The sequence below is a fragment of the Podarcis erhardii genome (assembly GCF_964252035.2).
Source record: "Podarcis erhardii genome assembly, chromosome: 5".
Classification (NCBI taxonomy): Eukaryota; Metazoa; Chordata; class Lepidosauria; order Squamata; family Lacertidae; genus Podarcis; species Podarcis erhardii.
This window is the reverse complement of record NC_138509.1, coordinates 71,124,315-71,265,237: the sequence shown is the minus strand read 5'-3', so window position 1 is coordinate 71,265,237 and position 140,923 is coordinate 71,124,315. Positions and strand designations below refer to the sequence as shown.

General features: G+C 43.4%; 3 protein-coding genes and 1 long non-coding RNA gene across 5 annotated transcripts; 3 read left to right on the top strand and 1 right to left on the bottom strand.

Annotated features, from left to right (window-relative positions):
• Positions 1–19,370: 19,370 nt before the first annotated feature.
• Positions 19,371–22,647, bottom strand: LOC309342036. Its single transcript, XR_014156682.1, has 2 exons — positions 21,785–22,647; positions 19,371–19,993 (listed from the first exon to the last, which is right to left on the bottom strand). It is a non-coding gene; the product is annotated as an uncharacterized lncRNA (long non-coding RNA).
• Positions 22,648–33,168: 10,521 nt separating this feature from the next.
• Positions 33,169–62,590, top strand: SERPINE2 (serpin family E member 2). Its single transcript, XM_081861620.1, has 9 exons — positions 33,169–33,381; positions 46,282–46,557; positions 48,173–48,400; positions 50,245–50,442; positions 55,591–55,789; positions 55,909–56,009; positions 56,354–56,440; positions 57,548–57,631; positions 61,241–62,590. The coding sequence occupies exons 2-9, from the start codon at positions 46,302–46,304 to the stop codon at positions 61,276–61,278; spliced, it is 1,191 nt and encodes a 396-aa protein (XP_081717746.1). The 5' UTR covers positions 33,169–33,381; positions 46,282–46,301; the 3' UTR covers positions 61,279–62,590.
• Positions 62,591–69,185: 6,595 nt separating this feature from the next.
• Positions 69,186–95,599, top strand: WDFY1 (WD repeat and FYVE domain containing 1). Of its 2 annotated transcripts, none has more exons than XM_081861613.1 (12): positions 69,186–69,409; positions 73,949–74,016; positions 75,492–75,565; positions 76,823–76,877; positions 78,582–78,732; positions 82,406–82,518; positions 84,490–84,616; positions 85,393–85,498; positions 87,439–87,540; positions 88,184–88,314; positions 90,292–90,400; positions 92,757–95,599. In XM_081861613.1, exons 1-12 carry the CDS (start codon positions 69,273–69,275, stop codon positions 92,814–92,816), a joined length of 1,233 nt encoding a protein of 410 aa, XP_081717739.1. In that variant the 5' UTR covers positions 69,186–69,272; the 3' UTR covers positions 92,817–95,599. The 2 variants fall into 2 exon arrangements, with proteins under 2 accessions (XP_081717739.1, XP_081717740.1); XM_081861614.1 differs by having other exon boundaries at positions 69,394–69,409; positions 73,949–74,020.
• Positions 95,600–107,793: 12,194 nt separating this feature from the next.
• AP1S3 (adaptor related protein complex 1 subunit sigma 3) lies at positions 107,794–131,000 on the top strand. The gene is made up of 5 exons (XM_081861671.1): positions 107,794–107,907; positions 120,996–121,174; positions 123,852–123,960; positions 126,737–126,874; positions 130,588–131,000. The coding sequence occupies exons 1-5, from the start codon at positions 107,905–107,907 to the stop codon at positions 130,621–130,623; spliced, it is 465 nt and encodes a 154-aa protein (XP_081717797.1). The 5' UTR covers positions 107,794–107,904; the 3' UTR covers positions 130,624–131,000.
• The last annotated feature ends 9,923 nt before the right edge of the window (positions 131,001–140,923 follow it).

Genomic DNA, 140,923 nt, shown 5'->3' with positions numbered 1-140,923 from the left:
AGATTTGACCTGTGCCTCTATGGACAGCTGAGAGTCCAAAATGACTCCCAGGCTGCGCACCTGCTCCTTCTGGGGCACAGTTACCCCATTCAGGACCAGGGAATCCTCCACACCTGCCCGCCTCCTGTCCCTGCAAGGTTATTGTATACCATTTGGAGCCCGGTCTGTGTTTGGTCTGAACTATACAGAAGAGCTGTCGTAAGCCACCAACACATAGCCACAGCCTTTTCCAAGCAGCAATACAGACAATCAACTTGGAAGCTGAAACAGCAAGATTAGTAGATCGGTGGGTGGAAGACCTCTTAGGTCTTGCAACTCAGGAACAAAGAGTTAGTACAGAAAGAGGAATGGAAGATAAATTTCAAAATATATGGCTGAATTCCTTGGAATCCTACATAAATTGAGCAGAAGATGAGCAGAGCTAGTTCAGATAGAGCACAAGGATTTGACAGTTTGCTTGTTTGCTCCCTCTGTACTCAGGAGATATAGCCAGATTTTTGTTTCCATGGCATGAAAGTCAGTGGAGACCGTGGCGCCTTTCAGATATATGGTTTTACTTACAAATACAGACAACTTGTGCATTGCCACTCCAAGAGATCTTGCCTCCCCACTAGGTTCGTAGCATCAACCCCAAATCCTTAGCTTTGGAATTCCATGCAGCCAAGAGTCCAACTTCTCTCTCCAGCTTCCAGTCTAGCCCAAACCATCTCACACAGCCACTACTGCAACCAGGGCCTGATTTAGGTTTGATGAGGCCCTAAGCTACTGAAGGTAATGGGGCCCTTTATATGTCCAGCTGTCCTTTGTCAACAACAAATTTTCACTGTTTTTTGTGTTGAATGTATGCTATATGGTAATTTATGAACCTAATAGGTATCTGAAGCCATTTGCTCATAACAAAATATGTATTTTATCAAAGTAATTGTTGAACCGAAATACAATTAAGAAGAAGTATATTAATAGTGATTTGGGGGGGGGGGGCAAGAGAGTGAGCCCTAAGCTATAGCTTGTTTAGCTTATACATAAATCTGGCACTTACCACAACACACACACACACACACACACAAACACGCACACGACCTTGGCCCATTTTTCTCCTTCCTAGGATGATGTGGCATCTAGCCAGGTGAAGTGGGAAAAGGCCCATCCATTTGTTGCTATGGCAACAGGGCTCACTCTTTAAGATGCTGATGAGGTCAGCTAAGGGCAGTAAACAAAGAGAAAAAAGAAAAGAAAAGTTGGTTGACTGGTTCAGCAGGATCCCTCTTATAGATTTCAATCTCACAGATATGGAATCACAAGCCTGGAAGGAACCCACAGGTATCATCTGGACCAGCCCCCCCCTCAATCCTATGACAATATATACCTTCTCAGTTAGATGAGAATGCATCTGATGCATACATGAAAAGTTATGTAGGAGAGCATTTCCAAATACCACAAGAACCACAGACAAACTGTGCCACTTTCTAAATTTTGGAACTGATTTCAGTGTTGAAGCTTTTGGGGTAGTACTGTGGTCTAAACCACTGAGCCTCTTGGGCTTGCCGATCAGAACATCGGCAGTTCGAATCCCCACAATGGGGTGAGCTCCCATTGCTCAGTCCCAGCTCCTGCCAACCTAGCAGTTCGAAAGCACGCCAAAAAGTGCAAGTAGATAAATAGGTACCACTCCGGCAGGAAGGTAGACAGTGTTTCTGTGTGCTGCTCCGGTTTCCAGAAGCGGCTTAGTCATGCTGGCCACATGACCCGGAAAAACTGTCTTCGGACAAACACCAGCTCCCTCAGCCTGTAAAGCGAGATGAGCGCCGCAACCCCAGAGTCGTCTGCAACTGGACTTAACTGTCAGGGGTCCTTTACCTTCACCTTTTAAGCCCTGTTTAGGGACTTCCAGCCAATTATGGGTGACTCTCTTCAGGTAACACCTTTTCTGGAAGACACACATAAGTGGCTGGAGGGTTATTTTCATCTGCCAGCCATGAGAAATTTTTTATTTCTAAATTGGTTTACATGAAGCAATGAAACAATACATAATCTGGAGTTCTTATCAACAACTTTACATTCTTCTTAGGTTCACCTTCACAAGGACATTTATATTCTTGCTCTTTTTAGTGGGTTTCTGTGTGTGACTACAATGTGAGTCTCTTTTGCATGTGCTACAATATGAGTCCATTTCACGTGTGTTCTAATGTTCTAATGCTGTAATATATTGCATTGTTATACCCATTAATTACATTGACGACCCCTTATACTATTTATAAATGCTACTGATTTTCCTTGTGGTTTTGCATAAAAATGTGTGATATACAGTTAATATGCTAGCCATGAATGTGCCACTTTAAAAAAAACAAAAATGTTGCTGCTCCAACACATGAATTCTCCAGAATTTGTGCTGTGTAAAGAAGCCCAGCAGATGCTACTGGACCTGTCAAATGAGGCCCAATTCATATAGCCCATAAAACCGGCCATTTATGTGAGCATGAAAGAGGAAGGAATTCAGTCAATACTTAACTTGGGCATGAGAAGTGATGCAGTTAAATAATTTTAGATGCTGGATGTAATGGCCTTACAGGGGGGCCACGTTGCAGATATACGGTCTCTTGCTTCAAGAAGTGTAAGCAACTCCTGGGTTAAGGGAAGAGTAGGTCGAGTTGTCAAGCAATGCAAGCAGGGACAGAAGCCCTTAGTATTACTAAATATTTGGGGGGGGGGGGAATGGTTATGTTCATGCCAGATCCAGGAAAGTTATTCACTGTTATGTTCATGATGTACAAAACACACTGAAGTAATTACCACAGGAGCAGATGGATACTTGTTTGCTATGTGGGTGATTATGTTCTCGCAAAGTTCAGTTAATTTGAAGTCAAAAACAGCTTCAGCTGTGTCTCTCCAGAAAATGCTTCGCTGAGAATCAATATTGATAATATTGCTGAACTGTAGGAGAAAAACAAATGTGCATCGAGAGAGAATGTCTCACACAGAAATATTAATTGCAGGGTGAAATATACTCAGAAGTGGATTTCATGCTCTTTAGTCAGCTCATAGTGGTGAGGAGGAATGAATGTTCCCCCAGAATGTCTGCTTTATATACATTATTTACACAATGGGCCGCACGTGATTGGCTAATTCTGAGATTCACCTGTAGGCCAATCAGCTTGCGGATTCACTCCCACCTGGAGCTGGATTGGGTGACACCTGTGGGCCAATCAGACTGCTGCATTCTGGATCCTAGTGTTCTAGGACCAATCAGACTGCTGCATTCTGAATCCTTTTGTTCTAGGACCAATCAGACTGCTGCATTTTGGTTCCTATTCAACTCAGTACATAACACAGGGGAAATGCTTTATAATGTCAGTGATAGCAGGAAAGACAAAACAAAGCTATGCATGGGGGAGGGGAATGAGAAATTGACTGTGCAGTCCTGTTTATGTTGACTCAGAATTAAGTCTCATTGTATTCAGTAGTGCTTACTTCCCTGTACGTTGGATAGCCAAAATCAAGGCAGGTACCCTTGGAACTCCAAATGTTGTTGCACTCTATCAGACCCAGCCAGCATACGTGGGGGCGGGGGGTTGATAACAAGTTAGCCACCCTTGGTTTAATTGTTTAAATTTAATTTTGTCACCATGGTAGGTTCAGTTTTGTAATTGGATGCTAATATGTTCATTAGCTTACTGCAAAATAACTGTCATCAGCTTAAACATGCTGACTGTTTCTAGATGATAAAAATGGAATGCTATTCTGAGGGCCTGCTCTGTATAATGTGTGGTGCTGTGGTCTAAACTACTGAGCCTAGGGCTTGCCAATCAGAAGGTCGGTGGTTCAAATCCACACAACAGGGTGAGCTCCTGTTGCTCTGTCCCAGCTCCTGCCAACATAGCAGTTTGAAAGCATGCCAGTATAATAGATAAATAGGTACCGCTGTGACAGGAAGGTAAATGGTTTTCTGTGTGCTCTGGCTTCCGTCACGGTGTCCCGTTGCGCCAGAAGTGGTTTAGTCATGCTGGCCACATGACCCAGAAAGCTGTCTGTGGCCAAATGCCGGCTCCCTCGGCCTGAAAGCAAGATGAGCACCACAACCCCATAGTTGCCTTTGACTGAGTTTAGTTAACCGCCCAGGGGTCCTTTACCTTTCCCCCTATATAGTTCTGAGTAACACCCAAGGTGGTGAATCTATTAATGCACTTATGGAGTCTTACTCCCCTTCCCTCTGGGATCATCTTGACATCAAAGAGATCGCCAACCACTTGTTAAAACTAATAGGAAAGGATGCCTGAACCTGTGTCTCACCCGCAATAGAGGGCACATGAGACACGGGGAAAGAAAGAGAAAGAAAAGCCGTTGCTATTTCTGGGTACAATTCAATCACATACCAGCAAATTCAGGTTGCGCAATTAAAGTTGGTTTGAAGGGCTTGGGCAGTGAACCTGCTCCCTCCCCCAAAACTGGACTTTTTGCAGTAAAGAAAGGGAGGAGGAAATACACTGGAAAGTATAACAGGGGTCAGCAAACCTTTTCAGCAGGGGGCCATCCCACTGTCCCTCAGACCTTATGGGGGGCCAGACTATATTTTTTGAGGGGGGAAATGAACGAATTCCTATGCCCCACAAATAACCCAGAGATGCATTTTAAATAAAAGCACACATTCTACTCATGTAAAAACACGCTGATTCGTGGACCATCCACAGCCCAGATTTAGAAGGCGATTGGGTCGGCTCCGGTCCCTAGGCCTTAGTTTGTCTACCCATGGTATAGAAGATCATATGCTTGATGCCATGCTATCAGAATGAATGTGCAGGAAACAAGTGGCCTAGAAGTAACCTAAGAGTGAAGCAAGGGAGGCAAATTCCCCTGAGTTACAATCCTATACTCCTCTGAGACAGAACTATCAATCTGTCTATCTCGCAGCCAATCTTTTGCTTCCTAGGCAAAGCCAAACTCATTCCCACTGTTGGCCATCCTAAATGCTGCAAGACCTGCTCCCTGCATTGCTGCTACAGCTACAGGGACCAGAGCCCATCATACCACACGTGAAGGACCAGCTACCATTTGTTTCCTCTTCTCTCATCTGTTCCTATTCAACCTGCTGGTTATAAGAACTATGTAGTTTTAAACTGGTGCCTGTTTGCTTATTTTCCTCTTTGTTACCCACCCCTTTTCCTCTTGTGTTGCATCTTTTAAATTGTGAAGGGACATACAAGGACAGGGTTATTTTCAATTTGTGCAGAGTGCTTAGTAAAGTTGAAGGTGCCTAAAAATAATAAACAAACCGCAGAACCTACACTACATGGCATCAGCGAAAGATATCAGAATATACTAATCTACAGATAATGGAATCATAGAATTGTAAAGCTGGAAGGGTCCATGAGGGTCTAGTCCACCCCCCACCCCACAATGCAGGAATCTTTTGTCCAATGTGGGGCTTGAACCCCCAACTCTGAGATTAAGAGTCTCATGCTCTGCTGACTGACAGCTATCTGAACAGAAACGTTTTCAGCTTGAGAAGCATGTTACTTTTGGGACTACGTTCTGAGGACCACATGCCAGTGGCGAATAGTGCCAGAGGCTGAAATGGGTAGAATGATAAACCATGAATTCAAACTTTGTACGATAAGCTAGTTTCTATCTATGCTCTTCTCTATCCTCCATCCAGGCAAGAAGGAGGCGTTATCAGAGCAGGGATACATTCCAGCCAGGCAAAACACTGGGGCTTGAGGTAGAAAACTAGGCCTCCTGTGAGGGGGGTGGCCAGTGGCTGAGGGACAGTTCTCAGAGAGGGCTGGAGGGCTGCATTCAGTTCCCAGGCAAGCAGTTCCTGTTCTAATATTTTATCCAAAAGCTTTCTTTGGTTAACCCTTATGCACAGTGAACTAGGCAGCCAAACAGCAAGCAAATGTTGTAATCTGGAGTTTAATGGGCTTTTCAGGACAAGAAAATGGTTTGGCAAGAAAGAAAAGGGACAGTGCTTCTCTTTCACCCTGTAACATGCTGACAAGCATCTGCACGCCTGGAGCAATTTCAGTTTTGTTTCACAGCATCTCACCTTCATACTGTTTGCCCGAGTGAATAATGTTGGCACCTGTCAACTTGTCCTTTCAGGGCTAACAAGGCAACTGCAAGGGCAGCAAAACTCATGAACTGCCCAGAAATCAGGCTATAGTTGCAATGGCACTGAGCAGATATGTATGCATGAATGTATGTATGTATCTACAGGTAGCTGGCTTAGTAAACATTTATCTCACCGATTTTTCTGGTGCAGCTAACTTTAGGACTGACTTGCAGGTTTTGCTACTCTTCTCCCTGAAATCTCTCATGAGTTTGTAGGTGCCAGACACCTATAATCCTAGCAAAGTGTTAAAAGCAAAATAAGACATGTTAGCTTTCTGTGTGGAGGAAATCGCCTGGGTGATGGGCAATTAAGAGAGCAAAGGAGAGGGGGCTCTGTGCCAGATGGCAAATGGGTGAGGCCCTTTCTCCAGCTCTTAGTTAAAAGGACAAAGACTGAATTGCGGGGCATGTGGGTGTATACACCATGCGGATGTATTAAGTTGCCTACAGGGATCAAATTGCAGTATTGGGTTATTCAGAGAAGTTGTTAAAAGTGCTCTGACTCATATCGGGGTGGCAGAAGGAAGGAAGGAAGTGCAAAGGTTATAGCAATAAGATGATGCAGTCTACTTTGGCATAAGAACTATCTTGTTTTGCAAATTGCAAACATGTTAGTTTTTTTCTTTTAATGACTTTTGCCTTAAGGATGGGATTAAGGCTTTAGACATTCTCTTGGAAGAGGCTATGTTTTGCATACTGCAAGCCAAGAGAACCACAGAGATGTAAACAAACCAAGGATCATGTAAAAATAACAATAGGGCTGCCATATGTACTGGGATTTCTTGACGTCTGGGCTCAGTGTCCTTGATCTTAGGCAAGTCAATTGAAAAATCACTTGGGGGGCGGTCCTGGTTTTTTACTTTTTGAAATATGGCACCCAAAGAAGAAGAAGAAGAAGAAGAAGAAGAAGAAGAAGAAGAAGAAGAAGAAGAAGCTTTCACTTTTAAATCCCCAAACCAAAAAATACAGTTTGCGAGTTTTGTATATGAGCAAAAGTGATTTCTTCTTTGCCTTAATTTTTTTTTAAAAAAAAATTGCCAGAGGTTTTATTTCTTTCCCTTTACCAATAGTTGGTCAGCATGCTCAGTCCTCCATAGGAAGGTTTTTGCAGTTTCTCCCACCCTTTGGGTTGGAACAAGTGGAACCTCGAACAAAAGTTCATAGCACCAAGTACTACTGCTCAGGATCCCGGCTAGCCAGTCATGTCCTTTCCAGGATACTCTCTTCCATCCCACCCACCCCGCTTTAACAGAACTCAGCAGACTGTGACCATTAAGAATGCTCATTCATCTTCATTGGGCTGTTTTTGCACTACCAACCCTTAGGTGGTGGTTTCTTTCTAAAAATTGCTTCTGCAAACCTTGAGGTTCCCACAAGCCATCTGTTTGGGCTGTTGTAGTCACATGAGGTCTCACACTCCCAAGTTCAGAGGTATATTTTCAGTTGTTGTAGGGTAGGAGCATACTGTGCTGCCTTCACATCTTGCTTGGGGGCTTCCTGGGGCAGTCTGGATGGGCCCCTGTGGGAAATGGAAGGTGGGACTGGAGGTGACCTCTTGGACTCACCCAGCAGAGCTCCTCTTATGGGGCTGCATTCTGGGCATGCTTCCTCAGAAGCAAGTCCCACCAATCTCTTAAATGTATCTCTGAGTAAATATGTGCAGGATCAGGCTCCGATAAGTGTATTTCATACAAGGTGTTTGAAACATGGACTGATAGATCTAATTAAGAAGTCCTTCGCGGGAGCATATCACAACAGTTTAACAAACAGCAGTTAACATTTACATACCGAGCCTCACTTAGAAAGTCAACACTCTGCATAAACCACTTATTTGGCTTTCCCTCAGGGTTGCCATGGAAACCATTGGATTCCTATTCCAAGTCTGTATTCAATAAGCTAAAAGCAACAGTCTTTTACCCCACAGAGGTGGTCTTCTTCTTCTTTGGCGATCACTCATAGCCGAGTAAGATTGTCTTCCATAAACACGGTTTTAGCAATGAGTCCATAAGTGACTGTGAAGGCCAATTCTGGATCCACACATCCTTCCACAGTGGGGACATTGATTTCCAGGCGGGAGTTGATCATGGTGTGGATTTGCCAAGTGTGCCTTCCTCTTAGCACGTTTCTCCCTTGCGTCCTGAGTTTGAGTGTCTTCAAAGCCCATGACACCTTTGGTAAAGGCTGTTTTCCAGCTGGAGCGCTCGCAGGCCAGTGTTTCCCAGTTATCAGTGTTTGTACTACATTGTTTTAATTTGCCTTGAGACAGTCTTTAAACCTCTTTTGTTGACCACCAGCATTACACTTTCCATTTTTAAGTTCGGAATAGAGTAGTTGCTTTGGAAGACGATCATCAGGCATCCGCACAACATGACCAGAGAGGCAAGCAGGATTTGTATCAGCGAAGCAACTTGAAAGCAAAGGTTGCAGACGATGAGTACTTACTCTGTCACCAATGCTTTAAAATGTGTATAAAATAAGGCTATAAGTCTTGGCTCTGAAAGCAGGTCTTCTTCACTCAATGCTTCATTCATTATACAAGGAGTAGGGAACCTGTGGCACTCCAGGTGCTGTTAGACTCCAACTCCTATCAGCCCTAGGCAGCCAAACATCTGAAGGGCCACAGTTTCCATGTATAGTTCAGCTAGTTGAGTATGAGACTCTTAATTTCAGGGTCATGGGTTCAGGCAAAAGATTCATGCATTGCAGGGGTTGGACTAGATGGCCATTGTGGTCTCTTCCAGCTTTCTGATTCTCTGATTCCCCTTCCCTATGCTACACAATACTGGCTGGCCCTGTGTCTGGAAGCACTCCTTGACAGAATTCTGCTCCTGAACTCTTGGGTCCTTCTGCACCAATGCAAAGTTCACTCTTTCCTGGTTCCCATAATTCAAACCTTACGTAACTAGAACCATCGCTTACTGCAATGCAGCTTATGTGCAGCTGCCTTGATGGAAAGCTATGGCTGACAAGGGGTGCTCTGTTGAGCCTCCATAAGGACGTGAGGAGGTATAAATGCAGTCTCAGGGTGGGATTCAACATCGAGCCAAGGTTTCTGCTTGCTGGATGGAACAATCTCTCCCCTCCTTCCCTGTGTGCTGCTCTGGGGGTTCTCCTGCCCTCGCCCCAACCACCTGAGCTGATTTGAGGAGTGCAGGGGATGCATAGGAAGAGAAAGCCCCATTGAGCTAGCAGAACTCACTGCATTGGTTCCTGTTAGAGTGTAGCTATTTAGTTGAATCCAGCCCTGTTTGGGCCAACTTTGCTGGCTTCCTGTTGGGCTCCAAGCATTATTTAAGATGTTTAAGTTGGGTGGGGGGGAATGGGTCACTTCAGAAAACACCTGTTCCAAAGCTCATGAAGGCTCGTAGGCAAAGCCTTGTTTTATATTCTGTCCTTGAGAAATGTGGCTTATCAGAGCTGGCCTTGTGCTCTGAAATAGGCTCTTTATCCATATTCATCAACCCTGCAGGCACCTGAGGCTTGTAAATGCTTCCTGTTCCAGCACACTCTTCCTGAATGTGCCTTCATATTATGCATTTGGCCCCGGAAAATTATCCTGAAAGGCTCTGTGCGAAGATCTCACCACAACTTCATGTGCCTCTTTCTCCTCCTTCAGCTGCTGTTCACAGTCTTCCTTATTCCTTCTCTTTCTTGTGCTGACCTCGTTTTTTCCTTTCTTTTTATAGTTCTATTTCTAGTGTAGTTATATATATTTTTAAAGCACAGCTCGGTTTTCTTAATTCAAAAGGCACTTTAAAGCTTTGCAGTACATGTGTATGTAGAAGACCCCAAGGCAGATCGGAATCTTGGAGAGGTCAGCTACAAGTACTTCAGCACTGCTGTCTCTAGAAGAATTGAAGCTAATGATCTTTACACGAGTGATAATGGTGTATCATGCACCGGCAGATGAACATGGAAACGAGGGGCGCATAACAACTTTGTTCCCAATCTTGTCATCAAAGAACACTGCGAGAGGAGGTAATTCCAAAGTCTCTCTCCCCACCACCACCCCGGAATAATTAGGTCTCTTGTATATTCATTTTGCTGCTTAGATTTGCCGTTGCTGCTCAAAGTGAGCTGGAAGCAAGCCACAGCCTCGACTGAACCTGGATTTCCTTAGAGGCTAACATCTTAACTGCCATGACGAAGTGCAAAACCAAGGCACGGGGGGCTGGAAGACTTTTAATAGAGCAGGAAGCTAAGCCTAAGAAACTTATTCCTTGCCTCAGAGAGGCAGATGGAAAAATGCAAATATACAAACTTGGGGGAAAGGTCATTGGTAGAGTGCATTTTTCATGGGCAAAAGGTCTAATCCTTGGCATCAAGGGCCCCCCTCACAATGAAGAGCTCAACTCCTCTACTGCCCCCCCCCCCCGTTGTTGGACTCCAGTAATTAATAATAATAATAATAATAATAATAAATTTTATTTATATCCCGCCCTCCCCAGCCGAAGCCGGGCTCAGGGCGGCTAACAACACTAAAACAGTACAACATTATAAAACATTATAAAAATGGATTAAAATGAATTAAAATCAAAATTGATGGCAACCATAAACTAAAGTTTTGTAAAGATTGCCAGAGGAGGGAGTCAGGCTGCGCCCTGACCAAAGGCCAGGTGGAACAGCTCTGTCTTGCAGGCCCTGCGGAAAGATGTCAAGTCCTGCAGGGCCCTTGTCTCTTGTGAGAGAGCGTTCCACCAGGTTGGAGCCGCAGCCGAAAAAGCCCTGGCTCTAGTTGAGGCCAGCCTAACCTCTCTGTGGCTTGGGACCTTCAAGATGTTTTTATTTGAAGATTGTAAGTTCCTCTGTGGGGCATACCAGGAGAGGCGGTCCCGTAGGTACGAGGGCCCTAGGCCGTATAGGGCTTTGAAGGTTAAAACCAGCACCTTAAACCTGATCCTGTACTCCACCGGGAGCCAGTGCAGCTGGTATAGCACCGGATGAATGTGATCTCTAAGCGAAGACCCCGTAAGGAGTCTCGCTGCAGCATTTTGCACCCGCTGGAGTTTCTGGGTCAGTCTCAAGGGCAGCCCCACGTAGAGCGAGTTACAATAATCCAGTCTGGAGGTGACCGTCGCGTGGATCACAGTGGCTAGGTCAGGGCGTGAGAGGTAAGGAGCCAACTGCTTAGCTTGGCGGAGATGAAAGAATGCCGCCTTTGTTATAGCTGCAATCTGCGCCTCCATGGAGAGGGAGGTATCGAAGATTACACCCAAACTCTTAACGGACGGTGCTGGCACTAATTGCACCCCCGCAAGAGATGGGAGTTGCCCCCTCAGCCCCCTGTCGTCCCGTCCCAGCCAGAGGACCTCTGTCTTCGAAGGATTTAACTTCAGCCGGCTCCCACGTAACCATCCAGCCACAGCCTCCAAGCATCTGATCAGTGTGTCTGGGGCAGAGTCCGGGTGGCCGTCCATCAACAGATAGAGTTGGGTGTCATCAGCATACTGATGGCAGCCCAGCCCAAAACTCCGGACAAGCTGGGCGAGGGGGCGCATAAAGATGTTAAAAAGCATTGGGGAGAGTATTGCACCCTGGGGCACACCACACACCAAGGAGTGGCGGGATGACAATTCCCCCCCAAGCGCCACCCTCTGTCCCCGACCGGAGAGAAACGAGCGCAGCCATTGAAGGACTGTGCCCTGGATCCCCACGTCGGCAAGGCGGTGGTCCAGGAGTTCGTGATCGACCATGTCGAAGGCTGCTGACAGGTCTAGAAGAATCAGCAGCCCCGACCCGCCTCGATCCAGCTGCCTGCGGAGATCATCTGTTAGGGCGACCAGAGCCGTCTCAGTCCCATGACCAGCGCGGAAGCCGGACTGGAATGGATCCAGAGCCGATGTTTCATCCAGAAACCTACCAAGCTGTTCAGCAACCGCTCTCTCAATCACCTTACCCAGGAATGGAAGATTCGAAACCGGGCGGTAATTGGATAGATCTAAGGGATCTAATGATGTTTTCTTTAAGAGCGGGCGCACCACTGCCTCCTTCAGTTCCCCTGGGAATGTCCCGGTGCCAAGGGACAGATTGATGATATCCCCCAGGGGGGCCCGCACCTCGTCTGGACACGCTCTAATCAGCCAGGACGGGCACGGGTCGAGAGGACATGTGGTGGGCTTTCCAGCTCGGAGGAGTCTGTCCACATCGGCTGGGGATATCCGGTCAAAGTGGTCCAATACTGAACCCGAGGGCAGTCGAGGGGCCTCCAGTTCCTTTATTGTATCCAAATTGGCAGGGAGGTCATGGCGGAGCAACAAGACCTTCTCCGCAAAAAAGCTCGCAAATGCCTCACAGCTGTGTGTCAAATTGTTATTTAAATTTGGCTGTCCTTCGACGGACGTTAAAGACCGAATTATACTAAATAATTGCGCCGGGCGAGAGCTAGCGGATGCAATGGAGGCCGAGAAGTAAGACTTCTTAGCGGCTTTCACTGCCATCTCATAGGTTTTCATAAAAACCCTATAAGATGTTCTTGAGGCTCCGTCACGGGCACCCCGCCATACTCGCTCTAGCCGTCTGAGGTCCCGCTTCATTTTCCGGAGCTCCTCGGTAAACCAGGGAGCCCGGTTTCTGCGGGGTCGCAGAGGGCGCTTAGGTGCGATCTCATTGATGGCTGCCAGGAGCTGGGTATTCCAGGCCTCAACAAGCTCAGTCAATGAGTCGCCAGGGGGAGAAAGGTCCCGCAAGGCTTGACGGAATCTATCAGGGTCCATCAGCCTTTGCGGGCGAGCCCAAATTGGCTCGCCACCCAAGCAGGGTGGGGGTGGAACGTCAATCCTGGCTTTCAGGGCATAGTGATCAGACCATGGCACCTTCATCGAAGGAAACATGATCACATCTATACCGATGCCAAAGATCAGATCCAGCGTGTGGCCTGCTTGATGTACCATACAGTGGTAGCTCAGGTTACGAACAGCCTTGTTAACGAACTTTTTGGATTACGAACACTTCAAACCCGGAAATAAGTGTTCTGGGTTGCATATTTTTTTGGCATACGAATGTACTCCGTTCGGGGGTGCATTTCCATTTTGTCGGCATGGCCTTCCGTCGCTCAGCGCCGGCCATGGCAGCGTCACCCAGAAACAGAGAAGGGGGACGTTGATGCTGCAGCGATGGCAGCGGCAGAGGAACTGCCGCCACCTTGACCTCAACCGCCACGTTTCCCCCTCCTGGGAATCCATAGGAGCCAACTCCTAGGAGCCGAGGTGGCTTTGCTCCCCCAGTAAAATATTTGAGGTGGCCAGCCCATCCCCCCACCCCAATTAATGGGCATTGCCATTCAAATGGTGTGTGTGCACCGCTTCATGTGATTGATTATGTGGTGCAGGGCTTATCTGCCGCCCCCACCATATTTTATTCAAGTTGGCCCCCTTGTGGGAATGCCCTGCAGATGACCGCAGTTCCTGGAGACAGACAGTCAGGTCATGCATCCACAGCAATTTTTTAAAATTTTTTTAAAATAATATTTATTAGATTTTTAACAAAAAAGAGTTACAAAATAATAACACACAAAGGAAAAATACAAAAAAACCCAAATTTAACATAAAAAATAAAAATAAAAAATAAAAAATAAAAATCCCTCTTTATACAATCTTACAATCATTTACTTATTTTCGTGACTTCCTCACACCTCCCTTTTTTGTATTCCATTAAAAAAATTGTTCAGCAAATTCATACCCTCTTAATTTACTCTTAATTATTTATCCTCACATATTCTAACTTCAAATTTTCATCTAATATCAATCCCTTCTTGCATATTCTTATTTTACCTTATTGCTAGAACCACTTCATTTCATTCCAATGTCATTAACATTCAATAATTTTACAGTGTTTCTGTAGATAGATTTTAAATTTCTTCCAATCTTCTTCCACCAACTCTTCTCCCTGGTCTCGGATTCTGCCGGTCATTTCAGCCAATTCCATGTAGTCCATTACTTGCATCTGCCATTCTTCCAAGGTAGGTAGATCTTGTGTCTTCCAATGCTTTGCAATGAGTATTCTTGCTGCTGCTGTAGCGTACATAAAGAAAGTTCTATCCTTCTTTGGCACCAGTTGGCCGACCATGCCCAGAAGGGCCAGGTGCTGATTGTCTGCGTTGCTGCAGCCTAGTTTTAATCCTTGTTGCATCCACAGCAATGACCAGAGGAGAAATGATCGCTAGCAGGAGTGCAGAGAGAAGAAACACCATTGTGCACCTGCAGCAGCGCAACCAGACACCTTCATGTGCCCCAGCTGCAATGAAGCATTTCTGTCCTGTATCGGTCTCTACAGCCACAGCAGGCACCACAACTCTCCAGCGGTTTTACTTGACCCCCAAAGACGCACTCCTTCATTGTCTCCCAAGACAGATGGATGCCAGCATTTAACAACAACAACACTTAAGCTAACTGTAGAGCATAGCAAAGAAATGTTTCGAGACTCTCCTTGGTGTGTTTGAGTGATTGCCTAAGTGCCTGAGGAGAAGTTGGATGAAAAATACAATTGTTACAGTAGTTTTTAAAGGATAGGTAGAAGAGCTATTTTCCTGCTGGATGCTTTCAACAAGTTATTTTACTTTTATCTTTTATTGACAGAATAAATAGATTTGTAGATCTGTAGTTATTTTGGAAAATATCCAAAGTGGAACACCCAAGTGTGCTTTCATTTGCTTTTTGAAAATCCATTGTTACCTATAATGTTTTTCAGTTCCTGTTCTACTCAGCCCTGACTGAGAATGGAGAAATTATTCCTGTTTAATGATGAGTAGGGAGGAAGGAAATTTTCATTTGGTCTGCATTTTTACGTGAAATGAGCCAGTTCACACCCCCCGGACTAATACACAAATTGGAACATATCTGTCCTTATAAATTCTGCACTTCCCTAAATTTTGCAATACATTTTTTAGCTCATTAAAAGTCCAAAATGAATATTTTTAGGATAAAACATGTTTAGAAATGTGTATATTGGGATGTAATGCCTATTTTCTCTGGACTTAAAAAAAGCTCAGATTAATGCAAAATTGGAGTAGAATGGATTTACGAATGCAAGATTTAAATTTCTAACTCTAGTGATGGACACCCTGATACTTTTATGATTTGGGCATTGGCAACAAAGATTACAAATCCAGCATTATAAACTCTGACAAAATGCCTCTTTTGTGATCATTTGAAACATCACTGGATTTTAAAAAACGCATACATGTCACTGAAATGCGTCTTGGGAACCTGGTATGAGTAGTATGACATTCCTTGCCCCATCATGTTTTGCAATGTCATGAGTCACGTTTTCATTTGGGTGCCAGGAAAAGACAAAGTTGCTTGCTCAGGCATTTGCAGAATAATAGCATTTTTATGTGGAAGTAAGCTGCCCATTCTGCGGTTTTTACGGTTGTAATTTATACTGTATTTTAAAAATATTTTGGGCTTGATTTAGTGTCCTGCATGTTTTGGGAATTGTAATTTGTATTACACCCTGCGCTGAGATCTTATGGTGAAGTGCAGGTTAGAAATGCATGAAATAAATACAGTGGTACCTCAGGTTAAGAACTTAATTCGTTCCGGAGGTCCGTTCTTAACCTGAAACTGTTCTTAACCTGAAGCACCACTTTAGCTAATGGGGCCTCCCGCTGCCGCCGCACGATTTCTGTTCTCATCCTGAAGCAAAGTTCTTAACTCGAGGTACTATTTCTGGGTTAGCGGAGTCTGTAACCTGAAGGGTATGTAACCTGAAGGGTATGTAACCCGAGGTACCACTGTACACTGGTACCTTGGGTTAAGAACTTAGTTCGTTCTGGAGATCCATTCTTAACCGGAAACTGTTCTTTACCTGAGATACCACTTAGCTAATGGGGCCTCCTGCTGCTACCACTGCATGATTTCTGTTCTCATCCTGAAGCAAAGTTCTTAACCCGAGGTACTATTTCTGGGTTAGTGGAGTCTGTAACCTGAAGTGTCTGTAACCTGAAGCGTTTGTAACCTGAAGTGTCTGTAACCCGAGATACCACTGTACATATATACATACCATTGTAGTCCCTTGCAACACAGCCTTCAGGCACATTTCCCCTTGGTTTTCTTCCTTTGCAGACTGGAAGCAGCATTGAAAAAACTCCATGTCTGTTGTTACCTCCCATAAACCCAGAGGCATTTCCATCAGTTTGTTCCTTCAAAATGGCTCTGACATTGCAGGCGATTGTTGTGCAAGTTCAACCACTAACTGCTATTGCAGCGAGATCATTGGCCATTGGTCAGTATTTCTTCCTCAAAACAGAATTGCTTCAAACTGATTACAAACCCACAATAAGAACAGGGTGTTGCTAGGCACCCCAATGCTCAAGAGGTGCATAGAGATTTGGCTTCACACCAGAAGGGAGATTTTGCCTGTTGGCAATTGTCTGACACATCCTTCCCCAACATGGTTGCTTCCAGCTGTTTTGGATGGCAACTGACAACAGTGCTAGCCACACCAGGTTGGGGGTAGACTGGGTGAACTTGCTCTCCACTGTTTCCTCTAATTTCAGCTATATTTACGGTACCAACATTGTTGTTCTGATATCCAGAGTCTTTCTCACCTACAAAGTTAAACAAGCACCACTTTGTTCATGTGCAACAGAACAACATAAATGGACTACATGATGCATTTACCACGAAATTGGTATCAATTGTCTTTGATGGCCTTTTAGGGAAATTTTGAAATCACAATGGTTGTATCAAAGACAAGGCAAAGAGGCAGTATGGGGAACTGAATGGAGATCGGGAAGAAACAAACAAAGGCCTGATTCATTGGTTATCCAATTGAATGCTAGCAGTTGACAAGGAATTATTCAGATTGAAACAATGCAAAATAAATAAGTCATTGAACGCTAAGGTGTTTTTAAATGAAGGTCTGTAGCTCAGTAGCAGAACAGCTGCATTGTATGCAAAAGGTTCCTCGTTCAATCCCCAGCATCTCCAGGTCGAATTAGGAAACATTTCCTATCTGAAGCCTTGGGGAGCCACTGCCAGTCAGATTTTACTGAGCTAGATGTGCCAATGGGGAGGGGCTGTTCAATGTTGTCCCACTGCCTTCTCACACGTTAAAGGTAAAGGTAAAGGGACCATTAGGTCCAGTCACAGACGACTCTGGGGTTGCGGCGCTCATCTCGCTTTATTGGCCGAGGGAGCCAGGGTCATGTGGCCAGCATGACTAAGCTGCTTCTGGCGAACCAGAGCTTCCCACCGGAGCGGTACCTATTTATCTATTTGCACTTTGACGTGCTTTCGAACTGCTAGGTTGACAGGAGCAGGGACCGAGCAACGGGAGCTTACCCCGTCGTGGGGATTCGAACCACCGACCTTCTGATCAGCAAGTCCTAGGCTCTGTGGTTTAACCCACAGCGCCACCCGCGTCCCTTTCTCACACGTTAACTATTAGTAAAATCCAAAATGGGGCTGCAGTGGCTATTCTTTCAAAAGTCTTGAGAATGCTAGTACATAGGAAGATGATCAAACTTAGAGAGGGACTATGGGATACTAAAACCTTTTAATTTAATCAGAGAAAAATCACAGGTAGATGGCAGGAAGTGGGGCTAGTATTATTTTTATTAATATTATTAATATTATTACAGGCAACTTTCAATTTACCCAAGGTTTACGTTCCAGGGATAGTGCATTAAGCCAAAATGGTGCATTGTCTCAACACAATAGGTGCAATAGTGGGTGAGATTGTCAAAGTTCTCCTCCCCCATATGCCCACCACCTTCGTAATATATATATTTTTAATAGCCAAGTGCGTAAGGCTGAATGTGCACAAGTTAAATGTGTGTAAGTTGTGAGTTACCTGTATTATGCCAGAGTCACTTGTTACAGAGAGATCTCAAAGCAATGCACAACATATTTAAAAATGCAAACATAAGTGCATTACAGTGGTACCTCGGGTTACATACGCTTCAGGTTACATACGCTTCAGGTTACAGACTCTGCTAACCCAGAAATAGTGCTTCTGGTTAAGAACTTTGCTTCAGGATGAGAACAGAAATCGTGCTCCGGTGGCAGCAGCAGGAGGCCCCATTAGCTTCAAGTGGTGCTTCAAGCTAAAGTGGTGCTTCAGGTTAAGAACAGTTTCAGGTTAAGTACGGACCTCTGGAATGAATTAAGTACTTAACCTGAGGTACCACTGTATTATATCAACACATTCATACAAAGCACATGCAGTTCATAAAAAGATACAACACACACACACACACACACACACACCAGCTGCAGGAAGCTTTGTCAGCATACTAACAGCAAAAACATCTAGTCCATCAAATGCCTGGGGTGAAAGGTAAGCATTTACCTGGCCCCAAGAAGATCTCAGTGAAGGCTCCAGGTGGACCTCACTGGGGAGGAGTGTTCTAGGCCACAGCTATCTTTGAGATATTTTAAGTGGAAGAAGCATTATGCAATATAAACTGGACAAGTAACTCTGTTCATTAGCTGTGTATTTTGAGCAAAAGCTGACTCTTGGGTCATGTAAAATTCAGCAAGTTCATGCAAGTCATTTTTTCTTCCCCAAATGAGAACAGACCTTATAGGAGGAAAATGGAAGCCTGCTGCGTCTATGCTGGATAATTGTGATAAGTTTCAGAAAATATTGTAGTTTCCACAGAGTTTAAAATATATCTTTGGTTTGCTGGAAGCAAAGAAAAAAACAACGATTTCCTGTTCACTGAGACTGTAATAAGGAGAAAGATATTAAGTCCTATTCTTGAAATGTTTCCTTTCAGAACATTTCACTGTAATATAATAAGGTCCAAGATAGAGGAACAATGTTTCTCTCTATATACTATATGTCTGCTGCATGCTGTGTTTTTAATTTGAAAGAGACTGATTCTTTTTAAGGGAATTATTCATAAAAGAATGCAGAAAAATATATTATACAGACACATTTTGACAACCGCAGTGAAATTACAGCAAATCTTATTGTACTAGAACATTGCTTCCAATAAAAATCTCTCAAGTTTTAAGAACAGTGTGTTCCTATATACATAAAAATGTAAGGCTGTCTTCATGCATGGAGGATTTGTAGTGTCATGCTATTATTTATTTATTTGTTTGTTTATTTATTTATTTTTATACTGCTTTATATTTTAAAGAAAAAAATCTCAAAGCGGTTACAACCAACATTAAAACACCAAATGAAACCATCCAAAATAGAACAATACAGGAAAAAAAACCAAATAATAAGTATACATTCAAAGCAGCATAATTAACAGGAAACAAAAATATTATCTTTAAAAGTTTTCAAAATAAGACATTTCAAAGGAGGGCAACTATAAAATGCACATTTAATGAGCAAGGTTAACCAAAAAAATCATCTTAAAGATTTCAGAAGAAAACATTGCTAAAGGAAGTCAAACATAAAATGCACATTTAAAACAGCACAATGAGCAAGAGAATAAAATATTATATTCAGCACAGAACATATCTGCTGATGTTGTTGCAGCCAATTCTGCCAATGGTGGTTCATGGCAGGAGATAGCTGTGAAAGCTCAGGCTCAGTGACCTGAATCTGCATTAAGAGACTGCCAAGATGGTCTCTGGCCTCTTCAACAGCCTCAGCTTCTGTAGCTGGAGTCAGTCAGGGCTCCGTCTGCCAGGCAAGGTGGAAAAAAGGCCTACATGGCAGGGAACAGGCCATGAAGTCAGGGTGAGGAAGCAAACGAGAAGGCAGGTTACACAACACCAGCGGTTACTGTTATGTACTGAAGTTCTCACCCTGGGCCAGCAGGGGGATACTGTAGATAGTTTTCACTCAGGTCCACATATGCAAATAAGGAATTGAAAGTGACGTTCAGTGATTGGATAGTTACAGAAAGTTGTTACTGTTGCTTTGTAGTTGAACTCTATATAAGCAGGTTGGCTGAACCCTTCAGCCCAGTTCTGTTCTGGGCCTGTGAATAGACAAGAGGTGTTTGAAGAATCTCTGTGTTGTCTGATATGTTCACCCACAACTTAACAGTCATGACATGGGAGTGAGGAAGGAGGTACACTGACAGACAAAAAAAGCAGAGACATCACCTTGCCAACAAATGTCCGTATAGTTAAAGCTATGGTTTTCTCAGTAGTGATGTATGGAAGTGAGAGCTGGACCGTAAAGAAGGCTGATCGACGAAGAATTGATGCTTTTGAATTATGGTGCTGGAGGAGACTCTTGAGAGTCCCATGGACTGCAAGAAGATCAAACCTATCCATTCTTAAGGAAATCAGCCCTGAGTGCTCACTGGAAGGACAGATCCTGAAGCTGAGACTCCAATACTTTGGCCATCTCATGAGAAGAGAAGACTCCCTGGAAAAGACCCTGATGTTGGGAAAGATGGAGGGCACAAGGAGAAGGGAATGACAGAGGATGAGATGGTTGGACAGTGTTCTCGAAGACAGAAGTGCCTGGCGTGCTCTGGTCCATGGGGTCACGAAGAGTCAGACACGACTAAATGACTAAACAACAACAACAAAGCTTTAATGAGAATTTACCAGCGACTTGTCAGAGAGGATGTAAGCGATGGGGTGATATTACACTACATGGTGGCAATGCCCAGTTGTACAAGCGAGCTTGTTTTCTCCTGCTCTGGAGGGTAAAACTTTAACCAATGGCTTCAAGTTACAAGAAAGGAGATTCCGACTAAACATCAGGAATAACTTTCTAGCAATAAGAGCTGTTTGACAGTGGAAATGGAATCGCTCAGGAGGTTGTGGGCTTTCCTTCATTTGAGGTTTTTAAACAGAGGCTGGATGGCCACCTGTCATGAATGCTTTAGTTGAGATTCCTGCTTTGCAAGGGGCTGGACTAGCCTTGGAGTCCCTTCCAACTCCACAATTCTATGATTGTGTGATTCTATGATTTTTGAGGAAAGGCTTTTTCAAACTATGTCTTCCAATAGTGCAATAAATTATTCTTCCAGACCCAGTTCTGACATTGCTATCACTCTTTCCAGAAACCATGCACAATGTGTTATATAAGGATCTAATCATCCACCTAGTAATAGCAGCTAAGCTACAAATGGCCCAGCATTGGAGATATCATTCCCATTGTACTCTAAAGGGAATAAGTTATGGCAGTTACTGTTTGCAGAAGGAGTTACAGAGTGTAACTGACAACTTAGAGGGGGTTTAATCTAAAATACCATTCTCGGTTATATGGTTTTCATTTGTCGAATATGTTTTGCAGTAACAGGGAGCAGTTCTTTCTCCAGATCTCCATCATCTATTACAGACTGGTATTATACCGAAACATTTTTGGCCTTCAGCTTAAAATCTATACATTAACTTGGTTGGCATTCCATATCACTATTTCTACATCTTTTCCATGATTGTTTTGGTTTTGCCTTCTTTCTGTGCATTTACAAGCAGGAAGTAAGCTTACAGTCAAGTTTTGTTATGTGTGCCTTGTTTGTTATGCTGTATGTTTTGTTTATCTGAAGAAAATCAGTAATTAAAAAGAAAAAGATGGCAGGACTGAGATTTGGAGATATGCTTCAAGGTTCAGGCCATGGGAAGCCCTGAAATATTAATAGTTATAATTTGGATGACAATTTGGTCTTATTTTTTATATTTTTATTGGATTATGATTTGATATGTTAATTGGATGTTTTTTATTGGAAAATTAATAAAAACTATTTAAGAAAGAAAGAAAGAAAGACAAGCAGGAGAGGGCTGTTGTGCTCATATCCTGCTTAAGGGCTTACCTTGGGCAGCTGAACAGCCACTGTAGGATCAGATGCTGCAGTAGAATACATATTTGGTATGATCCAGCACAGCTCCTTTTATGTCATTAAAAGCATCAAATGCTTGCTGGCAGATGAACACTGGGATGTCAACAAAATTTTAACGTAGAGTGCTATCTTCATTGCCCTGCTCTAGCTCTTTGCCACTTGCTGTTTGATGACCTTTGAATGTATGCAGCAGTTCTTGAAAAGCACACAGGGATGCTTTTGAGGGACAAAATGAAGAAAGGCTATAAGGATAGCTGATCTAAGTCCATCCACTCATGGTGATATTGTGAGGGCAGAGGATGGACCTTCTGGCCATCAGAGCTACAGATAGAAAGCTCTTCCCTGCAGAAGACACCACCCTGAAGAAGCTTCCTTCTGCTCATTGTGAGATTCAGAGGCACCAGCTTCTCTGGACAGTTGAGGGGGCCTAACGTGATGTTACACAATGTCCTGACATCGCACGCCAATGCCCTTGATGAGATTGGATCTACTGTCTAAGAATGGGGGCTTTGAAAAGAAGCTGTAGGTATCGCAGGAGCCCTGCAGCGAATTCGGAGTGAGGAAAACATATGCTGTGCCTCTTCACATGGCTCCTTCACCTTCTCTTATGCTCACAGCTTTTGATCCTCTGACACCTATTGTTCCATGTTATGTACTGAGTTGAATAGGATTCAGAATGCAGCAGTCTGATTGGTCCTAGAACAATAGGATCCAGAATGCAGCAGTCTGATTGGTTCACAGGAGCCACCCAATCCAGCTCCAGGTGGAAGTGAATCCACAACCTGATTGGCCTACAGGAGAATCCCGGAATTAGCCAATCACGTGGGGCCCATTGTGTAAATAATGTATATAAAGTAGACATTCTGGGGAAACTTCCATTCCTCCTCACCACTATGAGCTGAATAAAGAGCATAAAATCCACTCTCGACTTTGAGTATATTTCATTCCAGTTCCCCTTTCCTGTTTCAGTCTCAACCACTCGGCTTGTCTTCCCTTCTATACTCCAAATAATTAAAATCCTACCATTTATTAATTTCTAGGGTTTAAGGCCCTCCCTCCCATAAAACTGTAACTTTTTTGTTTAAAAAATTGCAGGGTTGGTTTATACATTATCTTGGGGCACAGACACTCCCATACTGCTTGTAAAGTGGGCAAGGTGGTTCCTTTGCATGCACTCATTTGTCATCATTTCTCTGCAGAAGTTATTAAAACACATTGAGGCAAGAGCTAGATTGGAATGGACCTTAAAACTATTTCCAACCTGCCATTCCACACCTGAGAAATCATGTATCTATGGAACAACTGGGAGTTTACGTGCTGCGGAGAATATGAAAGCCTTGTCTTCAGAATAGATTAAATAAAGGTGGCTGAGGAATCGGTTGCCCAAAAGAGACATCACAAAACTGATTAGATTCCTGTTGTTTCTGGGTAATGTGGTTGCTCTGCTGACATTTGAATGACAAATGCTGAAAATCTCTGGGTTTTCTGCTTAAAACTGTTACAGACCAATCCCTAGTTTGTCTTCTGCATGCCTTGCAGAATGATGCTTGACCTCGAAATATGGGAATTTCTAGTAACATGGGCTGAATTCACTTTTAACGTGATAATCGTATCCTTTGGACATATATTGACTTTGAGAAATGCTAAGAGCTTGTGTTTTGCTGCTGGCTGGTGGAGCGACTCATGAAAAGGAGAGTGATGCTCCATGTCACTTAATTGCCATTCAGGATGCATTTCTGCAGCTGCTCAAATAACAGGCAGATAGCCAACGACAGCATCCTCTTGATGCTCCGGGACAGTGTTCCTTGTGTAAGAATAAAAATATAATGACTCTAATGTGTCGTTTGGGTTGCTTCACACATCACCTGCAGATTGCCATTTGGAATGTATAATTAGAGCAATGCTCGGAGAGGGGGACAGGAAGTGGGGGCTTAATTGCAATCACTTGGAGGCTGGCCAAACATTTGGAGCACCCTTCTGTGATGTTTGAACTGTGCTGCCTACAGAATGAATAATATACCTGGCTTCTTCCAGATGCTGCACTTTGGGGTGTCATTTATATGCCTTGCATGCTCCTCTAGGAAAAAAATACATCCCTGTAGTTTACTTTGGGGAAAATCTATCTATCTATTCATCAACCATCTATCTATCATCGCAACAGACTGGAACGTTGTCATAATTATCAAGCTGCCTCAAATTACACAAAAACTATTAGTTATTCTTCTTTCTTTCTTTCTTTCTTTCTTTCTTTCTCTCTCTCTCTCTCTCTCTCTCTCTCTTTCTCTCTTTCTCTCTTTCAATGTTTATAAACTACACTTTCATAAAATATATAAGGTGGTGTACAATATGGGGGGGACCCAACTAATAATAATAATAATAATAATTTATTATTTATACCCCACCCATCTGGCTGGGTTTCCCCAGCCACTCTGGGCGGCTTCCAACAAAACACTAAAATACAATAACCTATTAAACGTTAAAAGCTTCCCTAAACAGGGCTGCCTTCAGATGTCTTCTAAAAGTTTGGTAGTTATTTTTCTCTTTGACATCTGATAGGAGGGCATTCCACAGGGCAGGTGCCACCATCGAGAAGGCCCTCTGCCTGGTTCCCTGCAACTTGGCTTCTTGCAGTGAGGGAACTGCCAGAAGGCCCTTGGCGCTGGACCTTAGTGTCTGGGCAGAACGATGGAGGTGGAGACGCTCCTTCAGGTATACTGGACTGAGGCCGTCAATAATTTTTATTGACTTACATGGCAATAAAAATTTGATAAAAAATCCCAAGTGTCATACGTAGAAACAAAGAATTGCAGAGTTGGGTGGGTCATCTAGTCCAATCCCTTGCAATGCAGGAATGTCAGTTAAAGCATCCATGACATATGGCCATCCAACCTCTGCTTAAAAACTTCCAGTGAAGGAGAGTCCACAACCTCCCGAGGAAGTCTGTTCCACTGTCAAACAGCTCTTACTGTTATAAAGTTATTCCTGATGATTAGTCAGAATCTCCTTTCTTGTAACTTGTGTCAGGTCCCAGATAACCTAGAAAAGCTCTGCTGGATGATCACTTGAGAATGTAATAGAAGCAGCAAGGTAGGATTCCTTTGCTGCCTTTATTGTCACGTGGTAGGTACAGTTGTGCTGTCTAAACAGCGCTCAGTTGGCCACAGAATGAGTTCTTATAAAATAAGTTTAGAAATACGATAAACGATGTAATAAAATAGTATTTAGATATATTTTTGTAGTACAGATTAATGCAGAAATGAATTGGGACTTATGATCACATGCAAAATCGACATGAACCAGAAACAGACTGATCTGTTCATCCCTAACTATGGGAAATTATTATTATGTCTTTCATACCACTTGAGGGGGTGGGGGCTTCTTTGCCCTTGATTTTATATAGAAGAGAGCAAGCAAATTTGGGAAAGAAATAAAAACCACCCACTGTCCACAAAAGTTTTCTGCAGAGTTTTTATGGTTTCTTGAGGAGACTCTTGAGAGTCCCATAGGCTGCAAGAAGATCAAACCAATCCATTCTTAAGGAAATCAGCCCCAAGTACTCACTGGAAGGACAGATCCTGAAGCTGAGGCTCCAATATTTTGGCCACCTCATGAGAAGAGAAGACTCCCTGAAAAAACCCTGATGTTGGGAAAGATGGAGGGCACAAGGAGAAGGGGACGACACAGGGCGAGATGGTTGGACTGTGTTCTTGAAGCTACCAGCATGAGTTTGACCAAACTGCGGGAGGCAGTGGAAGACAGGAGTGCCTGGCATGCTCTGGTCCAGGGGGTCACGAAGAGTCGGACACGACTAAATGACTAAACAACAACAAATTCCACTTATTCAGTCTGCAGTGATGGTTCTCTGCAACCTTCACCACCCCACATCTTTCTTCCTCCTCTGGTTGGTCAGTCTGCCCTTTTCTCCTAGCTTTGCGTACCATCATAGTTCCCAGGAGATACAAGGCCAGAGTATTGTTGATGTCATCCACATCTAAAAAAACAGCACTGAATTTTAGCAGACCCATTAAGAAAAAAAGAGGTTAGACAAGGCACTTAATGATGTGGTGTTCTGAGTTAATGGAGAAAGTTAAATGTAGCTTTAAGGATAAAAGGGCACTAGCTTTTACTATGGGACAACATTTCCTTAGACCTAGTTGAAACAGTTCTCCCACAGTGCTTTGGTTGTCAGAGCCTCGTCTGCATGAACAGGGTATACCAAGTCTATTCTGGACAGTAGATGAGGTTGGCGTTTGGGAAACAGAGGCTGTATATTGTGCTTCATTGCCTCATTAATACCCCCTTTGACAATTATTTATCAGTTATTTATTTTGTTAGTTATTGCATTCTGAGGGTTGAATCCAATGCAGCAGCAATAATAATAATAATAATAATAATAATAATAATAATAATAATAATAATTTATTTATACCCCGCCCATCTCGCTGGGCTTCCCCAGCCACTCTGAGCGGCTTCCAACAAAATATTAAAATACCGTAATACATCAAACATTAAAAACTTCCCTAAACAGGGCTGCCTTCAGATGTCTTCTAAAAGTCTGGTAGTGAATTAAGTAAGTGAATTTGTTAATGAAGGGATTTATACTTGTGCAATGGAACTTCTCCCTTCTCCTCCCTATAACCCGTGGACCCGCTAAATCTGTTCTGAGGTTTTTCCCAGCCCTCCGTAGCAGATTTGGGGAAGGTTGAGAATTTCCATTGCACAAGCATAAATCTAATACAAGTGCATTAGATGCTGCCCTGAATTTCCAAATCATAACCCTTTTCTTTTTCCTTTTCAAGCTCAGAAACATCCATCATTTGTGGGGAAGTCATATATAGCTGAGGTTCATCATCACTTATTTTTTATATTCTTAAACCAATGCCTAATGTTTTTTTAATGTTGATTACGTTCTTATTTCTGCTTGCTTAAGCTAAATGAATGTTACCATCACAATTCTTTAAAGGCCTTGCTTTTCTCCAAAACTATTAATATTCCAATGCAACTCAGATAAAAAATTTCATTGCTTTTTGCTCAGCATGTGCCATAACTCCTGAGTTTCTGTACATCATTGTAAAAAGATCAGGGATTCCATCGTTTCCCAGGACACTATTGTTTCTCTTTGTGCACCTAAGCTTCCAACATTTAGTAACATTGATCCTTTATCTTGTTTTTCCTCAGTGCAGTGAATCATTCTAATGCTGGCTCAATATTTAAGAAAATATTTTTGAAGAAAAGAAAAAAGGGAAAGCAAGAAAAAGATGTTACACATTTGCAGTTCTTGCTAGAAAGAATTTCTACACACAGTTGTTTTCTTGATGGCTCTTGTTTTCCAAGGCTGCTGTTTTCACGCATGTACTTCCAAACCCTTGTTTTCTTTCCTTTTGCTTCCTTTTTTGTCTTTTCCTTTTGTTACTTTTGTATTCCTGTTTTGAGAAGAATAGTTCATTGTTCCAGTCTCTGCAATGGAAATTGTGAGATTAGGAATAGCGGTCTTTTAATTTTCTTTGAGCAAAGTATCTTATCTGTTTGTGGTACCAGGGCTGTTCCCAAGATCAACTGAGGCAGATTAGTGTGTTTATGTGTGTGAGATTTTAACTGATAAACTAGTGCTAGGGAAAGGCTTAAATCCCCCACACCCACAGCATAATGTACCTGGTTGGAATCAGGGAGCCCTTGTGCCTTCTAGTTACACTTCAAAAGCAACAACATGGGAGAATCTATTAAGGGATATTCCATATCGGAAGGTTGGCAGTTCAAATCTGCACGATGGAGTGAGCTTCCACTGCTCTGTCTCAGCTTCTGCCAACCTAGCATTCAAAAGCATACCAGTGCAAGTAGATAAATAGGTACCACTGTGGCAGGAAGGTAAACAGTGTTTCTGTGTGCTCTGGCACTCGTCACAGACCTCCGTGTGCCAGTAGCAGTTTAGTCATGCTGGCCACATGACCCAGAAAGCTGTCTGTGGACAAATGCCAGCTCCCTCAGCGAGTTCGAGCACCGCACCCCATAGTTGCCTTTGACTGGACTTAACCGTCCAGGAGTCCTTCTACCTTAATTTGGTTCTCACCATTCCTACCTTTAACTAGTTTTGATCATGCTATCAACATACAGAATGGTTCAGTACAGAGGCATCTAAAAAGTGGAGTGGTTATTATAATACAATTAAGTATGTTATCATAGGGACGTGGGTGGCACTGTGGGTTAAACCACAAAGCCTAGGGCTTGCTGATCAGAAGGTCGGCGGTTCAAATCCCCGCAACGGGGTGAGCTCCTGTTGCTGGGTCCCAGCTCCTGACAACCTAGCGGTTCGCAAGCACAAAAGTGCAAGTAGATAAATAGGTACTGCTCTGGCGGGAAGGTAAACTGTGTTTCTGTGCGCTGTTCTGGTTCGCCAGAAGCGGCTTAGTCATGCTGGCCACATGACCCGGAAACTGTACGCTGGCTGCCTCAGCCAATAAAGCAAGATGAACGCCGCAACCCCAGAGTCGTGGACCTAATGGTCTGGGGTCCCTTTACCTTTATGTTATCAATAGTTCATGGTCAGATGGTGTGATGGGTCAGAATACTCACCTGAACTACCAACAGCTTAGTCTCTGCTACAGTACTTCCCAGGAAAGAAAGGGGGAGGGCGAACCAGTGGAAAGGTTGGCATAGTGCAAATGTATCAGTAAAGTAAATTTGGTGCTCCTGCAGTAGAGCGTCTGGCAGGACATGAGCATTGGTGGTTGGCTATCCATGCCAACTCCTGACTCCTTGATAGTTAAGTGGTATGCTGTGCATGTAAAGGTGTCAGGCTCAACTATCTTCCTAACCCTTATAGGTGAACACACATTTAAGAACATACAACCAATTTACTGGCTTAAATGTTGCAATATTGCTTCACTCAAAGTAAGCTGATAAATAATAATGTCATCTCAAAAGAATCAGCAGAGTTTCACACTGCCAATTAGTCATTGTCTAACAGCAGGTAACTAAACATTCTGAAACAATTCTTTCAACATGTTCCCAACTCCCACATCAGGACAAATCTCCCTGTGGTTTTTCATTTTTCAGTTGTTCCTGTACAATTGGGTTTGATTGACTCTACTTCCAGGACAAAAGAATCAGCTCTACATTTCTCTGGTACGTCACAGTAAATTACTATCCAATCCATATTTATACTCAATAAAATGCAATTTCATGCAGGAAGTTATTTACAACTTGCTGGGTATTAAATTATCTCTTGAAAATGTCTACTAAAATTCTGTCGGTGACTGGAAATGCAGGCCTTGAAAGTTTATATGCTCTTTGATCAATTTTTTTTGTGTCTAGTACAAAATTCTCCATCTCATTCTTGGGGATTCTGCACCAAACTGGTAAGATGAACTCATGAAGCTAACTTTGCTCAGAGAAGACCTGCTGAAATTATTTTTTGTAAATAACTGCTATGTTTCAGTTTTTCAATCACATTTGTTAGCATATGTAAACAAGGCCCATTACTTTCAGTACAATATGAAGAAAATAAATCCTAAATAAAGAGAACAGAATTAAATTGAGTACAGTCTTGTGATAGATGGGGAACTCTACACAAGTGAACTTAACTGTGCTGGCCTTTGCATTTATAATCCCAGCCTGTAAGGTATCACCTTTACACAGGAAAACTCTCCTGAAATCATTTTACTCAGCACAATGAACAAAAGCAGTGATCCAATGTATTTTCCTTTAATTTGTAATCATTAACTTATAATGGATACACACACAATCCCGCCCAAATGCTCATTCACCTGGGAAACTGTGATTGCTTAATAGGGCTATAGATTGTTGCTTCTTGCTAAGTGAAATTGAACTCCTAAGACTACATGGCAACAGGCAATCTGATCCTCCTAGGCTCTACCTGTTGTATTCCATTATTTTTAAGTCTGCGTTTAAGAAGTGTGCCCCGGTAGTTAAGATGAAAGGAGTTAGAGCAGGAGCTGCCAACCTGGCACTTGTTTGTGCCATGGTACGCATGAAAGCTTCTACTGGTGCATCTGGGTAGGTGCACCAGAGTCTGAACTTTCGCTTCTTTTTAAAGCAAGTCTCTAGCCCTCCTAGAATGTAAATTATGGGGCAACATGTACAGGCACCTTCTATGAGATTTCTGTGGAATGAGTGTGGTGTGGCCACTTCACCCTGTTGCCATTAGACAGCAACAGCAAGTGTGTGTGTAATCAGTAAGATGTGATTTCCCCAAGCAGGACCAGCAGGACATAACTGACTTCCTATGTTAACTATAAAGTTGTCAGGGGCAGCACTCTCTCTTATTTTGTATTACCGCATGCTTCCCATGGCAGCCATTTTTTGTGTTAAGCCCCACCCTGCCCCATAGCAGCTATTTTGTGCTTCCAGTACACTCTTTCAAAACCTGAAATGTGCCCACTGGACTAAAAAGGTTAAGAACCCTTTAGTTAGAGAAAAGTGGCAGGCGGGGAAAATGCTGAGAATGTGGCTGGAGGTTATGAATAAAGATCTACATTGAAGCGGGTTGGACTACTTCTACAATGGGATCCTCAATTAGATTTTAACCCTTGCTGGACTCAAGTCTACACACTAAACCCTCTCCAAAGTCACACTATATAAATTACCTCAGCAACAGGTTACGGGTCCAGCAGGGGGACTACAGCATATGTGAAAAATTGCCTTGTGCTAGCAAATGTGTGGAGACAGGGGTACTTATACACACTTCTGGTGGATATGCCCGAAGGTGGCAAATTTTGGGAAACTAGTGTTTAATGAGATAAGTAAAATTACTCATCATCAGATCATGAAGTCTCCAGAGCTTGCTTTACTGAATCTGTATTTGAAGAAGAATCAGGACTTGGTTAATAAACCACTAATTAGATTTCTCTTTATAGGTAGGTAGCTGTGTTGATCTGCCGTAGTTGAAACAAAATAAAAAATTTCCTTCCAGTAGCACCTTAGAGACCAACTAAGTTTGTTATTGGTATGGGCTTTCGTGTGCACGCACACTTCTTCAGATTTCTCTTATGACAGTACTCATGGTAATAGCTACTGAAAAGGTGTGAACTTGAATGCTTGGCATTCAAGAGAGTAGGCATATGAGTATCTTAAGTGTGATTTGGGGGCAGGGGGAATAGTTAAAGCAAAAACACTCCTCTTGATTGTTTCCTACAGAAAACCTAGCACTATGACTAGTAAGAAAAGGAAAGATCATATATTTCTGCAAAATCCCATTTGTCACTTTAAGATCATTCAAACTGTAAAATGTTGCTTTCCATCAAGTGTGAAAGGTGTTCATTTGTTTGTGTTGCCAAGGATACATGTGGTAATAACAGGAAAAATATTTCTGGCACGCAATGCACAAAGCTGACAAAAATAAGCCAATGTTAAACCCCATATCAGCTCTACAGCCTAATCCAAACTTTGGCTATCTGATTATACTTTACTGACTAGCTGGCATCAGCCCCTAGGGAGCTTGAGGAAATCCCACTGCTTACTTTGTTCCACTTTGAAATAATGACTTTTAACTACTCACTGACCAAACTTGTCTACTTATCCCATGATCTGGGTTCAACTATTGCTGTTATGATGCTTGTTGAATTACTTCACACCAGTCACTGTCTTTCAGTATAACGTATCTCACATAATTTTGCATCCCGAGAAGAAAGCAAGAGAGGAGCCTAAGCTCATCATATTGGCTCCTGAAGAGGCCACAACAGACTGAATTCTGCTGTTTTATGCTTGTTTTACATTTTGGATTATAAACCATGGGGAATTGGCAGAAAGGAGTGCATATAAGTACAGTGCATAGATAAATATGCACTGGTTGCTGGTTTTGGTGGAACTCAAGATTGACAAAAGTCATCTGACACCTCAAGAATGTGGCCACCAAAGGTGATGCATGGAGGGTTGGCGACATCCTGATTCAGGATGTTGGTTTTTGACAGGCTGATGTGGGCCAAATTCCCTGCAGGCTTGGACAAAATGGTTGATGAGTCTCGGTAGGGCTTCCTCAGAGTGCACTGTCTAGATGGAGGATAGAGGGTTTATGTGAGCATGGGCGTAGCCAGGATTTATGTTGGGGCGCAGGCTTCATGTTAGGGAGGGCAGAACCTCAGTTAAGTATTTTTATTGATTTACTTGATTTGGGGGAGGCAGCTGCCCCCCTGACTCCACTTGGCTAGGCCCATGTTTGTGAGTGTGTAGTAATTAGCATACCATGCAAAGGTAAAAGTTACATCTGTTGCTTTTGCTTCTGCGACACCCTCCCCCAACCCACCCCCCAGCATGTGGCCCTTGAAAAGCTGTTCAGAAAGGAATGCAGCTGTCTTGCTGACAGATATTCCTCACCCCCTGCCCATTCCGGAGTCCCGTTCACAACGTGAAAAGCCCGCAACCTGAAGCACCGTATCTGCACAGGTGCGTGGTGCGATTTGGTGCTTGTGCGCATGCGCGAAGTGTGATTTAGCACTACTGCGCATGCGCGAGCAGCGAAGCCTGGAAGTAACCCTTTCCGGTACTTCCGGGTCGCCGCGGGATGCAACCTGAAAAAAAACGTAACATGAACCAAACATAACACGAGGTATGACTGTATACTAATAGTGAATGTATTTGGCCAGTGGGAATTCCTATTTAACCAAAATGGCACCATCTATGCTTCAAAAAGGAAGTATCCAACTTAGGCTGAAAGAAGGCTCAAAGGTTTCCCAAAGTTCGATAAATCTTTAGGAAGGATTCCCCCTCAGAACCAATTGGACACAGAGTGTTGTCTGAGCTGCTGGAAAGCAGAAAACTGGGGAAGGGACAATGGCATATCCCAGAATTTGGCAGCTTGGCTTCCTCAGCAAGCACTCCATGCTGCAACATTTTCTTGCAGGGGCTACTTGAGAGACAGGCGGGCTAGAAAACTTAAACTCGTGATGAAATTCCATTGTAGTAACAGAAATGAGTTGCTTTGTTATTTTTGCCCGCTCGCTTTTATCCCCTTTACTAATGAGCGACTGTGAAAGGAACCCAAGTTTTTAAAACAAACCTCGTTATAAAACTCTAATGATGAGGCTGGTGATGCAAAAAACAACACGCCATAACAAACAAACAAACAACACTTCTAAGCGGGTTCTGGCGGGACCCAGGTTCTGCTTGACTCGCTCCAAACCCGTGTTTACACATCGAGTCCCCTCGTTGTTCTCCTCGGTGCTCCCCCGAGCGCCTTGGACGCTCTTGGCAGGAGAGGCGCTTCTGGACTTGAGGGAGGGAGGTGGCGCCTCAGGCCGGGAGGCGAGGCCTCCTGGCGGCGTGGTCTTTCGAGGAAGGGCGGGAGCTGGGCGAGGCGGAGGAGGCGGCCGCTGCTGAGGAGACAAGCGGCGGCGGCGGCGGCGGCGGGCCCAGTGGGAGGGGGAAAGCCGAGGGGGCGCCGCCCGGCCGCTTCTGCGCTCTCTCGCCGGCGGGCGGGATATATGCAGGATTCGGGGCGGCCGCTCGGCTTAGTCGCTGAGCTGAGCGGGAGGAGCAGCAGAGAGGAAGCTCAGCCGCCGCCGCCGCCGCCGCTCTTATTCCCCCGGAGAGGCGCTTCTCCAGCGAGGGCGCGAGAGGTGAGAGCTCCTGGGGGGGGGTGACTTCGCCCTGGGGGTCGCGCTTTCCTCCCTGAGGTCTCCGCCTGGCCCGCCCTTTCCCTTCCCTTTTAATGGGATTTCTTTGCCCCCCTCCCCAGCCCCAGCTTCCAAAAAGGAGCGTTTATTTTGGCGACCCCTCTCATCCTGCTCCCCCCCCCCCCCGGCCTGTGTACTTTCCCTTTCTTTCTCGGCTGCTTATCAACTTCATGACTAACTCTTTATTACCCTATGGCAGTTCAGGGAGACACACACACACACACACATATATATGAACATTTCCATTAAGGTTCCTCTTTTTCGGATTGAATTCTAACGAGGGGTTGAGTTTGTGGGACGGGGGGCGGCGGCTGGGCAGCCAGAAATAAGTAACTGCTGGGTTTGCAAAAGCCCCCCTGTGCCATTTATTGAGCTGAATCCACAAGGGCTCTTTTTGCCCCTCTGCTTCCTCCAAATCTGTCATGTGCGTAGTAAATGAATACTTGTAAATTCCCAAAGCCCTCAACTATGCGGTATATCGGGGGGGGGTGTTTTTTGGGGGGAGCTTCCCAATTTAGTTCTCCGATTTCCATCTCCAGAAGAAGGAATGAGTGTATCTGAGATTCCCCCTTCGGGTACTTTTCTGCTTACCCTTTACCCCGAATTTTGTGCGGTCAGGCCACCCTTGGGAACATGTCCGGTCAAGTTACTAGTCCCTACGAAAACTTCATTAGCTCACATTCCCGCCAATACTTGTAGCAGGAGCTTTTTTTTTTCCTAGGCTGTTCAAAAGAGCTCATTCTTATCCTGGGGCGGGATGAGATTTTTATGTGCTATGGTTGAATGGTAATTTACAAATGTGGTATAGGGCATCAAAGGAGTGCCATAAAGAGAACAGGTGACTATAATAAAAAGTGGGCGTCTTAGTCCTTACATCTTAGTCTGGGGCTGGATATGGTGCCCATAGGGTAGAAACGATCTGCAACACAGACAGATGTCCTTGTCTGCCTCTGTAAGGTAATGGTCACCACAGGGAGGCTTTTGAAGGACCTCTAGCTTTTCTTCTCTTGCTGGTGAGTGTAAAAGTGGTAACAGCACAACTGAATTTAATGAAGTTACGCTTGTATAGGGAATATCTAAGAAATATTTAGCGTAGAGCATATCCCTGAATTGAAATGGAAAATGAGAACATTAAAGAGATGTTATCTTTTGTTTTCTCCCACTCTCTGTGTGTGTCTGGGTTTGAAAGAGACGTTTTTCTTGAACTATGGGGACGCTTGTGAAATAACTGTGAAACTTAATTTGCTTAAAACTAGACAAGAATTTGTTTAAAATTAGACAGTACAGTGCATCTCATGGCCTCAGTTGGTAAGAGCCCAATTCAAAATATATTCTGTGAAATACTGGTCTGTGTGTGTGTGTGTGGATTCTGCCTAAATCTCTGTAGTGTCTTTTTGTACCAAAGCAAATTATAAATAGCTTACAAGCTATTCACATAGCAGACAGACAGCTTTTGATGCTCTTGCATACTTTTATTTTTGGAAGTGGAATCTTGAGCTTGAAGCCAAAGAATATTTATTTGTATAAGAATTTCCATTTGGTGTTGAATGTCTCCACAGAATCAAAAGGGCAATTTTGCCTCATTTCTAGCCCTCCTATGTGCAAAGATGCTCGACATGCCCAGTAATAACTTGTGTGGACACTTAAAAAAAAAGAAGATGGGAGGAACACATTATTTGTTAGAAAGATACGTTTTTCAAAATTGGCAGTTTCTATCCAAGACCCATGTGTTCAGGACTTGCTTTTACCCCCAAATAGATTTATAATAGGACAGAGGACATGGCTGTTGTACAGGTATCTGAAGTCTAAAGTACAGTGTAGTCCACTTGACTGTATTGGTTTTTAAAGAGCTTGCTGGAAGATATTAGTCAAGCAGTAGATTATGAGAATAGGGTATAGTATCAGAATAGTTAACTGCACTGCAACTAAGAACTGTAGGTCATCTAGCATGTAATGCTCTAAAACTACATTTTGAGGGCACAGCAGCATTAAAGGTAAAGGTACCCCTGCCCATACGGGCCAGTCGTGTCCGACTCTAGGGTTGTGCGCCCATCTCACTTAAGAGGCCGGGGGCCAGCGCTGTCCGGAGACACTTCCGGGTCACGTGGCCAGCGTGACGAAGCTGCAGCTGGCGAGCCAGCACCAGCGCAGCACACGGAAACGCCGTTTACCTTCCCGCTATAAAGCGGTACCTATTTATCTACTTGCACTCAAGAGTGCTTTCGAACTGCTAGGTGGGCAGGAGCATTACACATGCCCTAAGAACATCATAAGAAGCTGCTGGATCAGGCCAATGACCCATCTAGTCCAGCATCCTCTTCTCACAGTGTGGTCAGCCAAATGCTTATGGGAAACTCGCCCACAGGATCTGAGCCCCAAAGCACTCTCCCCTCCTATGGTTTCCAACAAGTGATATGCAGAATCATTACTAACCTCCAGCCATGGAGGCAAAGTGTAACTAACATGTCATTGTTGGTTGGGTGTAACATTCTTTAATAAAGGCTGGAACTGTATTTTTGTCATCATCTTCTTGAGCCATCCTACCTGAATTGAAAGGAAGGGCTTTTCTGGTGGTGGGAACCTAAACAGTTAGTCGGAAATGGGATGAACCTTTTGTCCACTCATTCATGGAAGTGGAATGTCTTTTCTAGTTAAAGCTTGGCAAGGCGTTTGGCTCTCTAACGAGCAATTGCCGACAACATCCTTTGAGTAACTGCTTGAAGTGAAGAATTAGGTCAGCCACAAAGTACATGCTCTAGAAAGGCAACATTTCTTTCTCCAAAACAGTTTTAGAGTCCACCTGAACAATTAAGAGCGCATCCAAGACTCGCAATGGAATAAATAATAGGCACAAAATAAACAGTAGTATTGGTTTATAGATAGTTTTCTGGGGGTGTGCATATTTTGGCCCTGAGAGAGGTTTGAGCTTCCTTATTCACTGAATTTCAGTAGAAGCTGTTTTAACACAGTTCTTGCATTTTGTTCCAAGTATAACTATAGCTGACAATTTGTCTTGCATTTACTTGCTAACCTCACAGGTCTGTGTGAACATTTTGGAAACCAAAATAATTTGAGATGGGACCTGTGCAAATTGGAACGGTGGTGTACTTTCAGGATTAAAAATGTATCCTACTTAAAATTTTCCTACTTAAAATAATAATAATAACTTCACTGGATCTTCTCTTGAAGATATGGGCTGGATTAGCTCTTTATTTACACGACAATTTATTGTTGTAAGCAGTTGTGTTCTAATTCTTAAGTTTTGGCATGCTTTTAATAGCTTGCTGCTTTTTTCTGAACAGGGATGTTTATGTTCGTTGCATCTTTGATAACATTCAGTGCCTTTTCACAGGTAGTGAGCAGATAAACAATATGGCATCACATAAATTTATATGGGTGTTTTAGGAACAGTTAATTCTGCATCATCAATCCTTTTAGTGTATTGTTGCTTTGTAAAACACTGTATTTTACAAGATAAGGGACAATAAAAGAAAACATCATGGTGAAGGAACACATTTGAAGAAATTAAAGGTTGTTTTCGACCTAGTAGCAGTTAGTAACCAACACATATTTCGCAATGCATCAAAATATTGTCATCACTGCATGTTTCTCAAGAACACAACTGTAAGGCTGTAGTTCTCTTTACATAACATTTGATAGGATCACCAGTATGTCAAATGAGTGTGCTGAAGGAAACATTCTAGATTGGTGTTTCAAATAACTTTATTCTTACCAGTGGAATTTTGGTTTTTCAATTGGGAGCCAACATTTTGGACATGGACAAGGGTGGTCTCCCTCATACATCAGTCTTCCTCAACCAATGTTTGTAGTGGCTGGACTATATGTGAATTGACTCCAAAACATCTGGAGGGTACCGTATTGGCTACCTCTGATTAAAACATCTGCAGGGGCACCAGGTTGAAGAAGGGTGTCATAACACCATTTGGCCTATCTAGAGAGATACTTAAACAAGCTTTCACATGTGTTCTAGACATCCTGACTGCGTCCTTCAATGATGAGTAATTATTGAGCATTTTATGGATCATAGCTATATTTTTAATATATAAATTAGTAGGTAAGACTCCCACTAATGGCAGCAGCATTAATGCAGATTTTTATATTTCCAAATGGTGGAATAATGGAATGTGCAACTTCAAAGGAGAAGTGTTTCTTCAAAGCTTATTTTTCTATAGTAGTAGTAGACATGGTGATGGCTGGTGCTAAATCATAAGCCTCTTCAATACAGATTCCTTAGCTTTCTTCTGATGACTGCTAATGTACTTTACTGAGTAATTACACCTTCTTACTGTCAAGGTTTGCATACACTGGCGGAAGAGATTAAAAAAAAAATTGTTTTGTTTTCACATAGCCTTCCCAACCTTGTATCTTTAAGTTGACAGTAGAACTGTCGGTTTTGACAGCTTAGTTATACATAATAAATGAGGGCTCCAAACATATTTTGAATAAACTCACTTTAGTTGGAGACAAATATTACTTATTTCGTGTCCTCCATCAAGGAGGAAAAATACATTTATGTATTTAGAAAGGTTCATGCTCTGAATGTTTAGTGAATTCATCTGCATATAAGAGCGCCCTCTGCTGTCTAAGCTAGCTAAAGGAGTGCATCTACTTTGTTCTCTGTTTTGAGTATCTATTGTTGTTTAGATAAAATAACAATACTGTATCCTGATGTATAATTTGTCAATACATGTAGAGCAAAGACTGAAATCTGTGTTAATGTCTTAAATGTCAAAATATTTTTGTCACTTAGTCTTTTATTGCAAATAGAATAAGAATAATTTCAATAGAATGAAAGCTCTTGAAATAGTTATTTGCATGCAAAATATATTTTGTTTAGAATTTGAATGGTTTTGCATCTAGACTACTACTACTCCCCAAAAAGTTTTTTTAAAAATAATATTTATTAAAGTTTCAAATGTTACAAAAAGAAAAAGAGATAATTCCAAGTTAAACAAAAACTTAATAACACATCACAATAAAGAAAGAAGCGAATAGGATTTTTTTTAAAAATAAAAAACAGAAAAATAGAAACAATTAAAAAACACAACGAACCTTCCCATAACTTATCTTTCATTTACTTGTTTCCTTGACCTCCTCGCACCTCCCTTTTTAGCAGTGGCGTAGCGTGGGGGGTGCAGGGGGGCCCGGCCGCACCGGGCACAACATCTGGGGGGTAGGGTTAGGGGGCGCAAATCCACGGGTTAGGGGGTGCAAGACCACGGGTTAGGGGGCGCAAATTACTTGCCTTGCAAGACAACCCACGCTACGCCACTGCTTTTTTGTATTCTAGTTCGGTTAGCTATTTCAGCAAATCCTTTCCATCTTTCCCAATTTTTATCCTATAATTTATCTTAATATAATGTAACTTTACCTTTCCTCCTTTCATCCATTAACAATCTATTTTTACTTAATCCTTTATAATATTTCTGCTAAAGCCACATAACTTCATTCCAGCCTCCTTCTAACATTCCTACTACTCCCAAAAAGTTAAGGGTAAATGGTATGAGTCTCATTCTGCCCCGAGGCTAAAAATTGTTGGTCTGAAGTAGCATCAAATATAAACAATATTGTGAAGGGCAACTTTAAGAAAAAACATCTAGATGCTTTGCATTGAACAAGGGGAAAATAAAATAAATATATTTGAGCAAGAATATTTAAAGAACTTTGGGACAGCAAACAGAAGGGGCATAGGATTAGTTAAAATCCTTTTGCAATTTTGTGAGAATATGTGAATATGATTCTCTTTTATGAAGGACCATGCGGGATTTGACATCTTTCCGCAGGGCCTGCAAGACAGAGCTGTTCCGCCTGGCCTTTGGCTTAGACTAACTCTGACCCCTTATATAGGATTTGGTATATAAATTTTCCCTTGGCTTTTTTGCTGGCCCATGTAGGACCAGCATGGATAGCTGGCTCGGGTGAATATCCGATGTTTCCTCCTTTTATGGTCTTGATTTATGGGCTACTACTAAAATGAGGCTGCATTTTAAGCTGTATTTTAAGCCGTATTTTAATTAACTGTTTTTCCCCCATTACGTTTTATTGTAATTTATACAATAAATGGTGTTAGCTGCTCTGAGCCTGGCCCTGGCCGGGGAGAGCGGGGTATAAATAAAAATTTATTATTATTATTATTATTATTATTAATAGATATATAAATAAAGTGGGTTCTTTAATAGCTCCCTTCTTTCAATTATATGATATTCACTAATTTATAATGGCTCATTTTCTTCTTTTTCTCTTTATTTTTTATTTGCTGACATTATTATGGATTATCATAGTAATTATTGCTATTTAAAATTAATTTATAATTTCATGTATTTTTGTAAATTGTGCAGTTATTGCTTGAATTTCTGTTTCAGTTAAAATAAAATATCAATAATATTTTTTTCCTTCTAGCTTTTTGCAGGCTTGAGGTTTTTCACCTTTTTCTAAAATAATCCTGAATTTCACCTATCCAGTAACTTTAATACAGTGTGTGGGTGGGAGTTGGGGGGGTAGAATAGGAATCTGAAAATTTGACTACCAAGTAGCTGCATTTAATTTATATTCCTAGTCAGATTTTCTGGGCAAAACCCTCAAAGTTTAAAACATTTTTGTTTAAAAAAAGAACCTTAAAAACAATATATGATACATGAATAATTAGAACAACAGTTAAGAAACATTTTGTCTAATGGATTTCTGGGAAAAATAATGAGTCATGAATAAGTTTTGTGGTGCAAAACAGGCATATAAAACTAAAAGGCTCTAGTAAAAAAGATGTTTTGGGGAAGTAGTAATGAAAGGGACAGTTCAGAAACTACAGGAAGAGCTATGTATATTTTTAGTACAACTTTTTTCAATTACAATAATGAGAGAGTACTAAAAATGTGGTGTGCATTGTGTCTCTACTTTGTTGTGAAATTTTCAGTAACCACTCATCTAGCTGAAGCTTTAGATTTGAATTTCTAGTCAAGCAAAGTCTATATATCTGAAATTAAATCCACTATAATAATGTTTATTGAACAGAGTTGCATCCACCAGCAGAGCAGTTTTCACCACTAGTGCTTGATCTCGTAGCCACAATGGCTCCTGCCACTGTGTGGCTGCTGTGACTACTTTTCCATTTTGTTCTTGAGCTATTTTGGGATAGGCTCTTATTAGTTATCAGTTCGTCTTCCTCACTTCTCAATGTGTCTCAGAGTAGATTCTCCTGTGCCCAAATAACTTTCTGAGTCAAGGAGCCGCAGGGCAGCTTGTACAAAAATTTTGGTGCTTTGCAGGTTAACAGATGCTGCAGGAGGACAAATGGTCAGATGAAGACTTTCTATGATGTTTGTAATAACTTGATAGGTTAGCCAATGTGGAGCCCTCCAGATACTTTGGACTGCAACTCCCATCATCCCTGATCCCTGGGCATTCTGGCTGGAGCTGAGGGAGCCCACCACATCTAGAGGGCAACATGTCTGCTACCCCTTGACTAGGCATTATACAAGAATTGCAATATGCTACAAGTAGACCATTGAAGTTTTGATCTGACACCGAGGAGGAGGATGAATCTAGCATGTGTGTGGTATTGCTGAATTGGAGATACTTTGGAGGAACAGAAGGAGGTGTTGTTGCATTTGGTTTAACTGTTGACCAGTTCAGCATTCTGTATGCAACTATTTTGAAGCTGCCTTTCTCCCCTAAATTAATCATTGTAGGTAAGGAAGTGCTGGTTCTGGGAATACGGTGCAAGCCTGAGCATTATAACACAGGGAAGGATTATATATCCCCTCCTCACGTATTTTGGCAGCTCCAACCATAAACCATGTAGCACTATAGAGGCAGAGAAGCTATATGTGCAGCTCCAACCTGAACAGTGTGGAGGAAAGTGTTCTCCTCTGCTTCCTCTTGTTACTGGTTAGGGGAATTCTGGGTGAGGGTGCAATTGGCCTTTCTGGGATTAGCTCTTCCTCTGTTTTTATGAAAGGTGTTTGCACTGGCCTTCAGAAACTTTCCTCCTTCCTTAATTTATAGCTGATGGAACCTTTACATTTGCCATCAAGCATGACTTTGACTCCCTCTTATGGAAAGCTGCTTAATGTGAGATTTCCAAATTCTTCCTAGCATTCTCACTGAAATTCTTTCCTGGGTTCTTGGTCTACAGTTTAACTACACCTCGTGGCAGGATTGTGCCCCACAGCTGATGCCACAAATTTTGCTTATGAAGTCTAGTGCTTAAGTCTGAAACTTTTATCTTTCAAGAGAAGAAGATTGTATTTCTGCTTTTTTAATTTTCTGTAGGCAGTGAGAGCAGACTTACCTTTTTTCTTGTTGCAAAATTGTCTTAGCAGCACTGACATAGTCATGTGACACTTGTATTCATGTTTAATTCTCAGGGGTAAAGTCTGAAATCTTTGTGGCGTGCATTATTTTTTAGCCCCAACAAAGCTCTAAAATGGATATTATCACTATCATTTTTTAGTCTTGCAATTATTTATTATGGGAATGGTTGGCCACCCGTGGTTTCTCCTTTCCGTTTCTCAGGCATATTGCTTCAATTACACAGACACTATCTCTCCTGTCTGGGATTATTCTGGTGTTATATCTTCCAGTGTTGGTAGGAGAGCGAGCGAGCGAGAGCGCAAACATGGTGCTAACTCTGTTTCATGGGGTTAGAGGAAAGGCCACATTTCCTCTTTTCAATTTGTAACTATTTTGAGGAAACTTGAGGGTAAAAAGGTAGCTTTAACTCAGGCATCCCCAAACTCGGCCCTCCAGATGTTTTGGGACTACAATTCCCATCATCCCTGACCACTGGTCCTGTTAGCTAGAGATGATGGGAGTTGTAGTTCCAAAACATCTGGAGGGCCGAGTTTGGGGATGCCTGCTTTAACTCTTTAATAAAAAAAGAGAGGAAGGTTATCATGGGAGTTCCCTAAATGGTCTGTATTGGCAATGTTGCAATTTAATTTGTTTGCCATCTTGACTGTGGATCAGTGAAGTACTCAGGCTTGTAGATGACACCAGATTATTTCAATAGACGAGCTGTTGTTTGGTGATAAAGCATATGGTAGTGCATGTGGAATGTGTTGTATGTAATATCATGTAATTCCATTTAAAAGTACCTCTGGTAGCAGGGCTGTGAAATACCTTGGAATGACAGCAGCTCTTTAGAGTAGGGATAGCCAGTTTGTTTGGTTTTTTATTATAACTTCCATCAGCTTCAGCTAGCATGGCCAATTGTCAGGTTTCAAATCAAATCAAAACTTTATTAGCAAAGCCAACAGGCCACAGCTATACAAGAATTAAAAATAGAAATAAGGATAAAAGGGAGAAAAGAACAAGCAAAAGGAGGTCGGTCAGATGAACATTGTCAGGTTGTAGTCCACAACATTTAGAGCAGGTGTGTGGAATATTTGGCTCGCCAGGTGTTGCTGAATTCCAGCCTCCATGGACAATGGCCAGACTTAATCCTGGAGTTTGGGGGAACTTTAGAAACAGTATGGGATATAGATAGCTGAAGAGGGAAGAGAAATTGGAAGAAATCACCCGCCTCCTAGAATGGAGGAGCAGCATAGGATCCATGCCTCTTACTTAAGCCCTCTGCTGAAAGCTTATGAATGGTTCATTTCTCTTTATTTCTGGAAATATGTGCCCTCGATAATTTCACATGAATCTAATCTAGCCAATAAAGTCTGTTCCAGGAAGGCTAATATAAGACTAGCTTTCTTTATAATGGGCACACTACAGTCATATTGAATGTGTTTGGTACTCCTTTCATGATAAGATAAATGTTGCTTTTTTTGCTCTTTGTTCTGCTTCTAGTGACCAGATGTGCAGGTGAATATTTTCATTGATTGCTACAATTTATTTGGCTCCTGAGAAGAGAACACTACCCCACCTTTCCCAATGGCTTTTCCATGTGGATGGCAGTTTCAAATCTCATCTTAATATTAATAATATTAATATTTATGATAAAATTAAGCTTGTAAGGTTTGGGTTAAATTATCTCAAATTAGGGATACAATATTAGAAAATTATAATATAAGATTGGAAACAGGGTGATAAATTGCTGGGTAAAGTTTGAAAATTTGGAACGCAGGAACAAGAGATGCGAGGAAGTCCAAAGAAGTGAAAATGTGGATATTGAAAAATTATATGTTATATTTGTTTGTTTTCTCTATTGTATTAAGAAAATTTTTAATAAAATATTTATGAAATATTAACGTTGTAGTTCACAGGAGATCACCCTATGGCCTTCCAGATGCTGTTTAACTTAAACTCCCGTCAGGTCATGCTAGCAGGGACTGGTGGGACCTAAGAAACCAACAGCATCTTGAGAGCCACAGGTTCTCCACTCTTGTTGCAGAAGAATGCAGTGTGCCTAAAATTAAAATAGGAAAGAAGAATCTAGTTCCAGGCATGATTTATTGCATTCTGTGGCAGCAGCAACTTCTGACGTGTAGAAGCATTTTCATATGGTTCAGAGAGATAATTTTTACTTGAATTTTGAGGTTCTCTCACAACACACACACACACATGCATACACTCATTTGTTTTTCTGTGATGTGATCTCACATAGCGGAATGTTGTGTGTGAATGACGCAACCATGTGGTAGGGACAGCTTGGTATTTTCCCATGTAGTCAGCATGATATCGCAATACAGAAAAGCAGCTCCCACACAACTGCAGCTAGGTGTGAAGGACACCTGGGACTTGCTAGCTTGTCAGCAAATAGTCTGTTTTGATGACACTGTGCCAGTGAAGCCACAAGTTCAGCCACTACTTTCGGAAAATCTGAGCAGTGTTAAACCTGTTACCAATAATTGGGGTTTGTTTTGGGTTTTAAAAAATCCATTCATTCTTACTCACTCCCAGTTCTTTCTTCTTCTGTTGCTGCATATTATCCTAGAAGAGCCGCTCAACTTCATGTCTAGGATATTCTGGCATATTCAATGAAGAAGGCAGCTTTTTATAGTTTACAGAGTAGGGATGGAAGGTTATATCACTTCTGGTTCTCTCACTGTCTAATTTTCCAGTCTTCAGTCCACTTCTCTACAATGTGCAACAATTTGCTTTTTTACATATAAAAAAATCATCATGGAAATTATTCATCAGTTTTGTGCAAATTTCTCCGAATAAACACATTTTGAAATGCAGGCTTGATTGGTATACATATTTTTGCAAGCAGTTTTCCTTAGTTCAATTGATTTTTCTATGGTTTTTTCATTAATATTTTCTTTTTGATGCACACTTTGCCATACATTATGCATTTTTGTAAACACTGGTTGGGGAATTGCATTGCAAAATTTGGATGAGTGCAAATTTTGAAGGCTATCTGTGCTTCATTTCATATATGGAGAGGTAGGAGTCTGGATGCGTAGCAGTGTTTCCCAACCTTGTGCCTCCAGCTGTTTTTGGACTACAATTCCCATCATCCCTTGCCACTGGTCTTGCTAGTCAGGGATGATGGGAGTTGTAGTTCAAAAACAGCTGGAGGCACAAGGTTGGGAAACACTGGCGTAGACTGCACTGATCACGGGGTCATTTTCTCTTGAATCCAAGGCAGTTAACTCATTGGAACTCACATTTTTTTTCAAGCATTTCAAGAGGGAAGGGGGTGGGATTAGGGAGATTTTACGAAGAGAACAGAAACCTTCTCTATGCTCAAGTAGTAGCAAGAAGAAAGCATTGAGTGGAAGATAATGGACTTTTATAGCTGACCAGGGCACATCTCTATCTCTTGCTTACAGGACATAGAACCAACTCCTAAGAAAAGCTTAGGAGAGGAGCATGGTGGATTCAAGAATACAATCACGTCTGCCACAAGCCCAGAATGTAGAAGGAATATTTTTTAATTTTTGGTAATGGTAATACTTAAGTTTCTAATGCAATCAAATCAGCAGGGTATAAAGCCCAGTAGCCTACCAACTCTTTATAGAGCCAAATAAGAGTAAGATTCTGATATTTGGGCTACTGAGCCTAGGGCTTGCCGATCAGAAGGTCGGTGGTTCGAATCCCCATGATGGGTTGAGCTCCACGGTGAGTTCCTGTTGCTCGGTCCCTGCTCCTTCCAACCTAGCAGTTCGAAAGCACGTCAAAGTGCAAGTAGATAAATAGGTACCGCTCCGGCGGGAAGGTAAATGGCGTTTCTGTGCACTGCTCTGGTTTCGCCAGAAGCGGCTTAGTCACGCTGGCCACATGACCCAGAAAAACTGTCTGCGGACAAACGTCGGCCCTTGGCCAGTAAAGCGAGATGAGTGCCACAACCCCAGAGTCATCCGCAACTGGACTTAACTGTCAGGGGTCCTTTACCGTTACCTTTACAACAAGTTTATAAACCATAGTTAGGATTTGATTTAATATAATATACATGTCTAGGTTAGCAGTCTGAGCATGATTTTCAGTCACTATAGAGTGACTGGAGTATTTCCTGTACATAGTGCAAAATCACATGTATAACCAATAAGACAGTTGTAGCCAGCGTGGGTAGTCTCAGTCACCATGACCAATGATCAGGGACACTGGGAGTTGAAGTCTAACATTGGAAGACACTGTAGTGGTTACTCCTGATATAAAAGCACTTCATGTGCTTTAAAATGCAACCCTAAATACCTTTTCTGACTTCAGATCCTGAACTGATGACTTAAGCTTGTCATCAATCCTGTTTTTTATTCCTTCTAGACTCTTTATCATATAACAGTAGTCAAAGTTTTTTTTTCTTGTGAAAGGCTAGGGATACATAAAGGCATATGACTTTCAACCAATGGGGACAGTACCTGCAAATAAGTGCTATAAAGAACTGACATGCTTCTTCTGCTCGGTCCTTAACTTTGCTTCCCCCTCTCTCTTTAGATTGTTTTGGGTTAGGAATCATGAACGGGCGTCTTCCTCTCCTCTTTGCTGCCTTGATTTCTGCGTGCCTTTGCTTCCCACCGAGTCCTCTGTCTCTTGAGGAACTGGGCTCAGACATTGGGATCCAAGTTTTCAATCAGCTGGTCAAAAGCAGGCCGAAGGAGAATGTTGTGGTTTCCCCGCATGGAATTGCATCAGTACTTGGAATGCTTCAACTTGGAGCCGATGGCAAGACAAAGAAACAGCTAACAACCGTGATGAGATACAGCGTAAATGGTCAGTTGTTTTGATCTGTTGTTGTGGGCTTTGGGGTCTTTGTGTTCTTATGGGAAATTGCGGTATAGGTGAGAATTTATTTTAGTCACCGATACAAAGTGGGACTGATAGCAAGAACAGTAGATACTGTGTTTGAGAACACTAGCCAGTTATCTTGGTCTAGTGTGTATTAAATAAGTGACAGTGAAGCAGTATCTCTAATACCCAAAGACATCTTTGGGCACAGTGTGAAGCATTGATGCTAAACACAGTAAGTTCAACAAGGACTGTCCTCGTGGTTCCAAAGAAAACAGAGTTGAGTATCATTGACAGGCTTGTAGGGGGAGAATAAAATGCCCCTTTATGTGGGACTGACAGCTTTTCATTCCTGCCTCCAGATGTTGACTAAAATATCCATGCATTTAGTGATAAATTAAATCCACAGTACTATTGTGGTATCAAACTTTCCAAAGTTCTGCTTTTCTGCTCAGGATCTTGCTTTTGTCAGGCTGCATTCCTGACACTGGCAGGCATCAGGGTTGCATTCCTAGCCAGTAACCCTCCCTTGACAGGAGCTCACTAGACCTTGTTGGCTCCCTGGGTGTTTTGCAAGTGCCAGTATGATTTACAAGCACATTTCAGAATGGTAGTACCACCGTAAACATAACTCACTCTATCAATACCTTCCTCCCCCAAAATATTAATAATTATAATGGAACATTTCCCTATGCCTACTGAAACAAGAATACTGTAATGTACTAGCAAGTACACTATTGCACCATGACTTATTTTTTTCTTTCGGGAAATGGAAATCACATATTGCTGAGTCCTTCTCCAAACCCTGGAGACAAGAACTCTTTTGTGGAGTAATCTTGAATACCAAGAATTTTATACCTAATAGATCTATTTAAATCATCTGCAAGCATTTTGGTCCGCTGATATTTTTTTCCTGATTATATTCAGACCATTCTGGTGACAGAACTCCCTACACAAAAGTTTAAGTACTTTTCCCCAGCCACTTTGCATTGGAACGCCAAACAGCATGACACCTTCATGGTAGGCAAAGCAATTCCTCTCATGGAACTATAGGCCCTAGAGTATGTCTTTAGTAAACATGGTTTAGCAAACAGGAAAGCTAGCAGCAAGTCACAGCCTACTTCTATCATTTCCCCACAGTGAACTGCTTAAATAAATTGGTGGCAGTGCTCAGAATTTGCTCTGAGGGTGCACAATGGGTAAAACGGCAATATTGCAATCCAAGTGTAGCTCTGTGATTATATTCATGCCCACCAACAGTGGGTACCTTTCTCAAGGCTGCTTTATCTCTCTTGCAGTTCATCTGTTAAGTGCATTTGATTGATCTGTTGTCTTGGTACATTGTTTGAACTTCGAAAATGGGGCTGTGTGTTGGGCATGTTCCATAATGCCTAAGGTTTGCTTGGCTCTGGAATCCAAACGCATTTGGAAGTAAATTCCACTGGAATAATTGGAACTTGCTTCTGAGTGAACATGCTCCAGATCACAGTTTTAGGTGGCTTCTCAACCTGTTTGTGTGCTTACCACTGCTTATTTTGAAGAGGATATTTTAAGCATTTATTATTTTTTTACTAAAGATTCTTGCTTGTTTTTCAATCAGGGGTTGGCAAAGTACTGAAGAAGATAAACAAAGCCATAGTCTCAAAGAAGAATAAAGATCTTGTGTCAATTGCAAATGCTGTCTTTGCAAAAAGTGGCTTGAAGCTGGAAGTGCCTTTTGTTTCAAGAAACAATGAAGTCTTTCAGTGCAATGTTAAGAGTGTGAACTTCGAGGACCAGAACACTGCATCTGATACTATCAACCAGTGGGTCAGAAATGAGACCAAGGGTATGTGATACCAAGAGCTAACTTTTCTCTCCACCCCCCCTTGTTTTACCGTCTGTCTTGTTTCTGCTCTGGTTGTTAGATTTATCTCTCTTCCCACTCTTATTCACTACTCCTAACATATAGACCGTAAGCTACTTGGAGAAGGAACTGCTCTGCTTTGATTTGATTATAATGCAAAGCACACTGATGGAATAGAATAGTAATAAAAGAGTCTTGGATTGGGCAATATCCCTTTGTGTCCCTGGTCCCCAGCACCCCTGACTTAGAGAACAAAGCAGGTAGAATACAGTGTTTGGGGTCAAATAAGGCCACAACTTTCTTGATTACACATGTTAAGAGGTTTGGCATAGACACTGGGTGTAACCATAGAACATCCATCCTGCCAGCTGGAAGTATTATGGTAGGGGTCTATCCAGAGGCAGGGAGGACCTATGACTTAAATCAAATAGGTTTGCCCCCATAGGGTTGCCACCTTGAGGAGAGCTGTGGCCCTAGATCCCACTTGGTGTCTGGAAAAAGCATTTCCGGTTCCAGTATTCTTTTAACGGGATGCCCCTTTCCCTAGGAGAGGCAGGCAGAGGCTTGCAACCTCCCCTCCAACAAGCCAACCCAGTGCCAAAAGCTGTGTCTTGGATTTGGCAGTATCCCTTTCTGGAGCCTCTAGTCCCTGCTGCAACTGGTCTCTTCCTCTTCAGCTTAACATTTCTTTCCAAATTCTTTGAAAAACTGAGTTTTAAACATCTGAAGCATTTGGATTGATTTTGTACACCCTGCCTGCGAGTACAGGCTGTTCTTTTAAACATATAAAGTGTAAATCAAACTACAAAATGGTGATTAATATCAAATCTTTTTCACTAAACTTGTAACATCCTCTTGACTACATTATCTTCTGTGTGAGCACACAGGTAGTGGCAATTTCCTTGATACTTGCTTATCTCACTGTTTTGCCAAGAACACAATCTCCTCAAAGAATTCTCTTCTGTCCCTGTATTGATGGAAAGTTCCTTTCCTTCCTTGTGCTTTTCTTTATATCCACTCCTTTGATTGTTCTTTGTTCTTTTTATGATGAGATCTCAAAGAAAAAGCACCAATGGCAAATAAAGTGGGTAGTATTTGGGCCAGGGAGAAAGCTGAACGTTATTGAAGCCCATTGATTTCTTGTTTGTAAACTCATAGTGTTTAGTAAATTGCTTACTGATTTATATTACTTTAAAAACAAACAAACCCAAAACACTAACAAAAAAGCCCATGGACTGATTTGCCCCTGGAATTTAGAGGAAGATTTCTGCATAAATGCCAGAAATCTTGAATTTTGGGGGGGTTGGTGCCTGGGAGCTTCAAGATGCCTCAAGATGCATGCTGATCATGAGACTGGCACACATGTGTACAGAAGGACAGCAAGGTCTTTGAACAAGGGGGTAGGGTGTCCCTTAGAACACCTTTCCCCAACTTGGTGCCCTCCAGATGTTTTGGATCATAACTCCCAACCACATATGAGAGGGCACCAGCGTGGGGAAGGCTACTTTAGTACAAGATGGATTTCAATGGGTTTGATCCAGGCAAACCTCCAAGTGTATTGAGAAGATTTGAAGAAGGTTTGGCAGCAACCCAGGGCTAGTTCCAGGGGTTGGGAGCTCTAGACCCTCTATCAATCTTTCTTGTGCTTTACTGAATCACAGCTGAACTCCAGCATGGGTCTTCTGTGCATTCTCTTGGTCTCCTTGTAGCTTTTATTTAATGTAACTTGGTATTGAATTGGGTCCCCCCCCTCCCTTTCAGCTTTTATGATTAATAAGCTTCTTTTTCTGCTCGTAAAGCATAGGGTTTCCTTTTGTGCTTTTCAGGTATGATAGACAGCATCGTATCTCCAGATTCTCTTGATGGTGAGCTGACCAGATTGGTGCTGGTAAATGCAGTATACTTTAAGGGACTATGGAAATCACGTTTCCAGCCAGAAAACACAAAAAAGCGAACATTTAACGGAGCTGATGGAAAGACTTACCAAGTGCCTATGCTGGCTCAGTTGTCAGTGTTCCGATGTGGTATGTTCAATAATTTTTTTTCTTTGCTGGACTGTTTTTTTGCTCTAGAGTGGATTTCATCCTTAAAGCAGCAGGTGCCCATCTTGCCTGCTTTCCCCCAGTTTCTGAGGAAGGCAAGGCAAAAAAACTGGAGAAACTCAACATGTATAAAACCATCCCATGCTAAATTTTGTGGTGATGTTGTTTCTGGAAGGTACGAAGCATGAGAACAGCAATGCTTTTGCTGGTATGGCTCTGCACAACAGATAGGGAACCTGTGGCCCTCCAGATGTTGTTGAACTACAAGTTCCATCATCCCTGGCTTTGGGCAGTTCTTCCTGGGGTTGATGGGAATTGGAGTGTGTGGAAATGTCATTGTTTCTTTGGTGTGTGCACCCACTAGTATTGATGCTATCTACGGCCCCCTTTTTATCCTAAGCTTGGCTATGTAGTTGCCATTTCTTGGCCAGTAACACTTTCATTAGCTCAGATTCTTGCTGATTCCCTCATGATGATTTCAGTTGTCTTGGAGGAGGCAGCTAATGTAAATCTCTGCCTGCTGAGAAAGAAGTGATTCAGCATGAGCATTTTAAATCTTGTAACATTTCCAAACTCAGTTCCAATGTAGCATAGGGAGTGTTTGAACAAAAGGAAGTGTTTTCGAAGAATGCGGAAGCAGTGGCCTTGCAGATGATGGTGGATTCCAGCTCCCATTAGCCCCAACTAGCATGGTCAGTAGTCTGGGAAGATGGGAGTTGTAAGTCAACAACAACTGGGAGGCCACAGAGTTCCCAATCCTGTGCTACTTTATCCCTTTCAGAATTCCCTCTTCCAATGAGATGTGGTCAGGTTTCCTTTCATTCTTGGCAGAAATCCAGCACTAACAGCTCCGATCTTCTGTTGAAACATTTTGTGTTGATAGATAGCATATGGTCTTCCTAATAAGCATTAGTACTCTCATCCCCTTAAAGAAACCCAAGCTGGATTAACAGGTTTTAGCTCCATAATTCATAATTAAACGTTCATACCTCAACACATGCATCAAAGTGAGACTCTGAATAAAAATGGAGGGGGTGGGAAGTGAGAACAGCTTTTAAAAATTGCACCAGTTAATTGGGGGCCAAGCACTTATAGTGCAATATTGTGCATGTTTGCTTGGAAGCAACTCCTACTGGGTTCAATGGGCTGACTCCCTAGTAAGTGAATTAGGATTCCAGCCCACTTTGGAAAGTCTTCATTAGCTTGTTCATTTTGATTAATTAAACTTGGCAACTCTAATACAAATGCTAGCTTACAAAGATTCTGTATTTCACAACAGACTATTGCTATTTGCAATACTGCAAATCTATAACGGGATGTTTGATATTTCAAGATTTCTGAAATAGGCACCCTATTGCTAATAAAACTATTATTGTAATATTTTGAAGTTGCCAGTTGAACCTTACTTTATTACTAGCAGGATGCTTATTTAAATGTTGAATGTAAAGAACAATGAAAGTAACTTTAAAAGGGATAACAGGAGTCCTTAAACGTTAAAAAGCTTTTCATATTTTTGTTGAAGATACCCCATTCTCCTTATAGCATATGCAGCATTTGAGAATAGAAGCTTTTTACTGAAACTCTGTAATACTAACTGGAAAACATTGTGCACACAATAATAATTTGCTGTAGTTTTTCCAACATTGTATTTTTGTTGTTTAGCTAAGTCACCTGATTTCTCATATGGATGTCCTGCAAGAGAGTCAAGAGTCTCTTTGATGATAGTTTTAAAAACTTAATATTTACACATTATCGTTTGGCCAGTTGCAACCTTCTTACAGTATTAACATTAATTCTTATCCCAAGAGAGCAGTTCCATTTTTAGGACTGTTTCTTATCCAGTGTAATATTTGGGGGTGCAAGGTGGCAAAAGGAAGGCCATCTGTTCTGTGTTTGGTCTGCTCTAGCCTCACTTGGCATGGAAATTCAGCTTGTATATAAAGAATCTGCTGAAGACACTGCTAAATTTTGGTACCTTTAGGTAGCAAACTTCCTTCTTCCAAAGAATACCATGTTCATTATTGTTATGCTGTCACTGAGATAGCTCGTGTCACCTATACTAATAGTGAATTCAGGTGCTGTTACTTTTATTAAGCAGAAATGATAACAACATTTATATATCACTTGATGCTTGTAAAACCTCTAAGCTGCTTGCAGCAATATTAAAATTATCAATAAAACAGATCACAATATTTAAAGATAATTAAAATTAACTGTAAAAAGGTTAAAAAACACCCATATCTGTGAGTCTGGGCAGGCTTGCCTGAACAAAAATGCTTTAAGTTGTTGTGGCAGCTTTACAGTGAAAGCAGGGCTGCTGAAACAGAAGGTATCAGCATCTTCAGGGAAGCTCCAAGGTTTGCAGAAGTACAAAGCAAACAAAAAGAGGGGACACTCTCCTCTCAAAAAGGCTCAAAGACAGACATACTTAAAGCTGCAAAATGCTTGAGTATTTGGGGCAAGCAGTGCATTTGCTGTATTTCCTGACTGTTTTCTTGATGTCCTCATAATACCAGATTTATGGCTCGTGTTTAGAAGTTATGTAGTTGGTATGACGCTTGGCCGGTTTGCGGATGTCTTTCCCCCAGTTTCAAACATGGCCGGTTTGCGGATGTCTTTCCCCCAGTTTCAAACATGTATCTGAAGAAGTGTGCATGCACACGAAAGCTCATACCAAGAACTGACTTAGTTGGTCTTTAAGGTGCTACTGGAAGGAATTTGTTTTGTTTTGACTATGGCATGAGAAGATAGGGAAAGCCCCTTTTTTTTTGTTTCTGTGTGTCTATTTCCTTACAGCTTTAATCTATTGCAGAAGCATTGAGAAACAATTACTATCAGTAGCATGCCTTCATATGCAATGATATTCAGGTACCCCACCCTGGGATATGCAGTGGTGAAAAGGGTGGGTTATGCATTTTAAAAAGTTTAGTCGTGGCACCACAATTTCTATAACATTCTTTAAAGGAGGCTTCACCAACCCGAGGAAGGAGGTGGGATTAGGGCAATGCTGGTGGAGGGGGGAAAGAGAAATACATTGGTACCTCGGGTTAAGAACTTAATTTGTTCTGAAGGTCTGTTCTTAACCTGAAACTGTTCTTAACCTGAGGTACCACTTTAGCTGATGGGGCCTCCCGCTGCTGCTGCGCTGCCGCTGTGTGATTTCTGTTCTCATCCTGAAGCAAAGTTCTTAACCCAAGGTACTATTTCTGAGTTAGCAGAGTCTGTAAACTGAAGCATCTGTAACCCGAGGTACCACTGTAGTGATTCTTACCTGTGCATTTCATTGGCCTCTTAGTCATGCTGGCCATATGACCCGGAAGCTGTACGCCGGCTCCCTCGGCCAATAAAGCGAGATGAGCGCCACAACCCCAGAGTCGGTCACGACTGGACCTAATGGTCAGGGGTCCCTTTACCTTTTTTACTGTGTGTGAGGGTGTTTATATAAACATTAAGAACATAATTTACAGAGCATAATAATAGTTAAAATAATAAAAAACTAATCATAAGAACAGTCCCCTCCCCACACACATTTAACAGGCCATAGATTATTTAATGGCTGAAGGCCTGGGTAAAGAGGAATGCTTTTATCCAGCGCCTAAAGACATTTAATGATGGTGCCAGGCGAACCTCTTTGGGGAGAGCATTCCACAAATGGGGAGCCATCACAGAAAAGGCCTGTTCTTGCGTTGTCACCTTCCAAACCTCTCAGTGAGGGGAGATAGGGAAGGGCCTCAGAAGACAAGTGGAGGGGCTGGGTCAGTTCATAAGGGGAGAGGCGGTCCTTCAGGTACTGAGGTACCAAGCCACGTAAGGCTTTATAGGTCAACACCAGCACTTTGAATTAGACCCAGAAACTAATTGGCAGCCAGTACAGTCAGGCCAGGATCGGAATTATATGCCTTGTCTAGACATGGAATAGTTGGTATTCACCAGTGTGCATTATAATCAAACTTAATCATAAGTTTTGTTTAGTCAGACCTGTATCAGGATCATTTGCTAAAAACATTGGGGGGGATGTCATAATGATTCCCTGTCACCCCACAGAACCCCTGAAATTTCCATGAACCAGCTTGTGCAGGTGTGCTGTCTGAAAATCTGTAGTAGCAGAAAACATTGCACAGGCAGAGTCTTCAGACAGTCAGAGCTGGAAGTCTGGGCAGCTGCCTGTTGCTACTTGCTTTCCTTCAGCCTAGCCTGAAAGGTATGAACAATCTCCTTGGCATCGGGATGAACATAAGAATAAGAATAATAATTTTTTATTTATATCCCACCCTCCCCAGCCAGAGTTGGGCTCAGAGCGGCTAGCAACAGTAAAAATAGCACAGTTTACATAAAATCACAGTCAATTGATTGAAATACATTCTAAAATCAGTTCAGAATCAAATTAAGGCAACCATTGGGCTTGAGTTCTATGAGGATTACAGAAGGAAGGGGTCAGACTGTGCCCTGGCCAAAGGCCTGGCGGAACAGCTCTGTCTTGCAGGCCCTGCGGAAAGATGTCACGTCCCGCAGAGCCCTAATCTCTTGTGACAGAGCGTTCCACCAGATCGGGACTACGGCCGAAGAAGCCCTGGCTCTGGTTGAGGCCAGCCTAACCTTCCTGTGGCCCGGGACCTCCAAGATGTTTTTATTTGAAGTCCGTAAGGTCCTCCGTGGGACATACCAGGAGATGGCTTTTGTGTTTCTCCTATGAGCACGGGAAGAGACATTCTGATGGCCAATGGGGCCAAAAGGGAGAAGGAACAAGTGAGGCTCCCCTCGAACCTGAAATGTTTGTGGGTGTGCTGGCTTCATCATGGTCTCTTCACCTGCAGAGTGATTAGGGAGGGGAAGAAGTGACCTGCAGGGCAGGACAGCAGCTGCAGATGAAATGAAAGGGGCAAGTTGGGATATTCACAAGGAAGTTCTGGGGCAAAAAAAAATGTCCTTTTTTCTGCCGTTCTTTGCCAGCAACTTCCTTGTAGATCCCTAACTCTCCTTCAGGGAACAGGCTGAGGACAAGCTGATCCAATTTGTTTCAACAGCTCCTTATTACTGAGACAGTCTTGCAATACAGACTGAAGGTTTTCTTGTCTTGGATTCCCCCCCCCCCCAACATCCCTTTTCTTTTACTTGCCCTGTTTATTTCAGGCACAACAAGTACTCCTAATGACTTGTGGTACAATATCATTGAATTGCCATACCACGGTGAAAGTATCAGTATGCTGATTGCTCTGCCCACGGAAAGCACAACTCCTTTGTCTGCTATTATTCCTCACATTAGCACGAAAACGATACAGAGCTGGATGACAACTATGGTGCAGAAGAGAGTGCAGGTTATTTTACCCAAGTAGGTTCTGTTCCCCCCACTTTATCTCACACATATTTATGTCACCCCTATTGAAAAATCTTTTCGCAATTGGACTTAATTTCAGTCTCAGGCTGATGCTTTTCTGTTGCTCCCACCAGGTTTACTGCGGAGGCAGAAACAGACTTAAAGGAACCTTTACAGGAGCTTGGCATTCGAGATATGTTTGATCAGTCAAAGGCAAATTTTGCAAAAATAACAAGTGAGTTACCCTCTCATTCTCTTGTCCGTGAGTTTTAGGACTAGGGATTTGTGGAAATAATTTGGTTGGTTTGAATTTTATCCCACTTCTCACTGATATTAAATTATCAAAACACTGTATTGTGATCTCTTAGTATCATTTTTTTCATGCCAAGTGATTACCTGGTACAATTTTTTTAGCAGGTGGGGGGAAATGGCATATCTTAATAACAGCATACAGAAGCAGATTGACTTCTCCTTATGTTTATGTATTACAAAAAGGGTTGGCTGCTCCCTGGAATGTAGCATGGGGATGTGTATACATAATATTTATGGCACATATGTTCTCTGTTTGACCCTTAACAGGAACAGGAAACATTCATGTATCTCAGATCTTGCAAAAAGCAAAGATTGAAGTGAGCGAAGATGGAACCAAAGCATCTGCAGCAACAAGTAAGCATTTCACTGCTTCCCCATAGTCATCATTAATGCATATAGAAATTTTAGGTTTTTTAAAAAATAAAAATAAAATCGTAATTTCATTAATTTTAAAGTATAGCTGAAATGGCATTGCCAAGCCAGAATAATCATTTAACAGACTTTCAGAAAGCACTTGTGCATTCCCCCCACCCCTCAAGCCTAATAGGAACTTAGGAAGGCAGACCAATGGTCCATCTAGGTCAGTTTTGTCCACACTGACTGGTAGCAGCTCTCCAGCATTCAGAATGTCTTTCCCAGCCCTGGAGAAGTGGGAGATTGAACCTGAGACCTTCTGCACTCAAAGCAGACGCTCTGCCCCTGAGCGAACCCCTTCCCCAGTTATGTCACTCTGCAAGGCAAAATTCTTCACTTGGAGATTTTTCTTTTCTTTTTTTCAGAAAGTAGTGTAGAATTTTTCTAAATAAATATAGCTTAAAGCTGGGGCGTTCATACACTCACCAGAGCAATGTGACTCTCAGTAGCTACTGGACTTCAGCATTTCCAAATTATAGAATAATTTGCGCAAATCTAATTATAGTTTAGGAATATGGCATTTTAAGTCTCAGACTGATGCCTTTCGGTTGCCCCCACCCTGAACTGCTTAAAAGGTAAATAGATTAAATTATTCAATTTAGGAAGTACTGGTATATTGCTATCTATTTAGAAAAATGTTCACTAGTTCTACAAAAAGGTCTAAAGGTGATGCAAAAATGAAAAATACAAAGTGTCTTACAAAAGTATTCAAAATACAGTAATACTAGGTAGGAACTTTTCAGAACCTGTTTTTAAACCTTGCTTCTGTTTAGGCACACCTGCCCAGATACGTAATTTTAAGAGGTTATTTGATTGGGTAGGTTGTTTTGCAATTGCTGTTTTTATTTATATATATTTTTTTTTTGGGGGGGGGAATGATGTTAACTTGCTTTTAATGTTTACTTTTAGTGGGTATTATTTATATAAGCCACTTAGAGGTTTTTTGTTGTTGTTGATTAAGCAGTTTATAAATCTTGCTAAATAAAATGTAAAAATAAGTTTAGAACCATCGAGTGACTATTTTTCCCCTGTTTCTGTTTGTCCAAGCTGCAATTTTAATAGCCAGGTCATCCCCACCTTGGTTTGTGGTAGACAGGCCATTTGTATTCTTCATACGGCACAATCCTACAGGTAAGTAATATTGACTTTCACTGAATTAAATGCAAACAGCCTTCCTCAGGAGACAGAAGCCCACAGCTAAAAACAGACACCTCTTACATGCTTTCTTGCCTTACAAAATTTGGTCCTTAACCTCCTCCCTCCTTATACTGTGCATAAGAGATTTCTTCTCTTGGAGGCATTGCAGCTGCGCAGGATTTCAACACTCGAGGGGTTGTTGCCAGGGACTAACAGGCCCCTCTGTTCCACTGGCATATTTATTAGGTCATCTCCATAAATGGTGCATGCTGGAGGTAAAAAGTGCCAATGCTGTGGAGGAAGAGGACTTCTGGCATGAGTTCCCAGACACAGGCAGCTCAGGACATCAAAGGCACATTATGCGATTCCGAAGAGGAGCACTGGCCGGTTGTCAAAACACACATCTCCTCTCTTTGCTCCACTTCGAAACCCTGTTTTTCTTCTAATTGATATTCTAGGCTCAGGATGAGCTAGCTGCTTAGGAAAAACACCTTCTCACCTCCCTCACCCCCAGCTCTGCGCAAAAATGACTCACAAGGGGACTTGAGGGACCAGGACATCTTAACACAAACACACAAACACACACACACTATATATGCAACATTTCAGTCATCTCATTGTCTCCTCCACTACCACCCAGCATCAAAGCAGGCTAAGAAAATCTGCTGGCATGCACTGAATATTTTAAAGATGCCATACAGAAGCGGCAGGCTGATTTCAGTGGAATCTTGTAGGAAGTGTTGCTCCTGGTAGCAGACATCAGATGCATAAGTGATTTTTTTTTTTTACTAAAGCTGTACCTGGTGGGTTAGATCTTTTGAAGAACGGATCACAACTGAAAACCAGCACACTTCATACATCCACCTTCTCTCACGCAGGGAGGTGATTTGCAGGCCCTTTGTATTCTCTGGAGGCAGCTACGCTTAGCAATACCTAGCAAGCATTCAGTTATTAATTCAAGACAAGCCCTCTGTATATAACTTCATAAGAAGGGGCTTTTTAAAACAGGGAGTTGGGAATGAAATACTCTGGGATTGAGGTTCTGGATGTTTGTTTGTTTTTCTTGTTAAAATTCAGTGGCCCAATTCAGGCAATAAGACCTCAGGGAATACTATCTTGCTTCTGATTTTTGTAGGTTGCTCTGGAAGTCTTGATGGTGCTTTAAATAAATAAAATCTTGCATTTTCTAGCACTAGCCTTGGGGGCAGGGGAGAGTACCACACATGAGTGGGTGTAGGGACGAGCCCGGTCCCTGTCACCCTCTATGAGTTCGAGGGCAGCTGTTTAAAGCAGGGAGCCTGTTTCATCTTCTGGAAGCTCCCCTCGTGATGCAAAGCCCCAATTTCCCGCAAGCAGAGAAGTCTTCCTGCTGCAGACACTACGTTTCAAAAAGTCAGGTTTATTTGTTTTAAGTACTTTTTTATCCTACTTTTTAGCCAAAAAGGGTCCCAGGGCGTCATAACAAAAATAAGCCACAATTCAGTCTCTGCACTGCAGACTTTGATTCTACAGACACGGGACACAAGGAAAAAGTAATTACAAGGAAGAAAGAGAAAAGCAATCTCAGAGACCAGGTCTTAAAAGTTATAGTTCTTATAAGAAACAGCTAAGGTATAAATAATTTAGGTAGCCTATTGTAATTGCTGCCACTAGGTGATAGTTGAAGGAAGGGCCAAATGCAGCTGTTATTAAGTAGGCCTGCCTGCCTTAGTTTGTTTTATTTTATACATTTATATGCATAGCTGTCAACGTTTTCCCTTTTTTAAGGGGAATTCCCTTATTCCGAATAGGATTCCTCACAAGAAAAGGGAAAAGTTGACAGCTATGTTTATATGCCATGAGAATCTTAACTAGGTGGTGTGTATAATAAACTGAGTTAAAACAATAAAAAGACAGATAAACTGATATGCTTTATCACATATTTATCAGCAGAATTGTATAAAGCCACTTATTAACGAGCATCTTACAATATACATTTAAATTAATTCAATAATTTTTTGTTAGTTCTCAGTATGAAAAGATTAAGTTTGACTGGTGGCCGAAGTTTGGAAAACAAATAGTACACATACTGATTGATTGATTGATTGATTGATTGATTTGTGTAGCGCCCTTCATCTGAAGATCACAGGGCGGTTCACAACATAAAACTACAAAATGAGAACACAAAATACATAATAAAGCAAATTTATAAGGCCATTGAATTTTTAGATAATTGTTTTCCCCTGTGGCCTAAAGATATGTAATGAAGGCACCAGGCAAACCTCCCTGGGTAGAGCATTCCACAAGCAGGGAGCCACTGCAGAAAAAGCCTGTTCTAATGTTGCCAACCCTCTGAACCTCTTTGTAGAGGAGGCACATGAAGAAGGGCCTAATCCCCAGTCTGACCTGACAGTGGCAGACCTCAGGCTCTCAAATTTCAGCGGTGCCCTGTGCATCACTAAAATTCAGTGTGTCCCCAGTCTCTAGCACTTTGTTGTACAGCCGTGTTGTAAGGTGCCCCCTGCAGCATGGTGCCCAGTGCCTTTGCAAAACCACCTCTTGCCCAAGGCCAAAAACACACCCACTCCACCCACCCAGGTCTCTGTGATACAGACCAGATCGGCCTCCTCGTCCAGATCATGGGTTTGGGAGGTCTTACGCAGTGCCAACCTGGCATTGAGCAACACCAGCCGCAGACCCCAGGGCTGCACACATTCACACTAGAAGGATCTTTATGTGCTTTTCTTGCTCTCTCTCCCCCCCCCCCCCAGCAGCAGATGCAAACTGATGAACAGAGCCACTCTCTGATAACCCACATACACAAGTATATAAAGTGGCTTTTGTGAACTGGCTAGCTGGGAGCTCAAGTCCAGAGTGCATGCCTTGCTCTCTTCCTCTCTGTTCTTGGGAATCATTGACAGTGTCTGCTGAAGTAAAATTGCACTGTACTGCAAAATGTTGAACATTTTTTTTAACTCCCATTGATTTTCTGATACTTGAGTGAAATTAGGGGATTTAAAGCTCTTCAGTTTTACCAGATCCTGTTCCTTAGTGTAAATTACTAAATTGAAAGGGAGTCCTTGTCAGGCTTTAGAAACAGGCAGCAAAGTATCTTTGCACAATAAAAGCAGAATAGTGGTTTCTACCACAAGTTTTATCATTTTCAAAACTCTGCATCACATGTATGAATGTCTGATTTTTAAAGAATTCTTACATATTGTCTGGCATTTAACGGTACCAATTAATTAAAGTATTTAATTTACATTTTCATATACCAACTCTCGCCTCTGAGAAGTTGAATCCATGGACTTGTGAGAATCACAGTTTAAAAGCAGAAGTACTGTTTCCTTTTAGAAGGAAGTGCAATATTTGATGACATTTCCTATTAAAACTATGCATCAGAATCAAAATGACCTTAAAACTGAGCCTTTATCTTTTAGGATCACAGACTAAAATTGGGTTCCACCTAATAGTCATTAATACATTCAAGCTTGCTGCTTAATGGTAAGCATTCTTGCCCAGATTGTATTGAATGCTGAACCATCTGGAGGATTTTGTTTTGTTACAAAACAGGTGAATTGTGAATCAATCCAATATCTGCAATAACCTTTTCTTGTTCCACAGGTGCAGTTTTGTTCATGGGACAAGTCAACAAACCTTGAATGTGGGAGATTTTCCTTCTGAAGCAAATTTTAAAATGAATGCCCTTCTTCCGTTGAATATTTTTGTACATTATTATTTGGCTATGAACTAGCATTTAAGTGTGATTGGTCCAACTAGGTTTTGAAAAGGAGTTTTAAGTAGCTGGGGAGTGTTGTGGAAAAACAAAATGCCTTTTCAAAACAAGATTCTTAAAACTACTGATTAGTTCCCTGTGCTAATAACTTTTGAAATTTGGGGTGGGGGTGGGGTATTGAGTATTTTGTATTGTGATTTTAAGTCTTAACCACAGTTGGAACTAAAGGAGCAACTTTGATTTCTGTTTGGTTTGTACATAAATGCCCTCCTGCTACTATTGCCATCCACCGAGTGGTTTGACGAGGCATTGCCGTAAGAATTTCAAAGCTTTAGCCATTTTTATTTTATATTGTGCATGCACTGCTGAGACTTAAAATAACTAATGTCCCAGTTAACGCCTTTGCATTGGTGTAATGTTAAACTTGTCATTGCTAGTATACACTTTCTATGGATTTAAATTTTATATTTTTTTGTACAAAGGAAAAAAAATAAAAGTCATTAAGAACAGATGAAAGCAGTGTAGTATCAGAGTGATGTTGGCAGAGATGATTCGTGAGTTGGATGTAAAAGGTCGGCTGCCAAGTGGAAGGAAACGCAAGTTTGAATTCTCTGGACCGATGGGATTTTGCTGTGCTCTGGTATGCGGTAAACAGCTCCAGCAAAGACTGACCTCCGTTTACTCAATATTCTGAAATGTTCCAGACTGTACTATGTATGCAGGTATCCTAAAATATCATTCCCGGAGGTAATGCATGGACAAGATAATTGTACGTTAAGAGAAGTTCATTAAAAAGTGTCTACGACTGGTGTGGCACCATAATTAAATACAGAAGAAATTGTTAACTGGACACAGCCACCTCCTTTGGGTAAACCTTTTTCCATGTGTGTTTTGGTTGTGTGTACAAATAAGAACGAGATGAGCTATGCCATCCCTTGAGTCTGTTGGGTTTTGAATACTCTGCAGAGAAGTCCGCATATTTTTCCACCAGCTTGGTGAATTTTAGCTGCCCCGGTTGAGATCAGGCATTTTCTCTTTACCTCTCAGTGATGTTATTCTCATGAAGGTTAATCTCTGTTCAGTTAAATGGAAGTTGTTTCTCATATCAGTTACTGTGGTGAGAATGTATCTGAGAAGGCCAGTGGTTTTTATCTTGTATGTAAAGGGGAAAGAGAAACTCTACGTACATTCTCCATACGATCAGCAATAAATGTTCCTTCTTGTTTTGGAAAAAATAACCTGTGCTATATTTGACGCATGATGACTTTCAACACAAGTTGAAAACTTACAACTACATGTTACCATTTTCATGCTTGTTTTGGAATTAGCCCAGTTACCACTTTTGCTGTTATTATTCATTTATACTTCTTAGGACTGCTTCCCACTTTCCCCAAAACATTGGGCCAGTAGGTATACAGCTTTAATTAGCAAATTTGCCATGTGGTAACGAGAACTTGTAAGTTATACCCCTCTCTCAGCTGCACATTTGGGATATTAACCTAGTGGTGGATGGTTGCGGAAGGACCCTGAGTGAGAAGCAGGGAAGGGTGAGAGACCAGGAAAAGAAAAGAAAGTTCCCAAAAGAGAGCTTGAGAGGGTTCAACACTTTAAGGATTAAGAGCTACCTTTGAGAGAGGATTCTGCATTTTCTGTTTTCTTTCTCTCATGTGTTTTTGTTTTTATTTAGTTTTATCTTACTGCACTATGAAAAAGCTTTAATAAAAATTCTTATTTCTTAAAAAAGGAATATTAACCTGGGAAGCTGAAGAATGGATTATCCATTCCAGCGGGGGGGGGGGGGCAATAAAGTACTTGCAGAACAGAACAGAATCCTGTAATTTTACAAAAGATACCACTTGATTACTATAGTCTGCTATACTATATAGGCTTTTCGTCCTCCAATCCGGAAAAGGTAGGGATAAACTGGATTGTGTTTTAACATGCTCTAATGTGCCTAAAAAGCTGGTGTTGGATTTACCACTGTCCCATTTGTTAGATAGGATTCATCCCAGATTATTCTGCCTGCCAGAGGAGAAATGACAAGCAGATGCTTAAAGAAACAGTCCCTGTGGCTAGCAAGAACAAGCCAGAAACTGAAACTGCGGTTTGATCCTGGCTTGTTCTTGCCAACCATACTTTTAAACAAAGCACAGTTCCCAGAGGTCAGACACCATGGAGCTATGATTTTTATCTAAAATAAAAAAACCAAAAGTTTCCAATCTCATTGGGGGCTAAACAGGAGGAAGGCAGGAGTTCAGAAGCTTGATGCTCATTCACGTAGCAAGAAACCATTATTTCAGCTGAACTAGGCTTATGTGTAAACTTCTGTTTTATACTAGGCCTTAGCTAAAGTTTTTTTTTAATATACAACCACACCCTGAGGAGAAGGTCATAAAATAGTGCCTGCTTTAAGCCTCTGCTCCCAAATGCTAACCAAAATGGAAGAGCCTTTGAGAAATGGTTGTTTCCTGAAGGACCACAGGTGGAAACTCTAGCAGTTGAAGTGAAGAGATGTCTCCACACAGCCAACATATGCTTGGTTCTTCTAAGAGCAAATACATTGTTCCCCTGCTTTTTTCAGAAGGAATTGCAGAGGGGAACATAAATATGCCATCTAAATTTTCAAGAATTGCTTAACAATCTTCAGTTTGAACCTCCGTGACACCATAGGAGCGAAGATTCCACTTTGTAGATAGGAAACTGAGACTGAAAATGACTCGTCAAAAATCATCTGATGCGTTCAGACAATATCTGCATGGCCTATAGTCAAGTGAATATTAGAACCCATATTTCTCAGCTGAACGCTGTTGTTTTAATCGCATCATTTTGTAATGTCTGGTTTTGCTTAAGACATTCATGCCTTTGCCTCTGAAACTACTAGGCCATGTGTGTTTGAGAGCTTGTTCAGCTTTTGGACAACTAAGTGGTCTAGTTTTAAAAAGAAAAAGGTTCTAGCTTTGGTCAGGAAGATTAATATAGCTGCTCCTTATTCCTGTAAACTCAATTATTAAGCTTTCCGCTCAAGTAAGAAATGTGGAAGTGGGAAACCAATTAGTGCAAGAGGTTTTGTACAGCGTTCACCCCAAATGAAGCACCTGCCTGATCCTGCTATTTGGTTCAGCAGGAGTCTGCATGAGGGGTAATGTAGTTTATGAGCATCAGGGCCCATTCAGTTCTAGTCTCGTTTGGTGTATGTATTGTTAGTATGCAAGCTTATCTCTACTACGTAATATTTAAACCTACAAAATTGTGCTCTATTTTGAAAGTTTTTTTTTTTTTTTTTAAAAGCAAGGCACAGTCTGTTGTCAGAATATTTTGAATAACTTGTTTTCAGAGATTGAATTGCAGAGGTTTGGGGGGTTTTTTATTTAAAAGGTTATAGCACCATCTTGTGGTCTGATCACTGATATAACATTGAATAAAACCTGTCTATTTATATTAGTGTGTCTTGTTTATCTAGTTACATTACAGTCTCCACTACCAAGTAATTCTAAGAAAATCCAGAGTCTGGCAGGACCTTTTTTTGGGCCAACTAAAATGTCACAGGTGTAGTAGCATTTTTAAAAAATAACAATAAGATTAGGAGGCTCAGATGACCAGTGTTACTTTTTAAAAGCTGAGTTTACTATCTAGAATTGGAAATCAAAAGTGCCAGGCCAAGAAGAAAATTATAAAAAGAGGCAAAAGCTATGGTTTATTTCGAACCAAAACTCAAAATGCTACAATGATCCACAAATGGAACAATGCATACTACAAAACTCACGAAAATGCTATTTAGTGGTACAGAACAACAACATCTAACTCCATACTGCAACCTATTGTTATATATGCCTCATGGGTATGCCTTAACTTGGTCTCCTTTGGAACCCAATAGGCTTACTGACATTTGTAGTATTTCTTTATAATCGTACAGCTTGAGAAGAGGTGGAGGTACAGCTTTAAACATTTCTAGGAGGGTTGTATGTGCACCTCAAGATGGCTCCAGAACCAATTTGACTCTCTGACACTCCTCAGGCAGGTTTTCTGAAACCAGCATTTCTTCACCCATAAGCTTGATGACATCACCCCCAGTCAAAGGAAAGGTGAAGGGGGCAGGGGAGAAAAGAAAGACATGCCCCATTTTATGAAATAGGCTTTCCTTTCCCAGAGCAGTCCGTGGCCATTTCCTTATTATTTGGAATAAAATTGTCTCTAACGGTCCCTATAATAACCTGTATCTTAGTTTTTCTAATAATGGAATGAGCATGGCTAGATCTCCTTGACTGGTTTGTAGTGGCAGTTCTACCATGAGTATTGGGAGAGACCCAGCCCAAACCCATAACACTACAGTGGTACCTCGGGTTAAGTACCTAATTCGTTCCAGAGGTCCGTTCTTAACCTGAAACTGTTCTTAACCTGAAGCACCACTTTAGCTAATGGGGCCTCCCGCTGCCGCCGCACCACCGGAGCACGATTTCTGTTCTCATCCTGAAGCAAAGTTCTTAACCCGAGGTACTATTTCTGGGTTAGCAGAGTCTGTAACCTGAAGCGTATGTAACCTGAAGCGTATGTAACCCGAGGTACACTGTATTTGGCAGGATGGGGAGCTGTGTTGTGTTGGTGCTCAAGAAGTTTATCTCTGGGAGCCTCGTTTTCAGAGTCATCAGGTATTGTCCTCACCTCCACAATCATGAGGGACAAGGACATGTTCATTATTTTTTTAAAAAAAATGTAAAAGAGGGACACCTGTTAATGTAATACATGCCCCAAGTCCTAGGCTGTGGACACATCAGCGGTTTAAAACACAACAAGGTGGTTTCCATCTGTGGCACATGATGTACAAACCAGAGAGGGGAGGAATGCATTTGCCGGAAGCGCATTACCTGATTCCCTACGCTTTCAGCCCCCTGACCTCCAATGAACTGTCATCTGTGCACGTCCATTAGCTGTCTGAACTCTACTAACTGCAGCTTGTGTTTTCAAATGGTGTGGCGGAAAATGCATCAGATGAGTGTTTCCCATGAAACTACTGGATACCTATGGATTGTAGTTAATGTCCTATGTACTCTGCTTCAAACAGCAGTGATGGAAGTGCACTGGGGTCAGAGTAAAGGGAAATGGGTACACTGCCCTACTACCGGGACAGCAAACTTTTTAGTGGTTTGCAATCACCGGCAGCCAGTAACATATGTACCTGCTAAAGTTGGTGCTGACCAACCAAGAACATTGGGGCGGTTGCTCTGAAGCAGCTCAAGTCTGTTGTGGCAAGCACCCTCTCTAAAAACACACAAGCTAACACGAGCATGTTGAACCCACTGTCTCACTAGAGTGGTGCATGTTCTAGTTATCTCCTGCTTGGACTACTGCAATGTGCCCTACGTGGGGCTACCTTTGAAGATGACCCAGAAACTACAACTAATCCAGAATGCGGCAGCTAGACTGGTGACTGGGAGTGGTCACCAAGACCATATAAAACTGGTCCTGAAAGACCTACATTGGCTCCCAGTACGTTTCCAAGCAAAATTCACAGTGTTGGTGCTGACCTTTAAAGCCCTAAACGGCCTCTGCCCAGTACACCCGAAGGAGCGTCTCTACCCCCATCGTTCAGCCCAGACACTGAGGCCCAGCTCCGAGGGCCTTCTGGCAGTTCTCTCACTGCTAGATTACAGGGAACCAGGCAGAGGGCCTTCTCAGTAGTGGCACCTGCCCTGTGGAACACCTTCCCATCAGATGTCAAGGAAATAAACAACTATCCAACTTTTAGGAGACATCAGAAGGCAGTCCTGTTTAGGGAAGTTTTTAATGTTTGAAGTTTTATCATGTTTTTAATTTTCTGTTGGAAGAAACAGAATATTCTGCTGGGGAAACCCAACCAGATGGGCAGGGTATAATAATTATTATTATTATTATCATTATTATCATGGAACTCAAGGGTGTGTAGTGTCTTGACAACTTTTCACCAAGGTAACGGCTCTCACCTGAAGAAAGCATCTCTACCCCTCTGTGGGGTCCCTGAGTTCAGAGGCAGTTGGGGAACAATGCTGGGAGTTAATTATTGTTTGTACGTTTCAATGAGGTTTCTGGTTGCTTATGGCTGAAAGCAGGACTTGAGGAACCTTCAGTTTGTCCCAGCAAAGCTCTTCCTAGTGCTCAATTGCATGGTGGGGTTTGCATAGTAACAATGTGTACTTGAAAGTATGCCCTATAGAATTCAATAGGGGTTAGGTAAAAGTAAAAGGACCCTGACAGTTAAGTCCAGTCGTGAACGACTCTGGGATTGCGATGCTCATCTCAGTTTACAGGCCAAGGGAGCTGGCGTTTGTCCACTCCGCAGACAGTTCTTCCGGGTCATGTGACCAGCATGACCAAGCCACTTCTGGCGCAATGGAACTCCGACATCAGAGCAGCACACGGAAACGCCATTTACCTTCCCACCACAGCGGTACCTATTTATCTACTTGCACTTTGATGTATTTTCGAACTGCTAGGTTGGCAGGAGTTGGGACCAAGCAACGGGAGCTCACCCCATCGCGGGGATTCGAACCTCCGACCTTTTGATTGGCAAGCCCTAGGCTCAGTGGTTTAGACCACAGTGCCACCCACGTTACTCCCAGGTAAATGGGATTAGGATTCCAGTCTTAGGTGAAACCCTTAAGGGAGACACTTTAGTCTGCAACATGCACATCTAAAAGGCAGCCTTGGTGGTGGTAATGGGGTGGGGGAATGCTTTATCCTGGTGGGAGACCAACACGAATGCTCTACACTTTCTGATTCCTTGTGGGACAGAGAGGTGAGTGGCACTTTCTCAAGTGGATAGGGATACATCATTTTCCTTACTCCACCCCTTTAATTTGGAAAAAAACAGCAGCTAAGTGCCAAACCACTGTCACATGCTTTGCATGAAAAAAGGTCCCTATCAGCTACGGTTAAATAACTGCACTGGTAGGCTGCTGCAGTCCTATACAGTGGTACCTTGGGTTACATACACTTCAGGTTACAGACTCCGCTAACCCAGAAATATTACTTCAGGTTAAGAACTTTGCTTCAGGATGAGAACAGAAATCATGTGGCAGCAGCGGGAGGCCCTATTAGCTAAAGTGGTGCTTCAGGTTAAGAACAGTTTCAGGTTAAGAACGGACCTCCGGAACGAATTAAGTACTTAACCCAAGGTACCACTGTACATACATACATACATACATACCAGGACTAAGCCCCATTGAATTCAATGGGATTTATCTCTGAGCAGACATTGCACGGCTAGTGATTTTCAGTTTTGCCTGTGAATGGCAGGGTTTTCTGTCCTTTACCAGCTACTGGCTTCCTGAAATCTTAACATTTGCCAGCAATTGTCAGCAGTAGCAGAATTTCAAACGCTGCTTTGATCCAGAAAGCGAGTCATATCATAGAGTTATGCTCTCAGGCTAAAACCCGTCGATCTTGGGAGGTCGTGCTGTGAGCTTTGGCTAACTAACTTCTAATATCAGCCGCGGATCATCTACATCTTCATCCGCAGGGGGGGGTTGGACTAGATGACCCTCAGGGTCCCTTTCCAACTCTACAATTCTATGAGCCTTATGTATGCTTACTATATATACCAGCTGTGGCTGCTTCTGGGCCTGAGAAGTTGCGAGATGGTATCTGAATCACACGGGGGGGGGGGGGAAATACGCCCCCCTGGGACAACAAACCCTTTCGGCGGCGCCTCTACTCTACGTTTTATGGCCGTCTCACGACGGGAGGTTGGGCGCGGCTGCGGCTGCCATTACGGCGCCACCCTCTCCAGCGGGTTGGGGCGGGGGCGGAGTGACGTCGACGTCCGTCGAGCGCGCCTACTCCAGACATTACGGAAGATGTCTGCGCGCTGAAAAGCCTTTTTCGCGGAGTCGCCGCTACACCCGCCACTACGGGCCGCGCTCCCCTGGCCGGTCCGGGCTTTGCGAGATGGCGGCCGAGATCCACTCGCGGCCTCAGAGCAGCCGGCCCGCCCTGCTGAGCAAGATCGAGGGGCACCAGGACGCCGTCAGCGCCGCGCTCATCATCCCCAAAGAGGACGGCATCATCACCGCCAGCGAGGACAGGTGAGAGGGGGACGCCCCGGAGACCCCTTCCCCGCAGGGCGGCGCTTCCCCCGGGCGAGGGTCGCCCCAGCCCCGGGCGCGGGAGGAAGGGTCCCTCCGCCGCCTCTCTCCCCCGCATCCACCCCCGGGCTCCGCAGCCTATTTCTTCCATTGCAGAGACCCGCCTCTTTCCTCCCTCTTTATAAGGGGAAGCGCAGCTCCTGAGCATGAATTTTCTTTTTCTTTTGAGGGGCAGCAAGAATTGGGAGTGGGTGGCTTTTATTTTGTCGCCCCCCTTTTTTTGCTTTGAAATCTCTGCGTACAGAATTGTTATTGTGGGGCGGAGAGGAAAGGAGGAGGGACACGCCCCCTGCCCTCTTGCTTGGCTTTTTTGGGGGGGGGTGTGTGGTCTGCCTCTGGTGGTGGTGTTCACACGCAACCACTCACCCACCCCAAACTGGAATAAAATCTGCAACAAAATGTAAGAGCATTTCTTTAAAGAAGGAAGAAAAAGTTTTTTAAACAGTAGGATCCTGTGCAAACGCCTACGTGAAGGAGGGTGGTGCCTTTTTCCTTTTAAAAGGGATACACACACACACACACAAATATAAATATAAATATATATCTCAACACTAATATCCACATGCAGGGCCCTGGATGACAATGCTTCCGCGCTCCCTCCTTCCTCCCCAGAAAAATTCCCCGGGGGAGGTAGCCATGTTAGCCTGCCACAGCAAACATGTGAGTTTGTGGTGGCATGGGAAGCCTTGTGAGACTTAACAGATTTGTTTCCTTGGTGGACTAGACCAGAACTTGCTTTGTCGGATGCAGGGAGAGCTGCATTCTTGGGCAGCGGCTGCACAGGTGGGTTTGCAAATGGGCACCAGAGATGGGTAAACAATGGACAACCCCTCCAAGGCTGTGAAATGCAAGGGGAAGTGGGGGGGGGTCGTTTTATACCTTGCTGTGCTGCAGAGAGCCCCCAGGACACATGCAAACTTGCAGGAAAGGAAAGAGCACCCCCCCCCTTTTATCTCTCTCTCTATCTGTTCTCCCTCTTCCAAAGATTGCCAAGACTGGGGAGTGGTTTTGGCGCTACTTACCCAGTTTAGATGTCTGGTGTTGAGAGTGTGGGCCATAAGAATGTAAGAGGAGCCTGCTGGATCAGGTGATCTAGTCCAGCATCCTGTTCTCACAGTGGCCAACCAGATCCCTCTGGGAAGCTTGCAGGACATCCACACAATAACACTCATCCGTGGGGGAGTGGGAGTCAAATGGGGTGATTGGGTATTATCGTTGCTTGTCAGGTATTAATAACCAAAAGCTGTCTCTGATCCTACATCTATTCAGACAGAAAATATTCCTTTTTTGTTGCATAGAAGCCACAGCCGAACTGGATAAAAGGAGTAGTGTCAGGCCTTGGGTTGTGGCAGGCTTTCATACATGCACCCCAACTTCTCTATGTAAGTGAGGGGTGACCTCAGCGGCGACACTGTACAGTGGGGATGAAGAGAGTCCTGCATATGCATGAAGGCACATTTTTGTTGTTGGCTACATTACACATTTCATGGGTGAGTTCTGATGTTTTCATAGAATCATAGAATTGGGAGGGACCCTGAGGACCATCTAGTCCAGCCTCCTGCGATGCAGGAATATGCAGCTGTCACCTATGGGGATCAAACCTGCAACCTTGGCATTGTCAGCACCATGCTCTAACCACCTGACCTGCCCAGGACTCCCATCTTCAAATGTAGGTTGTGTGACGAAGTCCTGGTGAATCCAGTCTCTAATGATACCCAAGGAGAGCCCTTAACCAGTCACCCCAGGATTGTTTGGAGAGAAGCAAGTGAGAATTGGAGGGGATGTGCACCAGTTTGGATAGACTAGTGACCTTCCCCCAATGGAGATAGAGAAACAGACAGGCCAATTTGCTCATTCTATTTGTAGAACTGCCAGAAAACCTTCAGCTTAGGGTAGGAAGGGCAACTTTGAGCTCCCCTGAGACAAAGCTGAGTTCTGTGCAACTTTAATGCTTGCATAACCTTATCTGATGATGGATTCTATTTCTGAGTTATTCAGAGAACAAAATATAAAGGCTTTTCTGTCCACCCTCCCCATATTTCACATTATCCCTACATCAAAACACCCCCTGTCCTGTGTGTGCATGCACATGTCTTGTGTGTGTGTGTGTGTGTGTGTGTGTGTGTGTGGAGAGAGAGAAATGGTTGAATACTGGCACACTGCCTTGAAGCAGAAATAGCCCATCCCATTTACTCAATCTGGGGAAGCGTCTGACTGTACAGAAATACTTTCTTCCTTCTGCTCTCCCCTCACAAAGACAAAGAGCGCTCATACTCCAGCACAAATACTTTTTCGCATTGGTTTGGTTGCTTAAAAAAAACCCAATTTTTGTGTCTCCTTATTTGCCCTACTCTGGCCTGTGAATTTGTTCCTTGAAATCTTCTCTGACCACTCTTTATATTGCACCTTTGATTTGCATGGCTGAGTTACAGAGTCAAGTACTTTATAGCCAAAGTTTAGATTATCTGCTTTGATTTTGCATCCTGCTTTGCACTAACAACATCATTTGCACACATTCTTCAAGTTGTGTATTGCCAGCTGCCTTTGTCTTCATCGTGATGGAGCAGAATTTATAGAGGAATATTCATGTTAGTCTTTTAAGCAGATAGTGCACAAGAGAGTGCGTTGAGAAAACTGCCCCACAAAGCTGTGCTTAAGCAATCAAGATAATAATCGGTTTCATCAGACCAAAGGGTTAATTGGTGCTAGTTCCGAAAGCCCTTGGGGATTACAGCATCTGTTGCACAGGATTACATTTAAGCTAAGAGAAGAATGCATGTTTCCTCAAAGTGGATGAACAATGTGGCTCGGCAATACCAGACGAAGCATTTTGATTCTTGGCTTGTTATTCCAAGCAGTGCTTGAAGTGTGCAGAGAGGAGGTCACTCTTGTTGTTACTCACATAGGAGGAAATTCAGCAGCACCCAGCAGTGTCATGCACCTTGGGGCCTTGGCCACGCATGCCATCCATCTCATGTCATCCGAGAACTAGGATGGGGGTAGTGGCCAGGTGTGAGTGGTCAGCTGGCAAATCCACCATTCCAGTTGCACCTCAGCCACAAACCTGTTCAGTCTCTATTCTCTGATTGTGTATATTCGTTGCCATTTTCGTTGTCAAATGCTCAGACTCTTTTTTTTATATGCTGTTTCGATGCATTGTGTTATTGTGCTCATTCAACAACAATACCCATACACCGCAATGCATTTAAAAATATCATGATTAGGATTTCTCAAAAAATGTTGTCATGGATGAAGCTGGGGTGGAGGGTAGAAGTCTGTTACCTTCACTGTTATCACCGGAATTGTTAAAACATAGTGTGTATTCACAAAGCACCCAAAGTACTGTTCAATTCCACTTCCTTCAATTATTTCATCCTGAAATCAGTCTCTCCATATTTCATATTTCATCCATCTTCTCTCAACGTACTTCTCACTATACACCTTTTCTCTCGAGTTTTTATTTATTTTGCAGCATTCACCCTTGCCAGTTATGAGAATGGCAAGTTTAGGGCTTTCTAACTTAACAATCATTCTTCCGAGTCAAGTACAAAAGCTTGGTGAGCTTTGTAGCCGGGTCAGGATTTGAACACGTTCCCCATAGCCATTCCCTACCCTGAAGGTCAGGGATGGGGAACTTCAGGCCTGGGGTGGATGGGGCCCTGAATGTGGCTCTCCAGTCCTCTCTGTCTAGCCCGTGGGACTTCTCCCAGTCGTGCCCCCTCCTAAGCCACACTCTTCACCAGCCCTGCTTTGCCACCACCTTTGAATGTTCTTGTCTGGCTAGAACGTGCCCTTAAATTCTGATAATGCCTTTTGCTTGCCTGGGTGGAAAATGGAGAGGAAAGTGTGAGTGTGAAAAAGCTAGCCCACTGTACAAAGGTACAATTCACACTTCATTGCTTTGACCACTTTGTCTCTGACCTGGCCACCACTGGCATGTGATACCTCTTCCAATTGCCCAAGTGGGAACATGAAAAATGTCCCGCATGCCTCCTCCAAGTGCTGAATCATGTTAGTTTTCTGCTATGTGATACACTTCAAAGGTAACAGGGTTACAATGGAGGTAACGTCCCTGTTTCTGGTCTACCCTCTAATCTGAGCCTAGGGATACATTTGAGACCACAAGTAGGCCACAATAAAAGGACTGCATGTATTTTCGTGGCCCTAATTCTCTGTACCAGTTATACTGTATATCTTAGAACCAGCATGAAAATGAGCAAGTCATACTGAAAAGCCAAAGATTATATAAGTATTATATAGCTGTGGTGTTATGGCTCATAAAAAGTCAGCTGATAGGTCACTGATATAGTATGGCAGAGGAAGCACAAGGAAATAGCCAGGATTAAAATACTGTAAATGACTCCTTTTAATACTGGTGTGTCTGGTATACATAAATTAAGATACATACTTGCCTGAAAGCACTTGATTTTCCACGTTTCACTGCAAAATTATTCTTTTTTTCTTTCCCTAAATTCACAGGACAATTAGAGTATGGCTGAAGAGGGACAGTGGTCAGTACTGGCCCAGCATTTACCACACAATGTCATGTAAGTAAGTACAGACACTGCTTTGTTGATATCATTCGTTGAGTGTGTCTCTTGTGGAAATCTAGGAAGAGATCTAGGAAGTTGATGTATGTTATGTCCTGCTGCTTTGGATACTACTGTTAATGTTTTGTACAGTGGAACCTTGTGTTACAGACGGGATCCGTTCTGGAGACCCGTCCGTAACACAGAACTGACACAAGCCAAAGCGCTGCGTCTGTGCACACGCTTGGCGCGATTCAGCACTTCTGCGCATGCGCGAGCGGCAAAACCCAGAAGCAACCCGTTCCGGTAGTTCCAGGTTGCTGCAGGATGCAGCATGAAAACACGTAACCTGAAGCAGATGCAACATGAGGTATGACTGTATAGTGGTTTCAGTGTGTGATGCTAAATCTTTTTCTTTCTAATTATTAGTGCTACATTGCATTTTGTCATGTTGCAGACCGCACTGTGAGAAAAAGGGTAGAACAATAATAGTATTTATCACTATAGTAGTTGCATGAAAGTAGAAGTAGATGGTTGTTATTGTCAATCAGGATGAAGGCATTTGTTTTAATTCCTTGTTGCTTGATCCTTTTGTGGCTTCTGTCTGTGCTCTTTCTGACTCCTTTAAAGGCTTTTGCTGGTGCTTCCTCAGTAGGCTTGTTTTAGCAGCCTGCCTGTTGATCCACGAGATTGTCTTGTGACCCATGTAGGAACTTTACAGCTGGAGGAAACTGACAAATGCAAGAACATAATTCATGCTCTGTGAAGTTGCATGAGATTAAGTTTTCTGCTTCTGGGAAGTTCAGTTACTTATCTAGCTCTACCTATCTAGTATATTTTGCAAATCGGTTTTAACTTTGCTAATAGAATGACTTGCTTTGTTTAACCATTTTTGTTGTTGCTTAAATAAGCTTCTACTCAACCCAAAAGAGAAGAGAGGGAAAGAGAAGAATGCTGCTGTTGTTTTTCCCCACCAAGCTGATAATTGAAACCAGAGCCTCATTTTATCTGGGTCATCTTAACATTAAGTCAAACCTAACAAAGGCTTTTGCTTTTAAATATGATTGCCAACTGTAGAGGAAAAACAGCTTGGCTTTCTCTTTTGCCTCTAATAGCAGTTTCATCCATTAAAAAAATCAGCAGATACTTTTCATAATATGCAGAAAAGCCCAATAACTAATGTTTTCAGATTAAACTGCTGTTTAAGCATAAGAGCATTAAGGCAGTGCTCTCTAAGAATCCTGATGGCGAGATACTAAGGCTACAATCTTATATACTCTTTTCTTCTGAGTAGACATGCCTAGGGCTGTGCTTTTGAAACAGAGGGTGTTCTGTGGAAAGTCTTCTGGTTTTCTTTGGAAGAAACATGGATGAATAAGAATTTCGCTGCAAAACAATGCCTAATGTTGATAATGCTTTGACTGGCAAAAATATTTGATTTCGATTAATTCCTATGTAAAAATTATTTTGTAAATATGTATTTCTTTGGGCAGCTCCCTGTTCCACCATGGCTTATCATCATGACAGCAGGCGGATATTTGTGGGTCAAGATAACGGAGCCATTATGGTCAGTATCTCATTTGTATTCAATACGCTTTTTAAGTATTGAGTGCTAGAGTCCTGTCTAGTCAAGTTGCATGGGATCAATTCCAATCTGTTACCTCCAGGTACCTACCTACCTCCAGGTCATCGTACTGCCCAGACAATGAGGTTTAGCGCTGAGGGCCCTCTGGCGGTTCCCTCACTGTGAGAAGTGAAGTTACAGGGAACTAGGCAGAGGACCTTCTCGGCAGTGGCACCTGCCCCGTGGAAAACCCTTGTATCAGATGTCAAGGAAATAAACAAATATATGACATTTAGAATACATTTGAAGGCAACCCTGCTTGTTTTCAGTCCATCTAAAGCTGTGAGGGGAACCGGTATTGTTAAGCCATCAGGACCAAACAGTGACTGATTTAGGTGGTGCAGAGGCTGTTCAATTGGTACAGCTGCCAGACTGCTGTGAACACAGGGGTCTCTTTGTTTCCTTAAGATCCTTCCTGGTCTCTCAGGTAGAGCTGACCTAAATCTTTAGAAAATCACCTGGAAGGCCCAGGACTTGAGATAACCAGGCTAGAGGTGAGAGAATTCTGTTCTCAAGCAGCCTTGTGTCAGAAACACCCTTCTAGCGAACACACTGAGCAGGAGAAAAGTTTCCAACTTGCTGTTCCTAAAGGGTAGGTATCCTCTGTATAGATTCTTTTTGAAAAACATGCAGTGGAGCCTTCCAATGAGCACTTCCCTCGCTTACATTCTGAAGTTGCACAGGCCCAGAAGATTGTACCACACATGTAATTCTTAGATTGGCATTTTGCTGTGTTCCATTCACTTGGGTATAGATGCATGTCCTCTTGGCTGTTTTCCACATTTGTTGGCTATTTGAGTTATTAATATTCTGTTGGGAGCCGCCCAGAGTGGCTGGGGAAACCCAGTCAGATGGGCAGGGTGTGTGTGTGTGTGTGTGTGTATGATTATGATTATTGACTCTTATTTAAAATAGGGAAAATGTAGCAGTTTATATGGGACCATATCCCTTATTATTATTTACTGTTTTCTTAGTGCTGTACAGCACTTCTTACGTTATCCCTGAGATCATTCTTCAAAATCCTAATGAAGCTGAATGGATGGCAGTTGAAGACCACCTAGACATTTCTCCATATGAAAGCACAGCTTAAATAGATGGAAATCCCTTACAGCTTTTCTTATTGTGTCATCTGAGCCTGCCTGATCTCGAGAGAAGATTGTGCCTCTTTTTCTTAATAACAGCTTGGTTGCTTGGTTTCAGGAGTTTCATATCTCAGAAGACTTCAATAAGATGAACTTTGTCAAGACTTACCCAGGTAATGAAACAGCGAGGTGTGCATTATCTTTCCCCCCAGAGGTGGGAAATTTTAGATCAATCGCTTGTAATGTATGACCTGTCTTAACTTGCATCAGATTATTATTGTCCCTGTTTTGAGACACAACTGATTATCTACCTATGTGAGCCGAAATCATACATTCCGTAACTTAAGTATCGAAAACAAAATAGAAAATGATAAAATATATTTTAATGATGGGTAACCATTAGGTTTCAGAAAGGTTGGATCCAGACTATGCAATAATCAGGGCAGGTTAGTTGTGACTAATTGCAGGCCCTTTGATTTTCAGTGGAACAGAAAATCATGAAAGCACGATTAACTTGGTGTGGGGCTAAGTAGTGGTAATTACCAATTTAACTTCTGTCCATCGCTGGCTTTTCCTTCCATTTTATGGGTTCTGAGGCCACTTGTGGGATGGGCTTGACCTAACATTCTTTAAGCAACCTACCATTCTTTAAGCAACTGTTCTCTGCTGCTCTGTGGATGATTCTGAGCTCAGACACCTAATCACAGAACATTTACATGGTGGGGCCATACAGTTTGGTTACAAACAGTGACCAGGCTTCTGACTTCATCTGATCTTCCAGCTCCTCTCTTCAGTTCCAGCTAAATCAGTTGCAGCATTGCCAGGGCTCATGGGGGATCAACGGATCAGGAAGAAAGTCTGCATGGAACAGTGTAGGGAGGACATCTGGGTGCACATTATGCTCCATTCTGGGGAGCATGTGCACAGGGAAGGGACGGGGGAACATTTGATGGCTCTATTTGAAAGCAGCCTTTCTTGACTTCAAGGCCAACCCCATCGAAACAGACCTATCTTATGATGTGTCACTCTTTCTACAGATGTGAATGTTGGCTTTGAGAGAGACCTTGTGTTAAAATGACAACAGAAGAGTCTTTATGCCACGGCAAATGACGCTTGCCTATTCGAATATAATGCTTTTCTCTATTCAAACTAATTTCACAGTAGTTTTTCCCCAATGCTCCCTCCTTCGATCACCTGTTCTGATTCACTGTTTAATCTAATTTGCAATCACATATGTGCTTCATCTAAGCTGTTGTTTTGCCATAATGGAGACTGACCTTCATATATCCATGTGAAGGATGTGACTCACCACAAGAATCCTTTAAATAAATGAACTCCTGGCAAATGGGGGGGGGGAGAGAGAGAAAAAATGCACACTGTTGTTCAAACAATCATAGCAAAGTCAATGCCTTCCAAAGAAATTTAAATTTGTTTTCCAGGAAGGCCAGCCATCTTTGGAGTCTTCCATGTATACTTCGGAACAAAGTTTGCATTCAACATTTTTGTGCCTTGACTTTTGCTTTTCTCTCCTTCCACCATAAATGCCTCAGGAGGCCCACAAATTAAATGGGAGCCTGGCTGCAAGTTATTTTCCTCCCTATCTTTTGTTGATAATACTGGCTGCATTGCTGTGGGTGCAGTCACTGGTATTATGTCTGTCAGCATTTTTTTTTCCGCCTGAAAAAGCATGGGGTGCCACAGTAGGTTCTGGGACTGCAGACAAACCTTGCGTTCCTCTTCTTGCCCCCTTTCCCTGACAGCCATCATATAAGATGGAAACAAGTCTTAAATGTATGGATTGAACGAGTCACCTGTAGAGCAACGCATCCTGCCAATTGCTGCCTGCAAAAATATTCTCTTCGTTTGTGTCTCTGCAGCTCATCAGAACAGAGTATCTGCGGTCATCTTCTGCTTGGAAGCCGAGTGGGTTATCAGCACCGGCCACGATAAATGTGTCAGCTGGATGTGTACCAGAAGTGGAAACATGCTGGGACGACATTATTTCACCTCCTGGGCTTCTTGCCTACAGTATCTTTCAAAGTAGCAGTATCATAGCAGATGTGGGAGTTTCTGAAGGTTTATTTAAAGTGTGCTCAAAGATCAGTCGCTCTACTGCACAATTTTATATTCATTTTGAATAGCCTCTGCCGGAAGAGTGTTTTAAGTGACTCTTTCTGCTGTTAGATTTCATTAGTGTAAGAGCTTTTAAAGAGCCTACTGTAGCTAACAGGTTTAGGAAGTACTAGCCACTGTTGCTGTGTGTAATATTTGTTTGGCAATTCAGCAGTCTCAGGCTAGGCGCTACATGTGCTTCAGAAGTCCTCTTCAAGTATTCTGCAAGTTAAATAAACTCATGATGGGTGGGGGTGCTTGAGGACCAGCATTCGATAATAATAACAACAACAACAACAACAACAACAATAATAAAAATAAATAAAAATAAAATTTATACCCCACCCATCTGGCTGGGCTTCCAAGCCACTCTGGGTGACTCCCAACAAAATGTTAAAAATACAATATGCTACCCCTGCTCTGATCGTCGTCTGTTGCAGGGCGAATGCATTCCTGAGTTCATGGAGGTTCACTGTGCATTTTAGAACCCTTGTTTTCTAGGAGTCTAAAAATGTGCAGGGAGCCTCCATGAGTACAGGATTGCAGAACCACTTTGCTTTCATATGTAATGCCTGAAGGAGGCTACAAGCTGCTGGCAGTGCTAGGTGCTGTCTTCGTTCAGTGTTAGGAGTGACAATCTGTGATCCGTAAGGTGTTCTCTTTATATCCAAAAGGTCACTTCAGTGTTGATGCTCACAGACCATAGAATGAAAAAGCAGAGTGTGCACACTTAGTCATTGGCTGGGAGGTTTTAAAAAATATTTCACACCAGTTTATTGTATTAGGTGGGTGGACAAGTAGGGAATATCTGTCAATCATTCTTCCCAGTCACCTTTCCCACCCCTCCAGCCTATTGCTGAAGACTAATGACCCTTTCTCGTGGAACAGAGCATTGTAGCACACAGTTCTGCTATTTAGTATATTTTAGAACTATGTATTCATCTAGGCATAGCATGTTGGGAAGGACATCAAAGATGTGCCGCGATCATTGCTAATCCAAAAATTGGCAGCCCTCTCTAACCCTTTCCTTCTTTTCCCTGCTGGCCATTGGAAGCTGTAGCCAGGGCCCAAACTCCCTCACATTCTACGAACACTGTGAAATGTTTTTCTGTGCCTTATAACCCAATTTAGGCCTAAATAATAGCTTGTCATCCCTAACCCTCGCACTACCTCTGTGATGCTCTTAGTCACTATTCCATCTCTCCCACCTGTAAAAGACAAGAGGAGTGTGATTTGCTTTTAGGTGAAAGCGACAAAGAACCTTGTAGCACTTTAAAGACTACATATTTTTAAAAATGATTGGCTTTTATATCAGTTTTTTTATGGCATAAGATTTCCTGGGCTGCATTCTTCCCCAGGCTGCATCTGTATCACAGTTGTTTTAAATGTGCTTTTTATTGTTTTATCGCTTGTTGTTTGCCGCCCTGGGATCTTTTGGGAAGAAGGATGGGATATAAGTTTAATAATAACACAGTTCACTTATTGTATGTCAGCTGCCTACTCCACGAAAGCTGGATGACATGATACGTTAGCCTTCAAGATGCTACAAGACTCTTAGTTCTGTTTACTGTGAGAGACTAAGACAGCTACTCCCCTGGGAGTTTCCTTTAGGTGTTGAGTTAGTCTATGACAGAGCTGTGATTTTAGCCCAGGTTATATAGGTTCACTCTGTCCAGTAAATCATTCTGACTCTGAACTTTACTGAGAATCTAGCATGGTTTCCCCAGAAAGCATCATCTTTATCTTTTGGGGGAGAGAGAAAGTAAAGACTTCCTTTTCCTCAACAAGGTTTTTCTTCTCCTTATTGTCACAGACTGTTTGCTGGAGTCATTAATAGCAGGACAGATTATTATTTCACTACCCTTGTCAAGAGCTTCTGAAATATAGCAGCTAATGAGCCAGTTAGAGACAGTTAAGCAAACATGAAACATTGCAGCATGGGCAGTCAAGAGTATTGTCTACTCCATAAAAGCAAACACTGACAATATTACACAAGTAATGGAATAATGCTAGTAATGAGGCTGGCCAGCAGGCTGGCTCGGTGCATACATTGCCAGTATTCATTTGTGGCAACTACTCCCCCTCACCCAACTACCCCCTTTTCAATATGTGGTTTGCGAGCCAAGTCTTCAAAGTGTGAAGTAGCACAGAGTGCAGCATGCTGGCCTTGGTTTTCTTTTGGATCTGCCCAATTCAGAAGGAGGCAGCAGTGAAGCGCAGCTCTTCTGTTCCTGCTCAGGAGTGACCCCTGTGCCACAGCTTGGATTTCCTTGCTTGTAGACCTTGCAGTAATTTTATACGTAGAGAGATGGGAACCAGAAGGGAAGAGCTGAAATGTCTCCACTCCCATTGAATTTGGACCAGGCACAGCCAGTGCTGTTTTTCTAGGGGGGCAGGTAGTGCCAGAGCTCACTTTGAACCTCTCCCTTGTTTTCTTAGAATGGCAATGGTGCCTACCTGAGAGGTGGGGGGGGGGGGGGAGGCCCCGGTATGACAGTTTTGGAATCAGACTTCTTTAAGATTGCGATAAAGCTCTTAAGTCCAGGAAGAGGGACCTGAGATTCCTGCATTGCTGGAAGTTGCTCTAGCCTGCTGCATAAAGGTCTAATTGTTTGTCTGCCTGCTTTTCCCTCTGGCCTTGCCTGCCACAGGCAGGTGGCCCCAGAAGGAATTGTGACCTTACAGGTGACACGTTTACCCACTCCCACTTTAAGCAGTCCAGCACATCCTTGCTTGTATCTTGGAATAAACGTGATGGGTTCAGGCACCACTCAAAGCCACCTAGGTGGCAAGGTCTCTCTTCTCCCTTTCCTCAGGAGAGAACTGTAAGTGATTCCTCCTCAGCCTTGTGCTGGTTAGACTCTTATTATGCCTGTTGTGGTCACACCTGCTCTCTCCTCCTCCACCACCTTGCCCCCATCACGAAGTCCCTTAAGTCTTTTTACTGGCACCGTCCTGCTGTTCCGTCACCTGGGAGACGGATCTAGCACTCCTCACACCTCCATGGTGTCATGCTTGTTTTTCTTACCCAGCTAGATCAGCTGCATCTTCGTAGTAGAGCGTTTCCCGTGTTTAACTCATACCCCGGAATGGGTGACAGCGACATGGCTTTTAAAATGGTCGCGGAGGTCGAGAGCCTCATTTGTTTGAACTAAAAGCAGCAACTAGTAAGATCCCTTCTCGTTTAGTGAGAGCCAGTGTGGTGTAGTGGTTAAGAGTGGTAGTCTCGTAATCTAGTGAACCGGGTTCGCGTCTCCGCTCCTCCACATGCAGCTGCTGGGTGACCTTGGGCCAGTCACACTTCTCTGAAGTCTCTCAGCCCCACTCACCTCACAGAGTGTTTGTTGTGGGGGAGGAAGGGAAAGGAGATTGTTAGCCGCTTTGAGACTCCTTAGGGTAGTGATAAAGCGGGATATCAACTCCAAACTCTTCTTCTAGTTTAGGCATGTCTTCAACTTTGGTTTTTATAGCACTTTGGGACAAATTAGACTCCCTTTTTACAACCATGCTTTCATGCTCTGCCTCTGTGCCGCTTGAGCAGTTGACACATGGAAGATCTGTAGCTACTCCTTGACTCGGCTGTGCTAAGATACGACTTTGAAACCCAGCATGCCTTTGTTGGAGACTATTCTGGGCAGATCACGCTGCTGAAACTTGAACAGAGCACGTGCTCGGTTATCACAACTCTCAAGGGTCATGAAGGTAAATATGTATGTATGTATGTATGTATGTATGTATGTATGTATGTCTTTTTCTAATTGTTTTTTCTCATGAAATGAAATTAATTATAAATATATGCAACTAGACCTTCCCTGAATTCTTAAGGTGAGTGGCACTAAGCATAGCTATCAACTTCCAGATTTGAAAATAAGGGATCAGCAGCCTCACCTGTCCTGGGGACAGTCTACAGGATATCTAACAATCCGGGATAGCAGCGGGAAACGGTGCTGGAATAAGGGAATTTCCCGCAAAAAAAGGGAAGGTTGACAGTTAAGGCACTAAGTGTCCTCCCAGCTAACCTATGAAGTGTTCTTCTGAACAGGAATGTGGTTGCCAGCAATTGTGCTGCTTTCTCAAATGACTGGGCATTAGGCGGTATTGAGTCTCTGGCCGTGTGGGGTGTCGGAGAGGATGACCTGTCACATTTGTAAGCAGATTCAAACCAACTTCTCTTTACCTTCAAAACTTAGGGTGTAGTAAAGAGTTTTAGGCACCAGATGGCAGGCTTTCAAGGGTTGACCCTCTGGCAGCTCATAGAAAGCAATGTATATAATGTACTGTCCCTGCTGTGTGACTGGCACACATTTGCATTAAGTGAGAATGGGAGCTGGGGATTATTGCTTCTTTTGTTAGTTTTCCTGCCTTTATGTCCTGCCTTCCTTCCATTTGGGAATCCAGGGTGGTGCACAGATGGTTCTCAGGTGGCCTGCCACGCATGCTCTCACCGGACTCAGGCCTGCTCAGCTTCAGCAACCTTGTATGCCTTCAGATCTGACTGACACATGAGGACTCATTGAGGACTTGAACTATCTATCATAGAGACCCTCAAGAACATTGTTTCCCCCCACCCAGCCTAGTCCCTCTCATTACCCCCCCACGCCAGTTTTGTCATGGTCATGTGCAGTGACACGTGGCTTGCTGTGACAAGTATCTCTCCCCATGGCTGCCATCCGTCTCCTCAGCCTGTTGCTGCGGGTGAAGAAAGTGGGTGGGAACCGACGGGTTGGAATGCAAATTTGGACTCTGGTTCCTAGTTTCAAAAGTTGAGACAACCCTCCCCAAAGGTCTATTCCTGCACCCTGCTTTAGCACTACCAGGTTCAGAGTGGCTTATTTATAGTTCATATCTACATCCAGACACTGCCAAACATCTTAGCGTCAACCCTAAGCCATCACATATGCCTTCAGACCATTATCTGAAGCAGAGGTGTGTGTGTGTGGTTGGTTATCTCTTACTTGTGTGCTAACAGTGATGTATGGCCCTGCCAGAGCAGATAATTAGTTGCACAGCTACATACACTGAGAAAAATGAGGACCAGCACTGATTAACTTATTCAGCTGTGCTCCAGTGAAAATTGCCCGTTTCTATGTACCTTTATAGTAGACTGTGAATGCCAGACAATAAGAATTATGTGGAAATGGTCAATACTGGGGCTCTGCTATACAAACAAGGACAGCGGGGCAAACTCTAATCACAGCTGGCTCAGATAAACAGGCCTGATAAAGATGCTGACTACCGAGAGTCAATTTCAGAGGTTGGTTGTATGAAGCAAGCTTGAAAAAAACTACTTTGTTTGAAGGCATAATTTGGTAACCGAAGCGTGATTTCTGGGAAACGTTTTGGAGTCCCGTGAAATATTTCTAGTCTCTCATCGTCTTCATTGCTTGTCATGAAGACTTTCTCACGTGGCTGGCTTATTCTGAACTTTTAAACCTGAGTTTAGGTGTGCTTGTCTGCTGTGCTGTTCAAGTCTGCTGCTTTGTGATTTATTACATGGTTTATGAAGCCAGGAATGATTGTCTAAACTAGGCAAATGTATCCCTTTGTGAAAGGGAAGATTTATACCTACCCTTTGGAAGTGCAGTATTATATTCCAAGCCCGCCACTCCCATTTACCTAAAGTCTGAAGGATCTGCAAGCTAATGCACTTATTCCTTCTCCTCCCTAACCTAGGAAGCATTGCCTCCCTGTGGTGGGATCCAATTCAGCGGCTACTCTTCTCTGGAGCATCTGATAACAGCATAATCATGTGGGATATTGGAGGAAGGAGAGGTCGGACGCTTCTGCTTCAAGGCCATCAGTATGCTAACATTCTATTTTCCCAGCTCTTAGTGCTGCTGGTTCAGTACTTGGTTGTGTTAACGTAGGGATGAGGAATACTGCATTGCCCTTTCTTTGAGCACCATCTGTGCTATGCATTTAAAGCAGCATGAGACCACTTTAAACAGTCCTGGCTTTCCCCCAAAGAATCCTGGCAGCTGTAGTTTGTTAAGCATGCTAAGCATTGTTAGCAGACCCCCTACTCCCCTCACAGAGCTATAGTTCCCAGAGTGGTTTAACCAACCAGTCCTCCTTCCCAGGGAACTCTGGGAATTGTACTTCTGTGACTACATACAAAACTGTTGAAAAGCACTATATACCAAAATTTTGCAGGGTTGGGGGACAGTATCTGGTATTTGAAATTAATAGATGAAATTAACAAAGCGGGTAAAAATTTACTTTTCTGGTCAAATCAGCTGTCCCTTTGTTTACAAATGAAGCAGTAATATAACTAGGAAGGGGAGCATGAGAATGTCTGTGGTGATAATGGGGGTTTCACTGTAACTTCTGTCATGACCATTATTAGTAGCATTGTGCACCCCCCTTCTTTCAAAAACAACAAAACTTAAGGCCATGTGACTCGTGTGGCATCAGGGAAAACTTCCTGTCAGCATGAATCTTTAAGAAGCCTAAGATGGAAACAAAATTTCAAGAGACGGAAAGCGTTTCAACTGCATCCTGCAGAAGCATGGCTAAGGTTCTGTATCAGTTTTAAATACTGAAATGGAGAATGCTTTTTGTTTATTTATTGTACAGTGACAAAGTTCAGGCCCTTTGCTACCTCCAGCTCACACGACAACTGGTTTCTTGTTCAGCTGATGGAGGGATCACAGTCTGGAATATGGATATTAGCCGAGAAGAGGTAGGAATTGTCACCAGGCCCAAAGGCTTTATCTCATTTCCCTTGAGCGCAGATAAGAAGCTAAGGTCCCATAGCAATGATGCTCTAGTTCTGCTCAGATTTCTGTGTTCTCTTCACAGGCCTCCCGCTTATAGGCAGTTAGCTAGGGAAAATTATTTATTTATTTATATATACATACATACATACATGCATACCCCGCCCATCTGGCTGGGTTTCCCCGGCCACTCTGGGCGGTTCCCAACAGAATATTAAAAACATGATAAAACATCAAACATTAAAAACTTCCCTAAACAGGGCTGTCTTCAGATGTCTTCTAAAAGTCAGATAGTTGCTTATTTCCTTGATATCTGATGGGAGGGTGTTCCACAGGGCGGGCGCCACCACCGAGAAGGCCCTCTGCCTGGTTCCCTGTAACCTCCCTTCTCACAGTGAGGGAACTGCCAGAAGGCCCTCAGAACTGGACCTTAGTGTCCGGGATGAACAATGGGAGTGGAGATGCTCCATCAGATATACTGGGCCAAAGCTGTTTAGGGCTTCAATGGTCAGCACTTTGAATTGTGCTCAGAAACGTGCTGGGAGCCAATGTAGGTCTTTCAGGACCGGTGTTATATGGTCTCAGCTGCCACTCCCAGTCACCAGTCTAGCTGCCGCATTCAACGTCACAGTAATATGATCGTTCGATAGGCACAAGCATTTCTGCCTGCCAGATGGAACCAATCTCCCCTCTTCTTCTGCACCCTGGTATGGAGGTTTCCCCAAGTCTTGAGCAGATTAGGGGGAGGAGAAGCCCCATTGCTCTAGCAGGAGTTTGTGCTGGCCTCCACTATCACACTGTATTAGTTGAATCCAGCCATAAGCAGATTCTACTTTTGGGCATGTTGCATTTATTTATAGTCATTCTTACAGGCCTCAGTTACCTGCTGAGGAATCTTGGTTAAAGGGATGTTGATACTTAAGGAATGGCCAGACTTGGCTTGTTTTCAGATAGTTCTTCAAAAAAGCAAACAAATGGGGGAAGGGGGGGAAGCTTTGTTGTTGTCGTCACATTTTCAAGGTTTTTTCAGCAGCTACAAAGGATAAAACCTTCTTAAACTCGAGGTCAGGTAGTGACAAGCCCACAGGGTGTGCCAAGGTAGCTTTCAGACAATAAGTGCAACTTGAATTGCTCTGCTTCTATTAGTGTATGGAAGACTTGCATTTAGCTGGACCTCCGGTGTCTGCCTATAGGGAAGCAGGTGGGGGGAAATCTGGTCCTTCCATGGGTTTCTGAGCCACCCCAATATGGAGTGAGGACAGGAATAGAAGCTGATTCATATACAGAAGAGAGGTCCAGGCAACAGCTCAGTTAATTGCTTTAAGTGGCATCTATAGTGCTCAGAAACGAGGACAGGACATGTTTAACGTCAGGTTATGAGTGAAAAACGGAAGGCATGATTATTTGACTGTGGAATGCTTCAGTTTTTCCAATTATGCGGTATCTCTTCTTAATCATCTAGACACTGAAAACTGGGGAGCTTCGAAGCCTGAAGCAGGCTAATAATTCAGATGTGGCAAAGGGAGGCTTCCTCATTAGCGTGGTGGAAACGGAAAATGCCACAGCTAAGGGCAAAGTGGGGGAGGCACACAAAGATCTGGGAGACAAGGCCCCATTTCATTAATTCCTCATGGACGCAGCTTGACACTAAATTGGACTAATTACATCTGGAGGGTGGCGGTTTTTACGAGGCAGGCTTGCGTTTTGGGGACTTTTCACGGCTCCTCTCAGTTGAAGACCTTAATCGCATTTCTAGCTTTGTTGCTAGCGCAAAGCAATAAATAAACATAGGTTAATAAATAAACATCCTTAATTCCAGCGACATTTACGGGATTTGGGGGAAGCGGGTTTCTCCCCTTTTGCAACAACATGTTTAAACGTTTTCCGTTGCCTCTTCTGCTCCCAGGCCCCTCAGTGGTTGGAAAGCGATTCCTGTCAGAAATGCAAGCAGCCTTTCTTCTGGAACATAAAGCAGATGTGGGACACAAAGACTCTGGGGCTGAGGCAGGTGAGTCTGTCCTCCCGCCTGCAAAGTATTTTGGTGCCGGCCATGTATGGCGCTGGCAGGAAGGATTAATGTTTAGTGCTGTACTTAATTTCAGCACTAGGAGTGCCCCATCTCCCTTCGATCTAATTGAAATGAGAACGGACTAGTCCTGTGGTGGACAGCATATCTGTGCAAAGGCAGGAGGTGATAACACTTCCGAAAACCAGCTGCTGGAATCTGCAGGAGGGGAGACTGCTCTTGGGCTCAGGTTCTGCTTGTGGGGCTTCCCACGAGTATCTGGTCATCCACTGAGAGAACAGAATGCTGGACTAGATGGCTCATTGACCTGCCGTTGCAAGACTCTTCTTGAGTTCTTAAAATGCAGTGTTTGCCTTACAAAGTCCTAAATAGTCCGGACCATTTTCTTCCATATCAACTTGCCTGTCAAGCTCTTAGTCTGAGGTTTTTTCCCTTGAGTTGCTCACTGTTTGGAGGCTAGCGGGCTGGGAACTAGAGAGGGAGTCTGTGGTGAATCTCCCCTCCCCAAAACCACAGTTGGCTGCAGCTAATAATTGGAAGCACTGTGGTAATTTGGCTTTTTTATTTTGCTTGGTTTGATAATTTTCCATCTTTCTTGTTCCTACTTTTCAATTCTCTCACCCAGCATCACTGTAGGAAATGTGGCAAGGCAGTGTGTGGAAAATGCAGCACAAAACGCTCCAGCTATCCAGTGATGGGCTTTGAATTCCAGGTCCGGGTCTGTGACGCCTGTTTTGATTCAATCAAAGACGAAGAGTGAGTATGCTTAGAAAAGACTCCTTTGTTTTCAGTGATATTTTTTTTTTAATTAACCGAAGGACATTGTATACAATACAAACCAAACCAAAGAAAATCCCAAAAGGGAAAGGGGAAAAAAGTATACACTAATTATGAGCCAGATTATGTAAAGCTCTACTCAAATATTCATTGCTTTGCTTTCCTAGCTGTCAGCTGAGGCTTAAAAAAATAGAGAGCGAGAGCTTCAATATAGCGGGTGGCGCTGTGGTCTAAACCAGTGTTTCCCAACCTTGGGTCTCCATCTGTTTTTGGACTACAACTCCCAACATCCCTAGATATCAAGACCAGTGGTCAGGGATGATGGGAAATGTAGTCCAAAAACAGCTGGAGACCCAAGGTTGGGAAACACTGGTCTAAACCACTGAGCCTCTTGGGCTTGCCGATCAGAAGGTTGGCGGTTTGAATTCCCACGACAGGGTGAGCTCCTGTTGCTCTCTTCCAGCTCCTGCCAACCTAGCAGTTCGAAAGCACGCCAGTGAAAGTAGATACGTAAATAGGTACCACTGCGACTGGAAGGTAAACGGCATTTCCATGCACTCATGGTGTTCCGTTGTGCCAGAAGCAGTTTAGTCATGCTGGCCACATGACCCAGAAAGCTGTCTGTGGACAAACACCGGCTCCCTTGGCCTGAAAGCGTGATGAGTGCTGCAACCCCATAGTCGCCTTTGATGGGACTTCACCGTCCAGGGTTCCTTTACCTTTTTAGCTATATTCCATAATTTATTCATTATCAAACCTATGTTAGATATTTTAAATGTACATATGACTTCTAACACTAATGATCTTTCATTGTAGTAGTTGTAGTTTGCTTCCAAATATTCCACAAACGTTGCAGGTTAGCAATCACATCCTCTATGGCTAGCTAAAGTGCAACTTTCAGCTTTTAATTAGAAATTCAGTGAACCTTACAAGGCTGTTTTATCCTTTATCCTGAAGTAGGAACCTCATCAAAATAAAGAGCAAGAGAGTCCAGCACCTACCTGATTCTTCCTCCCCGTTTTCCTTTTTTCTGCATTTAGTTCTTTCCGGCTTCGGTTAGCAGTTTCAAATGCTGGAGCTGAAGACACTTTCCTCCCCAACCTCCACCATCCCAACCTTGTTTTGTAAACAGAAATCCCTACTTGCTCCTGTTTGTTAGCATTGGCAAGATGGTCATCTTCCTGTCTCCCCACCCCTCTTGAATATGAGCAGTTAATCATAGTAAAACTTAAAAACATCACTGAGTGAGTCATTTATCTTATTATCTCCTGCATCACTTGCTAGAGCAGGAAAGGCCTGTTGCTATAATTATCCTGCTGTGTGGATTTATTGGAGTCTAGTTATACATTGGAACTCATTCCCTCACCCCAAAGGTTCACAAAGCAAATCTGGAGCTGATACTCCATCAGTTCATGTGAATTCCTATTGACCACCACTTACTGATGTTCTGGAAGTATCCTCTGTAAGATATCAGGACAACCAAATAACCTTTTTTGACCTCACTGAGCTCATGGCACCACTGTTGTCCTCCCCAACCTGTTGAGTTGTCCAAAATATTTGGAGGGCTACAGGTTGAGGATGGATGTGCATTTGCACCACTCCATGCCAAACAGTAAAGAGACTTAAACCAGTCATTTAAAAATAAAATAGGAAGAAACGTGTGGGTTACAATTTCTGATCTTCTCATTGTACAGAGGCTTTCACAGATCAGCAGTGGATTCAAAGGTCTGAAGCTTTCACTCTTGAATATTTAGAGCTTAATAGGACCTTAATGAACTGGTCAGTTCTCCAAATGTCATTCATATTCTGAGGCTGATCCTGAACTTGACACATTAACTTTTCAGAAATCTCATTCCCCTGAAGTGTCTTTCTGTCTTGAAGCAATTTCCTGTGCCTGGTTTGAGAGACGTCTAACAAGTGGCCCTTATTTAAACTCATTTTTCTCCCCTCTTCAAGCCGCACGTCTTTGGCAACTTTTCACGAAGGAAAACATAACATTTCCCATATGTCCATGGACATCTCAAGGGGACTTATGGTGACATGTGGAAGCGATCGTGTAGTGAAGGTATGATTCTCTCCCCCCTCCCCATCTGTCTTGGCCAAGACCTGCAAGTAGCTTGCACAGTTTCCAAAAGGTAGTAGATATGAAAATATTCAAAGGGAATACCCCAAACAGCAGAACCTCGAGGTCAACCAAATGTTTTGGATAGACTTAATAGTTTTGTTCTGCAGAGATACAGGAAGCAGGGTGTTTTGGCCTACTAAAACTGTTGAGCCATTCTGCCTTTGATGGGTAGCACAAAGTTGTCTAATTGCTTTTCAGGAAATACAGTTGTATCTTGGATCTCAAAACACCTTGGCTCCTGAACAAATTGGTTCCTGAATGATCGAAACCTGGAAGTGACTGTTCCAGTTTTCGAACGTTCTTTTGGAAGCCGGATGTCCGACGGGGCTTCCGATGCTTCCGATTGGCCTTAGGAGCTTCCTGCAGCCAATCAGAAGCCGTGCTTTGGTTTCCGAATGTTGTGGAAGTCGAATGGACTTCCGGAATAGATTCCGTTCGACTTCCAAGGTACAACTGTACCTCCTTTAGCTCCACACCTTTGATCTGAGGTTGTTATTGCCCTGGCTGCCTTTGAACCATTTTTGTAGGATTCATTGAAGTGGAGAAAGTGCCATCCTTCCCCTTTAGCTCTGTGCAGATGTTTCTGGATCAAATCACTGGGTGGGAGCCAACATTAGCCCTACTCAGAGTAGACCCTTTTAAGTCAGTGGAGTTAAATGAGTCAACTCTGAATAGTCAGTGTCAGATATCGTCTGTTGGAACTGAAGCGGAAGCAGTAATATTTCTAGCTAGGAATCTGCAGTAAATTAAAATGGGAGTGAGTGGGGGGGGGATCATGTAACCTTTCCCTGTGTTTTAAGCACATAAGTATTGGCTTGTTGCACATTGCTAAATAATGAACACTGTCTCCAGTGACTTCCAACTAGAAAACCTTTGATAAGTTCACAAGCAGGGCATGATGGAAGTAGCTAGCATCCTGTTCCCATACTACCTTTGTGGTTCTTAGCTGTCACCAACCACCAGACACTGGCCAACTTGTCCTCTGTTTCGATTAATCTTTGTAAGAATTTGTTTAATAATCTCACAAGCCAAATTGTTTTAGTTTTCTGAACAAGTGGACTGTTGAATCTCCAGACGTTTATTGTTTACTTCCCAATTTCCCCCCAAAGTATTGGAAATACTCCAGCATTTTAAGAATTAATGGTTATGAAGCATTCCTCTCCCCCCCTTTTTTATCTAAAAAAATTATGCACACAGAAGGAAGATCTATGCCCTTGAAGGATAAAATGCCCCTTAAGTTCCCAATTTAGACTACTTTAGCTCTGGAAACATTAGAATCAAAACAACCTTTTCTGTTCCATCCTTATTACTTGATAACCTGAATTCAATTTAGAATATTTGGTGTGTCAAGTAATGCTGTGTTTGCAGCACTGAAGTGACCTCCCCAGGGTGCAAGCTCCCGAAACGGTTTGAAAAATAAGGCGTGGCTTCCTACTGGCTGCAGGAGCGTCCCACAGCCAATTGGAAGCCGCTTTGGACGTTCAGCTTCCAAAAAACGTTCGCAAACGGAAACAGTCCCTTCCAGGTTTGTGATGTTCGGGAGCCGATTTGTCTGACAACTGAGGTGTTCGACTACCAAAGTACGACTGTAGAGTTAAATAACCAACTAGCTTATGCAAAATCTAAGTGTCATTGTTCTTACATTCTATTCATGTGTTGCCTGCTGAATTGCCCCCCCCCTTTTTGGTCACCTTTATCTGACAGAAAGGTGGGATAAATCACTGGTCTGAAACTATCTTACGAAGGGTCTCAACAGCAGCCCTGCCACCAATCATGTTGTTGGCATCCATCTGTCTCAGGAGACAATGGAGGAGCGAGCTTTCGGGGTGAAGTCAAACCGTTGGAGAGATTGAAACCACTGAACCTCTTGGGCTTGCCGATCAGAAGGTCGGCAATTCGAATCCCTGTCATGGGGTGACCTCCCGTTGCAGCTCCTGCCAACCTAGCAGTTTGAAAGCACGTCAAAGTGCAAGTAGATAAATAGGTACCACTATGGTGGGAAGGTAAACATAGCTGTCAACTTTTCCCTTTTCTTGCGAGGAATCCTATTTGGAATAAGGGTATTTCCCTTTTAAAAAGGGAAACTTGACAGCTATGAAGGTAAACGGTGTTTCTGTGCGCTGCTCTGGTTTCGGTGTTCTGTTGTGCCAGAAGTGGCTTAGTCACGCTGGCCACATGACCCGGAAAAACTGTCAATACGTGTTTGAACTGCAGACAGCTCTTGAGTTTGAACATGTTGGGTCTGCTGCCATATGTCACACAGAGTCTTATTTTGCTTCTGCATCTTCTTCTTCAGATATGGGACATGACACCAGTAGTGGGCTGTGGCCTTGCGACCGGCTTTGCTTCCCGCTGACCTGGGCCTGCCGAGTTAATGTACCCGAAGCACCAAATGGATAACACTCCCTTCTGTGATTCTTGCCACCAAAATGCCGGCTGCTTGACTGTGTGAACTCTGCTTTTCCCAAGATGGACAGCCTTTTTGTGTGTGTGTCTGTGTGTGAGAGAGTGGAGCAGAATTCTTCTGTAATGCTTACCAGGAACAGCGGAGCCTGCCCAACTACAAGTTCACAGCCTATGGAATGAACGCAGAAAAGGCTTTAAGTGCAAAAAAAACAACCACAACTCCTTGCCTAGAGAGACCACTCCTCATTCGATTTACTTGTAGTCTTCAATGTGTGCTTTTTCTCTGCTGAAATAATACTGTACAGTGGCAAAGGGTCAAAATGAGTGTAGTGACAACAGAGTGTGCAAATAGTTGTAACTTATCCTCCGTCCTTGTAAACCATCCCTGTAGGCTAGTTTTATCTTATGAACAGCCGCTGTGAAGGCTGCCTCACAAACATAAGAATATATACCTTTTGACGGAAAGAAGAAAGCATCTCTTCACCTCCAAGCAGCATTGCAATAAGGGTGAGAAAATGGATAAGATTTTTTTGGGTGGAGAATTTTCTATGAATTCTGTTTATTCTTTCAAAGTTGTTCAGACTGAGAATTACGTCAAGTTGTCTTGAGAATTTTTGTATCTGGCCAAAATCATGACTTTCCCCCCCTGTAACACTAAAAGCAAGTTGACGTGTCTTGTCATATGCCTTACATGTAAATATGTGTTACAATAGAGGCCGTGTGAACTCAACAACCTGCGCACTTTGAGTGAACTAGTTGTTGTGTTCTTTCCGCTCCCCAGATGATGGCGCTTCCTGCACCCCCCCCCTTAAAAAATCATAATAATGGAGAAGTGTGTGTCACTTTGATCTTACTTTCTTCAGCCAGTGCTGAGCATGCTTTTAAAAACATTTCAGCAATAACTAATTTTGGGGTGGGGTGGGGGCACATAGATAAGAGCTCCTGCAGTTAAAAATGGATGGGATGAGTAGCAGCGGAAAGTTGTGAGATTAAAGAAGCCCGCAAACTTTGAGAATGAAACCGATTTGTCACGTTGCGCTTACAGCAGTATAAGGAGAAGGGAATGATCCTTTGTAACCTGAGCATCATTTCAAGTCACCTCTCTGTTCATTTGCTTCATTGGCACTGTTGAGGAGTAAATGTAGCTTTGGGAAATCGGGCCGGTGCGATTGCTAGCATTAATGGGATAAAATCATTGCCTAAAAGCCTGTGTAAGATCCACGGCAAAGGTTAGTTCATGCAGGCTAATAGATCTGAACTGCTCATTTTCCCTCCGATCAGGTAGCAATATCTCTTGTCTCAATGTATAGTATCTCTAGGGGAAATGTTTTTCTAAAACATTTTCTGAAAATGTACTAAAGCGGGGGGGAGAGCTATTTGGTGTTTGCCATGAAAAACTTTCATAAGGCCAGTGTTAATTGTATACTGTTTTATAAGTGTGTAGATCACTAAAGAATCAAGTCTTTTAAGTGTTTTGTGTTAGGGAGATGCATATGAGGACGGGCAGTATAATATTCTGAGGTGAAATGTTGTGTTTGCGGACGATCACACTAGGACTTAGATCAATGCTATGTGCTGCAGTTATGTGCAAGATTTGAGTTACTTCATTAGAATGAAAACTCAGGAAAAAAAGATGCAGGTGATCATTTTATGATCAAGGTGCGGGGAGGAAAAACATGAAGGCAGCAGTTTTGCCTGCATCCTAACATAAAGTTTGAAGAGTAGCACAATCTTTATAGAGAACAGTTTTCTCTCTTGAGTTGATGCGTTCTGGGAAGAAGATGGCCCCATTGAACCAGTAAACTTCTACTACTCATTGCCTTATTGGACTGCATGAAAAGTGGAACTGCACTTGTATGGATTAAACCAGAGTCAGTTCACCTCAGTGTCCAGAGGAAAAGTTTTCTTTATCTGGAAATGCACATCTTTGTTTTGAAAACTACCCGATGAAAGCATTTGTTACATCTCTACTCCACCTCCCCTCAAAAAATTGCCTTAGAGCATATGTTCCCTTTTCCTCTCTTGGAAACCTGGGATAACCGGCAGCAAGGGGGGGCACCCATTGTTTCAGCATTGATAGTTAACCCTACAGAGTAAATTTTCCAACTTGATTGGCTGCTTCTTTGGTTATCAGCTGCATAGACCACAGAATAATAATTTCCACCTCTTGGCAACTGCACTTAGACTCTTCTGTGAGTATTTTGCCAAAGGATGCTGAATTTGCTCTGTGATTGAATAATTTTTATTTTATTCTATATTTTGGTGATTTGGAGAATTTGACATTAAGATGTTGTCTAGATCCGTGGAGAGATTTTGTTGGGAAAACACAAGTTTGTTTGCATAATTCAAAACACGGGAGTTCTCCAAAGTCGTCAAACCCTTCCCTGAAAACTTAGATTGTGTGTTTGTATAGAAAACAGTTTTGGGGTGAGCAGAAGGACAAACACAATGCTGTGCAATGTAACAATAATGGTCCCAGTAATTTTAAATGTGCAATTACTTTGACTTGATTTGACACACTTGCCTAGTCCCCCCCCCCCCCATTAAAGCCTTTCTTTATGTGGGAGCAACAATTACTAATGTATCTTTTGTCCGATAGCTGTGTTCTGTGAAATACTGTATCCTTTGTTATCTGAGACTCTGTCATGGCTGTTCTTCGTTCTCCCTCCTGTCTTTTGGAAGAAAAAATACTTTGAATATTGTACAATTAAAAAAAAAAAGAATATTTCCTGATAGTATTCCCCTTCGCCTCTCTGTTCTGATGACCTGTCTTTTGTTTGTGGGGAGAAATAACTTGCTGTGTGTGTGCTTTACACAAAAGATTGTCTAAATGGATGAGCAGAGAGAAATTGCTTGCTTAAAACACTACAGTGGAAGGAACGGTCCAGGTACGAATGAAATAGTTTGGGGATGAGGAGAGAATTGAGAAAGTTGAACATCCGAAACTTGGTGAACTATGCTCGCACAGTCTAGGAATAGAGAGGGGAAGAAGGGTACCTATTTGAATTGTCGTAATAGGTGATGAAATCTGGGGTGAGCCTACTGTAAAAGAGCCTAGGAAATAACTTAACGCTGCAAACCTAAACACCGGCAGAGCAATCCAAACCCACTTTGTGTTGGTCCGAGAGGGGTGCTTCTCAGCTGGCCTATGTCTCTGGCTGCTGTTGTTGGTGTCATTCCCTGGTGCGTAGCTCCCTCTCCCACCTGCCCAATGAAGTGCCCCTGGTGAGATCCCCGACGACAGTCAGTGGAAAGGCACTCATCATGCAATGGCATCAGTTCAGCCACTGTGCCAGCTGCAGCCTGGCACCGCCTCCCACCCAAGCCAGTACGTCCAGCAGAGGTGTGTTTGCCCCATTTAAAGCCCAACAAGGCTTGAGGGGCATTTGGAATGGCTTCCTTTGGGAGTAGTGCCATTAAACTCAGTAGGACATCAGCACAACCCTGCAGATATTTAATTTGAAGGGGGGAAAAGAATAAGAATAGGTATGGCAAGCTCTGAGGTTTTTGAAATGTAAGAACTAATATATAAAGCCAACCCACCCAAGAAAAGGGTGAAGTGTAGAAAAGCTCCAGAAGCTTTAGCTGCTCAGGGAGAAATAATGCCCAATTTACCTGTCTGTTTTCCCCTGCAAGAGATTTATTTCTTCTTCCCATTGGCTGGCAGTCCTGAAAAGGTGAGAGAAATGATGAAGCTAGTCTTAAATTTGCCTGTGGTTAATTGCAGAGGCCAGACTTTCCTGTTTCTTAGAATGATGCATTACTTCATGTTTCCAGTTTCATTGTTTCCTCTGTCTGTTGCACTTGAATCGATGCTTTATGTCCCTGCTACAGAAATTGGTTCATGTACTGTCAGGAATGCACAGTATTATTTCCCAGCAAACTCTTGCCTGAAGGACCTTCTCAAATCAAGGTTTCATATTGAAAGCAGGGACTTCTGAAGTATGTTTGAAGCATGGCAGTGCTGTGTGAGATTGATGGGAACATGAAGATGTGCGCATATTGTGTTTTTGTGTTTCTCTAATAGTCCCGCTTTTTTAGCTATCTGCAAATTAAGTCCTCTTTTGGAATTGTGGTTTTCCAAGGTCTGTGGGCGAAATCAAACAGCCACATTCATTAGACAAAAGCAGTGCCATCAAGTAACAATTTGCATGCTATGTTCCTTTTAGCAACAAAATTTGATCCTTTGTTTCGCTTGATGTGTCTACATTGGTGATTGTGGTTTGTGTCCGTTCAAACAAACCATGATCTGAAACCGAGTTTTCTTCTTACCAGTTGTGGTTTGTTTGAATGGAAGAAACCATGATCCCATGAAGGATGGTGGTTTGTTTCCTTCTGCCCGCAGGAGCCGCTTACATTAACTTGCTTGCGCATGTAACCACAAAGTCAGTAGCAACAATTTAATGTGTTCATGTGTGAGTGTGAAATAATGGACTGACTGCATGTACGAATCGGCCCTGAACCTGGTGCTTGCATTCACTACCATACCATATATGCGGATAGGGGAATGGCATGTGCGAATTCATTGGAGAAGAGCTGTAATTCAGTGATAGAGCTCTGCTTTGCATGTAGAAGATCCAAGTTCAACCCTTGGCATCTTCAGGTAGGGCTGGGAGAGAGACCTTTGTCTGTCTGGGGGACCCTTGTCTGTCTGTGTAGACAATACTGAGCTAGATGGACCATTGGTCTCTATATAAGGCAGCTTTCTCTGTTCAATCCTGGGAGAACACTCAGAACCTTTTAACGTAATGGTTCAAAGGCATAGTGCGCCTCCTAGCATCCCTCCCTCCCGATACAGCCTTTCTCAACCTGTGGGTCCCCAGATGCTGTTGAACTAATAATAATAATAATTTCTATTTATACCCTGCCCTTCCCGGCCATGGCCGGGCTCAGGGCAGCTAACAAGCAATAATAAAAACAAGTTGAATGAATACAACTTAAAAACAAGATTAAAATACAACACTAAAATATTGAAACATTAAAATATTAAAATGCAGCCTCATCACAGGAGGAGAAAGGAAAAAGAAAAAAGAAAGGGGGAGGGAATAAAATTGGCTCCAAGCCAAAGGCCAGGCAAAACAACTCTGTCTTACAGGCCCTGCAGAAAGAAATCAGATCCTGCAGGGCCCTGGTCTCGTGAGGCAGAGTGTTCCACCAGGCCGGAGCCAGTGTTGAAAAGGCCCTGGCTCTGGTTGAAGCCAATCTAACTTCCTTAGGGTGCAGGACCACTAGGGTGTTGCTATTTATGGACCTTGAGGCTTTCCGTGGGGCATACCAGGAGAGGCCGTTCCGTAGGTACGAGGGTCCTAGGCCGTGAAGGGCTTTAAAGGTCAAAAAAAGCACCTTAAATCTGACCTTGTACTCCACCGGGAGCCAGTGCAGCTGGAAAAGCACTGGGTGAATATGCTCCCATGGCAGAGACCCCGTGAGGAGCCTCGCTGCAGCATTCTGTACCCGCTGGAGTTTCTGGGACAGCTTCAAGGGCAGCCCCGCATAGAGCGAATTACAGTAGTCAAGCCTGGAGGTGACCGTCGCATGGATCACTGTAGTTGTTGAACTACAACTCCCATCACCCCTAGCTAGTAAGGCCAGAGCTCAGGGATGATGGGAGTTGTAGTCCAACAACATCTGGGGACCCACAGGTTGAGAACCGCTGCAAGGCAGAATTTTGGTAGGAGCAATTTCTCCCTCTGCAGGGGTGAGAGAAGCTTACAATGTGCAGCTTCTTCATCACAGGCAAGTGTTGAAAAGCTGAAGGAGTAGCCCGGTCCTCCACCTCCAGATTATTCTAAATCACCAGCCCTGACTGAGCGCTGTCAGCAAGCAGGGAAGAAGTTAAATGCTAGAGGACAGAGCCGAAGGAGAGGCTCCTTCCTAATGAGCAGCGTTGAAAGAGAATGCGGCTTTGTGGTGCTGTTTACAGAAATGAAGCTCATCAGCAGGCCCCCATGGAATTCCTGGAGATGCCTTGAAGGCGCCAGCTAAAAGTGAACCAGCTTGGCATGAAGATGCAACTGAAAAGTAATATTCTAGTCTAGGGATGGGGATCCCGATGGCCACACACATTCGTGGCAGTTGGGGCCCAAAGGCAAAAGCGAGTGGAGTAAACAAATGTGGGTTTTGCCATAGCTGTCAACGTTTCCCTTTTCTTGCAAGGAATCCTATTCGGAATAAGGGAATTTCCCTTTAAAAAAGGGAAACGTTGACAGCTATGGGTTTTGCCTTTGTACAGTAGGCTGCACTCTCGCCCATCCCTCTGCCCTGCATCCAGACAAGCAAGAAGCGTTAAAAAAGTTCAAGGACCCTTTTGAGCCAGGCAAAACATTTGGAGCTAGCTAACTTAACCAATGAGTCTAGGGCTTGCCGATCAGAAGGTCGGCGGTTCGAATCCCCGCGATGGGTGAGCTCCCATTGCTCAGTCCCAGCTCCTGCCAATCTAGCAGTTCAAAAATACACCAGTGCAAGTACATAAATTGGTACCGCTCCAGCGGGAAGGTAAACAGCGTTTCCGTGTGCTGCTCTGGTTTTGCCAGAAGCGGCTTAGTCATGCTGGCCACATGACCCGGAAAAACTGTCTGTGGACAAACATCGGCTCCCTCGGCCAGTAAAGCGAGATGAGCACTGCAACCCCAGAGTCCTTTGCGACTGGACTTAACTGTCAGGGGTCCTTTACCTTCACCTTTTTAACTCAGCTGGAGCACTAAGTGCACCTGACATCAGCTGGCAGGGCGAGTGAGGGATGTGGCCTAAGGAAGGGTAAGAGAGTTCCAAGGGCCAGATTAAAAAGCTAAGAGGGCCACATTTTCCTCCTGGGCCTCAGAGGTCTCCCATCCTTACTTTATACTGTTTAGCTGAAATTATGATGGATCAGAAACAAAGACTTATGGCACACACAACCTGCTTTAGCCATTTCCAAATATTCCATTAACTTAATTTGCCAATCTTCTTTAGCAGGGACTTTTTCTTCTTTCCACTGTTGGGCTAGCAATATTCAAGCAGTCATTGTTGGATATAAGTTCTTGTACTCTTTAGGTAAATCAGTTCCTGTAATTCCTAATAGAAAAGCTTTTGGTTTTTTTAACAAAGATTATTTTTAACATTTTTTCGCCAATTCATTATATATCATTTCCCTTTATATATATATAACTTTACATTGCCACCACATATGATAAAACGTACTTCAACTTCTTTATATTTCCAACACTTGTTGGAATTGTAGTTCAACAACATCTGGAGGTTTACAAGTTCTCAATCTCTGATTTGGGGGGCGGGGTAGGAAAAGCTGTAGCTACTGAAATCTGTGTCTCTAAAACCAGCTTCACTGTTCTCCTTTGAACTTGGCCACCCTGTGAAAGCAGAACAGACATAGGGGGAAACCTAGATTAATTAGAACAGAAGAACTTGTTAAATTATTTTGGTTTTAACTGGCACCTAAGGACTTCGCCCATTTGAGGTCCTGCTGTTTCCCCATAATTGTTTTACATTGGATTTTTCTTCATTAGAATTGTGTGACTTATTTGTATTTTGTAATTTTAGATGTTACGTTGAAAACTGTCCTGTGGCTCTTTTGTAATGATGGCGGGTAGTCTATATGCTCTGCTGATAAATAAATTGAAAATTAGGCCAAGCAGATGAACAAAAGAATGAAAGGGGGGTTTGCTAGTCACAAAGGTATTTTATATTTATTTTTTGGGAGGGGACGTTAAAACAGATGTATTTTCTCATTTTTGCATGACACACTGACCCCCATCCCCAGACTAGAATATTAACTTCTCAGTTCTGTCTTGTCTGGCATTCAATCATCTTACAAGGACAAAGAGATATGTATCTCTGGAATTATAATTGTTCATTCTTATAGGGATATAGTATACATTTTGTGTTCTTTTTCATGTTTTCTCTTTTTAATTTTATATTATGTCATTTATTTTAAGTGTTTACTAGAGATTTAAACTTGTTTTTATTAATTTTTGTAAACTGCCTTGGCAGAAACATGATATATTCAATGCAATTAAGCTAAATGAACTCACAGCACCAGCTGTTATCTGAATCAGAAGAGCTTCTTGTCCAACAATGAGGGATCTCGGGGATTTCAACTTGCCATCTCTTTACCCGGAACGCTGGCAGCAATTTGGACTGCTGTGAATGTATTTAAGAAACCAAAAGCAACACAGACCAGATGGAAGGGCCAAGCATACCAAAGCCTAAAGCGGAACCAACAAGGAAGATGCGTTTTTCTTCCTTCTAGGACGCCCTAGGTCAAAGCTCATATTTTTTTGTTTCTGGAACAACATGTCCCTCTTAAAATTTAAAGAATAATAAAAAAAAAAAACAGTGCAGGAATGCAGGGAAGAGAAAAGAGAGTGATGAGGATTTCTTTGTAGATGACTGTTTAACAGGCAGCAGGAACCATTATAAAACAATCGCACATGAATCAGGTTTACTTAGGTGACTAAGCTGTGCAAAACATACTTTGTAGCTGGCTCCTGTGACCTACTACTGCGGATGCAAGATCCAATAGGGCTCTGAATTTTGTAACATGGGTCATAATGTTGGGCAACTGAAGGGTGTGGTTGAGTCGCAAATTGCATTAATCTGAGCGCGACAGACAGCCGATGTTACGGTTAGGCTGAAAGGAATGAATAAGAAAAGCACAAAGGAAGAGGAAATCTGCAACCCAGTTCAACTAGAATATCTGGATTTGTGGCCATTTAATAGCTTTGGTTTTGACAGGATAAACATTGGTTTGAAACCTGGTCCTCCACCTCAGCAGGCTTGTCAACTGTGCAGTAAGTCTAAATGAAATACATTGGCTCCCAGTACGTTTCCGAGAACAATTCAAAACGTTGGTGCTAACCTTTAAAGTCCTAAATGGCCTCGGTCCGGTATATCTGAAGGAATGTCTCCACCCCCATTGTTCTACCCGTACACTGAGGTCCAGTGCTGAGGGCCTTCTGGCAGTTCCCTCACTGCGAGAAGCCAAGTTACAGGGAACCAGGCAGAGGACCTTCTCGGTGGTGGCACCCACCCTGTGGAACACCCTCCCACCAGATGTAAAAGAGAACAACAACTACCAGACTTTTACAAGACATCTGAAGGCAGCTCTGTTTAGGGAAGCTTTTAATGTTTGTTTGTTTGGTTTTTTTTATTAATTTTTTAGAAAAGTTTTTCTTTTACAAATTTAAATAACACATACTTTCCAATATAATACATAAATTCTTTTAGACTTCCCCCAGCTCCCTCCACAATCCTCATGATTTTAAAATTTAATTCACATTTCCTTTATAATTGTATTGCTAGTTAGTAAATCTTTACAGCTCTTTCCCCTCTTACAACACCCTTTCTCCTCACAAAGCCTCTTTAAAACCGACTAGCGTTGTCTGTTCATCACATATATTTTCCAGATAAATCGTAAACTTTCTCCAGTCCTGTATGAACTTGTGATCCTTTTGGTATCTGATTTTTCCTGTCAGTTTGTCTAATTCAGCAAAGTCCATCAATTTCCGTCTCCATTCTTCCAATGTTGGTAAATCTTCTTGTTTCCATTTTTGAGCCATTAAAATTCTTGCCGCAGTCACTGCATATTGAAAAAGTTTATAATCACTTCTATTAATCTCGCTTCCTGTAATTCCTAACAAAAAGGCTTCTGGTTTCTTCACAAACGTATATTTAAACATCTTTTTCAACTCATTATATATCATTTCCCAGAAGCCTTTTACTTTCTTACACTCCCACCACATATGATAAAATGACCCTTCCTTCTCCTTACATTTCCAACATTTATTACATGTCTTATACATTTTTGCAAGTTTAACGGGAGTGATATACCATCTATATACCATTTTCATGATATTTTCCTTTATCGTCATACATGCAGTGAATTTCATATTTTCCTTCCATACCTTCTCCCAATCTGTCAGCTGTATATTATAACCAAAATCCTTGGCCCAATGTATCATAACCGATTTAACTTCTTCGTCTTTTGTTTGCCATTCCAATAGCATTTTATACATTTTTGACAAAACCTTATAATCATTATTTATTATCTCTTTCTGAAATCTAGACTCTCCTTCAATATATTTCCTCTCTTTACAATCCTTTTTAAACATTTCATTTGTTTGGAAGTAGTGCAACCAATCATATACATATTTTTTAACTTGTTCATATGGCTTCAATTTCCATTTCCCCCCCTCTTTAATTACAATATCTCCATAAGTCATCCAATCCTCTCTCATGTTTGTCTTTTTAACACTCATGACCTCCAGTGGGGATAACCAATGAGGTACATTTGGTTCCAAAATATTTTGGTACCTATCCCATGTTTCTACTAGGGCACCTCTAAAAATATGATTGGCAAAACTTTTATGAGCTTTCTTCTTTCCCAACCATAAGTAGGCGTGCCAACCGAACCTGTTGTCAAACCCTTCCAAGTCCAATAACTTATTATTTTTTAGTGTTATCCAGTCCTTTAACCAACAGAGACAAGATGCTTCATAATAAAGTTTCAAATCTGGCAGGGCGAAGCCACCTCTTTCTTTCGCATCAGTTAGTAACTTAAATTGTATTCGTGGCTTTTTGCCCTGCCAGATATATTTGGAAATCATTCTTTGCCACTCTCTGAAGATCTTTGTCCCCTTGAAGATGTTTTTAATGTTTGATGCATTACTGTATTTTAATATTTTGTTGGAAGCCGCTCAAAGTGGCTGGGGAAGCCCAGCCAGATGGGCGGGGTATAATAATAATAATAATAATAATAATAATAATAATAATAATAATAATTTGCATAAATCAGAGGGGCTGTGCTGACCTTTGGGATCTTACCAGCAGAACAGTGGTTGCCTGTGTAATACAGTTCTCATTACCCACCCCACCATATCTCTCTCTCTCTCTCTCTCTCTCTCTCTCTCTCTCTCTCTCACACACACACACACACACACACACACTGCAACATTTTTGGAGTACCAAGTTAAACCTATTACTGGTTTTTACCTGGTGCCTGTGCTACCTTTGAATCAGAGAAGACTCAGTGGGTGGTATTCAATGCTAGTCCTACTCAGAGAAGGCCCACTGAAATTGATTGACACGAGTAACTTAGGTTCATTAATTTCAATGCATCTACTCTGAGTAGGACTTGCATACCACCCACAGAATCGTAGAATTGCAGAGTTGGAAGGGACCTTGGAGGTGCCCCCCCCCCCGCCCAGGCAATGCTAGAATCTCAACAATAGCATCCGTGACAGATGGCATACCTGGCTTAGAAAGAGGATCTGACAACACCGTTGCCACGTATGGAATTTTGAAAATGTTAACATGTTCAGAATGTTGGCTTGCTCTGCCCATTGTAGGGAGTCTGCTGTAATAAATTTTGAAAATGAGAGGTTGTCATATGTTAAAAATGTGCCAAATGTACATGCATTTCCCCAAAGTGATGGTCAGCAACTTTTACATCTCTCACTTTGAACATTTCCGCATCTTTAAAATTCATTACATGACAGAAAAGTTGGCAGGTACTTTATGCTTTTTGGTTAAAGGCCAAAGTGTTACTGAGTTCTAGTAGCCAGCAAATGTCATGTCTGTCTGTCTAGTACAGTATGCAAGCAGAGTGTCGCAAATTACTTTACACAGACTATAATATTGGGCAACCAGAAAGGAACAGAAATAGGAACGATATAAACTCAGCCATATATCTTTTAATGGCTTTGCATTATACTGCCCTGTGAAATGCCCTCCCATCAGATGTCAAAGAAATAAACAACTAATAATAATAAAATAATAATAATAATAATTGTACCCCGCCCATCTGGCTGGGTTTTCCCAGACACTCTGGGTGGCTTCCAACAAAGATTAAAAATACATTAAAATGTCAAACATTAAAAAATTCCCCAAACAGGGCTGCCTTCAGATGTCTTCTAAATGTCAGGTAGTTGTTTATTTCCTTGACATCTGATGGGAGGGTGTTCCACAGGGCAGGCGCCACTACCGAGAGCACCCTCTGCCTGGTTCCCTGTAACTTTGTTTCTTGCAGTGTGGGAACTGCCAGAAGGCCCTCGGCACTGGACCTCAGCGTCCGGGCAGAATGATGGGGGTGGAGATGCTCCTTCAGGTATACTGGGCTGAGGCCATTTAGGGCTTTAAAGGTCAACACCAACACTTTGAATTGTGCTCGGAAACGTACTGGGAGCCAATGTAGGTCTTTCAAGACCGGTGTTATGTGGTCTCGGCGGCTGCCCCCAGTCACCAGTCTAGCTGCCGCATTCTGGATTAGTTGCAGTTTCCGGGTCATCTTCAAAGGTAGCCCCACGTAGAGCGCATTGCAGTAGTCCAAGCGGGAGATAACTAGAGCATGCACCACTCTGGCAAGACAGTCTGCGGGCAGGTAGGGTCTCAGCCTGTGTACCAGATGGAGCTGGTAGACTGAAGTTTAGCTGATGTTTAGAAGACATCTGAAGGCAGCCCTGTTCAGGGAAGTTTTTAATGACTGATGTTTTAATGTCTTTTTAATCTTTTGTTGGATGCCACCCAGAGTGTCTAGGGAAACCCAGCCAGACGGGCGGGGTATAAATAATAAATTACTATTACTACTACTATAACTACTACTGCTACTGGAAGTTTGCTGCTTTTAGAACTATGACTCTTGAGGCATCCAAGCAAAAATTTACTTCAGACCTAGGAGCACCTTTTGGCAAACTGTCACCAGATTTTTCACCAGCTGCCAAGTATTTATTGTTGTTGTTGATTGATTGATTGTCAATCTTCATCAGAGGAACACAGGTCAGTTTACAACAAGCAAGTTCAAATGTAGGACTTGAGCCTTTGCAACATTTGGTTGCAAAGTGTGAACGCAGCATTATCATACGCCAACAAAACAAAACAAAACTTGTAAGATTGCAAAGAATAATTAATTCTTATAAGACCCATAAGAACATACAGGCTTGGGGACTCACCCACCCACCTCTGACTGGTGTAGCAATGAAACTGCTGGCACATATGCAAAGCTAAGCAGGGTCCAGTATGGTTTCAAATTGGATTGGGGAACCACATGTTGAGATTCCTGCATGGCAATTCTATGAGTAAGACTGTGAGACAAGGGGCTCCACTGTGCACATCTTGTCCCACAGCTCCACAACAGCCTAAGCTAGCACTGACACAAATACTCAGCAGCAAACCCAGTTGTGCCTCTGCATAATGTGCAAAGCAGCAAGCTGAAAGTCCCAGGTTTGAAATGGTATATAATGAGCTAAAGAAAATGTTTAAAAATACTTTTGTTAAAAAACCAGAAGCCTTTTTACTGGGTATAATGAATGAAGAGATACCAAGGGAAGATAAAAGACTCTTTATGTATGCAACAGCTGTGGCAAGAATTCTTTTAGCCCAAAAATGGAAACAAGAAGTACCAGCGAAAGAAGAGTGGCAGATGAAGATGATGGACTTTCCAGAACTGGCGAAGCTGACAGGAAAATTCCGAAACCAGCATGAGCAAGTATTCCAAAAGGACTGGAGTAAATTTATACGATATCTGAAAGATTATTGTAAGCAATTAACATCACTAGCAGGGTTGTCTGAAGACTTGTAACAAGAAATTTTCTGTCTTTCTATATTTTTTTTAATTTTGAGCCATTTTGTAATGAGTGTAATTAGAATTGGAAAATGTACAAAATGCAATGAATTATAAAGGTTAATTTTGAAAACCATGAGGCAGGAGGGAAGGAAGTTGATAGGCTCTAAAAAAGCAGTAAAGTGGATAATGCTGATGTGAATGTATAATACTAAATGGGAAATAAATTTACACACATACACACACACAGCATCTTCAGGTAGGCTTGAGGGCATAGGAACTAACTCCTAGGGGCTGTAGGGGCTTCGGCCCCCACAATAAAATATTTGCAGAGGCTGGCCTCCACAAAGTTGATGGATATTTCCATTCCCATGGTGTGTGTGCACTGCATCATGTGATCGATTATGCGCAGATGTTACTAGTCCAGAGATGCAAAGCAGATAAAGTCCCTACCAGAGAAGAATGGCAGATCAAGTAGATGGATTCTGCCAAAATGGCTAAAATGACCTATAGAATCAGAAATCAGGAAGACCAAAAGTTTAATAAGGAATGGGGGAAAAATTATAACTTATCTTAAAGACCATTGTAAACAGTTAGTAAATCGTTAGTAGGATTGGAATATCTCTTGTAGTTTAAAGGTGAATTTTGGATACAATGGAGAGATAAAAGATCTGGATTATTATAAAAGATGCAGGAGGAAATGAGTAACAGTAGGATCCACAAAGGGGAGGAGGGAAGTCCAAGAGATTCCTTGGAATCTAGTTTTTATGTTGTATAATTTCAAACTGTAAAATTTCAATCTGAAAAACCAAATAAATAAATTTCTTTTTAAAAAAAAGATTATGTGGGGCATAATTATACATGCACAATATTTTTATTCAAGTTGGCACCCCTGTTTGGGAGAAGCCCCTGTCTGAAATCCTGGAGAGCCCTGTAGACAACAGTGAGCTATGTGGACCATTGTCCTGACTCGGAACAAGTGGAAGATACTGTACTTATGTTTTCCATCTTTTCGTTACCGCTGCTTCTTTTCCTATAACTTTCTCCCCAAAGGAGACCGCACGACTGCAGGGTCCTCGGGGCTGAGACCCAACCTTTTGCCTCTTCTGTTCTCCTGCAAAGCGCTCCAGAACAGCAGCATCGCTCAGGTAGGAGGAAAACTCTCCGGAGACTCTTATCTTTCCGCTTAGAGAGCGCGAGTCCCCAAGTAAGTGGAGGAGAAATCCCCTCCCCGCGAAACTCCCTCCCCCTCGGTGCAAAGCGACCTCTCCAACCCGCCCCTGGGGCTGTTGCCGGAGTGACCCGGGAGGAGGTGGAGGAGGAGGAGTAGGGTGGGGAGGAGTTAATAACTTTCAGTTTAGGGCATTATGGGAAAGCAGGGCGAGCGGCTGGGAGTTCACCTGTGCCTGCGGGGGGGAGGGGGGAAGACCCGCACAGGGCACGGGGCTTGGAGCCACCCGGGGTGGGGAGCGCCTCTCTGGCAGCCATGGTGAGTACCCCCGAGGGGGAGCGCGGGGTTGGTTGGGCTGACACAGCTCCGAGGCTCCGGGGAGCCGGGAGGAGGAACTACCTGCTGGCGCCAGGTAAAGCAGCCTCCGCGCAGGAGAGAGGCAGGTCGGGCAAGGCTCGCCCTTGAAAAGCGCACAGAACATCTGCTGGGCTTTTCCTGCTCCTTTATTTGCAAGGAAACGGCAACAGGACGCAAAGTTTCCAGGAGTTGATGGGTCGGTCGGTTGCCCAGGGGGCTTTTCTCTCTTTCTGGGCTTGAACCGGCTATTATAGAGTTAATCGACCCCCCCCCCCTTTCTGCGTTTTTTCCTTGCGCGGGTATTGAACGCGCGCTCTCTCCCTTTCTGACATTGCAAGAGAGGAGAGGGCAGGAGTTGGGTGGCGCATATCTTCCTCCACCTGTTGCTGGTTCAGGGTCAAGGGGGCGGGGAGATAAGAGCCAAGTGCTGCAGGAACCGGGACCACCGCACCCAGTTTCTGTGTTCAAGCCCAGCCCCCATTCCCTTCCACTCAATTCAACGTTGGGAACAAACTTTGCTGGAGCTTTGGTCAACACAAGGTAAAGGTAAAGGGACCCCTGACCGTTAGGTCCAGTCGTGACCAACTCTGGGGTTGCGGCGCTCATCTCGCTTTATTGGCCGAGGGAGCTGGCGTATAGCTTCCAGGTGATGTGGCCAGCATGACTAAGGCTCTTCTGGCGAACCAGAGCAGCACACGGAAACGCCGTTTACCTTCCCGCCAGAGCAGTACCTATTTATCTACTTGCACTTTGACGTGCTTTTGAACTGCTAGGTTGGCAGGAGCAGGGACCGAGGAACGGTCGAACAGGGAGCTCACCCTGTTGTGGGGATTCAAACTGCTGACTTTCTGATCAGCAAGTCCTAGGCTCTGGGGTTTAACCCACAGCGCCACCCGTGTCCCTTAAATAAATCACCTGGAGCACTGTCAACAAAGAACTAAAACAATCAAGTGCCACTTGGAAGTTGTGCAAGGGGTATATCAGGAGAGGGCTGCCAGCTTTTAGGCAGGTTTAGGCAGGTGTGATAGGCAGGTTTCCATCAGGGGCAGTCCCCCCTTCAGCTTTGAATGTACAGTGGTACCTCGGGTTAAGAACTTAATTTGTTCATGAGGTCCGTTCTTAATCTGAAACTGTTCTTAACCTGAAGTACCACTTTAGCTAATGGGGTCCCCCGCTGCTGCTGCTCTGTTCTCATCCTGAAGCAAAGTTCTTAACCTGAGGTACTATTTCTGGGTTACTGGAGTCTGTAACCTGAAGCATCTGTAACCTGCATCAATAGGAGTATAGCATCTAGATCAAGGGAAGTAATAGTGCCACTGTATTCTGCTCTGGTCAGACCTCACCTGGAGTACTGTGTCCAGTTCTGGGCACCACAGTTCAAGAAGGACACTGACAAACTGGAACGTGTCCAGAGGAGGGCAACCAAAATGGTCAAAGGCTGGAAACGATGCCTTATGAGGAACGGCTAAGGGAGCTGGGCATGTTTAGCCTGGAGAAGAGGAGGTTAAGGGGTGATATGATAGCCATGTTCAAATATATAAAAGGATGTCACATAGAGGAGGGAGAAAGGTTGTTTTCTGCTGCTCCAGAGAAGCGGACACGGAGCAATGGTTCCAAACTACAAGAAAGAAGATTCCACCTAAACATTAGGAAGAACTTCCTGACAGTAAGAGCTGTTCGACAGTGGAATTTGCTGCCAAGGAGTGTGGTGGAGTCTCCTTCTTTGGAGGTCTTTAAGCAGAGGCTTGACAACCATATGTCAGGAGTGCTCTGATGGTGTTTCCTGCTTGGCAGGGGGTTGGACTCGATGGCCCTTGTGGTCTCTTCCAACTCTATGATTCTATGATTCTATGTAACCCAAGGTACCACTGTACAGGGATGGTGAAAGCTGTACCTGACAGGTTTCTGTCTATCATGCAGGTATGAAGAGTAGGGGAATGCCACACCTATGTTAGAAAAAAAGTTAGCAAAGGGTTTCTCCCCCTCTCCAGCTAAGGTTTGTGTGGGTTATTTTATTCTCTTTGTACTTTGGGACGCTAGAAACTGCTATATAAAGATACAGGAATTTATTGCAATAAAACTTCCCTGGTTGGGAGTGGGGTTAATTGGGAAGGTCTTATTTCACTATCTGGGTTTGGGAAATCATCACAGGTCAGAAAGGAACCTTCTTCTAGCTAGAAATGCCTCACAACCTCAAAGAGTTTTCTGACAGTGGTGCCGTGTGCCTTGTCTCACTGGCTCGAGACATCTACACCTGTCTGATTTGCATGCACCTTAGTGTGGTGGCTCCTCATTCACTCTGAGCTTCTGCTTGTGGCATGCTGTGGCCTGCATTTAACCTGCAGAGGGGATCCTTCAAAGTTTGGACCTCTGTGGCGATCCTCTGATTCCAGATGCAACCCTAACTCCACTTACCTGGGTCTGACTTCTGAGCAGATGTGGTTTAGTTATCCGCTAAAACTAAAATCCATTTTGTCTGCGAAGGTTGGCGGGCAGAACTGGGCCAATGCATTAATACTGCTCAAGTAAAAGAGCAAGTAAAAGAGCTAATCTGTTGAGCAACGAATGAGGTGGCCAAGAGTTTAGGGTGCCTGACGACATTCCTGAGCTGAAATCAGGTTCCTCCTGGTTCCATTCTTAATGGGTGACCCCTTGGCCTATCTACTTCACTGGTATGTGTAGTACATTTCCTTTGCAGGCTTATTGTCAGGTGGATTTTGACCCTCGATTTGCATGTGGTTTCTCTTGCCTCTCTCCCTCTCCCTTTTCATATTGACTTTGCTTTGTGTAGTTCAAACAGGCCCTTCAATTAATGGTAATGTGAGTAGTTTTATCTAAAATACCAAATCAATGGGAGGCTGGGTGGAGCCAACTTATTTGCTTTTCTAAATCAGCAGCCTGGTGATGGCTTTCCAAGAGATTTAATCCATGCACTTCTCTTCAGTCGTAGAACACCTGCTGTGCGTATAGAAGGCCCCAGGTCCCATCTCCTGGTCTGACTGGGAATGCCCCCAGTCTGAAATCATGGAATGCTAACAGCCAGCCAGAATACGGCAGCTTCCTACTTTTTCCTCTCTCACGGTTAGGGAGACAAGGCAATCACTTTCCTCTGGCTGCGAAGCTGCCTGATAGCAAGTCAGATCATTTGAGATCAGTGCTTCTCAAACTTGTTGTTGAACTACAACTCCCATCATCCCTGACCACTGGTCCTGCCAGCTGGGGATGATGGGAGTTGTAGTCCAACAACAGCTGGGAATACTCTATACCAGGGCTAGGCAAACTCAACACTCCAGATGTTTTGGGACTACAGTTCCCATCATCTTTGACCACTGGTCCTGCTAGCTAGGGATCATGGGAGTTGTAGTCCCAAAACATCTGAAGGGCCGAGTTTGCCTAGGCCTGCTCTATACATCTGGTCCTTCCAGATGTTGCTGGACTCCTTTATCCCTGACCATCGACTCTGCTGTTGATGGGGCTGAGTGGAGAAGTAGTCCAACAAGTTCTTGAGGGCCACAGCTTCTCCATCCCTGGTGGGTACCGATTGGCAGCAGCTCTACAAGGCCTCAAGCAGCAGTTTCTCTCTACTTGGAGATGTCAGCAATTGAACTCAGGACCTTCTGTGTGTTTCACCACTGAACAATGGGCCCTCTCTGCTGTTACATGTAGGCCTGAAGTCCCAAAGTGGTGTCCCTCCCAGTTTTTGGCTTTTGTGTGGTTTGGTTGGGGGGACACTTGGCTGTTTGGTCCTTGTGGGGGTTTGTTTGGGGGGGCATGTATAGGTATGTTTCTTGTTGCTTTTTCAAGTGTGTGTGGGACGGTCTAAGCATCATCCATTTGTTCTTCTGTGAAATGGGTATTTTTCTGGTGTCCATGACAGTTTCTTAGGTTTCCAGCTGTGCCCCATGCCCCAAAACTCTGCGGACCTTGGATGTAAATTGGATAGCAGTGGTTGCTGATGCAATTTGTGTGGGGAGGAAGACACCATCCTGCCTCACTAAGCTGCTTCTACCTTTCCTACTGCCGGGAATCACCCAGGGTTGTGTTTAAACTCTTTGCCACTGGGTGTTCCAGAAGTCCAGTGTGACTCCAGAATCTGTGACAGGTTAGCTGAGGCTAGAGGGGAGGATTTACAAAGAACCATATATTTATTTTCTGTATGTATCAACCCTGCGTCAACTCCTTATCCCATTAGTTGTGTTCTAAATGTTTCCCGTCCTTAAGTAGCTGCCAAAAATGTGGGGCAAAGCATTGTGTGATGAAATCGGGACATGGGCTACATATTATGATGTGTTTTATGGCATGGAGAGCTAGTGTGGAAGAGTGATTAGACTGCCAGACTAGGACCTGGGAGGTAAAGGTAAAGGGACCCCTGACCATTAGGTCCAGTCGTGACCGACTCTGGGGTTGCGGTGCTCATCTCGCTTTATAGGCCAAGGGAGCTGACATACAGCTTCCAGGTCATGTGGCCAGCATGACTAAGCCGCTTCTGGTGAACCAGAGCAGTGCACGGAAAGGCTGTTTACCTGCCTGCCGGAGCGGTACCTATTTATCTACTTGCACTTTGACATGCTTTTGAACTGCTTGGTGGGCAGGAGCAGGGACCGAGCAATGGGAGCTCACCCCGTCGTGGGATTTGAACCGCCGACCTTCTGATCGGCAAGTCCTAGACTCTGTGGTTTAACCCACAGCCCACCCGTGTCCCTAGGACCTGGGAGACCAGAGTTCAAGTCCCCACTTAATTATGAAGCTCACTGGGTGACCTTGGTCCGGTCACAGCCTCTCAGGCTTGCTCACAGGGCTGTTGTGGGAAATAACTGCAGAAGGGTGAGCCATGTGTGCCTCCTTGAGCTCATTAGGGGTGGGGCAAGGGGGTATAAATGCAATGCAATCAATCAGTGTCATAGAGAGGGCATGGGGCCAGTGCTTTTTTTTCTGGGGGGGATGCAGGGGGACACATACCCCTAAACATTTTGTGAATCTTTGTACTTTCGTCCATTTACTGTCATTATTTCCCCCGATTTGAACTATAAAATGGTGATTTTTCTTGAGTCAAAATGAGAGTACCCCTAAACACTTTTTAAAAGAAAAAAAGCACTGCATGGGGCTTTTGTCAAAAATGGCAGCCTTTGTGTTTTTCTGTTGTAAATGTGTACTCTCCTCCGAGAAGCACATATTTCTTGAGCGACTCCATACCTAAGCTAATATTTGAACCCAGGCCTTTCAGGTCCAGTTCACACACATAGATTTCTCATTTCATCTGCTTATCTCTGGGCAACGTAGCACAATGCTTTCAGGAAAGTGAACTTGTAAGAAAGTTTCCTAAGACTTTGCTGATCACTGGTTGTTGCATAAAACATCAAAACAAAACATTTTCAAAAAAACCCCACCCACTTGAAACTATTGATAACTCAGATTGAAAGCTTCCGAACAACTGTGTGAAACTTTACAAACATATAGAAGAAGAAAGGTGATCATGTTGGTTTGTAGGGAAGACTCACAAAGTCTATATACCTTCAGTATACCTGAAGGAGCGTCTCCACCCCCATTGTTCAACCCGGACACTGAGGTCCAGCGCCAAAGGCCTTCTGGCGGTTCCCTCACTGTGAGAAGTGAAGTTACAGGGAACCAGGCAGAGGGCCTTCTCGGCAGTGGCGCCTACCCTGTGGAATGCCCTCCCATCAGATGTCAAAGAAATAAACAACTATCTGACGTTTAGAAGACATCTGAAGGGTGCCCTGTTTAGGGGAGTTTTTAATGACTGATGTTTTAATGTATTTTTAATCTTTTGTTGGAAGCCGCCCAGAGTGTCTGAGGAAACCCAGCCAGATGGGTGGGGTGTAAATAATAAATTATTATTATTATTATTACTATATTAGGGCAACCAAAATGTCACCAAAATAGTGTGAAAGCTTTCAAGTTTTGGGTGGGTTTGTGTGTTTTTTAATAGAACTCTTGATCTGGCTAGATGTTGACAGAATGCAAAGGTTAGGAGTGAGAAAAAGGTGGTTGGTTTCAGTCAAGCTATCCATGTCTGCATCTGGGTAGGTTTTAAGAAGGAGTGACAAGATGGGAGTGACAGGGAGGGGAGAATGAAGCACTTTGCCAGCCCTATGCTCAGCACTTCCCAAAGTGCCAGGCATGGGGCCTCCTGCGCTGTGGTTCCCATGCGCCTGGCAGCCAGCTGGCTGACGGATGCTTGGGAATCTCTCACAGTGGATTTTGACAGGTGGGTGGGGCAATCCCTCTCAGGTGACGTCATAACAATGCCAAGTGGTTGACAGGTGGGTTGTCCTGTCCTCCTGTCAAGGTTGGCATATGAGGTAGGTCAAAGAAAACTTCCCCACCCCTGATCTAGCCTGATGAAAAGTTCTGGCGAACCCCAAAGCTTGCAGGTTTTTTTGTGACACTTAGCTCATCCTAATAAAGGTTTTGTTCTAATGTGGACGTTGAAATTTTACAGACACGTAAACTTTTATTAAAGTAAAATAAATCAAAATGCGCATGTTGCCTTATAGAGCATTGACTCTTTTTGGAAAGGCAAGCCTCAGGGGAGACTAAAGCAATCCCAGACATATTCTGGAGAGATGTAGCAAGAGATTTACAGTCAAACCTCCCTTTATGTAACCCTCTGGTTACGTAAACTTCGGGATGCACGCGCAGCAAACCCGGAAGTATTTTACCAGGTTTTGCCATGCGTGCATGCACAGAAGTGAGAGACCCTCAGGTTGCGGCAACCTTGGGATCTGACCGGACCTCCGGAATGGACCCCATCTGCAGCCAGAGGTACCACTGTATTTCCACTTGAGAGTGAGAACCATTGAACTTATTGGGAACTTGGTGCCAAGGAAGCATGCATAGGATCAGGTTGTTGGTTAAGCAATGTTTATATCCTCACGGTTATAAGAATATCAGAAGAATCTTGCAGGATCAGACCAATGACCTATCTAGTCCAGCATCCTGTTCTCACAGTGGCTGACCTGTGGGAAGCTCACAAGTACTCCCGCATTGTCCCGTGACAAGAAATTCTGATATTCAGAGGCATGCTGCCTATGACAGTGGAAACAGAATATAGTTATTGTGGCCACAGATAGCCACAGGTATCCTTATTCTTTTGTCTATAGAGCCATCCCTGCATCATGTGGGAGCAATGTACATAGTTTAATTTTCTCCAAACTGTTCATAATGTATACATGTCATTCATAGTTGCCCTTACTCTCATTTTCCCCACCCCTAAACGAATATTCCCGCCTCCCCAAAAAAACTCCAAACCTTTCCTCACAAGCAGTTCCAGCCTCATGGTCATTTTGGTTGCCCATCTCTGTTTTTCCAGTGTTTCTCAAACTTGGATCCCCAGCTGTTGTTGGACTACAACTCCCATCATACCTGACCACTGGTCTTGCCAGCTATGGATGGTGGAAGTTGTAGTCCACCAACACTGTGTAGAAGTGTCTTTTTGTATCAGGCTCCATCCTCAGACCTTAGTCAACCAAGGAGAGGAGAAAAATCAGGCCTCCTCCTCGTCCTGTTTGCTCACAGCACCAGGTAGTCAGTGGTACAGAACATGGAGATTTGTCTTAATATAAATTTAATTTAGGGAAAGGCTGGAGAAAACCCTTTTGGTCTGCCTGCTTGATAATTCACAGCTTTATATTAGGTAGTTGTTTGCTCTTTTACATACCAGCTGCCTGCCCTTTGATTATTCAAATAAATTTAGATTGACAAGAAGACATGGCCCTTTAGCTCCAGGGTACATGCAATCTCTGCAGGAGAGAGAACAGAACAGGAACATACCATAATAGGGGGGGGGGGAGGTGTATGTTTGGCAGCAGGAGAGATGGAAGGACAGCTTAACCCTGTTGAATAAAACAGTTCCTGCTAGGTTGTGTGATATAGCAATGGCAGTCTGTATATAATGTAGTTGCAATGATCTGATCCTCTGTTATCAGGAACAATTTATTATCTGAATTTACTGTGTCCTTGGATCAATACGGCTCTTTTATTTTAAAACCCCTCTAATATATCAAAGCATATGTTCATTTGCCTGTTGTTCTTGATTTTGCTTTGCTAACTTCTGTCTTCCTGTCGCTGCAGACGACATACAGTCCCCCCTCGTCCCTGGGCCCTGTGTGAGGTTTTGCTGCCAGCCAAATGGCTTCTTTGCTTTTCTCAAGGGTTTTGCAGCATTTAGTACGACCTTCCCTGGAAGGGAGCCACATGACTTGCTATATCCCAGCTGTTGATTCCCCTTGCGTGTACCCAGTTTCCACGGGAATGTTGTGCTCTTCTCCATTGCTTGTCCTTCACTCTGTCATGGAAACATTATCTAATAAAAAAAATATTTTAAAAAGCAAATATGATATATGTGAAGCGGTAGCAGGAATCCAGTGGGTTCCAGGTGCTCACCCAAAGTTGTGTCTCTGTTGGGAAATGAAGGCACAGTGGAGGTCTTTAAGAAATATGGCTTATTTTACATACATTTACACCTAGAGTCTTTCATGGAGGGGGTGCAGAACATGACACCCCAAAATTTGCCAGGCGCCAGGAGCATTTTGCACCTGGCTATCGGCCACTTGTTAACAAGTGAAAATACCCAGGAGCTAAAATGGTGCCTGATGCCTCTACCGTCTGGAGGTGCATGCCTGGGTATCCTTGGATCTTAACTGTTTCCACACACTAACAACGCATCCTGAAGAACTCTATCTGTTATATTTTATCTGCGCAATCAGAATGAATTTCAGGAACCACTTGTTTTGAAGGATTTATTTTGTACTCACTGTGTTTCTAGCGCTGGGTTTTAAATCCATGTTCACAATGCTGCATATGTATCTTGTACTTTGATATAAAATACTATCTGATACGGGGACACGGGTGGCGCTGTGGGTAAAACCTCAGCGCCTAGGACTTGCCGATCGCATGGTCCCGTCGTTCGGGCCCAGCGCCTGCCAACCTAGCAGTTCGAAAGCACCTCCGGGTGGAAGTAGATAAATAGGGACCGCTTACCAGCGGGAAGGTAAACGGCGTTCCGTGTGCTGTGCTGGCTCGTCAGAGTAGCTTCGTCACGCTGGCTACATGACCCGGAAGTGTCTGCGGACAGCGCTGGCTCCCGGCCTCTAGAGTGAGATGAGTGCACAACCCTAGAGTCTGGCAAGACTGGCCCGAACGGGCAGGGGTACCTTTACCCTTTACCTTACTATCTGATATGTTGCTTCTCAATCTGGCTTCATGCTGATTGGGGTCCTTATAAGCTGTTCCAAATGCATCTCTAGCTAAGGTATGAACAGTTGTGTGTAAGGTCAGACAATCCCCACTGTCAGCCCTAACGAAAACTAATCCGACACTAGCGAAGTTGCACTGATTTGAGCCGCTGGGAAGGGGAAACTGTGAAACACACTAAAAACGCACACATCTCCACTGTGCTCTAAGGCGCTGATGTGAGTACACTCCTGTAGATCAGGGTTCTTCAAAGCTGTGAGCCTGGCAAACCTATATCTCTCTGATATAGGTATGCCAGTTTCCTTTGCCTCTTCACTCCCTTCTTGCTATTTCCTTAAGCCCCTGCTTTGGTGTGTGTTGTCCTGATTTAAGCTTCATTCAGACATAAAGATCAACTCTGATGTTGTTGTTATAAGAACATGCTGTGGTGAGCTTCAGACTTTCCTGTCCCCCCCTTTTTTACATACAAGGGGGAGAAGAGCTGAGACTTCCACTTGCAGTTTGGACCTGTCAGGGAACTGCCATCGGAGCCCAGGGCGGTGGCGAGGCTCCCAGACGCTGGGGAGGGAACCAGCAGGGGGAGAACTTCTGCTGAGGAAGTAGAGGAGGGGGAAGCGTCGGAGGGAAGGCTCAGAGACGCTTCCAGCGAGGGCAGGGGAGAGAGCTCAGGACCTCCCATTGGGACGCCCACTCTGCGCAGAAAGCTGTCGCGCAGGGAAGCTAGGCGGAGACTCTCGGTTAAGGAGCTTTTATGTTGGAAGAAATTCAGGAAACGCCCACTGACGGATTCTGCCAGCGGTTAAGACAGCCACTAAGTAAGGGCTGTCCGGGCAGGGAAAGTTTTAGCCAACTACTCAGCTTGGAGTGGTGTGGCGCTTACGCACAAGCAACCCCTTATCCCACTACAGGACTAAAGCACAAAAACTACAAACAAATGCAGGAAACCGTGGTTTGTGCAAACTATGGACTCTGCTAGATTGGTAAAGAAAAGGCTTTTTATATGCATTATAACACTGTGACACCAGATGGCGCAGTGGAGTTCCGTTTTGGCCAACACAAGTTCTCATACAAAGTTTAAAATGTGTTTAACTGAAATGCTTCTTTGCTGTGTCTAAGTAGGAAAGCCTGTGTTTAAGTAGGAAACCAGGAAACCACAGTTTGCTCCTGGAGTGATATCCTGGCTTGTTAACAACTGTTGCCTGTGAAAATTGAAGTTTCCTTTGTTTGGACATAATGAAAAACTGATGCTTGTTACAAATCCCAGATGGAAGCTTTCATTCTCTTCCCCTCCCAGGAGAGGCTCACTGTAGTGCATTCTCATTACAACACATGGCTTCCAAGCCGTCTTCAGGCATTAATACAGTTTCTTAAGTTAATATGCAAGGGGGATTTTGAGGATAAGTGCACTGGTTCTTGCTGCCCTTGTCGGCGTTCCACTGACCTATTCAGGCCTCCTTCTTCTTCTCTTGCCATGACTGCTGATCTTGACCCTATGCTCTAGGAGGGTTTCCATAGCTAGTGACTCTTTCACTTCAACCTACAAAGTCAGAATGTTGGCGATCATTCTAAGGCTGGCCACTTCCCCCAGCAGATGGAATGCTTCTGAAAATCTTACGCTGCTGAATGTAGGGCTGGAAAAATATAAAAATAACTTGTCGCGTAGCAGGGATAACAAAATTCTAGTCCTGCCTTTAGAGCTTGCTGATGTGCTGCTTGTACTAATAATGTGAAATGATCTGGAGAGAAAAATAGTGTTAACAGCAACAACAAAAACCTTGAATTTTTTGCTGCCCTGGTGGCTTTACTATAAGTAGCTGCTGTGTGTCTCCCATGGCAACAAGTGTCTCTTATGCTCTCTTCCTCCTCTCACCACCCACCTTCCATATACACAGCATATTGCAAGCAGATAGCGTTACTTCTGTTTCAGAGACGCAAGGTGAAGTATCCTGTGTAGCTGGATGAGCAATCTGACTGAGAGCCAGGAGCCCAAATTAATTTTGACGACTGTTACTTAATTAAGCCACTTGTATCTCCCTTTTAATTATGTCACTGTGATGCGCGCTAGGATAGGGAACAGGAAAGCACACTGTGTTCTCTTGTTCGCTGCTTTGAACCTTTCCTCTTGGACCACACATCGATCGCCTCAGGCTGAGAAATATTGTCAAATGGACGAGATGTCACTGAACCCAAAGTGACTCAGTTCTTTAAATAACAGAAACTTTTGCTCGGCGGCCCAGAAAGACTGTGGCCTAGAGCACAATACAAACTGAAGACCGCCAAGAACTCTTGAGGCCTATGCTACTGGTGTCTTTGAACTCGGGACTGAGCGGAAGATAGACAGGGATTTATGGGTATCTGCAGTAGATCAGGAAGTGGGCACACCCTCTTCAGATGGGCTTCCTGTTATATGTACCTACAGTAATTCTGTCTGTCTTTCTGAAAAGCTGAGAAAATCTCAAGTCATGTGCTTTGTTCATCTTGGAGCAGATTGTGACCTTTGTCATCATTAGACTTGGCCCACTTGGTTATTTCCATAAACCACACCCACTTGTCTTGTCCCTGGTGTTGTATGTGATACAGAGTGGGAGACAGGTAAACTTACAGCCTTCACTTCAATATAAACCGCATGGAAACACATTTCAAAAGGTTTGTTGTCACCTGCCCTCATAAGGACATTTGGTGATTGATGGGTGGCCCACGGAGCTTGTGGAGATAAGGATCCAGCCTGCCAGGTTGGAAGAGTTTCCCATCCTTGGAATAAAATCTACATTAGGGATGGGGAACCTATGATCCTCCAGTTGTTGTTGTTGTTGGACAACAACTCCCATCATTGCCATTGACCGTGTTGGTGAGGGCAAATGGAAGTTGCAGTCTGACAGAGGGCCGCAGGTTCCCATTCCTGGTTAATGTCATGTAACAGCCAGTGTCTCCGCTTAGCCATGAAACCTATTGCACGACCTTGAGCCAGTCCCAATCAACTTAACTCCAAAGTGTTTTGGTAAGTGGACAATCCCAATGTATAACACACAGACCTTTTTGCAAGCAGAAAAGGGATTAACAGATACAAAATATTTGCTATTTTTTTGTACATAATTATGATGGGTCATGAGTTGGGAAGTCATGCAAGATATGTTACTCTTGGAGAAGAAAGTGGCATCGTCCATAGTGCTAAATGTATATTAAATAAAATGCATTCAATGAAATCTCAAATCCTGCAACTTTAGGTGGCCCACCCCACTCTGACTGAGGTGTGTTCTGAACAATCCTGTTCAAAATCTGACGTCATCTTTTGATAATTGCAGTGTTTTGCATTGGGGGTATTTGGGTTTACCCAGATTGGTGTGTTCAGCAGTCACAGGTATGCACTGTTTTTCTGTTCTTTTATAGTGGTGTTTGGTTACTGCAGGCATGAACCTGATAAATAAGGCCATTGCAGGATCTTCGCCTACAGCCTGTGTAAAAAAACAGCACAGTTGGTTACATGGGAAAACGATAAGCTGAAGATCTTTTGAAGGACTACTTACATGGCCCTGACTGGAAGCAACCAAATGTAGCTGAACTTGCACAACACATGACAATTGCTTGTTGAAAAGTTCAGGAAGACAGCTAGTTGCATTTGGTTAAAGTACGCAATCTCTGCTATGATTTAACATTACACCTGAACCAGCCCAGGGCAACCCTAGGTTCTCTTGAAACCATTATTATTCATCATTTCCTGAACTTTAAGTGTTTTCCTTGATAACAGGGCAGATATTTTCACTCAAATGCAGTTTCGTTAATGCAAGTTGTGTTGGTCTTTGTCTCAATATTACCCCAAATGGTTTTGTTTACTCTAGATGCAGTTTATACTGCTCTTCAGCCGGCAAGGGAAATTAAGACTCCAGAAATGGTTTATTACACTGCCTGAAAAAGAGAAGAAAAAGATCACCCGAGAAATTGTGCAGATTATTTTGTCTCGCAACCAGAAAATGAGCAGTTTTGTTGACTGGAAAGACCTCAAGCTTGTTTACAAAAGGTGTGAGTAGTTTTACAAGTCGGCTTTTTACACAAAGCATGTCGCTTCACATGGAAGCAGCACAAAGTAACAACAAAACAAAATCAATCTAGTTTGCGTTGGCGGAGTGAACTGACAAACAAGAGGAACACCATTCAAAATGTCTGTAGTACTTACCACTAGTAGGAAAGAAAAAGAAAGAAGGCCGCAGGCATGATCTCTTGAAGGAAGCCTGTGCCCAGTGAATTCCACTAATTCCTGTCATAAGAAACATGGCATGCTTGTTTATATCAAATGATTAAGGTTTTACACTGGGGTGGGGATATTTTTCAGCCCAGAAGCCACTGTCCATTCTGGGCAACCTTCTGGGGGCTGCATGCAAATGGATGGGACCAGAGGCAGAAGTTGATAATGGAGCAATAAATGTAAATATGTTAGGCTAGTTTCTATGCAAACTCTCACACACCTCTGTCCTGCACCCAGGCAAGCAAAAGGCACAATTGGGATTTCAAGGACACATTCCAGCCATGCAGAAACACTTGAGGGTGCAAAGTAGGGCTGGGGAGGCGTGTGGTTTGGGAGAGAAGAGTCCCAAGGGCCAGAGAAAGAGGTCTGAAGGGCTGCATCCCAGTTATAGTTCTAATTTTAAGGAGCATTATTCGAGATAGTGGGGGTGGCAGATGCATCAAGGGAATGAAGTATTAAACAGGAAATTGAAGCTGGAGCCAACTAATTTGGCTAGAGGAAGTGCATTGACATCCTCTGGCAGGATGACCCAGGGAGGGGGCATGATATGGAGAGAGTCCCAAGGGCCAGATTAAAAAAAAGGCCACATTTTGCACTCGGGCCTCGGGTCCCCCCTCCTGCTTTACATCACTTAATTGGAGCCAGCATTTGAGATGCGGAGTGAACATGGAGAGCACCTCCCTGAGATAATAAAATCTACTGATGTGCCTTTTAAATGAATGGACATCAAGAGTTGCCATTAAGTGCTGGACTCGCAATGATTTTCATGGGATGCCAGTGCATTGATCTTCTTCTGTATTGTTCCACTGGGTATTTCTGAATGCTGGAGGCTGTCCCAGTTTTAAAGGAAAGTACAGAAATGTTCAAACTTTCTGAAGCTCCCTTTCTGAACATTGTGTGTGAAAGAACGTTTGGAAGATCATAGCTTGGCGAAACCTTGAAGGCGATATAAGACCATTGTTGCTTGTGGCTATAAAACAGATCAATCCCCTTCATATGTTAGGGCCAAATTAACAGGTTTTTGGTAAACACAGTTTTTTGCCCTGTGTTGCTTGTGCTTCCCTTTCTAATTTGGGGGTTGGGGTGGGATGAAGACTGAGGAAACTGTTGTTTATTCTCTGGTGTTTATTCTCCAGTAGTGGGATGGGGGGTGGTTGAATTTGTCAGGGTGATTGTGCAGAAAAAGACAATTTAAACACACTCCTAAATGGACCTGATCCATGAACACCCCTCCTCCATATGCTATTTTGAAAGGGAAAACCAGACCCACAAGGAAAAGGACATATTTAATATAATTTGGAGTTTGGTCCTCAGTATGGGGCACTACAAAAACGTATAAAAGTTTTGTGTCCGTATTGTGTAATGCAGCAGGGTGGGCAATAGGCCCAGGGCCAAATCAGCTCTCTAGCCTCTCTGCCATACCGTCAGGACTTGGCCCAGGCTGCATCCCTCACTCACCCTGCTGGGCACCTTCTTCTAGCTATTCTGCCTGGCTGGAATGTGTCCTTGAACCGTGATCCCTCTTGCTTGCAGAATGGAAAATAGAGAGTGGTGTTGCCCGGCCTTTCCTACTTTTGCCACACCCACCACTGACATGTGGCCCTCAGAAGGCCCACCCCCATGAGGCAATGTGGCCCTTGAATTAAAAAATGTCCCCCTTCCCTCCTATAACGGGATAGAAAATCCGTACGTCAGTGCTTGTAACAAGGGGGAAATGTTTTTTCTGTGACACAGCCTTCAGTTCTTTCAACAGCTGTTGTCTGTATCCAGGCTTAAGGTCATAGAAAAGATGTGTGAGGAGCAGAGCTCCCCCCTCCCCGCAAAAAAAATGTTTAGGGGTACTCTCATTTCCCTACTCATATTGAAATACTGCCCCGCAATGAGGCCAAACTTTGATTGACAAAATGTTTAGGGGTTTGCGTACCCCTGCATCCCCCCCCCAGGAAAAAAAAGCACTGGTGAGAACAGTCATGAGACTGTGTGGGCAAGTTGCACCCCAGCATCTATACGCACAGTGACCATTACTGCCTTCCACCTGTGCCTTTGAGAAAAGGAGAAGATATAATACCTGGCCTGTTTGAAAGCGTTAACAAAAAGGAACACAATTATAATAGCATCAGATGCAGAGCTGTGAGAGATTTATGTGATAAAAAGCAAGCTTTTATTTCCGATTCCATTATCATTACTTATTATTGCACCAAAAACTGCCCACGTTTGCATATCTGAAATGATGTTCATCCTGTCATTTTCATTAGTGCTGGCAAGGAAGTCAGATGGATTTATATGAAAGGCCTAATTAATTAAGGGCTATTCTCCTTGCTTTTGAGATGAATTGTCTCATTATGTGAAAAAGCAACCGGGGAAAAAAATATTTCCGGGTAACTGACCGTGTAAAGAGCATGAATATTAATGCTGATAGGTCTCAATATATTGTCATATTTTTAAATTTCAGGTACGCTAGTTTATATTTCTGCTGTGCAGTTGAAGAGCAGGATAACGAACTCTTGACCCTAGAAGTTGTCCATCGTTATGTAGAGCTACTGGATAGATATTTTGGCAATGTAAGTTTACTAGGTTTCCCCCAGAAACATCTGGCTCCGCTTGTTTTCCTTGTCAGATATTTGTTGAGTGTTGTCTGGTGTTTCTTCTGTCCACAGAAATGACTCTAAATTCCCTGCAAGGTTTGTTTGTGTTTTGTTTTTAGAATAACAGGTTTGGGCCATTTTCTGTAAAGATACTCTGTTTCAACTGAAAAGAGTTATTGGGGGGGAAACTTTGCTATGAAAACAACCACCACAACCTCTGGAGGGCCACAGGTCCTCTTTGCCTTCCCTAAAAGATTACCGTATTTTTCGCCCTATAGGACGCACTGGCCCATAGGAAGCACGCGTCTCCCCACCGCCAGCCTCCAAACCACGTCGGGAGACAGCGGGATGGCGCGCTGCGCCTCCCCGCTATCCCCCGAGCTTGTGGGGCTGGCGGTGGGGCTCTCCAGGCTTCAGCGAAAGCCTGCATTCACCCCATAGGATGCACACACATTTCCCCTTCATTTTTGGAGGGGAAAAAGTGCGTCCTATAGGGCGAAAAATACGGTAAGTCTGAAGCATAGGAAGCCCAGTGATTCTCAACCTGCTGTTTTTCTTGGACAGAGACAACCTGGTCACAGTTATCTGTTTCAACTGAAAAGAGTTATTGGGGGGGAAACTTGACTACTGCAGGGCTTTTAATGTGGGGCTGCATTGGAGCTTTCTACAATTTCATTGTGCCTTTATATTGGAACTCACTTTTCCGTTTCATTGAGAAAGGTGGGAGAGAAATCCACACAATAATTTAATGCATAAATAGTGAGAGGTTCCTGTTAATTAGGAAGGATCTTTCATTCTACAGACCGCCTCTTTTGCAGTAATAAAATCCGCCAGCAGCTGAGAAATGTCCCACTCCAGCTTTCTGGTACTGCAAAGCCCCCTCCAGGGCTGTTTGCCTCTCCCCCCCCCCCATTGCCTGTCTGTAGGCTGATTATTTTCCTCTCTGGTCCTCCACGTACAAATAAGGCTAAGCCTTTATAAAAGTCAGAGCAGGAGGAGAGAGCAAAAACAGTGGGGAGCATAAATGGAGATAAATGGTCAACTGAGCAAAGTTCACGCTGTGACATCTGGGGCTGGGTGAAGCTGTTTTTAATTGGAAGACATGATTAGTGGAAATGCTAAAACAACTTGGAAATCGCCAAGAAAGACAAATGTGTCACAGAAAAAATGGTGAGCGCTAATAAATATGACACTTAAAAAAAAAATCAGGTACACATGCACAACAAAAAGGGACACGGGTGGCGCTGTGGGTAAAAGCCTCAGCGCCTAGGACTTGCCGATCAAAAGGTCGCGGTTCGAATCCCCGCGGCGGGGTGCACTCCCATCGCTTGGTCCCAGCGCCTGCCAACCTAGTAGTTTGAAAGCACCCCCGGGTGCAAGTAGATAAATAGGGACCGCTTACTAGCGGGAAGGTAAATGGCGTTCCGTGTACTGTGCTGGCTTGCTAGATGCAGCTTGTCACGCTGGCCACGTGACCCGGAAGTGTCTGCGGACAGCGCTGGCTCCCGGCCTCTAGAGTGAGATGAGCGCACAACCCTAGAGTCTGCCAAGACTGGCCCAAACGGGCAGGGGTACCTTTACCTTTTTACACATGCACAACAGTGAGTTTTGGAGTAAAAATTAATTCTGGCTTTCGTGCACAGGGTGCACTATGTTTAGTACATGATGACTATGACACCCCACAACTGCTTTTGCATGGTATCGTCCATGCCCCTCTACAATAGTTTGGCTGTCTTCCCCTGCAATAGCTTCTCCTCACCCAGTACTTAAAGAGCCTCTGTGGTGTAGTGGTTAAAATGCAAGACCAGGACCTGGGAGACTAGGGTTCAAACCCCAACTCAGCTCATGAGATGATTTTGAGCCAGTCACTGTCTCTCAGCCCACAGGTATATGAGTTGGAAAGCGAGGGCAAACCATGTAAAGTGGTACCTTGGTTGTTGAACAGCTTGGCTCCTGAACACATCGGCCCCCAAGTGCTGCAACACCAGAAGTGAGTCTTCCAGTTTGCGAACATTTTTCCGAAGCCGAACATCCGACATGGGTTCTGCGGCTTCTGATTGAGTGCAGGAAGCCTCCTGCAGCCAATTGGAAGCCGAGCCTTGGTTTTCAAATGGTTCCGGGAGACGAAGGGAATCCTGGAACGGATTAAGTTCGACAACCAAGGTACCACTGGATGCCACTTTGAGTACCATGGAGGGCATGTGGGAAGTCACTTAGTGAGTGGCAGAGGAGTTTAAAAATCAATTTGGGCCATCAATGGGGTACACCGTTCTGGGAAATCTAACTGAATAAATGCACCAGGCATTTTTGGAGCATTGCAATGCCTGAGGTGCCAGAGTATGATGAATATATATAGGTATGGCATTGTTTTCGTCTAACCCAGGGTTTCCCAAACTTGAGTCTTCAGCTGTTTTGGATTACAGTTCCCATCATCCCTGACCACTGGTCCTGCCAGCTAGGGATGATGGGAGTTGTAGTCCAACAACAGCTGGGGACCCATGTTTGGGAAACCCTGATTTAACCCTAGGACAAAACTGATTGAAGAATAATGCAAGCATCATGGGATGCTACCTCACCTTTGAAATATTATCATGTTGAAACCTCCTTAATGCTTTCAGTCCTGTGTCTCCATTGTTCTCTGCCTGCCACCAGGGTGCACACACAGAACAGGTTTTTGATGAAGCTGTGCACATAACCACACTCAATGCTATAATAAGTGTGCCTGAATATTTCTCTCTGCAATCCTTACCAGGTGTGTGAACTGGATATTATTTTCAACTTTGAAAAGGCGTACTTTATTCTTGATGAATTTCTGATGGGAGGGGAAATTCAAGAGACTTCCAAAAAATCTGCAGTGAAAGCTATAGAAGATGCTGATATGCTGCAAGAGGTAAGAAGAGTTAAGAGAGGTATGAGAGAAGCTAAATCCAGGTTTCTCTCACTCTCTTGTTATTTTATTTTTACTCTTGATGCCCAGTTTGGCTCAAGTTTTATTGCTTGGGCTGTAGGTCACAACCAAATGAAGTCTACAAATGCCAGGTGAATGGAACAAGGCAGACCACAAAAATGTACAAAGATACAAACAAACAAAACCCCCATTAAAATAAAATATCCTTAAAACAGCCTTTCCTAACCTGGTTCCGTCAGACATTGTTGGACTCCCCCACTCCCATCTGTCCCAGCCAGTGTGTCCAATGGTTAGGGATGATGCACAATGTAGTCTAACACCTGGAAGAAACTAGGTTGGTAAAAACCGATTTAAACAATCTTGATTGTAAATATTCATTCATACAGTGTAAACTTGATCCCCCCCCCACCGGTGCAGGTACAAATGATGCAAATCTTCCAATAATGTGCTTGATTTTATTTGCTAATAAATGTTCTGTTGTCTAAGTCAAAAGTCAAAGAGCCTTAGGAGGTGTGTGTTTCACAGCCTATTTTATCCAGGTTCACTGAGAAATCTCATGGAGTTCTATGGACTTATTCTTAAGTAAATGTCCTTTGGTTTTCTGGTGTAAGTAGCAGCTTAACTCTTGCAAATTATAAATAGCAGACTGGTGGGCAAATAGATGACTGTTGCTGTTTGATTTCCCACTCACATTTGGCATTCTATAAACCCTGGCTCGAACTATTCAGAAGCTCTTTGTCTTGGTTGTTTTTCTTATAGAAAAAGTGACCATCAGTTACTCACACCGTTTGCTGAATCCTTGATGGAATGTTCATTTCAGCCCTTTTAGTGTCTAAAAAGTGCTTGGCTATTTTTATTGATTTATTTTGCGCAGCAAAGCGGAAGCATAAATGATCTGCCTGCTAGCTTCAAAACCAGCAGAGCTGTCTGCGGCAACCCCAGTTTTGGGCCAAAAACAGACCTTGCGGTAAATCCCCCTTTGAAAGAGATTAGGGGAGGCATAGGCAAACTCGGCCCTCCAGATGTTTTGGGACTGCAGTTCCCATCATCCCTGACCACCAGTCCTGTTAGCTAGGGAGTTGTAGTCCCAAAACATCTGGAGGGCGAGTTTGCCTATGCCTGGAATAGGGCCTGTTATTCAAAAGCCTTGTGGGAGTGTTGCTCCCTCTTTGAAAGTCAAATATGGCAGACATGAACTGAAAGTGCCATGAATAAATTAATGCTAAGGGAGATGTTTTTGGCACCTTTGCTCTGGTCAAGCTGGTTATAGACAATAAGCCAGCGGTATTCATGTGCCATAGAGTGAATATCACTGGAATAAGCTAGCTGTGGTAATTGCAACTGCTGGCTGTGCAAAATAGGCAGAGAGAGCACAATCCAGAACATATTACAAATTCCTAAGGACCTGTTCACACACTAAAGTTCCTGCCCATCAGAGTGGCTGGCCTTCCCAGGCAATGCATTTTGTGTGGATGGAAGTAAAAAGGGATCTAAATGGGTAATCCTGGGACATAAAAACGTAAGAACCACCTGTGGGATCAGGCCAGTGGGCCATCTAGTCCAGTATTCTGTTTGCACAGGAGCCAGCCAGATGCCCGTGGAAGGCCTGCAAGCGAAACCTGAGTGCCACAACACTCACCCCTTCTGTGGTTTTCAGCAACTGGTATTCAGAAGCATACTGCCTCTGGCAGCAGTAGAGCATATCCAGCTACCTTTGTAGCCACTGATAGCCCTTATCCACCATGAGTTTGTCTAATGCTTCTAAAAAAAGCCATCCAAGTTGGCGGTCATCACTTCCTCTAATGGTAAAGGGACCCCTGACCATTAGGTCCAGTCATGGCCGACTCTGGAGTTGTGGCGCTTATCTCGCTTTATTGGCCGAGGGAGCCGGTGTACAGCTTCTGGGTCATGTGGCCAGCATGACTAAGCCGATTTTGGTGAACCAGAGCAGCACATGGAAACACCGTTTACCTTCCTGCTGGAGCGGTACCTATTTATCTACTTGCACTTTGACGTGCTTTTGAACTGCTAGGTTGGCAGGAGCAGGGACCAAGCAATGGGAGCTCACCCCGTGGTGGGGATTCGAACCGCTGACCTTCTGATCGGCAAGTCCCAGGCTCTGTGGTTTAACCCACAGCGCCACCCGTGTCCCTCATCACTTCCTCTAGTTGGGAGCAAATTCCATAGCATAGGTATGATCTGGTTGAAGAAGTGCAGTCAAACCTTGGTTCCTGAAGGCCTCTGTTACCGTACCGTACGTTTCAGCTCTCAAACACCGAAAACCCAGAAGTAACTGTTCTGGTTTTCGAATGATTTTTGGAAGCTGAATGGCTTCCGGGGAGTTTTCTTCTTTTTTCTTGATTGACTTTGACAACCGCCCTTTGATCCTCGGTTGTCAAACGTTTCGGAAGTTGAATGGTCTTCCGGAACGGATTACGTTCGACAACCAAGGTTTGACTGTACTTTCTGCTGGCAGTCATATTCATTGGACCTCCATGAGTTCTGGTGTTACGAGACAGGGAGGGGGGAAAGCATGGATCCTTTTATACAAAAGTCCCAAATTGTGTAAGTTTTCCTTAGGTTGGTTGCTGCATCTGTTTGATCATTTTGGTTGGGCAAAATGCCCGTCTCTTGGACTGGGATATCTTTGAACCCTCAGCCAACATGATACCAGGAGTTGGTGGGAACTGTATCCATGACTCTATGCATAGTGTGTCACATTTATCCCTGAGGGCATGTATCGAAAGAAACTCAGGATGCCTCATGGGGGAAATGTCTTCTGTGCGATTCAGCCCTGTGTGGTGGGAATCAATGTAAATGTAGCACATAGGACAGTAAAATGGGTCTCAGACACAGTTCAGGGCAGGGGTCAGCAAACTTACCGCGCCTTGGGCTGGTGTGTCCAGTGCCGATCACGCGATGGGCGGGGGAGTGCGTGCCCATACCCGTGCGCACATGCTATTTCCGGCGCACTTCCGGGTCAGAGAAGCACCGGAAATAGCTTGTGCGCACGGGCCTCCTCTGACCCAGATGTGCACCGGAAATAATGCTTGCGCATGCACAAATAATGCACATGCGCACAAGCTATTTCCAGTGCTCCTCTGACCCGGAAGTGGGAAGCCGTGCAGCGCTGCGCCGCTAAGCGGGCGGCAGCAGCGGGGGTTGCCTCGGGCCGGATAAATGGGTCCCTTGGGTCTTATCTGGCCCGCGGACCTTAGTTTGGGGACCCCTGCTTTAGGGTTTTAGGATTTATTTATATATAACTCCTCCCAAATAGATAGATATCTTACACATTCATGGAGTTTTGGATGTTTTTTATTATATAGGAAAAAATGACTTAGGACTTTAGTACAAGCAGCTGAAAAAAAATGGAACTAGGTTAGACTATTGTAAACGGATCGAGCAACACTTAACTGGGCCAAATACACCTCCCTGTGATTTTTGAACCCTTGGCTTGATGGACTGCCCACCTGGCTAGGAAACTAAGCTGGAGAGGGGAATTAGTCTACTTATGCAAGTATTCATACAAATTCTGTTAATGATCTCCAATTAGCTTCGCAAATTAGCTGCAGTGCTCTAGATGTTCATCATTTACAAAGCACCTCTTGGTACTGAACCAATTTCCTTGCTGTCACATTATCGTCTATGCGTAATTTTAATAACTGAGTTAATAGCTTAATTGTTCTTTGTTGCAGACAATGGAAGAATATATGAGCAAGCCTGCCTTCTAACTAGAACCTACATAAACAGAAAACGAGGCTGCATACCAATGGTATATGCAAAAATCTGCCTGCTCCTGGATTTTATTTAACAATGAACCCCTCCCACCTCAAACCCTCCTGAAGGGGCTGTCTATGCAATAGTCAAGATGAAGGTCAGCCATAATAGCACAAACATGTATTCTGTTTTATATGAGCATGATAGTAAACTTTCTTGGCTGTCCTGATTGAATGTTTGTTTTTACGGCAATTTTTAGCTACCTGCCTTTCACTTCCAAGGAACAGATACTAGAACACTTGAAGGATATATTTATATGACTTTGGGTCAGTTTTCGACCAATTCAGTGTAATTTTGTAAAATAATAATAATAATGAACCAACCAAAAACATTTATTTTGAATGTGGTCATTTTTCTTGGATTAATAATAACCATTTTGCAAAAATGTTGAAGTGTTGATGGAATCTCATTTTCGGATTGCTCTGAAAGCAGGCTTCAGTGCTGGATTTACGTATAAGCTAAACAAGCTATAGCTTAGGGCCCCACTCTCTTGGGAGCCCCCCCCCCCAATTTCACTATTAATATACTTCTTCTTAATTGTATTTCAGTTCAACAATTACTTCGATAAAATACATATCTTGTTATGTGCAAATGGCTTTAGATACCTATTAGGTCCATAAATTACCATATATTCAACACAAAAAACAGTGACAATTTGTTGTTGACAAAGGACAGCTGAACATATAAAGGACCCCATTACATTCAGTAGCTTAGGGCCTCATCAAACCTAAATCCGGCCCTGGCAGGCTTAATTGATTTGTCAGTGTAGTGAGTTATAATGAGAATGTTAATATGCGACATCCCCCCCCCACAAAAAAACATTTTTCACAACTAAAATAGAACTAACGTGGGACTATATAATGGGTTGTATCCCAAAAAGTCATGCTGTTAGCACGAGGACTTGCACTTGAATAATGGAACTTTTCCTTTCCCCTGCCCCGCCCCCAATCTCTGGAAGCAGTGAGGAAGGAAAGGTTGTAGAATAGTAATTGTCAGAGCCCTCTGTGGAATAATGATCAATTAATTGCCTGGAACAGAGGTGGCAAAATGTTCTCAGTGAGGCCCCTTCTCTTAGTTCACCCACCTCTTCCTCACCACTGTTTCCATTACCCATTTGCTTTTCTCTCCCTCTTGGTCCAGTCCACAGAACTTTTTACAACCTGGTGGGGATGGGGGGGCGGGGGGAAGCAAAATTGATTTGAAAGCTGGCATGTTCCAGTGCAAAGAGTGTTGGATGTAAATCATGGAATGCAAAGTTCAAGTCTCTCTGCTCAGTTATTATTTCAATTGAGGCCTTGGGCAAATCACTTTCAGTCTTGTGTTCGTAAATGAGAAAGAGAGGAATAATTATGATCTCGTTCCTAGAGAAGCAGGGTGGGTAGTGGCTGCTGGATCAGGGAGATCAGGGTCCAAATCTGCTTTCAGTATGAAGCTTGTAGAGTAACCTTGATCCAGTCACTATTTCTCTGCTTAACCTGTCTCTGTGGGTTTGTTGTGAGAGGGAAAATGGACCAACCCCTTAATGGGTCACCTTGAGTTCTTCGGAGGAAGGATGGAATGCAAATGTTAATAATGATGCTTGTAGCTTCCAGAAGCATCATATAACTTCATGCATCACTTCTTTTCTTGCCGCTATTATCTAAATTCTCGGGAGAGCCTGTTCTGCAGTTTTAGCATAATGCTGCCCTTGGAAAAAAAACAAACCCCAAAACCCTTCCATCTGTTTCTTCCGTATTATGTCAAAGGAAAGCTTCCAACTTCTTGTGTTGTTGTGTTTTTTTTAAAGGGCTGTGCATAGTTCCCTATAAATAACTACAGATTAACATTTGGTGTGTTAAAATGTGCAGATGCTTATTCATGACTTGGAAACAAAGTCCATGTGTTTAAAGTAAAAATGGATGATGGAAGCCTGAACTCGCTGACAGCAGAGGAATGATTAAGCAAAAGTAGGACTGCAGCAGATATTTTTAGTGGAACTATGTCAATACGCCTTTTTAGCTTTTCCTCTTTTTCAGAACTGTAAAACTGTGGGCTGGAACACCCTTGTTTTGTGGGTTGTTGGGAGCAGAAGTCCAGAATCTGTCATCCTGATATTCTGGGTGCATTTCCAAAAGACGTCTGCAGTTGCCCCTGTCAGAGCGTTCCCCTCTGCTTCAAAAGTGACAGCATCGTACGTTCTTAACTATGTTAGTTAGATAAGCACCATAAGCATAACTTACCCTTTGGGTGAATTTTACAGGTGCACATTTCCCCTGACTTCATATGAGAATGTAAAACCACAGGCTTAATGTTAAGTTGTGGGTGAACATATCAGACGACACAGCGATTCTTCAAACAGCTCTTGTTTATTCACAGGCCAGAACAGAACTGAACTGAAGGGTTCAGTCAGCCTGCTTATATAGAGCTCCAGTACAATGTAACTGTAACAATTTTCTAAAACTATCCAATCACTGAACGTCACTTTCGATCCCTTATTTGCATAACTATCTACAGTATCCCCCTGCTGGCCCAGGGTGAGAACTTCAGTACATAACACTTAAGATATGAGATCACAGGTCTGCCATCATTTGACTTATGCCAAAAGAAAGGAGTTTAGGGCTTCCTGGACTTCTCACTGGTTTGTGAATTTGGCCTCCTTCAACTGCCCAAATCTCAAATAGCTATGAAAACTAGCCAGAAATCTAGGAAGTCCCCAACATCTCCCTTTGGCATGGTGGCATGTTTTTGCCAGTCTCTCGTTCAAAGTAAAACAAATTGAAATGGATCCATCAAAGTAAGAGTGAGATTGCAGTTCCTCGGACAAGAAAATTGCGTATTCTAGAAAGAGAAGAAAGAGGGAAAAAATAAAATTGCCTGTGCCAATTATCTGGGACTCAGGGGAGGGGGGAAAAGAGAAATTTAACACACACAAACCCCCATTTTCAATTTGCTTCTTGTTAATTTTAAAGTATGAGTCTGAATCCATGTGCATGCTAAAATGTTGTTCTTATGATAGAATGCATGACCAAGTCTTTGGGGTGGGAGAAGGGAGCACATCACACAGTTCTCGATTTCCTCATCACCTGGTTCAGACATCACATTAAGCCACAATTAAAGTAAATTGGCTTAATAGGAGCAAGCAGTGGGTGCACACTGCTGAAACTGCAAGCACTTGGCTTCTCCTCTACTGCTGCTGTGCTGCCATGGTTTAGCTTGTCATATTGTCCAAACCCAGGCACATGACCCATCTTCTCTCCAAAGAAGGTTTGTTCTTGAATTGGCATTCATGATTGGGGGTGGAGGGGAGAGAAGTCACAAGCCTGGGTTCAGTCAACATGACCAGCTGGATTATGTCTAGTTTTCTAGCAGCACTGCAAGAGAAGGAACAAAGCACCTGCAGTTTCTTCACATTAAACCATAGTTTAATAAACCATAGTTAAAATAATGTGGTGGGTGAACCAGGCCATCATGTGTATCTGCTAGCTATAGCAGCATTGGGGGGGGGGCTGTTCACATGAGGGATTTGATATCCCTCTCATCATTTTGTCAGCAACACCAAAAGAGCTCTTCTTATTTAATGGAGACCTCTGCTTTGCGTCAATGGCTCCGAGAGAGAGAGAGAGAGAGAGAGAGAGAGAGAGAACGAATAAATACCATTGTCAGTGTTCCACAAGATCTCCAAAATAAGCTACTCTTCCCTCACTTTCTACGGGAAGGCTGTGCTTTGTATTATTTTGAAACATAACTTCGTACTAGACAGTTCACAAGGTGTAAAGCTGCTTCCTGAGACTCCAGCCATGGCGATCGTCAGTAATTTCACCCTTGCGTCAGAATACAACGTTGTTCAGCAAAGGCAAAATAAAAACACGGTCTGATGTGTCCATTTGTTCAATCGTCCATTCGCTTCTCCTGTAACGTATGAAGAAACAATATACAGGTCTCTATTTTTGTCAAGCTAGAAGATCACCCTGAAATATCAATGAAAGACGAAAGTTCAGAGTCAACATAAAGGTTGGCATTTTTCTAACGGCAGAACATATTCGATTCTGCTTTGTTCCTTTGCCTGCTGTCATGGAAACCTGTGGGCATGGAGAATGACTAATGAGGTGCAGGCTAAGAGGAGAAAGTGCCTCCACCAAACAGGGCTTAGAGGAGACTGGTAATGTACGGATAATGACAGAAGTATAGTCATTCTCTGGTTCGTTTGTGAAGAATGCAAAACAGCCCACAAGAAGACAACGACTTATGCCAGAATCTTCCAAGCACTTAGAGCAGCATATTTGCATTAGAAAGTGCCTCAAAATTCTGTGATAGGAATAAAATATGAACATGTTTTATTCTCTTGGCAGAATCTGTTTGGTTCTTTGGTCCCTTAATCTTTTATAAATATACAGACCTGGTCAATGAGGAGGAGCAGGAAGAGAAGAGCAAGGCCTAGATTTGAGTTCATGGGTTAATAAAATTACGATAGTCTACTTGGTGAAAACAAATGGGGATAGATATACGGAAAGATAAATGGGCATTGTTCCATATTGGATAATGCACATTGGGATGGCTCCATCTGATGTCCTTTCATCTGCACTGTGGGTGTAGCTGGAGAAGTGCAATTTGCATCTGCCTTAGAATCCAGCTGTGAATTTGCATCTCTTCCACTGGTGGAAGAGGGAACATAGATCAGTGGCGGACCAAATGCTTTGCATGACAAATGTTTCAAGTTTAATCCTGGAGCTTCCGTTAGAAGGATCAGGTAGCTGGCAGAGACCTCTGCCTAAGTGCCACTGCCGCTAAGAGTAGACAGCTTGCAGCACCAGGCCACTTGCCCATCTAGTTCAGTATCTATCCTCTTCTCAATAGTGGCCAACCAGGTGCCTGTGGGAAGTTTGCAAGCTCTTCTTGATGACTGAAAAGGTGAGATGTATCCTGCCTTGGATCTTGTTGCCCAATCGTACCAAGCTGCTACTTAACAAGGGGAGACAACCTGGGAGAGAAAACAATTTTCCAGGGGGGTAACTGACTGAAATCCCATCCAAGCTTCTCTGGGAGCAAGTTGAATTGAACTCATTGAGATTTGCTTCAGAAAAGACAAACACACATGCATGCAAGATTCTACTAGCACCTTGAAGACTGACTTTTGTTGCAGGCACCACTCCTATTATCAGAGAAGCAGGCACTGGTTAAGAAACCAGTAAATGCAGTCAAAGGAATGATGTATACAGCAAATACACAGCAGTTGCTTGTTATTTGCATCTGAAGAAGTGAAGTTTAGACTAGGAAAGCTTATGACACAACCAGTTTGCATGAGCACAATCCAATGAATTAATCCCCCCCCCCTTTGTATAGCTGACAGATGTATTATGCCACTGTAAATCTGCTACTCTTATAGATGCTATAAGTTGCCACAAGCCTTCTTTCGCTTGTGTTTGAATTAAGTGAGAAAGTGATTGGGCTTCGCACATTCAAACAATCAGATGGCAGCTGCAGAGATACGGAACACAGCTGTGTGCCATTGTTTTAAAACTGTGGAGCCGCATTTTCTGCTCCCCACCCAAATAGTGTCAGCCATAAACTTCCATTTCAGTTTTGTATTGAACTACACATGCAGCAGCAGGATTCTCATCCCCAGACAGGCAGAGACGATGCATTTGAGGGTAAGAGGGAGAAGTCAGACAAAGCCCTGAAGGTTAGTTATGTGACCACAGGCTCCAAAAAGCAATGGGAATTAGGAATCAGCAGGCAATTTAAGCCAGAAAGCCAGTCACCTCTTAAAGAAGTGGTAGCTGGTAGGAATTTCTTTCCCCACACCACAACCGCCCTGGGATCTTTAGATGAAAGGTGATATACAAATTCAATAAACAACAACAACAACTTGGAGTGGCCTAAGGGCAGGTTGTGTTTTTCTGCCTAGTCTTGCACTGACTGGACATAAAAAATATAGACTTAAAATTATATGACTGAAGATGGCCAATTCTCAGCGTACAAACAACTACCTTCTACCTTGTCAGGCCAACAATCCATCCAGCTCAGCATTGTTTACCTTGACTGTCAGTACCTCTCCAGGATTTCAGACATGACAACTTTCCCAGCCCTACCAGACTGGTTAGTGCAGTCGGTAAAGCACGAGATTCATAATCTCAGGGTTGTGGGTTTGAGCCCCATGTTGGGCAGAAGATTCCTGCTTTGCAGGGGGTTGGACTAGATAACCCTCACCATCCCTTCAAACTCTATAAATATATGACAGGAATTGAACCTGGCACTTTCAGTGCGCAAAGCAAATACAGTGGTACCTCTGGTTGCAAACAGGATCCATTCCGGAGGCCCGTTTGCAACATGAAAAGAACGCAACCCACAGCGGCACGTATGCACATGTGCGGGTTGCAATTTGCCGCTTCTGCGCATGTGCGCGATGTCATTTTGCACGTCTGCACATGTGTGAGTGGCAAAACCTGGAAGTAACCCTTTCCGGCACTTCCAGGTCGCCGTGGGACGAAACATGAAAGAGCATAACATGAAGCGCACGTAGCATGAGGTATGACTGTACTCTTGCACTGAGCTGCAACCTTTTCACTTTTTAAAGAAATTTTGGCAGGTTCTCCAGGGCATTAAGAGACATGACTTTGTTCTGAGAGAAATTCAGGTAAATTGTGGTTCAACCTTGCCTTTTGATGAGAAGGAAGGCTTGTGAAATTTGGAAGCTTGTTCCTGACATTTAGAAAGTCTGCTCCATCAAAAGCACCCTCTCACAAGTCTCCCCTCAGCTGCAGCAACATACCTCGAATGGCCTGGAGTGCTAAGCAGGTCGGTTTATGTATTTAGGAAAATTCACAAACCGCTTAATAAAGATAAATCTCTATAGGGTGTACCTGAAACAATATAAAATAATAAGCAGTCATGCTCAGATAAAATCAGCAAAATGGTAGGGGGGGGGAATACTAAATTATGCTAAGCAACTAACTTATGAGACCCGATGGTGAAGGGTGGGTAAGAAATTGAATTAAATAAATAAGAAGAGCCTGCTGGATCAGGTCAATAGCCCATCTTGTCCTTCCTGCTGTTCTCACAGCGACCAACCACACAACACAATATAAATAATATAACTGGATAGACTTACTTATATTATAATAAAAACTTGCCACTCCTTGGCTCTATTCAAACTAAGCCTGATCACAGTAAAGCTAAATCACTCTGAGATGTTTTTGGAGAAGCGATTCATAAATGGAGTCAAATAAATGAATAATTGTGTGGGGGGACATTGGAGCGTTCACACCCATCTTGCCCCCTACATGGCAAGGTTGGGTGGAAGGAAAGGTCTGCAGGAGGCTCCCATCTGCAGAATGTACTCTGTGACAGGGAGTCCTGAACTATCTGAGTTTCCAGTGAAGAGGAGTTTCCTGAGCATGCTTAGTCAAAGGTGCGCAGAAGCCGCTTTCACATACTCTCCAAGTGTCCTGTTTCAAGCGAGACATCCCGGATTGATGGAAGCTGCCCCGGCTTCCAACCCCCGGCTCCTGTGCTCTAGATGGGCATTTTTTGGGCTCCGCACTGTGGTGCAAATCAGTTGGCTCACGCCAGAGCATGAGACCAAAAAATGGGGGAAACCCCTTACCTTGACTCTGCCACTCTTCTTCCTCTATCTGTCATGGTCTGCAGGGCTGGCGAAGGAAGACCAGGTGGACACCAGTGGGCAAAGGTAGGAGGGGGTAAGCAAGAGGGATGGTGGGGGTGCCCCGATTTCCCCTCTTTAAATGATGGGGGTTAGGCTTTCAACACAAAGTAGGGGAGTGGTGATGGAGAAGATGTCCTTGGCTACAGTGAGGGTGGAGCCAACATACTGGGCCCTTGGACCTTACACCCATTTAGGTTTCACCTCATGAGGATGAATGATTGGTTAATGGGCAGGTTTTGGGGCTGGGCCTTGATTCATCAGCTGCAAGTGGGAGCATCCCAAATCTCTTCGGAAGAAGCTTAACTTGATCCAGTTGATAGCAGGCAGGAAGAATCATTTCCTGCCTTCTCTTGAAACTAAGGCTTTGGTTTCTTGCTAGGTTGCAGCTGGCCATCTGATGCAGGCCCTCACAAGCTGAGAAGGCAGCCAATTAGTCCCCATGTGGGCGGGTGAACAGTTCCCCTTAAAGGAACCGCCTCTCACTGCAAACAGCCGAAATGTCTAGTGGGGTCATGTTTTCTGCTCCTTTTCATCTAGACAGTATTTTCTTCTAATGAGGGAATGTATAATTTATTGGGATCAGGGAGATGTTCTTCAATTTGAGTCTGCCGGTCTTCCTTGATGCTTGCTGGAACAGCTTCTGCCTAAAGCGCTCACTCCACAGTTTCCCTCCGCCTTTCCACCTGGACCAGTTCCTTCTGTTGAAATTGATGAAATGAATGTCAGTATCCTACACGCCCCCCCCCAATCCTCCGAGTTTGTCTCATCTTAAATGCGAGGGACCAAAAGTTTTTTTTATTTCTTTGAGCCTGCATGGATCTCCTGATCGAAGTGGAATTTGTTCTGGGAATAAAAACGCTTTGAAGACACTTTATTAATATATTAATGCACGTTTTTAAATGCAAGCGGATTGGCATTTCATCTTTCCGTCTTTCGTTACATACCGTAATGTTGAGTCGTTGATTGGAATTTTAAATTGCCACTTAAAAATTAAGAGAGACATTGACTAAGGAAATGCTTAAGCATGTTTAAAAGGTAAAGGATGGAGAAGAGCCCAGTAATAGTAGATCTCCCAGCCAGCCAGGCTATGCTCTGTGGGCCAAGGGTGTCTTGTAAGACTGTCAGCTCTGGACCCAAAGTCTGAAGCCAGTCAGGTGACCTGACAAGTCAGGGTGGCACATCAGTCATATAAAAATCTTTGCTGCCATTTATTCAGTCTGAGAAACCTGGAATACAGGGTGGCAAGCAACACAGGGGAGGGCCAAGGATCAAAGGTGGAACATCTACTTTGCATGAGGAACATCTCAGGTTCAATCTCCAGGTAGGGAAACCTTGAAGAGCCATTGTCATTCTGGGCTAGATGAACCAACCATCTGATTCAGTATAAAAGAGTTTCTGACATTCCTAACACCATCTTTCTGTCCTCGCCCCATCTAGCCTTGCCTGCCTGCCTGCTCTAATATCTGACCACCAGCTCATCTTCCATCGGGTCATCTTGCTGCCTCTGGCTTTTCTGAACTTGTGCTGTATTCAGCTAACATTTATATATTATTTTATTTAACGGAATTTGTACACCACTTGATTGCAACAAAACCTTTACGTGGTTTACAAGAAATATTAAAAGTTACCGTTAAAACTTTCACTCAGAGTAGACCCTCTGGAATTAATGGACCTAAGTAAGTCATGACCATAAATTTCAGTGGGTCTAACTCTGAGCAAAAAGTTTGCTGACTAGAATCCCTTGTTTGCCTGGCCTCCAGGCAGACACCTGTGACCACATTGCCTGAATCTGGTCCATTCAACCCTCACCCACCCAGGTCAGAATTGAATCCCAGCCACAGCCTGTCATAAAGCTAATCTCCAGACCCCAAGCAGGGCAAGACACCAGAAGGCCACCATTTTAATCAGCAGCCCAATGTTTCTGATATCTTAGTTCCACCCTGCCTTTTTGCCTCTGGCTCCTTTTCAAAACCATAAGCAGTATTCAAAACTACTGTTTTGAGGTCCCATCTGCACTATTCTTTTAAAGCAGTTTTATACCACTTTAAAAAGCCATGGCTTCCCCCCCCCCCAAAAAAAAAATACTGGGAGTTGTAGTTTGTGAAGGGTGCTGAGAGTTGTTAAGAGACCACTATTCCTCTCACAGAACTACAATTCCCAGAGTTCCCTGGGGAAAGGGATAGATTGTTAAACCACTCTGATGATTGTAGCTCTATGAGGAGAATAGAAGTCTCCTAAGAGATGCAGGTGGCACTGTGGATTAAACCACAGAGCCTAGGGCTTGCCAATTAGAAGGTCAGCGATTCGAATCCCCCGACGGGGTGAGCTCCTGTTGCTCAGTCCCTGCTCCTGCCAACCTAGCAGTTTGAAAGCACGCAGTGCAAGTAGATAAATAGGTACCACTCTGGCGGGAAGGTAAATGGTGTTTCCGTGCACTGCTCTGGTTCGCCAGAAGCGGCTTAGTCATGCTGGCCACATGACCTGAAAGCTGTATGCTGGCTCCCTCAGCCAGTAAAGCGAGATGAGCGCCGCAACCCCAGAGTCGTCTGCGACTGGACCTAATGGTCAGGGGTCCCTTTACCTTTACGGATCTTCCACACCCTTCACAAACT

Coding starts and splice junctions, on each gene's coding strand:
- SERPINE2 (XM_081861620.1), top strand. CDS start 46,302: ATGAACGGGCGTCTTCCTCTCCTCTTTGCTGCCTTGATTTCTGCGTGC. Junction 56,441..57,547: donor CAAAGCATCTGCAGCAACAA/GTAAGCATTTCA, acceptor TGTTTGTCCAAG/CTGCAATTTTAATAGCCAGG. Junction 57,632..61,240: donor CATACGGCACAATCCTACAG/GTAAGTAATATT, acceptor CTTGTTCCACAG/GTGCAGTTTTGTTCATGGGA.
- WDFY1 (XM_081861613.1), top strand. CDS start 69,273: ATGGCGGCCGAGATCCACTCGCGGCCTCAGAGCAGCCGGCCCGCCCTG. Junction 82,519..84,489: donor AACTCTCAAGGGTCATGAAG/GTAAATATGTAT, acceptor TCCCTAACCTAG/GAAGCATTGCCTCCCTGTGG. Junction 90,401..92,756: donor GAAGCGATCGTGTAGTGAAG/GTATGATTCTCT, acceptor CTTCTTCTTCAG/ATATGGGACATGACACCAGT.
- AP1S3 (XM_081861671.1), top strand. Junction 121,175..123,851: donor CTCAAGCTTGTTTACAAAAG/GTGTGAGTAGTT, acceptor TTTAAATTTCAG/GTACGCTAGTTTATATTTCT. Junction 126,875..130,587: donor ATGCTGATATGCTGCAAGAG/GTAAGAAGAGTT, acceptor TCTTTGTTGCAG/ACAATGGAAGAATATATGAG.